The sequence below is a fragment of the Sorex fumeus genome, unplaced genomic scaffold (genome assembly GCF_029834395.1).
Source record: "Sorex fumeus unplaced genomic scaffold, SorFum_2.1 ptg000058l, whole genome shotgun sequence".
NCBI classification, from domain to species: Eukaryota; Metazoa; Chordata; class Mammalia; order Eulipotyphla; family Soricidae; genus Sorex; species Sorex fumeus.
The window spans coordinates 4,030,445-4,174,623 of record NW_026606115.1 but is presented as its reverse complement, the minus strand read 5'-3'; positions in this window follow the sequence as shown (position 1 = coordinate 4,174,623).

The window sequence follows — 144,179 nt, the reverse complement described above, 5'->3', positions numbered from 1 at the left end:
TAAAGTATTTTACACTGCAAAAGAAACAATAGCTAAAATAAAAAAAAACCCTAATGGGAGAGAAAAACTGCAGCATAAACAAACAGTTAATAAATATTCAAAATATAAAATAAGCTTATAAAACTTAACAATAGCAACAAACAGCCCCTTCTAAAATGGGGGTGGGGTCGTTGAATAGAAATCTCAAAGGCAGACAATAGGTATATTAAAAGGCTCATGTTCACTGATTTTAAAGGAAACATAAATTAAAACAATGAGATACCATCTCACACCAGTGAGAATAACAGATCAAAAAGTTCAGAAACAACAGTGTTGGTTGGGATATGGTGAAAAAGGAACCCTCACTTACTCTAAGTCTTATTGTCACTTGGTTCTGTCTTAGTGGAAAAAAATATGGACAATTATAAAAAAAATTTAAAGTAAAATTACCGTATGATCCAGGTATTATATTCCTGGACAACTATTCCAAGAATACAAAAATATTTATTCAAAAACATATAGACTCATCATCTATGTTTACAGCAGCACAATTTACAATAGCCAAGATGTGCCTCAAGAGAACAAATAACCAATGATGGATAAGTGGATAAATAACTTGTACTATACTACTCAGCTATTAAAAAAAAAGAGGAAGTCTTGCCTTTATGCTGCATGTCAGATTAAATGGAATAAGTCAAAGGGAAAAATACAAATATTGGGTGATATGTTTGCCAAATACCAGTAACAATGATGGGTCTCATTCTACTAAAGAGCCTTGAATATAGAACTTTCTTAAAAATCTCAGGGCTAGAATGAAGGAGACGTTACTGGGGCCTGCTTGAGGCAATCGACAAATAACAGGATGGTCATGATTCGTGATATTAAGAATTAAAGCAGGAAATGATAAGTTTCACTGTGGAAATAAAAAGCTGAATTTTGAAAAAACAATCCGAAGTTACAAAGAGGTATAGATAGGGTGTGATGGATGTGGATGGTTGGGAGGGTAGAATGCATGGAACAGAGAAGTACTTCATAGAGCATGCTGGGTTTTTCACTTTAATGATGGTGGATCAAGTTTGTAGGCCAGAATCATAAACATTGAATCATTGTAAACCATGTTGTAGCACTGTAGCACTGTCCTCCCTTTGTTCATCAATTTGCTCGAGTGGACACCAGTAACGTCTCCATTGTGAGACTTGTTACAGATTTTGGCATATCTAATATGCAACGGGGAACTTGCTAGGCTCTGCCGTGTGGGCTGGATACTCTCAGTAGCTTGCCAGGCTCTTTGAGAGGGACGGAGGAATTGAAACCAGGTTGGCCACGTGCAAGGCAAAAGCCCTACCAGCTGTGCTATAGCTTCAGCCCGTAAGTCAAGTTACCTAATTTTTTTAAAAAAGCACTAAAATCTAAAAAGTTTTCCATTACTTTATTTTTTTTTAAATTCTTATTAGTGAAACATGATGAGGTACAGTTGTAGACTTACAAATTTTTGTGATTGGGTTTCAGTTATACAATGATCAAGTACCCACCCCTCCACCAGTGCCCATTTTCCACCACCATGGGTCCCAGTATCCCTTCCACCCCCATCCCCCCATCCCAACCTGCCTCTGTGTCAGGGTATTCCCTTTGGTTCTCTCTCTCTCCTCATGGGTGTTGTGGTTTCCAAAATATGCTTTGAGAGGCAATCATATTTGGTATATAGTCTACTTTCAGCATGCTTCTCCCATCCTGGGAGGATCCACCCAACACCCTTTATTTGGTGCTCCCTTCTCTATCTGAGCTCCCTTTTCCCCTAGAATGTGTGGCTGGCCTCCAAGCCATGAAGCAAAATTCCTGGTATTAATCTCGGCCACTCTTGGGTGTTAGTCTCCTATTTTGTTACTTTATGTTCCCCAGATGAATGCAATCTTTCTATGTCTATCCCTCTCTTTCTGAGTCATTTCACTTAACATGATACTTTCCATGTAGTACCACTTGTATGTAAATTTCATGACTTCATCTTTTCTAACAGCTACATAGTACTCCATTGTGTAGATGTACCAAAGTTTCTTTAACCAGTCATCTGTTCTCGGGCACTCAGGTTCTTGGTTTCATTGATCTTTCGGATTGTTTCTTTGGTTTCCATGTCGTTGATTTCTGCTCTAAGTTTTATGATCTCTTTCCTTCTGCCTGATTTGGGCTCCTTCTGTTGATCCTTTTCTAAGACCTTGAGCAGTGAAGTCAAGTTGTTTATATGCATCCTTTCTTCTGTCCTGAGATATGTTTGCAGAGTTATAAATCTGTTAGCAGTTGTTTTAAGTATTTACCCGTTCCCTCATTAGGTGCATATACATTAAATAGTGTGATTTCTTCCTGTTATATGTATCCCTTGATGAAGAGAAAATGGCCTTCGCTGTCCCTTCTAATCTTTTTCAACCTGAAATTAATGTTGTCGGATACTAGTATGGCCACTCCAGCTTTTTTGAGGGAGCTGTTTGCTTGCAGGATTGTTTTTCATCCTTTCATTGTGTTTGCTCTGACTGTGTTTCATCCTTTCACTGTGTTTGCTCTGACTGTTGAGATGAACTTCTTGTAGGCAGCAGAATGTTGGGTTCTGTCTCTGAATCCATTTTGCCACTCTGTGTCTCTTAAATGGTGAATTTAGACCATTGACGTTGAGAGAGATTATTGTTATGGGGTTTTGTGTCGTCTTTCTGTAAGTGTCTGTTGTGCTTGTAGGGTTTGTCCTGTCTTATAGTAGCCCCTTTAGCCCTTGTTTTTGGTTTGGTTTTGATTCTATGAAGTTCCTGAGCTGCTGTTCATCTAGAAAATAGTGTACCATTCCTTTGATTTTGAGTGAGAGTTTAGCTGGATAGAGTATTCTTGGTGAAGCATTCATTTCAGTGAGTTTTTTCACTATATCCTGCCATTGCCTTCGGCCTTGGAGGATTAGTTTTCCAGTACTTTAAATTAATAAGTAAAGCTTAACTAGACAAACAAAGCTAAGGAACTTCAGCAGACCTAGACATTCCTCCCAAGAAATGTTAATGGTAAGTCTTTACACTGAATAATAAAAAACATAGTACACAAAAACACTATTAGCATAGCATAAACAATTAAAATTCTATAAATTTTATAGGAAGCATATTTTTCTAGAATAATGTTTAGCCTAGTATCTACTTCTTACTCTTGGAAAACCCGGCAGGCTACCGAGTGTATCCTGCCCTCATGGCAGAGTCTGGCAAACTCTCCATGGCGTATTGAATATGCCAAAACTCAGTAACAATGATGGGTCTCATTCCCCTGATCCTGAAAGAACCTCGAATGTGGCACTTTATAAAATCTCAGGGCTAGGATGAATGGAGACGTTACTGGTGCCTGCTTGAGGAAATCGATGGACAACAGGATGACCGTGATACAGTGAATGTTTAGCTATTAAGGCTAGGAAACAGGTTAAGGCAAAATAATCATTAAAAATTAACAATGACTACAAGTTACTGATAAAATAACATCATAAATCTTTTTTAAATTGAAGAATAAAGAGATGTATCCTTTATAGGAGAAGATCAGTTTTGTAGTGCATGCTTATTCTTTATGAAAAAGGGGAATACCCTGATAACTGGACCAAAATGGGTATGTGAGGGAAGTGCAAATCATTACCAAAAAAAATCTATCAAATTACAAATATAGAAAGCGAAAGAAAAATCAGAGAAACAACTAAGGAAATGGAAAAATAGAAAAAGGACAACAATAAACATTTCATACCAATATTCATACATTATAGTGGTTTAACTAGAAACATAAACAATGGCGTGTCTAGAAATATGCCAGAAATGAAAGGGAAGAGATGTATCTGTCTTTGACTCTACAAATGTGGAAATTGAAACACAATTAAGCAATCAGTACATCAAAGATGAAATCAATAAGTAAGTCAGAAATTATGTTGATAAAAAAGAGAAAATTTACAAAACAATATATCACTTTCTTTGGAACAAAGCAAAAGTAGTTCGAGAAGAAAATCACAAGAATTGATAGATGTATTAAGATTTGAAATGTTTAAGTTCACAGAATAAATTTTCAACTTAAGGAAATACCTGAAAACAACTAAAGGATGAATTAAGCCCTTTTGTAATCACTACTCACTCTAAAGACTACAGGGTACCCTTTGCAAATCCAGATTATTAATCCTGCTTCTGACAGACTGACTATAATTCAAAAGGTCCTAGGAAAACAGCCTTAGGTTCAATTAATTTGCTAGAGTTGATCAAAGAACTCAGGAAACCTATTTACTTACTGGATCATGAACTCATTACAAATCATATAACACAGGAACAAGAAGATGGAAAAAGAAATGTAGATTCAAATATGTGAAAGAATATTGGTATGAAATGTTTATTGTTGTCCTTTTTCTATATCTATTTACCCACTGCTACCCTACATCTATCATCTCAGAAGATGTCTAGTTCTTCTGACTGATGCAGCTGGGCCCCCAGCTGATTTATGTAAAACAGAGAGGAAGAGAGTTACCATCCTCAAGAAGGGGATCAGCCACTTTCTCCTAATCCACTTCTGCCACCCCCGGACTGGCTAGGTCTAGTACTGATAAATTCTGTGATGAAACACTGCAAAGTCCCACCAGCCTCACTAGGTACCTGTCAAGCCACACCTGATGTCCACTTGTTCTGTATGGCAAGGTAGGTAGTTAATCCCCAGGCTGGACTCAGGCTGAAGTGAGGAACTGCTCCTTACAGGAAAGTCATTCCTAGGCCATACTCAGGCATTCTGGGTCCTTTGTCTTTCTCACAGAAAAAAGGAAGGAGAGGGAGAGGAGGGAGGGAGAGAAAGAGTAACATGCTCAAGTGAAAAGGCAGGCTTCTCTAAAGGAAAAGACAAACCCAGGACACATTCCAGCATTAGAAATGAAGCTCTGAAAGTATACATCTCAAGACAGGAGATGTGGGTGACAAGTGATCGGGCACGACATGTGTTCTGCCACAACACATGGAAATAGACAGCACAACGACTAGGGCAGCATATGTGCTAGGTTACTTTGTTCAAATTGGCTTTTAGAGGGTTTCTCCAAAGCTGCCCAAAGTGGGGTTTTCTACCTACGTAAGAGTCTGATGCCAAGGGGTAGAGTTGGAAGTAGTTGGTGGTCTTCTTTGAAATTCTTTTCCTGACCTTTATTCCTGAGGACCTCCTCTTGGAGAGGGTTCCAGCCTTCTTTGAATCTGTGGTAAAGCCAGGTGAAAATTTTATCAGACCTTAGTTCCTTAGTGGGTCCTGACAGCATTAGTGCTAGTTGGTTTCATTACTTCCCAAGAATTCCATTGCCATGGATACCCTATCCTTTTATTGCATCACAGGAATTTCACTGCCACAGAGCCCTTCCCTATTTACCTGTTTGCCTCATCATTTTTGTAATCCTAGGTGGGACTGAAATTTCTATGCCATATTCAATTTGTTTTCCTTAGCAACCAACCCACTCTTACATTTGCAAAAGTTACCTTTATTATCATAGCAAGAATTGATTGATCCAAATGTGTAACTAACCCTGTAGGTTCATTAGCTTCCATTTCCCTTTTGGGGTCCAAAACACATAAATGGAGAGTAACATATTGTATAATACAACCATATTGTATAAAGTAAAGTAAAGGCCCTCCCGTTGATCGTCGATTTGCTCGAGCGGGCCCAGTAACGTCTCCATTGGAGACTTTGTTGTTACTGTGTCTGGCATATCGAATACTCTCGGTAGCTTGCCGGGCTCTCCGAGAGGGGCGTAGGAATTGAACTTGGGGCGGCCATGTTGGCCGCGTGTAAGGCGAACGCCCTACCCGCTGTGCTATCGCTCCAGCCCATTGTATAATGAAACCATATTTAATCTTATTAAATAACCCTACTATTTACAACCTGTCTGTTGTTCATAAGGAAAGAAAAGGGAAGAAAGGGAACTTTGCAGATTTTTATACCAATAAATCCCTTCCTGGCTGGATCCCTGACGAATACTGTGAATTATCTGCAAATTAAACACTGTAGCACTGTCCTCCCCTTGTTCATTGAGATGCTTGAGCGGGCCCAGTAATGTCTCCATTGTGAAACTTGTTACTGTGTTTGGCATATCAAATAAGTCACAGGTAGCTTGCCAGGCTTTGCCATGCAGGCGAAATAATCTTGGTAGCTTGCCAGCCTCTCAGAGAGGGGCAGAAGAATCAAACCCAGGTCAGCCGAGTTGGCTGCGTGCAAGGCAAAGCCCTCCCAGCTGTGCTATCACTCCAAAGACCTATATTTTTAGAGAAGGACACAATAGGGTAGATGTACTTATCTTGGGAATTTAGAGGATGTCAAAACATTTTATAACACCTCCTCATTCTAATCTCTTCACCCTAGAAATTTCAGAATGACTCTGAAGGGTTAGGTAAAACTTAAACAGTTATTTGAGTCTTGTACTTTGGAGGGTGTTACAATTTCTCTCTGAGAGAAGTTGCCTTGTTGCATTAATCTTGGCACAAATTATACCATTACAGAATTTCAGAAACTTTTTTATACTTATAAGGACCCCCAAGCTCATGGCCTCTAGTTTCCTAATTTTTATCATATTATAAAAAATTCCAATGATATTTGTCAATTATTTTTTTGTACATGAACCCAAAGTACCTGCACTGTATGCTTCTCAATTTAATAAGCTTGATGAAATTTGTCACTTAATCAAGATATATGAGTTTCCAGAAGAACTACTGTTAAGGTGAAAATGGTGGCTGAGTGGAAGTACATCAGGTACTTGAGCTAATGCAATTAATTTGTCATTCTCAATCTCAACTACATGTGAGGGGGTCAAATAGGTAATGGAGATGGTAAGGGACAGGGAAAAGAACAGCAGAGAAGGGAATCACGAGCAGGTAACTTCTTTGACTCTGTATTTGTACCCAAATTGCAGCCTGTGTTTGCCCGTCTCCCTGTGCCCAGACAGACGAAGGAAAAGCAGCAGTTCTTGCAGCACACCTGTGCAGAAGGAGAATCAAAGAAAACTGATGGGGAAAAGAGTAGAAGACACCTGCAAAGATAGACATCACAAAGCATATTCAACAGAGCAGCAGTCCAGAAAGAACAGGGTAGGAAGGGACACAGGACCTTTGGCCATTAAGCAATAGAACACGAGAGAAACCAGTGTGGGCCAGGATGATGTAAAAAGGATATTAAGAGACAAAACCAGCAAGGAACTGGCTTAAAGTAATAGCAGGACAAATAATAGCAGGAGACCCAAATCTTACTTCTCAAAGTTGTTAAACAAATAACGTTAAGGCCATAAACATAGTTTTGAATGCTAATTGTACATAAAGTAATCTAGGAACCAGCTATTAGCTAAGTGAATATCATGAAACCATGACTAGAATAGGTATAAGTATAACTTGTTAGGTCACCCAGCTTCCGCTGTGCATAGAGCCAGAGTTCTATAGCCTTTCTTTGAAGCACTTACTGGTGGTCATCCTTCTAACACAGTTGTTTTCATGTGAATGAAGGACCTCATTTTCATTCAACTGTTTCTGTGCTTTTGCAGATTTCAAAAAGAATTCAACTGTTTCTGTGCTTTTGCAGATTTCAAAAAGAATCTCCGCACACATGAAGGTACTGGCAGAGGGACAAAGCCACGCAGGTTCCGGGGCCGAGACCTCCAAGCCTACTCGAATTGGAGTCGAGCATCTTCCACCCAGATCCTCCAAATTCCAGTAGGCGGGGGTCACACCCACCACCTGGCCCCATGGCGCTGTGTAATCCCATCAGCGGCCAAGACTCAGAGACTATAAACTCCAGATCCCGGACGAGAACAGTGCAGTCTTCTGCCCCGCGCCTGGGTGTTCCTTCCCGGAGCCCCTTGGAGGGGAGCGGGTTGAGCTTTCCTCCCCGCCCCGACCAGGGCTCCGGCAGCCGAAGACCTCCAGGACCAGCCACCACCATACTGAGACCACTCTCCGCACACATGAAGGTACTGGCAGAGGGACAAAGCCACGCGGGTTCCGGGGCCGAGACCTCCAAGCCTACTCGAATTGGAGTCGAGCATCCTCCACCCAGATACTCCAAATTCCAGTAGGCGGGGGTCACACCCACCACCTGGCCCCCTGGCGCCGTGTAATCCCATCAGCGGCCAAGACTCAGAGACTATAAAATCCAGATCCCGGAACCGCGCGGCCACATTCGCGGCCGCGCGACATCTTATCAGAACTTTTTTTTATGACATCTTATTGTCTCATTCCTACTTTGGACAAACTTGCAGGCTATCGAATGTAGCCTGCCCACAGGGCAGAGTCTGGCAAACTCCCCGTGGCATACCAAATATGCCAAATACCAGTAACAATGATGGGTCTCATTCTCCCAAATAGCCTTGAATATAATCTCAGGGCTAGGATGAAAGAGACGTTACTGGGGCCTGCTCGAGGCAATCGACGAATAACAGGATGATGAAATGAAATGAAAAATGAAAAAGAATAAACAGAATACAAACTGCACCTGCCTTTAAGTTTGGGGGCAAGTTCCTTGTTTAATATTGCTCTTTGGTTGGTTTCACAAGTCCTATGGAAAACACTAACTTTATTTTTTTTAATTTTTATTAGTGAAACACCATGAGGTACAGTTGTAGACTTACAAATTTTTGTGCTTGGGTTTCAATTATACGACAAAAAAAATCCGACACGCAATTTAGTCGGTAAAGAAACAAACAGCACCCGGCCCAGACAAGGTCAGACCAGAACACCTGAAGAACCTGCCATCAGTACTCATCAATACACTGGCTCAGCTCTTCACTCTCTACCTGTCTGAATGCAAGGTTCCATCCCAATGGAAAACCAGCCGAACCGTACTACTATTCAAGAAGGGAGACATCCATGACATTGGCAACTATCGCCCGATCTGCCTATTGTCTGTCATCTACAAGTTGTTCACTCGAGTCATCCTAAATAGGATTGGCAGAACACTAGATGAAGGGCAACCATGCGAGCAAGCCGGGTTCCGCAAAGGATTCAGCACCATCGACCATATCCACACGATAACCAAACTCATTGCGGTTTCTCGGGAGTTCAAGATGCCGCTCTTCTAACATTCATTGATTTAAAGAAGGCCTTTGATTCTGTTGAGACAGAAGCGGTCATTGAAGCCCTAGCCAATCAGGGCATTCAAGCCCAATACATCAAGATCTCCGTGAGCTGTATTGCGGATTCACTACAAGGATCTCACCATTCTACAAAGAAGTGATCGTTGATGTCAAGAGAGGGGTTCGGCAGGGTGATACCATTTCACCGAAACTCTTCAGTGCCACCCTCGAAAACATCATGCGATGACTGCAATGGGAAGGAATGGAAGTGAAGCTAGGTGGTCGGCAATTACACCACCTCTGCTTTGCTGATGACATTGTTTTAATAACACCAAACATCAGCCAAGCGGCACAAATGCTGGCCGACTTTGACCGTGAGTGTGGAAAGGTAGGACTACAGCTGAATCTTACGAAGACAATGTTTATGAGAAACAGCCTCGTTTCTGATGTCCCATTTGCTCTCAACGGAACAACTATCTCCGAATGCAACAGCTATGTGTACCTAGGTCGAGAAGTCAACATGACAAATGACCTGGCGCCCGAGCTGTGCAGGAGGAAGAGAGCGGCTTGGAACGCTTTCAAGAACATCAAAGAAATATCTAAGAGGACAAAGAACCTCCGGCTCCGGGCACACCTCTTTGATTCCACTGTTCTTCCTGCATTAACATATGCCTCAGAGACCTGGGCCCTACGCAAACAGGATGAGAACACTATTCAGGTCTCCCAAAGAAGAATAGAAAGAGCTATGCTTGGAATATCACGTTTCACTCAAATGAGAGAAAAATTCCGGAGTTCCGACATCCATCGACGATCAAGAATCAGGGACGCTGTCTCATTTGCCAAGGTGTCAAAAATCAGATGGGCTGGTCACGTAATGAGATTTAAAGACGACCGGTGGACTAGTGCTGTTACTGACTGGATTCCACGGGATGTCAAAAGACCGCGTGGCCGCCCACCTACCAGATGGTCAGACTTCTTCGTCAAGATCATGAACGATCGGTTTGAGGCTCTTCCTGTTCCCAAATCGAACAGATGCCATTGGGCTACACTAGCACGCGACAGGGACAAATGGAGACGTTACTGGCACCCACTCGAGCAAATCGACGACTAATGGGAAATTAAGTGATTAAGTGATTAAGTGAATTATACAATGATCAAACACCCATCCCTCCACCAGTACCCATTTTCCACCACCACGGATCTCAGTATTTCTCCCACCCCCCCCCATCCCCTCATCCCACCCTGTCTCTGTGGCAGGGCATTCCCTTTTCTTCTCTCTCTCCTTTTGGGCGTTGTGGTTTGCAAAAGAGGCATTGAGTGGGAATCATGTTTGGTTTATAGTCTACTTTCAGCATGCTTCTCCCATCCTGGGAGGATCCACCCAAAACCCTTTATTTGGTGCTTCCTTCTCTGAGCTCCCTTTTCCCCTAGAATGTGTGGCTGGCCTCCAAGCCGTGGAGCAAAATTCCTGATACTAATCTTGGCCGCTCTTGAGTGTTAGTCTCCTATTTTGTTACTTTATGTTCCCCCGATGAATGCAATCTTTCTATGTCTATCCCTCTATTTCTGACTCATTTCGCTTAACATGATACTTTCCATGTAGTACCACTTGTATGTAAATTTCATGACTTCATCTTTTCTAACAGCTACTTAGTACTCTATTGTAAAACACTAACTTTAAAGTACTGAATTCTGGAGCGATAATACAGAAGTTATGACACTTTCCTTGGAAGAAGCTGACTCTGGTACAATTCCCAACATCCTATACAGTCCCCAGAGGATGCCAGGAGAAATTCCTGTGTGCAAATCCAGGAGTAACCCCTGAGCCAGGAGTAACAATTTGTCTAGTGTGGTCACAAATTTAAACTATATAAATAAGTATACAAATGTATTCTTGTCTGGAGCAAGAGTACATTGACAATAACTATTTTACCTACATATGGCTAACCTGGGTTTGATCCCTGGGACGGACACCTGAACAGAAGCAGTGAAGATAGCCAAGAGTAAGCCCTGAAAATCACCAGATACAGCCCCAGAACACAACAAACACACACATTCATATATATTCAAAGTAGTTATCCCATATGCTCTCTAATACCACTTCTCAGTACATTCCTAAAGGAAATGAGACCAGAATTTCATTGTGATATAAAAAACCTTTTATTTATTATAGTTAATATAAATATATATTTATATATATTTATGAAAGCCAAGACATGAAAACAAATGATATGCCATATATATGTGGATAAAATATACATGGTTTGAATTGACAACGAAATGGCATTAATTATGAGAAAGGACCATATAGCCTTCCAGTTTTGACAACAGAGTAAGAAGTTAAAGTCCTTTAAGAAACCACTTATCCAGGCATAGAGAGAGAAGAGGGTTTAGGCCACATGTCTTACACAAGACTGGTACCTCTGCAATCTCTGGCACTACATACGAGAGGACCCAAATGACCCCCAAACTGAAGAAACTACTTATTTCCATTACCTAAACAACTTATATTGTAAAAAGCAAAATAAAAAAGTTATTAGGAAAATTCAGGGGGAGGGGCATATGTCCAGTAATTTTACGGGTACAATTAGTATAATATAATGTGTCATAGAAATATAATGTACAGTTTCTGAATACAGTTATAACTGCCATAATTACCCAAAGTTATAAATTTTGGGTACTACACTGGCAAGCAGATTACAATATATGAGCATTGTATGAGCAATATATGAGCATATATCAAAGTGCTATACTGTACAGGTTAATTTATAGGATGTGAAATATCAACTTTCTTTCAATAAATTTCAAATAGTTTTGTTATAGACAATAAATAGTCAAGTCATATCTTTGGATCCAATCTAACAATCTTTCTTGTGAATGTTTTAGTTAGGTTTTGTTTGGAGGCCACATGTGTTGATACTCAGGAGTTAATTCTGACTCTGCATTCAGGAATTACTCCTGCTTGGGTGTCCATATGGAAGGGTGGAAATCAAATATGGGTAAGCTGTGTGCACGGAAAGTTATCTACCTGCTGTACAATCACAGAACCCTAGCCTTTCAATTTATTAGTAGATTTACATTGTTGAAATTAAAGAGATTAATGACAACTCTGAGTTGATGCATATCATTTATTTCAGTTTGTTTTGATGCTTTTGATTTTTTAAAAAAATTTTTGATAGTGAGACATCATGAGGTACAGTTGCACATTTACACATTTTTGTGCTTGGGTTTCAATTATACAATGATCAAATACCATCCCTCCACCAGTGCCCACTTCCCACCACCACGGATCCCAGTATCCCTCCCACCCCCCAACCCCCCATCCTACCCTGTCTCTGTGGCAGGGCACTCCTCTCTGTTCTCTCTCTCCTTTTGGGTGTTGTGGTTTGATGCTTTTGATTTTTTTAAATTTTATTTTCCTCTTGATCACTTGACATCCTTTCACTCAATGATTTGCTCGAGCAGGCACTAGTAACATCTTCATTCGTCCCTGTCTCTTGATAGTGTAGCCAAATGGGTTCTGCTAGTTCCAGGAACACAAAGAAACTCAAAGGGATCATTCAGGGTCTTGACAGAAGAAGTCTGACCATATCATAGGTGGGTGGCCATGCGATCTTTTGACATCCTGTGGGATTCAGTTGGTAATGGCTCTAGTCCAGCGGTCGTCTCCAAATCTCATTACCTGTCAAGCCCATCTGATTTTCGAAACCTTGGCAAACGAGATAGCATCCCTCCATCTGGAGGTTGGAACTTTGAATTCCTTTTCTCATTTGAGTGAAGCGTGGGAGACCCGAATAGCATTCTCATCCTGTTTTCCTAGGGTCCAGGTCTCCAAGGTATATGTTAATGCAGGAAGAAAAGTGGAATCGAAGAGATGTGCCTGGAGCCAGAGGTTCATAATCCTCTTAGCTATTTCTTCAATGCCCTTGACGGTGTTCCAAGCTGCTCTCTTCCTCCTGTGCAATTCAGGTGCCAGGTCATTCATCATGTTGAATTCTCGACCTAGATACACATAACTGTTGCATTCGGAGATGTTCGTTAGGTTGAGAGTGAATGGTATGTTAGGAAAGAGGCCATTTTTCATAAACATTGACTTCATGAGATTCAGCTATACTCCGACCTTTCCACACTCACGGTCAAAGTCGACCAGCATTTGTGCCATAGGCGAATGCTTGGTATCATTAGAACGATGTCATCAGTGAAGCAGAGGTGGTGTAGTTGCCAACCATCTATCTTCACTCCCAATCCTTCCCATTCCAGTCATCACATGAGGTTCTTGGGGGTGGCACTGAAGAGTTTCGGTGAAATGGTATCACCCTGCCAAACCCCTCTCTTGACATGGATGATCACATCCTTTAAGAATGGTGAGATCCTGGTAGTGAATCCGTAATACAGCTCACAGAGGATCCTGATGTATTGACATTGAACACCCTGTTTGGCTAGGGCCTCGATGACCGCTTCAGTCTCAACAGAATCAAAGGCCTTCTTTAAATCAATGAACATTAGAGAGAGCAGCATCTTAAACTCCTGAGAAACCTCAATGAGCGTGGTTATCGTGTGGATATGGTCGATCATGCTAAATCCTTTTCAGAACCCGGCTGGCTGGCATGGTTGTCCTTCATCTAGTGTTCTGCCAATCCTATTCAGGATGACTTGAGTGAGCAGCTTGTAGATGACAGACAATAGGCAGATGAGGCAATAGTTGCCAATGTCATGTATGTCTCCCTTCTTGTACAGTAATACAGTCCTGCTGGTTTTCCATTGGGACGGAACCTTGCATTCAGACAGGTAGCGTGTGAAGAGTCAAGCAAATGTATTGATGAGTACTAACAGCAGGTTCTTCAGATGTTTGGATCTGGCCTTGTCTGGGCCAGGTGCTGTTTGCTTCTTCAATAACGAAATGGCCTGTCGGATTTCAGAAAGGAGAACATTGGGAACAACATATCCATCCTGCGGAACTTGGTATGTGGGCAGGTGGACGTAGCTATTGAAGAGATCTGAGTAGAAATCATGTATAATCTTCTCCAATGCCTTTCTGGAAGATGAGATAGATCCATCAGGACGTCAGAAAGCAGTCCTCTTGGTCTTGTAGTTGGCGAAGGACAGGCAGACATTGTGAATGCTTTTCCTAGCTTCTGCCTCATCTGCCCGCACTGCTGCTCTTTTCTCTTTGAAGTCTTCCTTGATCACTTCTCTGCACTGCTTTGTGAGCTTGGACGTTCACTTGCAGTTGCTTGAAGCTTGCGCCAAGCCACATTGGCAAATGAGCTCGAGAGTTTTCAAGACAGGTGTCTTTTAGTGGCTATCTCTCTCTCGGCATTCTTCACACAATCATGGAGGTCCTGAACCAGTCGATCCTATTCCTCTTCAATGTTGTCCATGATGGCATCTTCCCATTTTGCCACAACAGTTTCAAAGAGCTCTCAGTTAATCGTCATTCTGGAAGTTCTCTTCTTGAACTTTGCAGTCCTAACACCCTGCTCCTTGAAGTAGAAATTCACACGAAGGAGATGGTGTTCAGATCCCATTTGGAATTTTGGGACAACAGCAATATGCGTTAGGCAAAACTGTTGATTGAATATGGTGTGGTATGAGAAAATGCTCTACATCATTAATAACCAGGGAGATGCAGATCAAAACAACAATGAGATATCATTTCACACCACAGAGACTGGCCCACATCCAAAAGAACAAAAGCAACCGTTTTTGGCACGCATGTGGCGAGAAAGTGACCCTCCATCACTGCTGGTGGGAATGCCGACTAGTTCAGCCCTTTTGGAAATCAGTATGGACGATTGTCAAAAAATTAGAAATTGAGGACTTTTCCCGCTGAACCCGACAGCCTCCACCGGGGGACACCTACCGCAGCTCGGTGGGACTGTCCATCACCTAATCGGCCCCTCTCCTTCAGGTGGGTAGGGGGAGCCCATGCTGGGATCGCTGCTCCTCCCCCCCAGTCCCACGCCTTTTCCCATCGAACCCAATAGCCTCCCATGGGGGACACCTGCTGCAGCTCTATGGGACTATCCATCGCCCCTCCTCCATTCCAAGATCCTGGGTGGGAGTGACCCTGGGACTGGTTGAGGGCGTGGCCACTAAAAAGGGGGCGTGTCCTCCCAGAAGTGGGTGTGGCCTTCTCCTGGGCATTTCCCAATCTGAGCACTCCGTACTTTCATCCCACACATTGTCGCCTAATACCGACCAAAAATTTCTGACCACCTCTACTACAATACAACAACATCCCACTCGCCTACTCAATTTCTAACAAAAGACCTGTATGAAATGAGCTGTACAAGCTCAATACTAAAAAGCACCTTCTCCAAAATTTCACTCGATGTCAGTTATAAAACAAAGAATAACGCCTGACTAAGAAGAATGTCGGATTCTAGAAAGGGAGAAGGGTGGCTACTATTGACCAACTTTATCCAAAATCCTTTCCCATGATAAGAGGGAACAGTACCTGTGATTTCAGGGTTCTACCTCTAGGCAACCAAAACATGAAGAAACAGCGCAAATCTCCACTACAAGGAGATACGAAGAAAAGAATCCTGAATCCTCAACCGAGGTTGTCCACAATTATGCTCTCTTCAATAAAGAATTCCTGGATTAAATGCAGAGGGTGTTCAAGGATCTACTCAAAGAATCAATGGAAGAGATATCCAGAAAATTAAAAGAAGAAATGAAAGAAACAATAGAACAGAGAGTCGAGAAAATACAGGAAGAAATGAGATCAGAAATAAAAAAGCTACAAAAAGAAGTGTCACAAATAACGGATTCAGTAGATGAAATTAAAAAGTCAGTAAGTGCCCTTAGCAATAGGATAAGTGCAGCTGAAGAGAGGATCAGTGAGCTTGAAGATGAGTAACAGAAATCCCAAAGGGAAAAACAAGCAATAGGAAAAGACCTCAAAATGACTCTAAGGAGAATCAGAGACCTAGGGGATGACGCCAAGAGGAACAACAATAGAATCATTGGAGTACCAGAAGGACAGGGAGACAACCCCAATGAAAAAACTACAGTTAAAGAAATCATTACTGAAAAGTTCCCAGAGTTAAGGAATGCAAACATCCAGATCCAAGGAACCAGAATGGTACCAGCTAAAAGAGACCCCAGAAAAAAACACTCCAAGGCATATCATAGTCAGAATGATGGATGCTGTGGACAGAGACACAATATTACAAGCAGCAAGGTCAAAGAAGGAAATTATATACAAAGGAGCACCCCTTAGATTCACAGCAGACCGATCAGAGGAAACCCTCCAAGCCCGAAGGCAATGGTGGGATATAGTCAAAAAACTCAATGAAATGAACGCCTCACCAAGAATAATTCTATCCAGCTAAACTCTCACTCAAATTCGATGGAACAATATACCACTTTGTAGATAAACAACAGCTCGGGAACTTCATAGACTAAAAACAAAATCTTAAAGAAGGTCTAAAGGGGCTCCTGTAAGATAAGAAGGAAAACACATACAAACACAAACAACTCCTACAGAAAGACGGCACAAAACCCCATGACAATAATCTCCTTTAATGTCAATGGTCTAAATGCACCTACCAAGAGACACAGAGTGGCAAAATGGATCCAGAAACTGAAACTAACATTCTGCTGTCTACAAGAAACTCATCTGAAGAATCAGAGCAAACACAGACTCAAAGCTAAGGATAAATAACAGTCCTGCAAGCAAACAGCTCCCTCAAAAAAGCTGGGGTGGCCATACTAGTATCCAACAACATTAATTTCAGGCTGAAAAAGATAAAAAGGGACAGCGAAGGCCATTTTCTCTTCATCAAGGGATACGTACAACAAGAAGAAATCACACTCTTAAATGTATACGCACCTAATGAAGAATAGCTAGATACTTAAAACAACTGCCAACAGATTTTAAGGACGACATTGCTAGCAACACAATAGTAGCTGGAGACTTCAACATCGCCCTATCACATCTGGATAGATCAACAAAAACAACACTCAGCAAGGAAACATTGCCTTTGAAAGAAGAAATAGAAGAGAAAGGACTTATATATCTGTAAAGGAAAGAATACACATTGTTCTTCAGTGCGCACGGAATATTTTCCAAAATAGACCAGATGCTAGGCCACAAAACAAACCTCAATTGAATCAGGAAGATAGAAATAGTATCAACAATCTTTTCAGACCATGATGCACTGAGAATAGAAGTGACACAGACAGATACGGAGAACCAAATCAAACACTTGGAAACTAAACATCTCACTGCTGAGCAACGAGTGGGTCAGGAAGGAAGTCAAGTACGAAATCAAAAGATACCTGGAAATAAATGAGAATGAAGACACAAGCTACCAGAATTTATGCAATGCAGCTAAAGCCATATTAAGGGGAAAATTTATAGCCCTGCAAGCACATCTAAGGACGGAAGAAAGGATGCACATAAGCAACTTGACTTCACAGCTCAAGAATTAGAAAAGGATCAACAGAAGGAGCCCAAATCGGGCAGAAGGAAAGAGATCATAAAACTTAGAGCAGAAATCAATGACATGGAAAACAAAGAAACAATCCAAAAGATCAATGAAACCAAGAGCTGGTTCGTCGAGAAAATAAACAAGATAGATAAACCACTAGCAACACTCACAAATAGACAGAGAGAGAGAGACAAACCTAATAAACCAAATCAGAAATAAGAATGGAGATATCACAATGGAAAACAAAGAAATTCAAAAGATCATCAGAGACTACTTTGAAAGTCTGTATATGTCACGAAACAAGAGAACCTAGAAGAAATGGATAAATTCCTGGATTCCTATAATCTCCCAAAGCTGAGTCAAGAAGATATAGAATACCTGAATAGACCTATTAACATCAAGGAAATTGAAACTGTAATAAAAAGTCTTCACAAAAACAAAAGCCCAGGTCCAGATGAATTCACTAGCGATTTTTTCCAAGCATTTAAAGAGGACCTACTGCCAGTCCTTCTCAAGCTTTTTCAGGTAATTGAAAAAACAGAAACTCTCCCAAACAGTTTCTATGAAGCCCATATCTCTCTAATAACAAAATGAAACAAAGACACCACAAAAAGAGAAAATTACAGGCCAATATCCCTGATGGACACAGATGCAAAGATTTTGAACAAAATACTAGCAAATAGAATTCAACAACTCATCAAAAAGATCATACACCATGACCAAGTGGGATTTATACGGGGGATGCAAGGATGGTTTAACATTCAGAAATCAATCAACATAATCCATCATATCAACAAAAGAAAAGATAAAAATCATATGATCATATCAATAGATGAAGAGAAAGCATTTGACAAGATCCAGCACTCGTTTATGATGAAAACCCTCGCAAATTGGGGATAGAAGGGACTTTCCTCAATATAGTTAAAGCCATCTACCACAAGCCTGCAACAAGCATCATCCTTAATGGGGAAAAATGGAGAACGTTCCCCCTAAGATCAGAGACAAGACAAGGATGCCCACTATCTCCACTACTGTTCAACATAGTACTGGAAATACTAGCAATAGCGATTAGGCAAGAAAAAGAGATCAAGGTCATCCAAGTAGGAATGGAAGAAATCAAGCTCTCATTATTCGCAGATGATATGATACTGTATTTAGAGAACCCTAAAACCTCTACCAAGAAAGTCCTAGAAACGATAGACTTATATAGTAAATTTGCAGGTTAATCACTTAATCACTTAACTTCCCGTTAGTCGTCGATTTGCTCGAGCGGGCGCCAGTAACGTCTCCATTTGTCCCTGTCGCGTGCTAGTGTAGCCCAATGGCATCTGTTCGCTCCGGGAACATGAAGGGCCTCAGACCGATCGTTCATGATCTTGACGAAGAAATCTGACCATCTGGTAGGTGGGTGGCCACGTGATCTTTTGACATCCCGTGGAATCCAGTCAGTAACAGCTCTGGTCCAACGGTCGTCTTTAAATCTCATTACGTGACCAGCCCATCTGATTTTCGACACCGTGGCAAATGAGACAGCGTCCCTGATCCTTGATCGTCGACGGATGTCAGAACTCTGGATTCTTTCTTTCTTTTCACTCAATGAAATTTGCAGGTTATAAAATCAATACCCAAAATTCCATGGCTTTCCTATATGCAAATAGTGAGAGAGAAGAAAATGACATGTAGGAAACAATCCCATTCACAATTGTATGCCAGAAAATCAACTACCCAGGAATTAATTTAATTTAGGAAGTAAAGGACCTGTACAAAGAAAACTACAAAACGCTGCTTCAGGAAATAAAAGAGGACGCAAGGAAATGGAAAAATGTCCCCTGTTCATCGATCGGGAGAATTAATATTGTCAAAATGGCAATATGTCCCAAAGCACTATACAAATTCAATGTGATGCCTATTAGGATAACCATGACATTTTTCAAAGAAATGGAGCAAACACTTCTGAAATTTATATGGAATAATAAGCCTCCACGTATAGCTAAAGCAGTACTTGGGAAAAGAAAATGGGAGGAATTAGTCTCCCGAACCTTAAACTCTACTATAATTGAAACAGCATGGTACTGGAACAAAGGCAGAGCTGAAAACCTATGGAACAGTGTTGAATATACTGACATCGCCCCTCAAACGTATGGTCATCTAATCTTTGATAAAGGGGCAAGAAATGCGAAATGGAGTAAGGAAACCCTTTTTAACAAATGGTGCTGGCAAAACTGGATGATTACATGCAAAAAGCTGGGCTTAGATCTCTGCCTAACACCATGTACAAAAGTAAGATCAAAATGGATCAAAGACCTCAATATCAGAATGGAAGCCATAAAGTACATTGAAGACAAAGTTGGCAAAACCCTCCATGATATTGAAGCTAATGGTATCTTCAAAGATGTCACGCCACTGGCCAAGCAAGTGAAAACAGAGATAGACAAATGGGACTACCTTAAACTAAGAAGCTTCTGCACCTCAAAAGAAACAGTGCCCAAAGCACAAAGACAGTCTTCAGAATGGGAAAGGATATTCTCCAAATATACATCCGACCAGGGGTTGATATCAGGATATAAAAGGTACTGGTTGAACTCCACAAGAAGAAAACATCCAACCCCATCAAAAACTGGGGCAACGAAATGAATAGAAACTTCCACAAAGAAGAAATCCGAATGGCTAAAAGGCACATTAGAAAATGCTTTATATCATTAATCATCAGGGAGATGCAGATCAAAACAACAATGAGATATCATTTCACAACACAGAGACCGGCCCCCATTCAAAAGAACAAAAGCAACCTGTGTTGGCGCGGATGTGGCGAGAAAGTGACCCTCCTTCACTGTTGGTGGGAATGCCGACTGGTTCAACCCTTTTGGAAAACAGTATGGACGATTCTCAAAAAATTAGAAATTGAGCTCCCATTTGACCCAGCAATACCACTCATGGGAATACACCCCAGAGAGGCAAAAAAGTATAGTCGAAGTGATATCTGCACTTGTTTGTTCATTGCAGCACTGTTTACAATAGCTAGAATATGGAAAAAACCTGAGTGCCTGAGAATAGATGACTGGTTAAAGAAATTTTGGTACATCTGCACAATGGAGTACTATGCAGCAGTTAGAAAAATGAAGTCATGAAATTTACTTACAAGTTGTACTACATGGAAAATATTATGCTAAGCAAAATGAGTCAGAAAGAGACGGACAGACATAGAAAGATTGCATTCATCTGGGTAACATTAAGTAACAAAATAAGAAGCTAACTCCCAAGAACAGACGTGATAAATACCAGGTTGTTCACTCCATGGCTTAGAAGCCAGCCGCAAACTCTAGGGGTAAATGCAGCTCAGATAGATAAGGGAGCACCAAATAAAGGGTGCTGAGAAGATCAGCCCAGGATGGGAGATGCATGCTGAAATTAGTTTATATTCCGAACATGATTGCCACCCAATGTCCCTTCTGCAGACCACAGCACCCAAAAGGAGAGATAGAACAAAAGGGAGTGCCCTGCCACAGAGGCAGTGTGGGATATGGGATGAGGGGGTGGGAGGGAGACTGGGGTTGGTGGGGGTGGAGAATGGGCACTGGTAGTGGGATGGGTACTTGATAATTGTATAACTGAAACCCAAGCACAACAACTTGTAAGTCTACAACTGTACCTCACGGTGTTTCGCTAATAAAACAAAAAATAAAGAAAAAAAATTATAAATTGAGCTCCCATTTGACCCAACAATACCACTCCTGGGAATATACCCTAAGGTAAAGGTAAAGGTAAAGGCCCTCCCGTTGATCGTCGATTTGTTCGAGCGGGCCCAGTAACATCTCCATTGGAGACTTTGTTGTTACTGTGTCTGGCATATCGAATACTCTCGGTAGCTTGCCGGGCTCTCCAAGAGGGGCGGAGGAATCGAACTCGGGTCGGCCATGTTGGCCGCTTGTAAGGCGAACGCCCTACCCACTGTGCTATCGCTCCAGCCCCTAGAGAGGCAAAAAAGTATAGTCGAAGTGACATCTGCACTTGTTTGTTCGTTGCAGCACTGTGTACAATAGCTAGAATCTTGAAAAAACCTGATTGCCTGAGAACAGATGACTGGCTTAAGAAACTTTGGTATATATACACAATGGATTACTATGTAGCTGTTAGAAAGGATAAAGTCATGAAATTTTCATACAAGTGTTACTACATGGAAAGTATCATGCTAAGTGAAATAAGTCAGAAAGAGAGGGACAGACATAGAAATATTGCATTCATCTGGGGAACATAAAGTAACAAAATAGGAGACTAACACCCACGAATAGCTGAGATAAATACCAGGAGGTTTGCTCCATGGCTTGGAGGCCAGCTGCACACTGTAGGGGTAAAGGCTGCTCAGATAGAGAAGGCAGCACCAAATAAAGGGTGTTGGGAAGATCCACCCAGGATGGGAGATTCATGCTGAAAGTAGACTATAGAACGAACATGATTGCCACTCAATTCGTCTTTTGCAAACCACAGCACCCAAAAGGAGAGAGAGAACAAAAGGGAGTGCCCTGCCACAGAGGCAGGGTGGGATCGGGGTATGGGAGGTGGGAGGGATACTGGGATTTGTGGCAGTGAAGTATGGGTACTGGTGGAGGGATAGGTAATCAATCATTGTATAACTGAAACCCAAGCACAAAAATTTGTAAGTTTACAACTGTACCTCATGGTGTTTCACTAATAAATTTTTTTAAAAAAAAGAATATTATGTGGCCAATTTCCTTGTGGAACCATCCACTGGGAGACTCCCATGTCCAACGTTTAGATTCAGCCTTCTGGAACTGTGAGTTATCATGGATGGTCTTGGTCGACATGACGAACTCAGACAGTCTCTCATCCTGTTCTTTCCATTCTAGGCCATGGGTCCCTATGTGGAGTTCTACGGCTGATCTTCTCGGCCCTTTCTTGGCATTAAAATCATGGACAATGATCTTGTAGAAGGTGTGGTCTTCTTTACAGACCTTCTCCAGCTCCATGTAGAACTTCTCAATTTCTCCTTCATCATAATTGGATATTGGTGCATAGATAACGAAGATAGAAACTGCCGGCAGTGAGACACATCTATTCAAGTGTAATCATCCAATTCGGGTTGTTAAGCATTCAAACGTATCAATTTTCATGGCCAAGTTCAAGTTGACAAGGACACCGACACCACCGACGCTCCACTTCTTCCACTACCTAGCCGCTGCCATGCTCCAGGCTGCTTTCCAGACACATCATAAGACACTTAATACCCAAATTCCAAGATTACCACACCATATTGGATAGGGTTCAAATATGGTTTGAATCATGAGAACACCTACAATGGCGATTATAGGCCACCCTTATAGTTTCTATCCCTTTCGGAGAGCCTGGCAAGTTACCAAGAATATACCACCTGTATGGCAGAGCCTGGCAAGCTATTCGTGGCATATTCGATATGCCAAAACCAGTAAGAATAATGGGTTTCATTCCACTGACCCTGAGAGAGCCACCAATACGACAGCATTAGGAAGGATGAGGAAGGAGAGGCTGATAAAAATCTCAAGGTTGAACTAGGCTGCCAAGACAAAGAAGGATAAAAATGACTATCTGTACTTTCAATGCACATACGCGGAATCGAATGCATCCATCGAGGATCTGATGGTACAATTGCGAAAGGTCAAATACGACATCATTGGTCTGACTGAGATGAGAAGGTATCAATCACATCATGCCGGTTTTGACACTAGAGAAGAACTGTTGCTCGGAACATATGACATTTTCCTCTTACACTTTATTAAAAAACTGTATTTATATATATTTTATATAAACAATTTGTTCATAATGATTTATTGCATACACTCAATATTCTAACTCCATTTCAATATTCCAATTAAAATATTGCAACATCAATCCCACCACCATTGCACCTTCAAACCACCATTACCCTCAATTTTCCCATCCCTTTAGACTGCCCTCATCGCAGGCCCTCAGTAATTCATTTTATTGTTTACTATAAATAGTTTGATAAAAGAATGATCAAAATGTTATTCCTTAGAAGAAAGTTAATGAATATTGTTGTGTCTCTTCATGGAGCCATTAAGCTTTTGTATAAGAGATAACTAAGGTGTTGTTACAGGTTATGCCTTTTCTGTTTGTAATTTGTTAATTGATATAGGTTTCCTGCTACATTACATCCCTTCAATCTGATATACTACTCCTGGTTTATCAGTGTTGTAGAGTTTGAGAAGTCACTTGTGCTCCAGAAGTGCAAAGTTTTTAAGAGTGACAGGTGATGGCTTTGGGGCATGTGTGACTACCTGGTCTATGAAAATTACAGGAAGATGGGGGGAGGTACCCAACCCTTGACACCCTAAAAGCCTGTATATTTCAGCCACAAAACAAGCATACCTGAGTTTTTCAACAGATTAATTTCTAGATGAGGTTTGTCCCATGCAGCGGAGTCTGCTCAGAATCATGGCAGTGATTGTGGAGTGTGGAGGTTTCTGGCTGCTGGGATTCTCTTTGGCTAGGTACTGAACTGACACACCCACTCTGGGCTGCCCTCAACAACTCAGAATTATGAGGTATCTGGGAGAATCTCTGCAACTTGTTGATCTCTCTCAAGATTTGACTCTGAGTCTCTGAATCATGGCAGTTAGTGCCTTTGATTTTTTACCTTAAATTTTAGCTTGCATATTATAACTTTTGTGTTTTAGTTTTTAAATTTGGAGTTTTATATGATTAAAATATCAGTTCTATACATATTAATAGGGCTGGAGCAATAGCAGAGCGGTAGGGCATTTTCCTTGGATGCAGCCGGCCCGCCTGAGCCGGGTTTGATTCCTGTGTCACTCTTGGAGAGCCTGGCAAGCTACTGAGAGTATCTCGCCCATATGGCAAAGCCTGGCAAGCTATCCATGACATATTCAATATGCCAAACACAGTAACAACAAGTCTCACGATGGAGATGTTACTGGGCTCGCTCAAGCAAAATCGATGAACAAAGGGAGAACAGTACAGTGAAGTACATATTAATTATGCTGTTTAAAATATTTTAGGGCTTGGGGCTGGAGCAATAGTACAGCGGGTAGGGTGTTTGCCTTGCACACGGCCGACCTGTGTTCGATTCCCAGCAACCCATATGGTCCCCTGAGCGCCGCCAGGAGTAATTCCTGAGTGCAGAGCCAGAAATAACCCCTGTGTATTGCCGGGTGTGACCCAAAAAGCAAATATATATATATATATATTTTAGGGCTTATAGTATATATATATATTTTAGGGCTTATAGTATATATATATATATATATTTTAGGGCTTATAGTAAAATACGCATAATTTACAATTATGTAAAGTCTACCATGCATAGTGTTAATGATACAATTGTGTTAATGATACAATTTTATCATTTATGAATTTTCCTCCCACTTTTTGTATTATTAATATAACTTATTTTAATTGACTGTAGCATTGTCCTCTCATTGTTCATCAATTTGCTCGAGCGGGCACCAGTAATGTCTCCATTGTGAGATTTGTTGTTACTGTTTTTGGCATACTGAAAATGCCACGGGGAGTTTGCCAGGCTCTGCCATAACGGAGGGATACTCTCGTTAGCTAGCTGGGCTCTCCAAGAGGGACAGAAGAATCAAACCCTGGTCAGCCGTGTGCAAGGAAACACCCTACCCACTGTGCTATCGCTCCAGAGATTAAATTAAACATAAGAAACATAAGTTACATTAACCTTAACTTATTCTATTTTTAGAATTGTATTATAAACATTTGATTTGCTAATCTCTTTTCTTTTTCTATAAATATATTCTAACTTTTTTCTTTTGCAAAGTATAAATCCTTGAAGCAAGTTTCCGTGATTATTTATCTGAGAAAGTCTTAAATTTTCTACATATTTTAAGGATAATTTCAGGATTGCAGAGTGTTTGGATGGTAATGAATTTTTCTAACACTTAAAATATTTTATTTCTCTCTTTTTTCTCACTCCTTTCGTGATTTCAGAATAGAAATTAAATATAATATTCATGTTTGTTCCTGTATAAATTTTAGAATTTTTTCTTCAAATCTATTATTTTTTAATAAAATGTAATAGGTTTATGATTCAACCCCATGTTCTCCTTTGAACAATTCTGTCTATCACTTATCTCTATAGTTCTTTCCTTACTTATTTGCACTCTGGAGAAGCCTGTGTAATCTCTTGAACATAAACTTTTCCATATCATTGTCACTGTCACTGTCCTCCTGTTGTTCATCGATTTGCTCGAGTGTGCCCAGTAATATCTCCATTTTGAGACTTGTTGTTACTGTGTTTGGCATACTGAATACGTCATGGGTAGCTTGCCAGGCTTTGCCATGCGGGTGAGATATTCTCGAAAGCCTGCCAGGCTCTCCAAGAGGGGTGGAGGAATCGAACCCGGCTCGGCCTGGGTGGCTGTGTGCAAGGCAAATGCCCTACCACTGTGCTATCGCTCCAGCCCTGTCAACCTCACATATTTATAAATAAGGTTCATTAAAAAAGTTTCTTTCTTTACCAATAATAAATACAACAATACACAATCTTTTCAGAGATAAAGCTAGTTAAAAATTTAAAAGATGTATGAAGAAGTTTATTTTATACTAAACAACACAAAATAGAAGTGGAAGTAGATAAGAAAAGAACTGTCACTGTAACTGCTGTCTCATTGTTTATCGATTTTCTCCAGCGGGCCCAGTAGCATCTCCATCATGAGACTTGTTGTTACTGTGTTTGGCATAGCGAATACGTCACGGGTAGCCTGCCAGGCTTTGCCATGTGGGCGAGGTACTCTCGGTAGCTTGCCGGACTCTCCGAGAGGAGCGGAGGAATCAAACTCGGGTTGGCTGCGTGGGCTGCGTGCAAGGCAAACGCCCTACTGCTGTGCTATAGCTTCAGCTCAAGAAAAGAACAATATTCTTAAAAGTTTTGCTTTTCATAATAGCTCCTTCATATAATCCTTACACAAGGTTCGTTCCTAATGCTATTTGACAGTTATCAGGATACTAGTTGATACAAATGGGATTTTGGGAGATGATGTTTTTGAATTTATTTTTATAGTTTAAGGAGCATATTTATAAGAGCATTAGTGTTTATGATCTTGATATATAGCATTATCACACCCAAGAGCCACCAGAGTGCTAAAGTAACACTGCCCAACACCATTAATGATCTATTTTTTACTCTAATATGCTCTTCCTTCCCACCATAATCCACTTTCCTGTTTGCAATCCAAAGCCAAGTTTTTGACATTGATACTACTTATTCCCTGGTTTAATTTCTCTATATACCACAGATGAGTAAAAATCATACTGATTTAAAATTTGTTTTCATTTCATTTTTTCTTACATAATAAAAATTGTTATGGATTTTACATATTCCAAATGGGAAATTAATCTAAAATAGATAAAAGGTTTAACTGTTAAATCATAAAATACATAGGAGAATGCAAAAAAAAAAACAATCATTTGCATGTCAAAGAAAAACCAGCATTTGCATTGTCAAAGAAAAAAGACATTTAAAAAAAAAAACCCTGGGGCCAGAGAGATAATACAGTGGGTAAGGCATTTGCAGTGGACAGAGTCTAAGTACTAGTGGCAATAATTATGTACATTCTTACTTTAAAACTTGCTCTGCTAGATTAAAAGAAAGCCAGTTCAATACAAAGGCACTGAGGAACAGAAAGGATAAAATTGAAAAGCTATACTTTGGCAAATTAACAAATTGCCTCAAATAATGCCTATAAGCAAATACTATACATTTCTTTATCCTGAATTTTATTCAAGAAAATATCAATTGGCGCGAGGGGACTTACTCTTTCGCCATAGGCCAAGACATCTGCTTTTTTTTTTTTTTAAGAATAAATGTCTTCTTGCAACAAGTTAAGCTCCAGAAAAGGAAGCCACATTAAACAGAGACAATAGGAAATGTTGCCTTAGCAACCAAAATTACTTACAAGATTTTATCAAAGTCATTGTACTCTATTTTGTGTTTTATCACTTTTTAAAAAAAAAGATAGAAAGACTTGAAGGAGACTGATAAATAATTGAGAGAATGGGCTAACACTTCCTAATATCCCAACATGAAATTCCTTTCAGCATCACCAAGTACATAATTCTGAATTGTAAATGCAAAGCAGCATAATAGCCTTCTTCCCCCCTGCCTTCCATTAAAAAGGTCTATAGTGTAAAGCCACAAAAGAGCTCTCATACAGTACAAAAGAGGTTTCTCTCATACACCAGAGTTGCACACTCTACTAAGCATGTAAAAAGCACTTCACAAATCATGCCTTTTGAAAAGGAGAAAGGCTATCTTAAAAACCAAGATAATCCCCTCAACTGTTATAGACAAATAGAATGGGAAAATATCAATGATTTTTTTTAAATGACTTTAGATTTTATTCAAATGATTCTACTATTGCTAAAATGTTTAGGGTTGAAAAACAAATTTAGAAAATCAGCAGAGAACAATCAAAAGCACAAAGGCCTGAAGGACTGTAGATTAGCCTTACTTCTGCCATTGACCAGCTGTATGATCTTAGCCAAGCTATAGTGCCACTTTTAAATTAACATCACATGGAAAATAAGAGTATTGGCCAAATTATTTCTAGGTCCTCCCAAAGCCATCCATAAAGCTTAAAAATAAGATAGCACAATGGAAAAAGATTCTACATTCTAATTTTATGCTATACTTTACAAATTTTTCAATTTTTTTAAAGTCTCATTTATAGTCCTTAGTTTACTGATATATCCATACCTGGATTTAAATTGTGACAAGTACTCAGAATACACAGTGGGTAAGGCATTTGCAGTGGACAGAGTCTAAGTACTAGTGGCAATAATTATGTACATTCTTACCTTGGAACTTGCTCTGCTAGATCAAAAGAAAGCCAGTTCAATACAAAGGCACTGAGGAACAAAAAGGACAAAACTGAAAAGCTATACTTTGGCAAATTAACAAATTGCCTCAAGTAATGCCTATAAGCAAATACCATACATTTCTTTATCCTGAATTTTATTCAAGAAAATATCAATTGGTGGGCAGGCAGTCCTTGAATTTGAAGAAAATTTGCCAATACACTGTTTGCCTGGCAAGCTACCCGTGACATATTTGATATGCCAAACACAGTAACAACAAGTCTCACAATTTGTTATGAGACATTACTGGTGCCTGCTCGAGCAAATTGATGAACAATGGGAGGACAGTGCTACAGTGCTACACTGTTTTCCCAATAACTTCCCCATCATCATCATTATGCCTCTATAATTTCAACATACATTTCCCACCAATAGGCAAATCATTTCTGAAAGGTTCATTTTTTTTATAGTAATCCAATAAAGACAGATTGTGAGCGGCTATAAACTTGCAGAAGTACCTGACTTACCAGGGACCACTAAGAATTTAACAATAAAAGCTTTTTGTACACATATGCAACGGAGAAATTAATCCACAGGAAGAAAAGCATTCTAAATTAAGAACAACTCTGGGAATTAACAGAGCAAGAAAAAACCCATAGTTCTATTCTAACATTTGAATAATTGAGTTAGCTATATAACTCAATACTTAAGACTTAATTTCATTTTTGTATAATAAACTTACATTCATTAACAAAAAGATGTTTAAATAACTATCTTTAAAGTGTAACCAAAGTCATGCTGATATGCTTGTTTTTAGAAGACTGTATTCAGACCGTGCAAGTATTAAGTCTAAGTGAAATAAACAGATTAAATGTCTTAAAATTGGGGATATGACACTTTATATCAAACAGTACTGAATAAAAATAAATAAGCCCATGTAACTACAATTGAAAGACTGAAATGCTATAGGAAAAATTTCCTGGAACTTTCCATATTCAGGGTTTAGATTACTACACTGTTTCAGTCAAAATTGAACACTACTTGAAAGCAAGAATTTATTGTTACATCTCGAGTGAACTGAATGACCAAAATCAGGCTTTTTAATAAGTCATAGTCAATTTTTATATTAAACAAATGAAAAAATAAAGTCCTAGCATGGTAAATGAAATTGGAAAAACCCAATAAATGAAATAAAGAAATACATTAGTAGGCAAGAACAGCATATGCTAAAAGGCCAAGGAGAATTAAAAACAAATTTCTATTGATTCCTCCAACACAAGATATTCCACCTCATTGTTCTTCAATACAACTCTAATTACTAGATGGTAGAATGATGATCTAGTTAAAAGTTTTAACTATGATTAAAGACTGAAAGAGTGTGGCAGAAGCATACCATAGATTTATTGCTTTGTTTTTATCTCTTATAAGCACTTTATCCATTCTAGATACAGAAAAAGGGATGGAAATCGTATTAAGAAAAAGTTTCAATTTCATAGGGCTAAAATTACAGTAACTATAAGTATTAATTAAAATCAGAAATTTAACTGAGATCAATCTTTTCCTAATTAATAACTCAAACTAGATAAAGTCCAAATATACAAGCCCACAGAATGTCTAATTCGGTGCTAAATTTGGTTTTCAACTAGACAATAGAAAGAAAAGAATGCTTAACACTTATTTCCCACCCAACAAAGTGTGCAGTCATAGATGGTAGATATAAGCAAGTATCACTGTATCACTATCATCCCGTTGTTCATCGATTTCCTCGAGCAGGCACCAGTAACGTTTCTATTCATCCTAGCCCTGAGATTTTAGCAAGTGCCACATTGGAGGCTCTTTCAGGGTTTGGAGAACGAGACCTATCATTGTTACTGGGTTTTGGCATATCAAATATGCCACGGGGAGCTTTCCAGACTCTGCTGTGCAGGCAGGATATTCTTAGTAGCCTGCCGGGTTCTCCGAGAGCGAGAACTAGACAATAATCTTGAACCAGACAAGCTTCCAGGAGCTTGGTTTTATAGTCTCAGAATCTTGGCTGTTGATGGGATTACATGGCTGCAGGGGCAGTTGGTAGGTGTAACTGTCTAGCTACTGGAAGATGCCCCCATCTGGGTGGAGGAGACCCAGTCCCTATTCAAGCAGGCTTGGAGATCTCAGGCCCAGGTCCCGCACATCTGGGTTCCTCTGCCGGTTCCTTCATCTGAGAGGCTCGTCCAAGCATGTGGAGAGTGGTTTTAAGCCAAGCTGTGGCTGGGTTCTGGAGATCTTCAGCTGCCAGGGCTCTGCTTCGGGCAGGGAGGGAAACTCAACCCACCCCCATCCAAGGGGCCCTGGTGAGGGCAGCCAGGAGCAGGGGCAGGGGCAGGGGCAGGAGACTCTACCTGAGGATGATCACTGTCATCCCCTTGTTTCCCAATTTGCTTGAGTGGGCTCCAGTAACGTCTTGATTTGTCCCAGCCCTGATATTTTCCAGCCTCTCAGAACTCATCTTTCCCAACAACTGGAGGCTCTTTCAGGGTCAGGGGAATGAGCTCTGTTATAGTGACTATTTTTGGCACATCAAACACACCATGGGGAGCTTTCCAGGCTCTGTCCATGTGGGCAGAACACTCTTGGTACCTGCTGGTCTCTCTAAGAGGGATAGAGGCTTTTGGGGCAGCATCTAATTGCTCTTGCAGGTGTTCCCATGGATCAAACCATATTTGAACCCCAATTTGATGGGGTTCAAATATGGTACAATAATCTTGGAAGATGGGTATTAAGTGTCTTATGTTGTGTCTGGAAAGCAACCTGGAGCGTGATGCCGGCTGGGTAGTGGAGGTAGTGGATGTCGGCCAATGAGGTATTTATCTTCTCTCTAAATATGTTGCCTACTGTCTGAACCCCATCAAACATGGTGAGGTAATAATTATGGAAAATGGGTAGAAAGTGTCTTATAATGTGTCGGTCAAAGAGAATTTCATAACCAAGTCTCTCTATAGAAGGTCATTGCCAACATCTAATTTCAGATTTTTAGCAAGAACATAGAATAAAGATGAATATTCTGAAGTACACACCTATGAGGAAACAAATGGCTATTGTTTTAAACTCGTCAATCAGAACAGCATTGAAAATGGGAAATAAGAGATCTGGACATAAGGTCAGACATCAAAGTAGTATTGGAATGGATATAAAGAATGACAAGGGACTGGAATGATAATACAGCGGGTAGGACGTTTGCCTTGTATGCAGCCAACCCAGGTTCGATTACCAGCATCCCATATGGCTCCCTGAGCACTGCCAGGAGTAATTCCTGAGTGCAGAGCCAGGAGTGACCCCAGTGCATTGCTGGGTGTGACCCAAAAAGAAAAAAAAGACAAAAAAATACATGACCAAAAATTCAGAGGTTAGAATGTAAAAGATTAGGTGTTTCCCAGCAGGAGAGCACTTGTATGTGTGTTCCATCCTCTGCACTACCAAGAAACAAAACAGAAGCTGCAGACTAATATGAGGATGGAGTACTAGGTCTGGGTCAGTAATGAAGTGGGGAAAAACATAAAGAAATCTTGGATCATTATATATAGTTGTGCATACTGTGTACTACGCAAACATGTGCCATTACTAGCATAATAGACATTAATAGTTTGTAAATGATACCACTCTCTTTGCTCTTTTAGCTGATGTCATAGTGTTCATAAGTTCAAAACATTGCTTGATGCTGACAAATTTTGGTTGTAGTACTCAAACTTGGTTGTAGGAGTTTTGTGACTGAAATTCCCAGGCTTTATTGGAGTTAGCATAGTTTCCTATACTCCTGGAAGCAGTCACCCCCACAGACCAACTCCAATTTTACCTTATAAGTTCTTTTAATGCCTTGGTTCAAAGACCTATAAAGAAATCTCGAAAGATGTCAAAAGCCACAGTTAATCTCAGACGTTCGCAAGGCTGAACAGATTTGGGTAAATTTGGGGAGTGGGGGAAGGGACAGAGGGGACATGTCAGCCGAGTGCCTGCCCAAGCAGAGCCATCAGCTGCTGCATACTTCCGCAATCCAAAATTGCTGCCATGTTCCCGACCTAACTCCACTATCTTAGTATGGACGTCACCAAAGTATAATCTGCCGAAAATTTGGGTATGTGGGTTTTATAACTGAAATCTCCAGATTTTCTCATGGTTGGCATGGGCTTCCCCCACCACCACCCGCAACCTCCCTGTACTTCCAGAAGTCGCTGTAGTAAGGTTCACAACCCAAAGTTGACACCCAGTAAAAAAGCTACTCCAGCCTAACTATCCTAATAAAAGTAATGAATGCACAGAACAAAAATCATGACCTCTTAATATCTGCATGGCAAACTATCATTGTCACTGTCACTGTCCTCCCGTTGTTCATCAATTTGCTCAAGCAGGCCCAGTAACGTCACTTTTGTGAGACTTGTTGTTACTGTGTTTGGCATATTGAATATGTCATGGGTAGCTTGCCAGGCTCTGTCGTGCAGGTGAGATACTCTCAGTAGCTTACAGGGCTAACCATAATGTACAAAAATAGAGGCAGGCTGGGGGTAGGTATGGTGTATTGGGGAATAGCAGGAGGGAAATGGAGGATGTTTGGTGGTGGGAAATGTGTACTGATGAAGAGATGGGTGTTGGATTATTGTATGACTGAATCCCAATCATGAACAGATCTGTAATGGTCTTTCCCACAGATATTCAATAAAAAAGTTTTTTAAATGGAATGTGGAGTTCATTCCTGCTTTATTCAGCTTAATCAGTGGCTGAATAAAAAGCAGTACTACTACATTAAAATAAATAAATAACCTGGGTTGACGGAATAGGTAAAAAAAAGAAAAAAATCCAAATATATGCAAATTTCCTCTAATTTTTGCAAAGTATAATTACAGGATAATTATTAATTACATTCATTTTTGGATGAGACAAAACTGAAGGTCATAGTTAAATGACTTACTTAAGGTCATACAAATTTAAAAATATTGATAATAGAGTATAAAATTGGTTCTTTGAATCTCTATTCTGTTAAGCAATGAAATGTGCAATTGGTATTTCCTATATCACTTATGTTCTAATTATCGAGATTCCCAAAGCAAAAAGCTATCCTCTGTACTGCCGCATTCTCTCCAGTTAGTCATCTAGGTTGCTATCACTCTCCTTCCTATGAAAACTTGTCATTGTGGAGGCAGTCTCTCTGTACATTCGTTCCACTGCCACGGAAATATTTTGAGAATGTCTGAACCAAGACCATACTACACTAGTAAGAAAAATTATAGGTGTCTTTTCAAAGCATAGCTATGATGACTAGGAATAATACTGACTTTGTATTCATTAGCCCGATACAGGAAGGATCATGCTGATATGAAAGTAACCCGCAGAACTGGAGGCAGAAACCTGAGAATACATTCTCCACTACACACCGCATATGTGCAACCACTAACATCAGGAGATAGTCTTCCCAAGGATAAGTTCTGTGTTCATTTGTTTGGGGTTTTTTTGGAATGGGGGTGAGGGTTATGGACGAGGGTGGTCACACCCAACTGCACTCAGGACTTACTACTGGCTCTGAAATGCTGGCAGGCTCAGGGGACCATATGCGGTGCTGGGGTTTGAAAAGAGGTAGGCCTATGCAAGGTATGCACTCTACCTGCTGTATAATCATGCAGGTCCAAAAGACCGAGTTCTAAGCAGACAGCTGATTCACAGGAAACAGTTAAACATACGCTAAAACACATACATTTTAGGCTACACATATCTTTCTAATGCAAATGACAGTATTGCAAAAGAGTACTGATGATAAACTTGCTATTCTAATATTCTCATTTCTTTCTTCCTCTTTTTAAAACCTACAATTTGTTCCCTTTGACATTTTCTCTATTATGTTGTAGCACAGAGAGTTTAATTGGAGTCATTAAACACAGTAAGCTTTTATCCTTTCCCTAAAATTGTGGGGAAAAAGTTCTCTAACAAATATGACTGAATATGTTATTTTTCTAATGATTTTATTAGACACCTTCAGGGATTAAAAAGCCACAAGCTTTCAGCGAACCCATATTTTGTTTCTTTTTTCTCTTTTGCAGGTGACTAATTTCATAGTTATTTTAGAAACCCAGAGCACCATTAATTGTTAACAAAGTGTTTTGACATTATATGTAATTGTGCATTGGCAATAATCAAATATTCATGTTGAATGCCAAAACAAAACAAAAAAAACTATTTGAGTTGATATTTTCCCTGAGTTATTGCTCAGTTTATTTCAAGTCACAAAAACTGCTAGCTACCAACTTCTGCATGTTCTGGATAAAACAGTGTATATGGTACTAAACTTTTAGTAATTGCCACATCAACCACATCATTTTTAATTGATGTGGTTGTTTTCTTTTTTTTTTCCTTAGGCAGTAAATCAAAGATAAAGGGTGTTTTTATGTTCCTTGGAAGAAAAGACTTATGGGGAAGAGGGAGCACATCTGGTGATGCTAGAAGCTACAACTAACTCTGCTCTCAGAAATTATTCCTAGTGGACTCAGAGGATTATATGGGATGCCAGAGATTAAACCATGGAAACATACAAGGGGAATGCCCTACCTACTGCACTATCACTGCAGCTGCCGAGTAGGGGACTTTTCATAATTTCTCTCTTTTCCTTTCTCTTTCTTATAAAGATGTCGCAATTGCAAGGACCAGGAGCTATAAATTTAATGTCTCTATCTGTTTCTGTCTGCCTCGGTCTCTGTCTCTCTTACTCACTTTCACTTGATCTAATATTCTACTCAACTGTGGGATTCGAACAACAGGTTGCATGCTTGACAAGAGTCATAAAGCTTTCGTTGGGGTGTTCAAGTATATTCTAGTAGTGATATTTACCAGGAGTAGTCGTCGTGCTGACATATGCTCCCCGTGGGGTCACTCACCTGGCCATGGTAGTCACAACACTTGTGGTTGTGGTAATTCCTAAGTATCACACCCTTTAGGTGTGGTGTTGACAGACAACTTGCTGGCATGCAGGTACAAATCACAAATCACAAATCACTGATCTCTGATAGCAGAGCTAACAGGAGCATACCAGGAATCTGGGGCACCTACGGGCTTCAAACTTGCAGTCTCATGCTTGCAAGGCAGCTACTTTAGCTACTAAGACATTGACTGGCCCCAGTAAGAGTTTTCTTCCCAAGTGATTCCATGTATGTATTAAAATAAAATGTATACAAGTAAGAGTAAAATGTATTTTACATTTCAAATAAATTCCTGACATAAGAGATTAAATATTCTAACTATCTTTTCCAACTAAAGCAAGAAAATAAAAATATCTGAACAACATAGATGGATAGATAAACTATTCTAGAATTTATCTGGAAGGAAGGAAGGAATGAGGGAGGGAGGGAGGGAGGGAGGGAGGGAGGGAGGGAGGATAAAAGGAACCTACTAACATTTGTATATGAGTCATGTATGTGTGATCTTTGTTCAGTGGGTATCTTTATTGCAGAGTTTTACCTGCGTAAGAGGGATGTCTAAACATAAAAGCAGAGTTAGATTGCTGCCAACCACCAACGTAGACTTTGTGTCTATTCATTTCATATCTTCTTAAGCACCACTGGCAAAGACCTAAACCTGAAGTGAACCCGCCGAAGTCTTAGGAGGTTAGAGCACTCCTATTTTGGCATACACTAGTGGTGACTCTGACTATATTTAAGCCACAATCATTTCTTTGTTCAGAGCTGAAGGAAGAGAGTATTTATACATAAGCTGTTCTTGGTGCTAAAAAACCTTATTTCCATACTAATGAATGACCCAATTTATAGTTTAACAGAAATGTCTTATCCTTGGCAAAAGGAATATATGTCACCCAACAAAGAGACTGATTCAGGAACATCTCACTCCCCACCACAAATTGGTAATGAAGTCAAATGAGGAACAGGCTCCTGGATTTGGGGGAGGGGGAGGAAAGTCTCTTGATATTTTCCATCTTTGCCCTCCATCATCAACACACACGGGCACACATGCCCAGATTCACCTCCCAATACCACAGAACAGAACTGATGTTAGGAGAACTTGCACCTACATGTGTAACATTAGCAGGCTACAAGCACCAGACACAAACACCTGCACACTCGGCACACAAACATATGATCTCACATTCAGGGACAACAATAAGTTAACTACTCAAACACAGAGAACAATTCCTCTGTGCTACTAAAATGACATGATCTTTTGTTTGTTTGTTTTTTCCTCACCGATAGAATTACTTCATTGAAGCTACAGATTTTCCTGTTTATTCCTGATATTTGTACATATAGCACTGTTGGAAACTCTCTTTAAGCTTGCCTCAAGGGCAACATTTATAAACTTAAGACTGGCTGTTCAGCATAAGGAAAATGGAAAACAAGGGGTTGAAGGACTATCGGTAGGGCATTTGCATTGCACTGGGCTGACCCAATTAGATCCCAGCGTCCCATATGTTACCCGAGCACTGCCAGGAGTAATTCCTGAGCATCACCATATGTGATACCATATCCCCTCCCTCCAAAAAAAAGTCAAAAAAGAAAAAAGAAGAAATGAAAAGGAAACCTGTTGTGGTCTAATCCCAGTTCCAGGGGAAAAATCACCATACAATGAGCTGGAATGATAATGCAGTGGGTTGACCACTTGCCTTGCATGCAGCCAACCCAGGTTCAACCCCTGGAACACCAGAGTGTGTCCCAGGCCCCGCCAGGAGTGATCTCAAATCACAGAGCCAAGAGTAATCCCTGAGCACTGCCAGTGTGGCACAACAAACCAAATAAGAAATTTTTAAAAATAATTTACCATGACACAGGGAGTTGGATCAAAAAGGCGAAGCACATGTTTTGCATACTCTTAGCTTCTTAGCCTCAGTTCAATTCCTGGCACGACATGGTTCCTCAAGTACCATTGGATGCTTCTTCCTTGAATTCTCCCCTGAATCTAGTCTGTAGAAGTTCACAGGGGGCACCTGGTATGGTTCAAACACTGAAAGGAATCGTGGTTCAAATACTGAAAGGAATTTAAAAATTAACGGACAGAGGTCAATGAACTATATGTTCTTAGGAACACTTTTGAATTCTGATTTTTGTCTAATACATCTTAGTACAACATAACTCTGTCTTTGTGGCAATCAATCTTGTGCTTATATTATTTGTCAGGACAAAAAGCTTACAACTTAATTTACTTTTCGACTATTGGGGGAAAGTAACTCTTGCTGGTCGGGTGCAACCATATTAGAGACACATCAAGTACTGTTTGGGAACAAAATGATCCTGGGAATCAAACTCAGTGCCTTGCATATGCAAGGTATAGCTGGTACCACTTGAGCACTGAACCTCAACAGATTATTTTGCTCGTGGTAATTTTGTTATTTTTTGTTATGTTTTGTTTTCTACCATATTTTTAAGGTGCCAGATTTATAATACTATTAATTATGCTTTTTATATGCCATTCATGTATGCATCTTGCCAATACCATCCTATTAGCAAAGTGCCCACTTCTCTCCACCTGGATCCCAAGGGTCCAGCCAATCCCTTTCCCATTTAAGTTCAGTTCTATAGATAAAATTTTCAGTTCCAGCAGCAATGTCCATTTTTTTTCCCTTACTGAGTTTCTTTACATTCCACATATGAAAGATATCTTTTTAAAAAATTTATTCTGGCAGTAATGATGCCTGCACATATATAGCTAAGTAAAGCTTAATGCCTAAAATTCCACAATATTGCCATTTCACAAAATTGCCAATCAATGAGAAGTTAATATTTTTAAATATTATAGAAGCTCCCCGTGGGGTATTCGATATGCCAAAAACAATAATAAATCTCACAATGGAGTCATTGCTGGTGCCACTCGAGCTAATTGATGAACAATAGAAGGACAGTGCTATAGTGCTAAGGTACAAATAATTATATGCTAAAAAATTTAAAACTATCATGAAAGAAAAATCTAACAAATATAAAATTTAGTAAGAATCAGGAGAGGGGAATAAAGAAAATCTTAATGGGAAATCTGAATAGACCTATAAAGGTCTTTTTAGCATAAAAGTTATTTTATGTCAAAAGGGAATATTAGGTTTATGTTAGAAAATAGTATGTTTTGCTAAGTGAAATGAATCAAAAAGAGAGAGACAGTCTTAGAAATATTTCACTCATCTGTGTAATATAAAGTAACAGTATGGGAGACTAGCATCTAAGAATAGTCGAGATAAGTACCAGGAGGTTTGCTCCATGGCTTGGAAGCTGGCCTCACATGCTGGAGGAAAAGATGGTTCAGACAGAGAAGGGAACACCAAGTAAAGTGTGGTTGGAAGACCCGCTTGGGATAGGAGATGTGTGCTGAAAGTAGACTATGGATTGAACACCATGGCCACTCAATATCTCTATTGCAAAACACAGCACCCAAAAGGAGAGAGAGAGAGAATGCCATGCCACAGAGGCAGGTTGGGGTGGGGTGGGGTGATGAGGTGGGGGCGTGGGAGGGATACTGGGATCATCGGTGGTGGCAAATGGGAACTGGTGGAAAGATGGGTACTCGAGCTTGTATGACTGAAACACAAGCACGAAAGTTTCTAAGTCTGTAACTACCTCACAGTGATTCACTAATAAAAAGGTTTTTTTTAAAGAGAAAAAAATAAAGAAAATAGTATGTTATAGATAATGTATAAATATCTGCATTAATAAGCAAAATTATAATAAAATTATTCATAGATATAAAAAGGAAAGCTGAAAAGACAGTAATTATATCCAAATTAAACATTAATTGATTGTTAATAAAAAATAAAATCCCTTAGGAAGCTAGAAACAAACAGACCATTCAATCTTACATAGGGCAACAATAAGCACCACAATGAAATACTCATTGGCAAGGCTCTGAGAAATTTCTCTTGTCTTGTAAAGTAGCTCCTTTAATGCTTCTTGCAAAAATTGTTCCAAGGCTATGAATTCCCTAAATTTTGCCTATCCACAGAGCTCTATTATTTCTTTGAATCTCCGTGCTAATCGCTCTATATAGAGTATATTTTGTCAGGTGTTCATATCATTGAGTTTTTTAAAAAATGTATAACCCACCATTCTCATCTGGTTCATTGAATCTCACTTGCTAGATCTGCTGTGAATCCGATGGACTTTCTTTTGCATTTAAGTGCCATTTTTGATCTTGCTGTTCTCAATATTCCATACCTGTATTTAATATGTTAATTAGGGACTATATTTCACTGGGACCCTTCAAGACTTTAAGATCTGTATTCTTATATTCCTCAACTCTGGAAAAATTCTTATCTATGATGTCTTTAGTGATTCTTCATCAATTTTCCCTTCCTGTTCTTCAGAAATGACAATGATTATTCTACTGCGCTTACCTTCTATTCTGGTCACATACCATACTGTTTCTGTGACTCTGGTTATTGTTTTCTCAGTACTGCTCTTGTACTTTGTGCTTTGCTGATTACCTGTGCTACTGTTTTCTTAAGCTCATCAAAACATCCAAAACATGAGGATGAATCTGAGAGACTAATTAGAGAATATGGTTATTGGTACTGATAGAGTCATCTGTTTTTAGGATTTTTCACTCACTGAACTTGGTGGGTTTATAATCATCTTCCCCATGGTGTTTGCAGTACTCCTGTGCTGGGGGGAAAACTTTCTTAACCATCCTGAGGGATTAGATTGCCTTTGACAGATTCCATTGAATATTGCTCTCTTCTTACCCTGCTGCTCTTCACCCAGCAGGAAGCCTAAGTGTGAAAAGTGTAGTAAGTGATGAGTAGAAGTGTGACAGTTCAAGGGATGTGAAGGTGAATAAGCCTACTGAGATGGTTAAAGGCAAGCCTGGGAGTTGATAGAACCCAGTTGGGAGGGGAATCCAATTCCGTAAAAGACTCAGGTATGTCAGCTGGGAGGTTAATCTTAATCAGAAGGGTAGAGGAACAAGAGATATGGAGATGAGACTGCTAAGATCCTATGGTTTAAAGAATATATATATATATATATATATATATATATATATATATATTGCTTTTTGGGTCACACCTGGCTATGCACAGGGGTTACTCCTGGCTCTGCACTCAGGACTGCTGAAGGCTGAAAAGGCATTGTGAAATAATTTGTTTTCTACAGCTGTTTATGAGAACCATATGACGTTGTGCAGCCGCGGTAGTGGCCACACAGTTTTGGATTTCTGATATTTTACTAATTAAGTCTGGAGGGATTTCTGCTAAGAGCCAGATAATTACGATATTTGTTTCTGTGCGTCTGGTGCTATGGCCGTGCTGGAAAGTCATCGTGCTGGAAAGCTGTAGGAGGTAACTCGTGACCTCGGTAGGGTGTGAAGGACGAGCCAGTACTGACCCCATCCCATGAGGCTGCAATTGCCTCGTCACTGCCATCTCATACCAGGCTTTCCAATAAGCTCTGAGGTGGTGGCCACCTTGTTGCTGGTGGGGAAAAAAGATGGAAGGGACAGACACGCTTTTCCTCCTGGGGAGGCATGACGCTGTAGTTTAACGCATAGTCCATTCACTTTTCTGCCGCAAGCTACCAGGTCCTTGTCCCTCTAAAGCCATGGCTGTGCCAGAGAGCCGCTCGCAGGGAGCAGCTTGTGACCTCGGTAGGGTGTGAAGGACGAGCCGGTACTGCCCCCCATCCCATGAGGCTGCAGTTGCCCTGTCACCACCGGCTCATACTGACTTTCCAATAAACTCTGAGGTGGCGGACACCTTGCTGCTGAGGGGGGTGTTTTGCATCTTTTAATCTTAAAGAAAATAGGTTAAAATTAGTAAAAATGCAAGAGATATGTGGCCTACTCACATAATTCTTTACCTCAACTTTTGTTTCTCCTACCTTTCTAACAATTTTCACTTTAGCCACTTGCCTTAACTGTGACTGACTTTCACTTAGAACTACATAATTTTCCTGGAACCCCTTGAGGAGTGGTCGCTGAGGACAGGGCCAAGAGTAAGACAGAGGACAGAGCCCTGATTCATACTCACATTGGCCCAAACATAAAACAAACAAACAAGAAAAAACAGAAAAACTGTACTCTGATCATTAAGTGTCCATGAAATTATATCAGAATACATATATAAATGGACAGGGTTCAAATGTCACGAAGAATAGGAGACAATCCTTGTAGGTGGAATAATTATAAACAATTATACACATATCCAGGCATTTGGTAATAATGGTGAGCTAACTAAATTTCCTTCAAAGCAGACATTGATTTTATATGCTTTACTCATGAGGCTTGTGATCTCAAATTTCTTTCTGATCTAGGAGAAGTCAAGAGATCCTGAGAAAGACATTGGTTTTTTCTGATGGTTTAAAATTTTAAAAAAATTTAAAAAGAAATTTACAGTTTTAAGTTAAACAATAAGCTTCCATTTTCTTTGGTTTTACTTTATAATTCAGGCAGGAGGGTCAACAAAAATTATATGTATGCCTGTTTTCTCAGTGAAAAAATGACTAAATCAAAGCAACTTTTATTCATTTTGTTCTGCTTTGATGAGGGAGGCTGCCATGACAGACCACTCCTAGTGAGCCCAGGGACCATATCAAGTGCTGGGAATCTACCATCGATCAGCCACATGCAAGAAAAATTCCCTATGGACCGCACTATTGCTCTGAACCCTAAGCAACATTTAGCCATTAGAGTCTCCCAAGCACTAATATCACCACTACTACATACTATAAAATATGTGGATGTGTGTTTATTGATTTTATATGTAAATAGTATATAGTGGTGGTGGTATTAATGCTATGGGAAATTCATCCCTACTTGCTGGAGTCAAAATCAAATTATCCCTCCCTCTGTTATTCAAATGCAGTGAGTAGTTTTACACTATACATCCATTATGTCTTTCATTTTTTGTCTGAAATTCTCACTTGATCTCACATTCACATCTTTACCTCATACTTTGTCAACTTCAATGTCTTTGTAGTTAAAATTTTTTTTCCAGTCCTACGCATGATTCACTATCTCAGCTCATTATTTAGTGTCAGTACAATAATTGTCCAAAATTTTAAATTAACCTGTTTGATTTTGGGCCCCCAGGGTATATTCCCAAGGATTTATGGAAGGTCAATGCAGCAGAAATGCTCTCTGCACTTCTATGTTCATTGTAGCACTATTCACAATAGATATAGAATTACTGCATTGATTTTTGCGATTATATGTATATACAATGAAACTAATATCCAAGGTCAGGGTAAATAGGGGCCATGGGGACTGACCAATGGATGGATGGAAGTTTGCTGTAAAACTGTGTGTGGGGTGGGGGGAGTGGGGTCAGTAAAGGGGAGTTAGGACAGAAAAGGGTCCAGGTTGACAATAATAGTTGGAAATTATTTTTTTGAACAGGAACTGGGTTTTGAAAGTAGGTAAAGGGATATACCTGAAAGCCTTTTATTATCTTTATTGAAAACCATAAGGCCCAAAAGAAAAGATGGGAAGCAGAGGGGGGGGGGGAGGAGAAATATATATATATATAAATATATATATATATATATAGAGAGAGAGAGAGAGAGAGGATGCAGAAGAAAATAGTCTGCTATGGAGGTTAGAGGGGGAAGAGGGGAAACTGAGACCATTGGTGGTATGAAATGTGCATGCTGAAGGGTTGGGTGTCAGAAAATTGTATGTCTGAAATGCAATTATGGAAAACTTTGTAACTATGTACATCACTGTGACTCAATAAAAAAAATTTCAAGGACTGCAGCGATAGTACAGCGGGTAGGGTGTTTGGCTTGCATGCGGCCGACCTGGGTTCAATCCCCAGCATTCCATAGAGTCTCCCAAGCACTGCCAGGAGTTATTCCTGAGTGCAGAGCCAGAAGTAAACCCTGAGGATCGCTGAGTGTGATCTAAACAGAAGAAAAATCAAAATTAACCTGTTTGATTTACTTTTTCTATCAACTTCAACAGAATATATCTTCAAATTATACGGGATATTTTAGTTGCTTGTCACCGTAACAAGTAAAGTACACAATACATAATATTTGACCAATAATGTAGACCAAAGTAATTTAGAGAACATATAGTTACATAATGTGCTATGGCCACAGTCACAAAATGGCAGCATAGACCTTATACAGGCATCTCCTGTCACCACACCAATATGTTCTAAAGGGTTCAGAAACAGTGCGCTTGTAGGCCCTACTGAGAGGAGAATTCTAGCCTTTTGTCAGGCTTTCAGAAGTCCACATATAAAAAGAGATGATAAAGACAAGAAAATGTCATTGAAAAATTTAAGCACTTGTAAAAGACATGTAAACAAATCCTCTATTCTATAGTCCCATAAATATTCAGATATGAGAGTATAAAAATGAAAACTCCTGATCCAGAGAAATCATTATCCATCATGGTGTTCCCTCATCAAAAATGTATACTAAATTTATCTATAAAATATATTTTAAACATTTATACATAGGCCATACCTTCCTCTCTTTCAAATATTCTGATTCCATGGGTTTAAGCTGGGAATTGCATGTACTTACATGTTAAGCTACTGATTTGAATCCACTGCTTCCCTGGAAAATCACCATTCTAACAGAATGAATTGTGACAACACTATTGTAGAATAGATGAAATGTTATATGGAAATACAGTAGTAAAAAAGAAAATGACATGGCTTGTTTATAGAAAAAAGATTCCCAAATATCAGACTTCAGAGGATCTTAGAGATCACTCAGTTATAATTTGCATAATGCAAGGGAATAGGAATCACCTAAGAATCTGTTATAATGCAGATTCTGAGTCAGTAGGTGTACTGTTTCAGAATTCTTCATTGCTGAAAAGCTCCTAGGAGATTTACAGGACTGCATTTCACAAAATCTTGCTAATTTGAATAGCAATATTTTCAACATTTTTAAAGGATCAAGGTACTAATGACTACCAAGGAGACTGCTGAAGCAGAGGTACACCAAAGGCACCCACACTTCAAGGGAACATCAAAAATCACATCGATCCACATACATACCGTGATTCCTGCATTTAGACCAGAGATAGCAGAAACTAAGCAAACACTTGTGACAGCTTACATTCTGTCAGGTTATCTGAGTTGCTCACTATTCTTTAGCTTCTTACACCTGAAAATAAGATAATCTTGCACCTGAAGAGTATAGACTTTCACAGGTGCAGAGAAATCTTTTACTCTTTCAATTTATTCAAAAATCGGTAGGAAAGACAGGTAAAAATTAAGATCTACTCCTTTGACATTTTATGACAGCCAAATTTCTTATACTTCAAAATTATTCCAATTTCAAGGAGTCCAACTTGAAGTCAAAATTCAGAAATGCTCATTTCTTAGTCATAGATTCTGACTGGAAAACAATCTAACTCTGATATGACATCTCAAAGACATCAAAGTGAAACAAAGTAACATGGTTAAATAAAGAAATATTCACACTTGAGGCTCTAAAGTACAAGAAGTCAGACAATTTCGTTTTTACTTTTCAGAAAAATAGATTACTTAAGTAGCAACTTCTACAATAAACTTCACATTTGTCAAACATTGATTCTAACAAAGGAAACATTCCATTTTTAACCAGGATTGCTGAATGTAAACTGCGCAACAATCCTAATATCCAACAATCCTAATAGAAAATGTTTTGAAACGAGGAAACTTCAGAGATGTTAAGTAAGGCATAAATTTAGGAAGATGCATGACTGAGTGTGGAATTCAGATGGTCTGAATCCCAAGTTTTAAATCATTTCCATTTTATTGAACTTTTTTCCATAAGAATGCATTTTGGTATCTTACAATAGTGATGCACCTGCATCACCTACATTTCGGCCTTTATCCCGAATTGATTTAACCTAATTTACTCTGAGATGGGTCTTATGGGAAATCAGCCTAAGATAATGGTGATCAAAGAATCTGTTTTAAGGGAACAGCACAATTGACATAACCTGGGAACTTGCTAGGAATAACATTTTTGAAAGACTCGACAGGAAGTGACATCAAATAATTTTTGTTTTAATAAATCTCCCAGGGACTCTGCTATATTTATGCTGGAGAATTACTGCTTTATAGACCGTCTTAAATCATTCAATACATAAATCCAAAGCAAACCATACTGTCAAAGCACAATAGATAGAATCCATTTTTTAAATTAAAATCCAGTAATGGAACAAATTAGAGGTGCATTTCCTAAAATTTAAGATCATTATTAGTAAGTCACTGCTTAATGAAGTTAATATTTTTTCCTAAAAAGTAATCTAATACTATCTACCTCTTGCCCCACAAATATATAAAAAACAGTAAAATATCAAGTTGATTTGTACTTAAAAGTGTACAAAAATTTAATGTTGTATGTAATATATTTGACCAAATAATCATTTCTAGTTTTCTTCTCACTCTCTGTGGTTTGGGATGTCAAAATTAAAAACATCACTTAGTACAAAAGGTCATTAGCCATATATATTATTATACTTTTAATTTTATTTTATTAAAGCACCATGATATATTTATTCATAATTGAGTCTGAGACATACAATATTCAAGCTACAATTCTACTATGAGTGTCAACTTCCATCCACCAAGGTTCAAAAGTTTCATACCCCCACCACAACATATCTGCCATCTTGACAGGCCTTATTTTACCTTAGGTTGTTAAAGTTTGGGTCTCATGATTTCAGTGCTGTTGACTCTGCATTTTGTATATTTAGCTCTATGACTTTGCTTTGCATGCAGCCGACCCAGTCGGCCCAGATTCTATTCCTCTACCCCTCTCAGAGAGCCCTGCAAGTGAGTATCTTGCCCGCATGGCAAAGCCAGGCAAGCTCCCCGTGAGGTATTTAATATGCCAAACACAGTAACAACAAGTCTCACAGTGGAGACATTACTGGGTCCTCTCGAGAAATCAATGAACAACAGGAGGACAGTGACAGTGACAGTGACTTGGGTATTTAGCGCTACCATTCTAACACTGGTAATGTTATCATTCCTTAACTACACCAATATACCTAAAAGCTCTTGATTCCAGCCTCTTCTTGCTTATCTGTCTCTTCTTCATCTCCCTTCCACTCTGTAACTTTCATTCTCCTCCCTAAAGTCTGTGACTAAGGGTGATCTAAGTTTCCCCTATATATAAATGCATGGCCCCATCCATTCATTATAAATAGCACATTAAGTAATATCATCTTGTTTATCATCTTCTACCTTCATGTAACATATTAACTTCAGTTCTATTCACATTGCTTGAATTGCATGAATTCATTCTTCTATACAACTGTGTAGTAGTCCATTATATATGAATATACATGCATACATAATTCATTCGTAATACATTTATCTGTCATAGGTCAGATGGCATATCATAGTGCTTACGTATCATAACTTATAACCAACAAAAGTTGATTCCAAAACTTAGGTATTGCACTGAATGGTGCAAAGAATAATGGTGTGCATAAATCCTTTTGAATGAATGTATTTCTTTTCTGGAGATAGATACACAAACATGTAATTGTTAGGTAATACAGGAGCTCAATTCTAAGTTTACTCAGAACCCTCTAAACTGCTTTCCATAGGGGTAAGATATAACCCTATTTTATTTTATTTTATTTTTTGCTTTTGGGTCACACCCGGCGATGCTCAGGGGTTACTCCTGGCTCATGCACTCAGGAATTGCTCCTGGCGGTGCTCAGGGGACCATATGGGGTGCTGGGAATTGAACCTGTGTCGGCCATATTGGGTGCGTGCAAGGCAAACGCCCTACCCACTGTGCTATTGCTCCAGCCCCTAACCCTATTTTAAAGTTTCCTTCCTTTCCTTAACCTTGCATCTCTCTTAAGATCATGAATTGGATCAACAGATTTTCTGTGTTCTAAACTCTACATCCTTGTTTATGCATTCTCTTTGGAACCATCCTTCTGTACTTTCAAACAAATAACTTCATGGGGTGAAAAAATATATATGGCCTGGCTTTTTATGAGAAATTTCAGTTTCCTATCAATTACTAACCATTGTTGTGGCCATGGAATATTGTTAATATAGAAGAACATCAATCTACTCTTAAACAATGGGTGACAGAGAATCTGTATTACAAAGTTGCCTTGTGATTCCATTTATTGAAAAAAAATAGTCTACAACTATACCTCATGGTATCTCACTAATAAAAATTAAAAAATTTAAAAAAGTATACCTTGTTACATTGTTCATTAACAAAACTGTAAAAAGAGCTCAAGCAAACATTACTCTCTCAGTTCCATGGTTTCCTAGATCAGGCGTGATCTACAGCATGCAAATATAATTTGCCACATGATGTAAATATCTTATTTGTGTAACACATAAGGAATTAAAAACATATGCCAACAATATTTAAAACTACATCTTTTAAAAAAAGTATTTATTTATTTATTTTTTTATTAGCGAAACACTATGTGGTACAGTTGTTGACCTTACAAGTTTTTGTACCTGAGTTTTGGTCATACAATGATCGAGTACTCATCCCTCCACCAGTGCCCATTCTCCACCACCAATGGTCCCAGTACTCTCCCACACCTCTCATACCCCCATCCCATCCTGCCTCTGTGGCAGGGCATTCCCTTTTGTTCTCTCTCATTTTGGATGCTAAGGTTTGCAAAGTAGGCATTGAGTGGCAAACATGTTCGGTCTATAGTCTACTTTCGTATGCATCTTCCATCCTGGGAGAATCCTCCCAACTCCCTTTGCTTGGTGTTCCCTTCTCCGTTTGAGCTGCCCTTTCACATAGCATGTGCGGTTGGCCTTCAAGCCATGGAGTCAACCACCTGTAACTTACCTCGACTATTCTAGGATGTTGATCTCCTATTTTGTTATTTTATATTCCCCAGATGAATGCAATCTTTCAATGTCTGTTCCTCTCTTTCTAACTCATATCACTTAGCATAATACTTCCCATGTAGTACCATTTGTATGTAAATTTCATGACTTCGTCTTTTCTATCAGCTGCATAGTACTCCATTGTATAGATATAAAACTACATCTTTAAAAAAAAGATCAGTCATGACTGGATTTGAATATAAAATTCAAAAGTCTTGAAGAGTTAAATATTCTGGTACAAAAACAAAACCTTTTTGAACCCGAGCATCCCATAAGGTCCCCAGAGACCAACTAGGAGTAACCCTTGAGCACTACTGGATGTGTCACCATAAACATAATGATTTTAAAAAGAATTTCACTATGACCATAATATACTTTTCTTTTGAATGAGAAAGAAGGGACCGAACGGTGCATTGCCTCAGTCAAAAATGGAGATGTACTAAGAATGAAGCATTATTTAATGTCCTTGACAAAGAAGTGTCAAAAACAAAAGAACAGGTTAAGATGGCAAGAGATATCCCTGCTACCTTTACCCTATTGGCAAGATAACACCCCTATGTCTATTTCTGACTCATTTCGCTTAACATGATACTTTCCATGTAGTACCACTTGTATGTAAATTTCATAACTTCATCTTTTCTAACAGCTACATAGTACTCCATTGTGTAAATGTACCAAAGTTTCTTTAACCAGTCATCTGTTCTTGGGCACTCAGGTTTTTTCCAGATTCTGGCTATTGTAAAGAGTGCTGCAATGAACAAACAATTGCAGATGTCACTTCGACTATACCTTTTTGCCTCTCTGGGATATATTCCCAGGAGTGCTATAACTGGGTCAAATGGCAGATCAAATTCTAATTTTTTGAGAGTCGTCCATACTGTTTTCCAAAAGGGTTGGACCAGCCGGCATTCCCACCAGCAGTGAAGGAGGGTCCCTTTCTCGCCACATCCGTGTCAGCACTGGTTGCTTTTGTTCTTGTGGATGTGGGCCAGTCTCTGTGGTGTGAAATGATATCTCATTGTGGTTTTGATCTGCATCTCTCTGATGATTAGTGATGTAGAGCATTTTCTCATGTGCCTTTTTGCCATTCGAATTTTTTCTTTGCAAAAGTTTCTGTTCATTTCCTCACCCCATTTTTTGATGGGGTTGGGTGATTTCTTCTTGTGGAGTTTAACCAGTAACTTGTATATGCTTGATATCAACCCCTTGTCGGATGTGTACTTGGTGAATATCCTTTCCCATTCTGTAGGCCGTCTTTGTATTTTGGTCACTGTTTCTTTTGAGGTGCAGAAGCTTCTTAGTTTAAGATAGTCCCATTTGTCTATCTCTGTTTTCACTTGCTCGGCCAGTGGCGTGACATCTTTGAAGATACCATTAGCTTCAATATCATGGAGAGTTTTGCCGACTTTGTCTTCAATAAACATTATGGATTCTGGTCTAATGTTGAGGTCATAAATCCATTTTGATCTTACTTTTGTGCATGGTGTTAGGCAGAGATCTGAGCCCACTTTTTTGCATGTAGCCATCCAATTTTGCCAGCACAGTTTATTGAAGAGGCTTTCCCTGCTCCATTTCACTTTTCTTGCCCCCTTATCAAAAATTAGATGATTATGTTTGGGAGGAAATGTCAGTATATTCAACTCTGTTCCATTGGTCTATAGCTCTGCTTTTGTTCCAGTACCATGCTGTTTTAATTATTACTGCCTTGTAGTAGAGTTTGAAGTTAAGGAGGTTGATTCCTCCCATTTTCTTTTTCCCAAGAATTGCTTTAGCTATTCGTGGGGGCTTATTGTTCCATATAAATTTCAGGAGTGTTTGCTCCATTTCTTTGAAGAATGTCATGGGTATCCTTATAGGGATTGCATTGAATTTGTACAGTGCTTTGGGAAGTATTGCCATTTTGATGATGTTGATTCTCCCCATCCATGAACAGGGGATATTTTTCCATTTCCTCATGTCCTCTTTTATTTCCTGAAGTAGCGTTTTGTAGTTTTTGTTGTACAGGTCCTTTACTTCCTTAGTTAAGCTGATTCCTAGATACTTGATTTTCTGGGGCACAATTGTGAATGGGATTGTTTTCTTGATGTCACTTTCTTCTCTTTCACTATTTGCGTATAGGAATGCCATGGATTTTTGGGTATTGATTTTATAGCCTGCCACTTTACTATACAAGCCTATTGTTTCTAGGAGTTTCTTGGTAGAAGTTTTAGGGTTCTCTAAGTATAGTATCATGTCATCTGCGAATAGTGAGAGCTTAATTTCTTCTTTCCCCATCTGGATGCCCTTAATATCTTTTTCTTGCCTAATCGCTATTGCAAGTACTTCCAGTACTATATTGAACAGTAGTGGAGAGAGTGGGCATCCTTGTCTCGTCCCTGACCTTAGGGGGAAGGGTCTCAGTTTTACCCCATTGAGGATGATGTTTGCTGTAGGTTTGTGTTAGATGGCTTTAACTATATTGAGGAAAGTCCCCTCTATCCCCATTTTGGCAAGGGTTTTCATCATGAATGGGTGCTGGATCTTGTCAAAAGCTTTCTCTGCGTCTATTGATATGATCATATGATTTTTATCTTTTCTTTTGTTGATATGATGGATTATGTTGATTGATTTCCAAATGTTGAACCATCCTTGCATCCCTGGGATGAATCCCACTTGGTCATGATGTATGATCTTTTTGATGAGTTGTTGTATTCTATTGGCTAGTATTTTGTTGAGAATCTTCGCATCCGTGTTCATCAGGGATATTGGCCTGTAGTTTTCTTTTCTTGTGGTGTCTTTTTTTCCTTTTGGTATTAGAGAGTTATGGGCTTCATAGAAGCTGTTTGGGAGAGTTTCTGTTTTTTCAATTTCCTGGAAAAGCTTGAGAAGAATTGGCAATAGGTCCTCTTTAAATGTTTGGAAAAATTTGCTGGTAAATCCGTCTGGGCCTGGGCTTTTGTTTTTGGGAAGACTTTTGATTACAATTTCAATTTCCTTGATGTGAATAGGTCTATTCAGGTACTCTATATCTTCATGATTCAGCTTTGGGAGATGGTAGGAATCCAGGAATTTATCCATTTCTTCCAGGTTCTCGTGTTTCGTGGCATAGAGACTTTCAAAGTAGTCTCTGATGATCTCTTGAATTTCTTTAGTTTCTGTTGTGATATCCCCATTCTTATTTCTGATTCTATTTATTAGGGTTCTCTCTCTCTGTTTCTTTGTGAGTGTTTCTAGTGGTTTTTCTATCTTATTTATTTTCTCGAAGAACCAGCTCTTGGTTTCATTGATCTTTTGGATTGTTTCTTTGTTTTTCACGTCGTTGATTTCTGCTCTAAGTTTTATGATCTCTTTCCTTCTGCCTGATTTAGGCTCTTTCTGTTGATCCTTTTCTAAGGTCTTGAGCTGTGAGGTCAAATTGTTTATGTGCATCGTTTCTATCGACTTAAGATATGCTTGCAGAGCTATAAATTTTCCCCTTAATACAGCTTTTGCTGCATCCCATAAGTTCTGGTAGTTTGTGTCTTCATTCTCATTTGTTTCCAGGTATCTTTTGATTTCATCCTTGACTTCGTTCCTGACCCACTCATTGTTCAGCATCGAGTTGTTTAATTTCCAGGTGTTTGATTTGGTTCTCCGTGTCTTTGTGTGATTCACTTCTATCCTCAGTGCATCATGGTCTGAAAAGATGGCTGATACTATTTCTATCTTCTTGATTCTGTTGAGGTATGTTTTGTGTCCTAGCACATGGTCTATTTTGGAAAATGTTCCGTGCACGCTGGAGAAGAATGTGTATTCTTTTTTTGGGGGGTGTAAAGCCCTGTATTAGTCCATAAGCCCTTTCTCTTCTATTACTTCTTTCAAAGCCAATAATTCCTTGCTGGATTTTGTTCTTGTTGATCTATCCAGAGGTGATAAGGCGATGTTGAAGTCTCCAAGTACTATTGTGTTGGTAGTGATGTCCTCCTTAAAATCTGTTAGAAGTTGTTTTTAAATATTTAGCTGTTCCCTCATTAGGTGTGTATACATTTAAGAGTGTGATTTCTTCCTGTTGTACGTATCCCTTGATGAAGAGAAAATAGCCTTCACTGTCCCTTCTAATCTTTTTCAAGGTGAAATTAATGTTGTCGGATACTAGTATGGCCACCCCAGCTTTTTTGAGGGTGTTGTGTGCTTGCAGGATTGTTTTCCATCCTTTGACTTTGAGTCTGTGTTTGCTCTGGCTGTTGAGGTGAGTTTCTTGTAGGCAGCAGAATGTTGGGTTCTGTCTCTGTATCCATTTTGCCACTCTGTGTCTCTTAACTGGTGAATTTAGCCCATTGACATTGAGAGAGAGAATGGTTATGGGGTTTTGTGTCATCTTTCTCTGCGGGTGTGTTGTGGTTGTAGGGTTTGTTTGTAGGGTTTGTCTTTTCTTATAGTACCACTTTAGGCCTTGCTTTAGGTTTGGTTTTGAGTCTATGAAGTTCCTGAGCTGCTGTTTATCTATAAAATAGTGTAACTTTCCTTGGATTTTGAGGGAGAGTTTAGCCGGGTAGAGTATTCTTGGGGAAGCATTCATTTCCGGGAGTTTTTTGACTATATCTCGCCACTGCCTTCGGGCTTGTAGGGTTTCCTCTGATAGGTCTGCTGTGAATCTAAGGGATGCTCCTTTGTATGTGATTTCCTTCTTTGCTCTTGCTGCTTGCAGTATTGTGTCTCTATCGGCAGTATTGATCATTCTAATTATGATATGTCTTGGAGTATTTTTGTTGGGGTCTCTTTTAGCTGGCACCCTTCGGGCTCCTTGAACCTGAATGGCTGCATTGTGCAGCTCTGATTTGTTTTCAGCAATGATTTGTTTGACGGTGTTTTTTTCGTTGGGATTGTTTCCCTGAGGTTCAGGTAGTCCCATGATTCTAATATTGATCCTCTTAGAATCATCTGCTAGGACTCTGATTCTCTGTAGAGCCATTTTGAGGTCCTTTGCCACTGTTTGTTGTTGCGTGTTGGCTTGTTGCAGCTGATCTTCCAAGTCACTGATTCTCTCTTCAGCTGTGGTCATTCTATTTTTAAGAGAAGAAACTGAGTTTCTCATTTCATCTATGGAATCTTTTAATCGTGACATTTCTGCCCTCATTTCTTCTCGTAATTTGTCGATTTTTTCTGTAGTGTTACTGGCTGTCTGTCTGACTGTTTCATTGAGTTGATTGAACATCTTCATGACTTCGTATCTGAATTCTATGTCAGAGAGGTCCCTTAGGTGAGCTGTATTGACAGAATGGTCTAGATTGTTTTCGTTGTTCTCCCCTTGTGTTGGAGATTTTCTTTGTTTCTTCATATTGCTGAGTAGGTTGGGAACTAGATTCCTTGGGGACTAGGTTCCTTAGTATGGGAAAACAACCTGCGGCCGGAAATTAAGCCACGCCCACTTTTGAGGCCACACCCACCTTTGAGGAGGCCACGCCTCTACAGAACCCTGGGTTTGGGATGAGATGGGCACCGTGTTCAGGAGTGAAGAGGGCAGGGCAGACGCTCAAAACTGCTTCTCTTCAGGCATCTCGGGGGACGCCTGGGGTCCTGCAGGGAAAGATGGAGGTCCCAGGGTCGCGAGTCGGCAGCTGTGCTGACCTGGATTTAAGATGAGATGGGCGCTGCCATCAGGAGTCTGTTATGTTGTTTTATATTCCACAAATGAGTGCAGTCTTTCTATGTCTGTCCCTCTCTTTCTGACTCATTTCACTTAGCATGATACTCTCCATGTCTACCCAATTATAAGCAAAGTTCATGACTTCATCTCTCCTGACACTGTACAGTATTCCATTGCATAGCTGTAGCAAAGTTTCTTTAACCAGTCATCTGTTCTAGGGCACTTCAGTTATTTCCAGATTTTGGTTATTGTGAACAGTACTACAATGAACACATAGGTACAGATGTCATTTCTACTGTGCTTTTCTGCGTCCTCAGGATATATTCCCAAAAGTGGTATTGTGGGGTCATATGGAAGCTCAATTTCTAGTTTTTGAAGGACTGTCCATATTGTTTTCCAGAAAGGATGGACTAGTGGGCATTCCCACCAACAGTGAAAGAGTGTCCCTTTTTCCCCCCACATCCACACCAGCACTGGTTGCTTTTGTTCTTTTGAATGTGTGCCAGTCTCTGTGGTGTGAGATGATATTTCATTGTTGTTTTCATTTGCATCTCCCTGATGGGTAGCAATGTAGAGTATTTTTTTGTATACCTTTCGGCCATTTGTATTTCTTTTTTGAGGAAACTTTTGTTCATTTCTTCTCCCATTTTTTTGATAGGGTTGAAGGTTTTTTTCTTGTACAATTCAACTAGTGTCTTGTAAATCCTGGATCTTAACCCCCTATCAGATGAGTATAGGGTAAATATTCTTTCCCATTCTGTGGGCTCTTTCTGTATTTGGTTATTGTTTCTTTTGAAGTGCAGAAGCTTCTTAGTTTGTTGTAGTTTCATTTGTTTATGTTCGCTTCCACTTGCATGGTCAGTGCTGTTTCATCCTTAAAGATGTTTTTAGCTTCAATGTCGTGCAGAGTTCTGCCTACATTTTCCTCTACATAACTTATGGATTCATGTCTGATATTGAGGTCTTGAATCCACTTTGATCTGACTTTAGTGCTTGGCATTAGACAGAGTCCAGAGTTCATTTTTTTGTAGGTAGCTATCCAGTTTTCCCAGCACCACTTGTTGAAGAGGCTTTCCTTGTTCCACTTCACATTTCTTGCTCCTTTGTCAAAGATTAAGTGGTCATATGTTTGGGGATCTTTGACAGAATATTCAACTGTTCCATTGGTCTGCAGGTCTGTTTCTAGCCCAGTACCATGCTGTCTTAATTACTACTGCTTTGTAGTACAGTTTGAAGTTGGGGAGGGTGATGCCACCCATCTTCTTTTTCCCAAGGATTGGTTTAGCTATTCGTGGGGGTTTATTTTTCCTTATGAATTTCAGGAGTGTTTTGTCTATTTCTTTGAAAAATGTCATGGGTATCCTGGTAGGGACCACATTGAATTTGTATAGTGTTTTGGGCAGTATTGCCATTTTGATTATGTTAATCCTCCCTATCCATGAGCAGGGGATGTGTCTCCATTTCCTAGTGTCTTCTTTTATTTCTAGAAGTAGTATTTTGTAATTTTCCTTTTATAGGTACTTCACCTCTTTGGTTAAGCTGATTCCGAGGTACTTGATTTTCTGAGGTACTATTGTGAACAAGATTTTCTTTAATGTCTGTTTCTACTCCTTTGTTATTTGTATATAAGAAAGCCATGGACTTTTGGGTATTGATTTTGTAGCCTGTCACTTTACAAAACTGACCTACTGTTTCTAGGAGCTTTTCTGTAGAGTCTTCAGGGTTTACTTCTTACGCCTCTGGGACACCACTAACTATTATGTTACTACTCTTGGCTTCATCATGATTTTCTCTTGCCATCTGTTCCCAGATTGGAAGTCTCTTTTCCACTTTCTGCTCTTTTATGAGGTCTCTGGACTTCATCCTCGAGCTCACTGATTCTGTCCTCAGAAGCTGTTACTCTGCTGCTGAGGACTTTCACTGAGTTTTTCAATTCGCCTACCAGGTTTTTCAGGTCTGACATTTCCGTTTGTAGTTTTGTTTGCATTTTCCTCATTTCTACATTCAAATCCTCTTGTCTTTTATTGGCATTGCTTTCCGTCGTTTCTTTTAGCTCCCTAAGCATACTCAGTAGCTCCCTTCTAAATTCCTTGACAGAAAGTTTGTCTAGCACTTCAGTAATGTTGGGGCCTTCTGGGTTAGCCTCTTCAATAAGTAAGCTTTGTGGGCTTCTGTGTTGCTTTACCTTTGTGACCTGTATGGTTTAGACCTTCATGCTCACTGTTACTATTCTACTTATGATGCAGAATTAACTGAGATGGGCTTAATAAATTATTTGCTAATGTGTTTCTGGTGATTAAGCTAACCTAGTGAAAGTTCCATCTATGAGGGTAACTTATGGTTCCTATGGGATATGTAGGGGGAGAATAACTCCAGAAGAGGCCCTGCCACCAGACGGGTACCTGGATGAGTGAGCAGAGGGTGCCCGGAATGGTTCAGCTTTGGGTGCACGAGGTGTGCCTCAATTCCCGTTTCCCGCAGACCAAGGATGAAAACCAGCCATTCTCGGGGGTCTGGTTAGACACGCAGCCCTGGGAAGGGGCCCTGCTGTCAGGTGGGTACCTGGATGAGTGAACAGAGGATGCCCGGAACGGTTCAGCTTTGGATGTGCGCAGTGGTCCTCAATTCCCATCCACTGCAGACCAAGGATGCATACAGGATATTGTCGGGGGGTCTAGTTAGACGCACTGTCACGGGAAAGGACCCTGCTGCCAGAGGGGTACCTGGTAGAGTGAGCCACACCACAAGATTTTAAGGCTTCTTATGACCAAGGTCACACTCCTCTGGACATACTATAATTTGGTCATCATTCTTAAACTAAGGCTAACAGAAACTCAGCAGTTTTAAACAGAAATGAATAAAGAACCTTTGTCAGTGTTTTGAGTCTCTGACTTATAAAGGCTCTAATGAAAGCAATAGATCACTTGATCACTTGACATCCTCTTACTCATCAATATGCTTGAGCGGGCACCAGTAACGTCTCCATTTGTCCACATCACATGCTAGGGTAGCCCAATGGTGTCTGTTCATTCTAGTAACACGAAGAGCCTAAACCAATCATTCAGGGTCTTGACGAAGAAGTCTAACCATCTCATAGGTAAGAGGCCACGCAATCTTTTGACATCCCGTGGAATCCAGATGGTAATGGCTCTAGTCCAGCGGTCATTACCTGTCCAGCCCATCTGATTTTTAACGCCTTGGCAAGCAAGACAGCGTCCTTGATTCATGATCATCAAAGGAGGTCAGAACTCCGGATTCTTTCTCTCACTTGAGTGAAGTGTGATACTCCAAGCATAGCTTTTTGATTCCTCTTTGGGAGACCCGAATAGCATTCTTATCCTGTTTTCACGGGGCCCAGATCTCTGAGGCACATGTTAATGCAGGAAGAACAGTGGAATTGAAAAGATGTGCCTGGAGCTGGAGGTTCTTCATCCTCTTAGCTATTTTTTCAATGCTCTTGAAGGCATTCCAAGGCTCTCTCTTCCTCCAGCACAACTCAGGTGCCACGTCATTCGTTATGTTGACTTTTCGACCTAGGTACACATAACTGTTGCATTCTGAGATGTTCGTCCCATTGAGAGTGAATGGTCCGACAGGAGTGAGATCGTTTCTCATAAACATTGTCTTAGTGAGATTCAGCAGTAATCTGACCTTTCCACACTCACAGTTGAAGTTGGCTAGCATTGCTGCTGCTTGGCTAATGTTTGGTGCCTTTAGAACGATATCATCAGCGAAGCAGAGGTGATGTAGTTCCCGACCATCTATCTTCACTCTCATTCCTTCCCACTCCAGTCGTCGCATGACATTCAAGGGTGGCATTGAAGAGTTTCGGTGAAATGGTATCACCCTGCAGAAACCCTCTCTTAACATGGATGATCACTTACTTGTAGAATGGTGAGATCCTGGTAGTGAATCTGTAATAAAGCTCATGGAGGATCCTGATGCATTGAGTTTGAATGCCCTCTTTGGCTAGGGCTTTGATGACTGCTTTAGTCTTAACAGAATCAAAGGCCTTCTTTAAATCGATGAACGTTAGACAGAGCAGGATCTTAAACTCCTGAGAGACCTCAATGAGCTTGGTTATCGTGTGAACAAGGTTGATCATGTTGAATCCATTTCGGAACCTGGCTGGCTGGCATGGTTGTCCTTCATCTAGTGTTCTGCCAATCCTATTAGGATGACTCAAGTGAACAACAGCTTGTAGATGACAGACAACAGGCAGATCGGGCAATAGTTGCCAACGTCGTGGATGTCTCCCTTCTTGTACAGCAGTACAGTCCTGCTGGTTTTCCATTGGGATGGAACCTTGCATTCAGAAAGGCAGTGTGTGAAGAGCAGAGCCAGTGTATGGATGAGTACTGATGGCAGGTTCTTCTGATGTTTGGATCTGACATTGTCTGGGCCAGATGCTTTTCGCTTCTTTATCGACGAAACGGCATGTCAGATTTCGGAAGGGAGAACATTGGGAATGACATATCCATCCTGAGCAATTTGTTACGTGGGCAGGTGGACATGGCTATGGAAGAGATCTGAGCAGAAGTCATGGATAATCTTCTCCATTGCCCTTGGTAATTTCCATTGCCAATGTGTAAGTTCTGATAAGGTTACTGGATTGTTTGCAGGTATTTTTCTAAGAGCCTTATAGAAATTCAACAATAAAATTATCTAATTCATGTAAGTAAAAATTTTGTTAAGAGACAGATTAACATACATTTGTGACTATCCTCCATATGACAATTTGTTCTAATGTGGTAACTATTCCAAGGTAGCATGTCAGATAACACATGATAAACATTGGGACAAAAATCCATTCTAAGCATGAAGAGCTGTCAAGCAGAAAGAATAGTTATGCAACCCCACATACATCCTCCCAGGTGTTTGCTGATGTTCTTATTTCCACCAAATAGAGCACATTAACCCTCTGCTGAACAGCAAAATTAAATTGCACATAATCACAGACTGTATAGCACTCTGTATGTCATTTTGTTCACAAGTACAATAAGATTTTTGCAATGGCTAATCATTAGACACAGAAAAACTATGACTCACTCACTCATGGTACATTATTCTTGCTCTACAAGGAACTTTTTCAAAAAACTACATCAGGAATTGGGAAAAAACTTCAGTGCTGTATGAAATGTTGGGTCTTGAAAGTGTTGCTGTATTTCACTGTGATGTTGTTAAAAAGGGTAAAAATGACCTAATTATTGTTGCAAAAGAGTTGACATAGATAAACTTTAGATTTTAGATAAAGTTAGATTTTAGAATTATCTCTAAAGATTATCAGATTATTCCTGATCTATCATTTCTGCCTGCCTAGACATGCTCCAATGTGATAAGAACGTAGTTTCTAACCCCATGGAAGTTAAGTGTATAGTGGGGCTTGAAGATTTACTTGGCTTTGACCAATAGAATTCAAGAAATAGAGACAGCATTTCAGTTTTAAACTTAATTTTATTGATTCTAATTTTGAAGATAAACTTCTTGTTTTTCATGATTCTATGTATCCTCTTACCTACCTAATGGCCCAGAGAAAATTCTCCTGGATTAACTGGTTAGCTCAAGGCAAGCTGAGAAAACTCCTCCCCCATCTGACTCTAAGATTTGCCAAAATAAGCCCCACTGTGATCTCCTGAACCAAAACAAAACCGAGATATTTGAGCAAAATTACTGTGTGAGAAACACTAATGGGATTCTTTAGTAGATTTGTGCAAAGCAATAGAGAAAGGTAAAATACCCACTTAAAAAAAGCATAATGGGGCTGGAGCAATAGCACAGCAGGTAGGGTGTTTGCCTTGCACGCAGCCAACATGGCCAACCCAGGTTCGATTCCCAGCATCCCACATGGTCCTCCGAGCACTGCCAGAAGTAATTCCTGAGTGCATGAGCCAGGAGTAACCCCTGAGCATCGCCGGGTGTGACCCCCCAAAAAAGCAAAAAAAGCATAACAATGGAAATGTTTTGATCTTTAATATTTTAAAATATATTAATAAAAAAATATTACATCGGGAGCTGAAAAGCTAATACAGAGGGTAGGCAAATTGCTTTGCCCTTGGAGGACCTGGGTTCAGTTTGTGGCATTTTATATGGTCCTCAAAGTATTGCTAAGAGTAATACCCGTGAGCAAAGCTAAGGATAACCCTAGAGCAAAGTTAGTTGTGGACACCAAAGCAAAAGCAAAATCCAACCAAACAAAGAAGAAAAAAACTGTCTTACTTCGTATCCTTTTGTCCTATGAGACATTCGTAAATTTAAAATAAAAGTTAAATGACAACTTTTGTTCCTGCACTACTACATGCAGTAAGTTATATAGTAAACATGCAATCCTCATGGATGCTTCTGTCTATGAGCATTAAAAGTTTTGTAACACCCTTCATTCTTCACATTACTGAAAGTTTTGTGGACACAATTGACACTTGGAATCCTCTATTTTCATTTATTTATAATTTACCTGCAGAGATCCATGAGCTTTAAGAGCAATTCATAATTATATTAATAGTAATTCTGCATTTTTCTAATTAGCTCAATAAAATGGCAGGCTTCATGTCTGCACACTTAGGAAATAACTTAAGTTTATATTTTCACTGTACCACTGTCATCCTGTTGTTCATAGATTTCCTCGAGCAGACACCAGTAACGTCTCCTTCGTCCTAGCCCTGAGACTTTAGAAAGTGCCACATTCGAGGCTCTTTCAGGGTCAGGAGAATGAGACCCATCATTGTTACTGTTTTTTGGCCATATTGAATATGCCAGGGAAAATTTGCCAGACTCTGCTGTGTGGGCAGTATACTTTTGGTAGCCTGCCAGGTTCTCCAGAGTAAGAACTAGATAATAAGATGTTGCTTCTGGGAGCTGGGTTTTATAGTCTCTGGGTCTTGGCTGTTGATGGGATTACATGGCAGGGGCAGTTGATGGGTGTAACACCTACATACTGGAAGATGGGGGATCTGGATGGAGGAGGCCTAGTCCCAATCCGAGCAGGCTTGGATATCTACGCACTGGGTACACACTTGGGTTCTTCTGCTGGTTCCTTCATGCGTGAGGCTTATCTGAATCTGTGGAGAGTGGTCTTAAGCATGGCTGTGGCTGGAACTGGAGGTCTTCAGCTGCTGGGGCTCTGCTCGGGGTGGGGAGGGAAATTCAACCCACGCTCCTCCAAGGGGCCCTGGTGAGGACAGCCAGGTGTGGAGGCAAGAGACTGCGCTGTTCTCTTCCAGGAGCTGGGTTTTATAGTCTCTGGGTCTTGGCCGTTGATGGGATTACACGGCACCGTGGGCAGTTGGTGGGTGTAATCCCCCATCTTCCAGTATGTAGGCGTTACAGTTTGTATTTTAATATCAGAAATTTACTTTGGATAGAGGTTGTATTCCCGACTTCCCTGTCATCTCAATGGGCGTGGAAAATAATTTAGCCTTTCCTAAGCAACTCAAGGCCACCATTATAAAGCACAATTATTGTACTATGCTGAAATAAAGCCCTCTGTCTCCATCTCTCTTTTGCCTCACAGTCAATATGTCAACGTCTATTCTTACACTGTCACCCATCCTGCTGCTAAGAGTCCTCATCACTTACCTTTAATTCTGTGCCTAATCCACTCAAGCAAATTTATTAAATAGGGTGTAAAACAAAAAATCTCAGTCTGAAACTATGACCCTCTGACATTAAATACATAGGCTTTATGCATAGTTTTAGTTATAGCAGGGTATCGATTTACAATTATTCCTTGCTAACATCGGGATCCAGGGCTAAATATTCTAGACAATAATAGGTAGAACAGTATGACAGCACAGCAACATTAAAGTAACTTACATTATAATTTGCTGCAGAGTTTTTTTTCACAGCTGTTTCTTATAGATAGAGGGATAGAAAGAAAGATAGATAGATAGATACTTACATACATACATACATGCATACATAGACAGATAGATATATAAATTTAGTAATCCCAGTATAGTTCAAAATACTAGATGAAGAAGATATCTGACCTAAATAAATACCAAGTTTCCTGGACAAGTAAGAGCACTTTCTATTCTCTCCAAGATTATAAAAATCAACAGTTGGAAACCCATAAATCTCATGTACTATGCAGTTCCTGAGGGAGAGAGGGAATCACCAGGAATAAAATAACTACAAGTATTCAGATAGACCAGCTCAAAGCAAAATAAAATGAGTAAGCTAACACTCAGAATAGAAAAGGTATATGAAAACTCTGTCTACATTGATATCTGGGATTTCAAGTTCAGTTTAACAAATTGTATTTAAGTAAGGAACTAATGCCAAAATATCCTATATTTTATCTTTCAAATGAAATGTTTTGGTCAATTTTCACTTCCCAGAATCAAATTACCATTTAGTCAGAAAGCTAAATTAGTGAGAAAAAATTTAAATTCTGTTTACTTAGATCTCTTAGAACCCAACAGTTGCAGAGGTATGGGTGACTTCACTTCTGCATGTACAATAGACAAAGTTATGTCTGATGTTCCCAACAAATTTTCCTGTCACATCTAACAGAGTGTCTAGGATATATCAAACAATATTTTATGAATTTATGAATTTATAAATTCAATAGATTTGTAAATTACTAGCCTTCTGCCTGCCACTTATATTTATTAGATGATCAGAAAAATAGTCCTAGATTTTAAAAATCTCACACTTATCATTTATGGAACCATAGCACAGCGGTAGGGCGTTCGCCTTACAAGCGGCCAACATGGCCGACCCGAGTTCGATTCCTCTGCCCCTCTTGGAGAGCCCGGCAAGCTACCGAGAGTATTCGATATGCCAGACACAGTAACAACAAAGTCTCCAATGGAGACGTTACTGGGCCCGCTTGAGCAAATCGACGATCAACGGGAGGGCCTTTACCTTTACCTTTACCTTGTATTACATATAACTTCCATTACTAATTGCCCTCCCCAGAGGAAATGTCCAACGATAACATGGAAAGAATCAGCCAGACACGGAAAAAAGAAAGCAACTGAAAAAATTAACAATTATCCTTAAGTAGAATTTATTATTCCTGATTCAGAGGCGTCAATTCCAGTCCATGTAAATGATTTCTATGCTCTTGGTGTTAATAATTATGTTTATTAAATATAATTTTTGTGTTATTATGTATTAATAAACTAATATAATTATTTCAAAATGTTGATTAGTAAAAAGGTCCTCCCATTGATCATCGATTTGCTCGAGCGGGCCCAGTAACGTCTCCATTGGAGACTTTGTTGTTACTGTGTCTGGCACATCGAATACTCTTGGTAGCTTGCCATGCTCTCCAAGAGGGGCAGAGGAATCAAACTCGGGTCGGCCATGTTGGCTGCGTGCAAGGCAGACGCCCTATCCGCTGTGCTATATTGGAGGCTCTTTCAATGTCAGGTGAATGAGACCCGTTATTGTTACTTTTTTACGTTTTTGGAATATCTTCGGAATTTGGAAAACTTTTGTTACGTTTTTGGAATATCGAATACGCCACGGGGAGTTTGCCAGGCTCTGTCACGCAAGTGCACTACTCTCGGTAGCTTGAGGGGCTCTTTGAGAGGGACGGAGAACGTGTTTAAGAGAATACAAGCAAGAATGTTAAAATCAAATACATGTATGCCTCTTTAGGCACATCAGTGGCCTAGACTATAAGAGGTCGCGAGGCCGCATACTTCTGGGAGCTTTGTTTACAAATTTATAAAAACAAATAAATGATCTTATGATATATGCTATATAATAATAATATATAATACAAATTTAAACAAAATAAAATCAACATATGGTGCTGGAAAAACTGGAAATTCACAAATAAAATAAAAATGACATTGGAGCTATATCTCATACCATGAAAAAAAGTTACTTCAAAATGGAATAAATAACTGGAAACAGACCAGGAGACATAAAATAAAGAATAGCATGTATAGTATGAGGATATAGACCTCAGTCACAGAAATATCCTCAATGATTTGAAACTATTAAAAATGAAAACAAACCCCAAAACAAACCAAAGTGACTATATAAAACTAAACAGGTATTGCTTGAAAAACATCAAGCTAAAATGAGAAGGCAACCTACTGAATAGAAGAAACATGTATACCACAAATTTCTGAACAAAATTCCAATCTTAATCTCATTATATTAAGTTATACATAAGAGTATTTCGCCAGAACAGCAAAGTTTGGCAAGCTGCCCATGACACATTCGATATGTCAAACACAGTAACAAGTCTCACTATAGAGACGTTACTGGGTCCGCTTGAGCAAATCGATGAATAACGGGAGGACAGTGAGAGTGACAGTGATATTTTAGAGTTATATAAAGTCCTCACAGAGCTCACAAACAGCAAATAACAATAAGCCCAATGAAAAGGGAAAGGAGATAAAAAAAAAAAAACACACACTTTCCCAGCGTGCACATAGAGCAGAGAACCCTGATTCACTATTTGTGATATGTCATTTGTTTCAGTTTTATGGAAAACAGTAGAGACAATTCATCAAAAGACACACAGTTCACATATGGCACACCTACCCCCTCCAAACAAAAATATTAACTCAAAAAGATATGAGGAAGCCGATGCTAAGTACATAACAGTGCTAAGTCCAATAGTCAGGGTATGGAAATAATCCAAATTCCAGTGTCAGATGACTAGATAAAATAGCTCTGGCAGACAAGGACAATATCTTTCTACAATAAAAAAAATGATACTGTTTAGTTCGCTGGAACTTCGATGGAACTTGAGAACACTATCTTGACTGAAATCAGAGGGAGAAGCAAACAGTGGAAGAGCTCATTCATCTGTGATATACAGACAAGGGAAGACGGTATATAGCATAACAAAACCTAGGCTCTGGATTACAAAATTGAGAATACCTGGCAATGGGGGGAGGTGGAAAGAAGAGGTTTCTATAAGTGATAGAAGTGATAGTCAGTGATAGAAGATCATGGGCACTTTGATGGTAATCAAGGTACAAGCAACTTAATGTGAAAACCATAAACTTTAACACTTTTAATCATATTACATAACCTGCAATAAAATTTTTTTAAAACTTAAAAAAATACAGATCTGGGGGTGGGGCATTGACCTCTTGGTTCAATCCCTGGCAACCCAACTGGTTCCCTGAAAAATATTCAGGAGTGATCCCAGACAGGAGAGCAAGGAGTAAACCCTAGTAACAGCCTGGTAAGACCCAAAAGCAAAAAACAAAGCAAACCAAAAAAAAATCCAGGACTGTATATTCTGTAATCTAGATAAGTGATTGAAAGGGAAATGATGCTTAGCCAATATGCTGGACTTATCTGTGAATATAACTAAACTGATCGCCCACCAAATGAAAATCAGCACCTGTTTCACCTGATACAGTAAATTTTTGCAAACTATGGAAAAACAAAAGTACTCAGCCAGTTGAGAAAAAAAATTGTAGCTGCATTTCACCCATAACTTTTAGTGATGTATTTGAAATAAAATAGGTGGATTAAGTAGCTAGAACAATAATTTCAACCTGGAATCAAGTTTTGAGATATCTAAGTGAAGTAGTTAAAGAATTCTAAGAACCTCAGTTCTTATCATACTTAGTGGTTGAATTAATTATAGCTTGACTGCAAAGACATACCTAATCATGCAGTGCCAATGCTGGCCAACTCTTAGACTTTTGGTGGAAAGTTTGTCTTGCTGACCAGGCGAGCGGAAAACACTAATTAAGTCAAATAGATAGGACAGCATGTAGAACATTTGCCTTGCATGCACCCTATCTCAGATCAATCACGCTGGCCACATATGGTACGTACAAGTAACATCAGGAATGATCCTAGAGCACAAAGGAAGAATCTCTGATCGCTGCTGGAAATGACCACAAACAAAAAATTAAAAACCACTAATTAGTCTTCAGTAAGAAGAAGAGGCCAGGAGAATAAGTTAAAGGCTTATATGCAGAAGCCATGGAGTGAACCCTGAACCACAAGTCCCAGAGGAGAAACTTGGCCACATAAAAAGAGTACTTAGCCCCCAAGCACCATCAGGTTTATGTTGAAAAAAAGAACAAAACAGAATTTAGTCTATCCAATACATGCGATCTTTTCTTCTCCAATACCTATGAGTGAGATTAATCAACACACTTAGACTTCTGAATTCCTTCACTCATTCATTGTTTTTCTACAATATGCTCCTCTCTGGGAAGTTCTATTTTTAGCTTCCTTTTCCAAATTGTATCAATCCTACAAAGAATATGTAAGTATTTGTTAAAATAATTCCCTTTATTGTTTTCTTCCCAAATGATGATTATTTCTTCCTTTAAACTCCAGTAGCCTCCTCCTAGGTAAGTGAAAAAAAAATCCAGTAACCCTCTTTGGAAAAGGCTGTCACTCTTTGTGTGTGTGAATATGTGTGGAATCTGTGCGTAGAGAGAGTGTGTGTGTGTGTGTGTTTTTGTGTGTGTGTGTTTTGGGTCACATCCGGTGATGCTCAAGGGTTCTTCCTAACTCAGCATTCAGGAATTATTCCTGACAGTGCTCGGCGGACCATATGGGATGCCAGGGATTGAACCCGAGTTGGGCGTGCGAAAGGCAAATGCCCTACGCACTGAACTATGGCTCAAGACCCATAAGATAGTGTAATGGTCTGTTCGATTCTATCTCTGAAGAATGTGATAATGGATGGAGCGATAATATAACAGGTAGCATATTTACCTTGCATGCAACAAACCTATGTTCTGTCCCCTGGCAACCAAGCAGTCAGGAGATTTCTGAGTGCAGAGTCAGGAGTAATCCCTGAGCACTTGAACATTTCAGGGTATGGCTCCAAAAACAAAAAAGAAAAGAAGTGATAAAACTTTGAAATTACATCCTTTGAAAAAAGTGTAAAAATTTATTTAAAAATGTATAAAAGACCCAAGCCTTGAAAATGATTGATAACTTGTAGGATGACATTGGTTTATCTTTCCTGCCTTACCACAATGAACTCAGGGTTATTACAGTGCACCTGAGACGCTTCCATTCCATTATGTTTATATGTAAATTCTTCCCTATGCTCTTCTCCCCAACAACTTAATCAGCTTTTCCCCCTAATCAGACACTGTTAACTTGTAAGGTCAGATTCCTCAGAAATCTATGATGTAATATGTATGAGTCAAATATTGTATTTGTGCTCTCCTTATGTCATATGAATAGTTTATTTTATTTTATTTATTAGTGAAACACCATGAGCTACAGTTGTAGACTTACAATTTTTTGTGCTTGGGTTTCAGTTATACAAAGATCGAGTAACCATCCCTCAACCAATGGTGATTCTCAACCACAACTAATCCCAGTATCCCTCCCAAACCCCTAAGCCCCTCATCCCACCCTGCCTCTGTGGCAGGGCACTCTCTTTTGTTCTCTCTCTCCTTTTGGGTACTGTGGCTTACAACAGAGGAATTGAGTGGCAATCATGTTCAGTCTATAGTCTAATTTTAGCATGTTTCTCCCATCCTGGGAGGATCCTCCCAACACCCTTTATTTGGTGCTCCCTTCTCTATCTGAGCTGCCTTTTCCCCTAGCATGTGTGGCTGGCCTCCAAGCCATAGAGCAAAATTCCTGGTACTAATCTCGCCATTCTTGGGTGTTAGTCTCCTATTTTGTTACTTTATGTTACCCAGATGAATGCAATCTTTCTATGTCTATCCCGTTCTTTCTGACTCATTTCACTTAGCATGATACTTTCCATGTAGTACCATTTGTATGTAAATTTCATGACTTCATCCTTTCTGACAGCTACATAGTACTCCATTGTGTAGATGTACCAAAATTTCTTTAACCAGTCATCTTTTCTCGGGTACTCAGGTTTTTTCCAGATTCTAGATATTGTAAATAGTGCTGCAATGAAAAGACTAATGTAGATATCGCGTCAACTATCACTTTTTTGCCTCTCTGGGGTATATTCTGAGTGGTATTGTTGTGTCAAATGTGAGCTCTATTTCTAGTTTTTTGAGAATCATCCATACTGTTTTCCAAAAGGGCTGAACCAGTCGGCATTCCCACCAGCAGTGAAGGAGGGTCCCTTTCTCGCCACATAAGCGCCAACAATGGTTGCTTTTGTTCTTCTGCATGTGGACCAGTCTCTGTGGTGTGAAATGATATTTCATTGTTATTTTGATCTGTATTTCCCTGGTGATTAATGATGTAGAGCATTTTCTCATGTGTCTTTTAGCCATTCAAATTTCTTCTTTGAGAAAGTTTCTGTTCATTTCATTGCCCCATTTTCTGATGCGATTGGATGTTTTCTTCTTTTGGAGTTCAACCAGTACTTTGTATATCCTAGATATCAACCCCTTGTCGGATGTGTACTCGGTGAATACCCTTTCCCATTCTGTAGACTGTCTTTGTATGTTGGTCACTGTTTCTTTTGAGGTGCAGAAGCTTCTTAGTTTAAGATAGTCCCATTTGTCTATCTCTGTTTTCACTTGCTTAGCCAGTCATGTGACATCTTTGAAGACACCATTAGCTTCAATGTCATTGAGGGTTTTGCCGACTTTGTCTTCAATGTACTTTATGGATTCCGGTCTGATGTTGAGGTCTTTAATCCATTTTGATCTTACTTTTTTACATGGAGTTAGGCAGAGATCTGAGCCCATTTTTTTTTGCATGTAACCATCCAGTTTTGCCAGCACCATTTCTTAAAAGGCTTTCCTTACTCCACTTCACATGATGATTAATGATGTAGAGCATTTTCTCATGTGTCTTTTAGCCATTCGAATTTCATCTTTGATGAAGTTTCTGTTCATTTCGTCACTTCATTTTTTGATGGGGTTGGATGTTTTCTTCTTGTGGAGTTCAACAAGAACTTTGTATATCCTTGATATCAGTCCCTTGTCGGATGTGTATTTGGCGAATATCCTTTCCCATTCTGTGGGCTGTCTTTGTATTTTGGTCATTGTTTCTTTTGAGGTGCAGAAGCTTCTTAGTTTAATATAGTCCCATTTGTCTATCTCTGTTTTCACTTGCTTAGCCAGTGGCGTGGCATCTTTGAAGACACCATTAACTTCAATATCATGGAGGGTTTTGCCGACTTTGTCTTCAATGTACCTTATGGATTCTGGTCTGATTTTGAGGTCTTTAATCCATTTTGATCTTACTTTTGTACATGGCGTTAGGCAGAGATCTGAGCCCATTTTTTTGCATGTAGATTTCCAGTTTTGCCAGCACCATTTGTTAAAAAGGCTTTCCTTACTCCACTTCACATTTCTTGCTCCTTTATCAAAGATTAGGTGATCATATGTTTGGGGGGAGATGTCAGTATATTCAACTCTGTTCCATTGGACTGCTGTTCTGCTTTTGTTCCAGTACCATGTTGTTTTAATTATTACTGCTTTGTAGTAGAGTTTGAAATTAGGGAGGTTGATTCCTCCCATTTTCTTTTTCCAAAGAATTGCTATAGCTATTCGTGAGGGCTTATTGTTCCATATAAATTTCAGGAGTGTTTGCTCCATTTCTTTGAAGAATGTCATGGGTATCCTAATAGGGACTGCGTTGAATTTGTGCTTTGGGAAGTATTGCCATTTTGACAATGTTAATTCTCCAGATCCATGAACAGGGTATATTTTTCCATTTCCTTGTGTCCTCTTTTATTTCCTGAAGCAGCGTTTTGTAATTTTCTTTGTATGGGTCCTTTGCTTCTTTAGTTAAGCTATTTCCTAGGGAGTTGAATTTCTGGGGCACAGTTGTGAACAGGATTGTTTTTTTCATGTCGTTTTCTTCTCTCTCACTATTTGCATATAGGAAAGCAATGATATGGGCTTCATAGAAACTGTTTGGGAGGATTTCTGTTTTTTCCGTGTTCTCTGTTTCTGTGTGTGATTCATTTCTATTATCAGTGCATCGTGGTCTGAAAAGATTGTTGGTAGTATTTCTATCTATCTGATTCTAATGAGGTATGTTTTGTGGTCTAGCACGTGGTCTATTTTGAAAAATGCTCCATGGACACTGGAGAAGAATGTGTATTCTTTCTTTTTGACTTTTGAGTATTGATTTTATAGCCTGCAACTTTACTATACAGATCTAATGTTTCTAGGAGTTTCTTGGTAGAGGTTTTAGGGTTCTCTAAGTATAGTATCATATCATCTGCGAATAGTGAGAGTTTGATTTCTTCCTTTCCTGCTTGGATGCCCTTAATAACTTTTTCTTGTCTAATCGCTATTGCAAGTATTTATAGTACTATATTGAACAGTAGTGGAGAGAGTAGGCATCCGTGTCCCGTCCCTGATCTTAAGAGTAAGGCTCTTAGTTTTTCCCCCATTGAGGATGATGCTGACTGTAGACTTGTGATAGATGGCTTTAACTATATTGAGTAAAGTCCCCTCTGTCCCCAATTTGGCGAGGGATTTCATCATAAGCGGGTGCTGGATTTTCACAAATGCATTTTCTGCATCTATTGATATGATCATATGATTTTTATCTTTTCTTTTGTTGATATGATGGATTATGTTGATTCCATATACATTTTACCCAAAGAGGAATTGAAAGAACTAAGCTTGAAATATCACGTTTCACTCAAATGAGAGAAAGAATCCGGAGTTCCGACATCCGTCGACGATCAAGAATCGGGGACGCTGTCTCTTTTGCCAAGGTGTCAAAAATCAGATGGGCTGGTCATGTAATGAGATTTAAAGACGACCACTGAACTAGAGCTGTTACCGACTGGATTCCACGGGATGTCAAAAGACCGCGTGGCCGCCCACCTACCAAATGGTCAGACTTCTTCATCAAGATCATGAAGGATCGGTTTGAGGCTCTTCATGTTCCTAGAGCGAACAGACACCATTGGGCTACACTAGCACGTGACAGGGACAAATGGAGACCTTACTGGTGCCTGCTCAAGCAAATCGATGTTTAACAGGAAGTCAAGTGATTAAATGTGAATTCATAAATTTCAGGAGTATTTGCTCCATTTCTTTGATTATTTTTTTTTGGTTTTGTTTTGTTTTATTTTATTTTTTTCCCTTTATTTTATTTTATTTTTTTTAAAGTTGTAGATTTACAATTTTTTGTGCTTTGGTTTCAATTATACAATGATCAGATACCCATCCCTCCACCAGTGCCCATTTTCCACCACCATGGATAATATCCCTCCCACCCCCATCCCCCCATCCCCCCTGTCTCTGTGGCAGGGCAATCCCCTGTGTTCTCTCTCTCCTTTTGGGTGTTGTGGTCTGCAAAAGAGGCATTGAGTGGCAAACATGTTCAGTCCATAGTCTACTTTCGACATGCATCTCCCCTCCTGGGAGGATCCTCCAAACATCCTTTATTTGGTGCTCCCTTCTCTATCTGAACAGCCCTTTCCTCTAGGATACCCGGCTGGCCTCTAAGTTATGGAGTAATCCTCCTGGTGCTGATCTCAGCTATTCTTGGGTATTAATCTCATACTTTGTTACTTTATATCCCCCAGATGAATGCAATCTTTCTATGTCTATCCCTCTCTTTCTGACTCATTTCGCTTAGCATGATACTTTCCATATTGTACCATTTGTATGTAAATTTCATGACTTCATCTTTTCTAAGAGCTACATAGTACTCCATTGTGTAGATGTACCAAAGTTTCTTTAACCAGTCATCTGTTCTTGGGCATTCAGGTTTCTTCCAGTTTCTGGCTATTGTAAAGAGTGCTGCAATGAACAAACAAGTGCAGATGTCACTTCGACTATACATTTTTGCCTCTCTGGGATATATTCCCAGGAGTGGTATTGCTGGGTCAAATGGGAGCTCAATTTCTAATTTTTTGAGAATCGTCCATACTGTTTTCCAGAAGGGCTGAACCAGTGGACATTCCCACCAACAGTGAAGGAGTGTCCCTTTCTCGCCACATCCACGCCAGCATCGGTTGCTTTTGTTCTTTTGAATGTGGGCCAGAACTCTGCCTAACACCATGTACAAAAGTAAGATCAAAATGGATTAAAGACCTCAACATCAGACCAGAAACCATAAGGTACATTGAAGATAAAGTTGGCAAAACCCTCCATGACATTGAAGCTAATGGTATCTTCAAAGATGCCACGCCACTGGCCGAGCAAGTGAAAACAGAGATAGATAAATGGGACTATCTCAAACTAAGAAGCTTCTGCACCTCCAAAGAAACAGTGACCAAAATACAAAGACAGTCAACAGAATGGGAAAAGATATTCACCGAATACACATCTGACAAGGGGTTGATATCCAGGATATACAAAATACTGGTTAAACTCCACAAGAAGAAAACATCCAACCCCATCCAAAAATGGGGCAATGAAATGAACAGAAACTTTCTCAAAGAAGAAATCCAAATGGCAAAAAAGCACATGAGAAAATGCTCTACATCTTTAATCATCAGGGAGATGCAGATCAAAACCACAATGAGATACCATCTCACATTTCTTTGATTTCTTTGATTATTGTCATAGGTATGCTAATAGGGATCACATTGAATTTGTGCAGTGCTTTGGGATGTATTACCATTTTGACAATATTAATTCTCCTGGTACAAGAATAAGGGATATTTTTCCATTTCCTCGTGTCCTCTTTTATTTCATGAAGCAGCGTTTTGTAGTTTTCTTTCTACGGGTACTTTACTTCTTTAGTTAAGCTAATTCCAAGGTAGTAGATTTTCTGGAGCACAATTTTGAACGGGATTATTTTCTTCATGTGATTTTCTTCTCTCTCACTCATTGTGCATTGGAAAGCCATGGACATTTGGGTGCTGATTTTATAGCCTGCAAGTTTACTATACAAGTCAATTGTTTCTAGGAGTTTCTTGGTACAGGTTTTAGGAATCTCTAAGCATAGTATAATATCATTTGCAAATAGTGAGCGCTTGATTTCTTTCTTTCCTACCTGGATGCCCTTTCTTCCATCATGAGACATGCTTGCGGAGCTGTAAATTTTCCCCTTAATACGGCTTTAGCTGCATCCCATAAGTTCTGGTAGCTCAAGTTTTAGTTCTCACTTATTTCCAGGTATCTTTTGATTTTGTCCTTGACTTCCTTCATGACCCACTCGATCAGCATTGAGTTGTTTAATTTCCAGGTGTTTGATATGGTTCTCCATGTCTGTGTGTGATTAACTTCTATTCTCAGTGCATCATGGTCTGAAAAGATTCTGACACTATTTCTATCTTCCTGATTCTATTGAGGTTTGTTTTGTGGCCTAGCATATGGTCTATTTTGGAAAATGCTCCGTGCGCACTGAAGAAGAATGTGTACTCTTTCTTTTGCGGGTGTAAAGCCCTTTACAGGTCTATAAGCCTTTCTCTTCTATTCCTTCTTTCAAAGGCAATGTTTCCTTGCTGAGTGTTGTTTTTGTTGATCTATCCAGAGGTAATAGGGTGATGTTGAAGTCTCCAGCTACTATTGTGTTGCTAGCAATGTCCTCCTTAAAATCTGTTAGCAGTTGTTTTAAGTATTTAGCTGTTTCCTCATTAGGTGTGTATACATTTAAGAGTGATTTGTTCCTGTTGTACGTATTACCTTATGAAGAGAAAATGGCTTTCACTTTCCCTTCTAATCTTTTTCAACCTGAAATTAATGTTGCCGGATACTAGTATAGCCACCCCAGCTTTTTGGAGGGAGCTGTTTGCTTGCAGGATTGTTTTCCATCCTTAGAGTCTGAGTTTGCTCTGACTGTTCAGATGAGTTTCACGTAGACAGCATAATGTTGGTTTCAGTTTCTGGATCCATTTTGCCACTTTGTGTCTCTTGATTGGTTCATTTAGACCATTGACATTAAGAGAGATTATTGTCATGGGATTTTGTGCCATGTTTCTGTAGAGGTTGGTTGTGTTTCAAAGTGTTTTCCTTCTTATCCTAAAGGAGCTCCTTTAACCCTTTTTTTAGATTTGGTTTTGAGTCTATGAAGTTCCTGAGCTGTTGTTTATCAAGAAAATGGTGTATAGTTCCATCGAGTTTGAGTGAGAGTTTAGCTGGATAAAGTATTCTCGGTGAGACATTCATTACATTGAGTTTTTTTCACTATATCAACACCTCTCCCTACACTAGTACTCATTTTTCACCACCAAGAACCCCAATATACCCCTCTCTCACCCCTCCCAATGCCTGTGAGGCAAATAATTTCCACTTAACTCTTCTCTACATTGATTACATTCATTGTTTCAACAAAAGATGCACCATTATTGTTTAGAATTTCCGCCACAAGAATCAGAATTGCTGAAAAGGCATTGTGAAATAATTTGTTTTCTATAGCTGGTTAGGAGAATCATATAATGATTTTGGATTTCTGCAAAGAGCCAGATAATTACCTGGCTTTCCAATAAGCGCTGAGTCGGTGGCCACCTTGTATGTGGTCCAGATGCATATCTACCAAAAGCCTCTGGGTTTCAAGATTTGTTTCCAAGTCCCTGGGATCATGACCATTAATTAGCTTGTTCAGGAGCCAGAGAGGTCATTTGTAGGCAGCGGCTCGGGGTCTCGCTGGGATGGGGAGGAAAGGGATGGTTCCATCCCCATCTGGTGAGGCCCCAAGTGTCCTGTCACTGCTGGCCCAAACTTGACTGTCCAGTGGCCTCTGGAGGATGGCAGTCACTGGGCCACCAAGGGGAACAGGCCAAGGCACGAAATCTATTCCCACCTGGAGTGGCCCAGCACCAGAAACCTACTGCAGGAACAGGATGCATTTCTGTCAAAAGCCCTTGGGTTCTGAGATTCGTTTCTGGGTCTCTGAGATCATGGCCATTAAGCAGCTCTATCAGGAACCAGAGAGGCCATACCTCCAATTATATAGCTGAGCCGGAGTTGGTTTGTGGGTGTGTCTCCCACACACCTATATTTTGGCTGGTTATTTCTTGGTAAACATTGCCCCAAGTTTTGGGGGTCTGGCCAAAGGCACAGCAGCAATTTTGGGGTATCTGGAAGTCTGAAGGCGCCATCAGGCTGCTTATGCACTCTCCTCACAGGTACAGATTGACCAGCTGGCGGCACCATACCCCCATGATTAGTTTACTTTAAAGCAATGTCCTTCTGTATACATACAAGAAAACAGTTAATATTATCCTTTTGTAACTTAGGATTTAATTGACTTTGAATATTATTCACTCCCGGGCATCTGCTTTCGACTTAAGCCTCAGTTGCCCTTAGTTCCTAACACCCCCAAAGCAGGGTCCCAACAAGGGACTGAATGGACCCAGGGCAAGCTGTGAGCTACCCTGGTATCAAAATGGGCCAGGCCAACGTGCCATGATTCTTATCTATAAGTTAAGAGCTTGATCATCGACAGTTGCTGTCATTATCCAAAAGTAACGACGAGAGTAGGACCCTGTTAGGGATAAGAAAGGATATATGAACAGGGGGGAATGCCCTGCCACAGTGGCAGTGGGGATGGGGGGATGGTAGGATGGGGGGGGAGGGATATTATCCTGGTGGTGGAAAATGGGCACTGGTGGAGGGATGGGTATTTGATCAGGGTATGACCGAGATCCAAGCACAAAAATTTGTAAATCTACAACTGTACCTCATGTCGTTTCACTAATAAAAAAGAAAAAAAAAAAAGAAAGGATATATGGCCTGAGTACTGTAGTCTGAGATCGAGATGGCCCTAGGAGAGCAATTCTATAAGCTTAAATGTATCTCTTACTGTGTCCATACAAACTGATTAATATTATGAATGTTTATAAGGTTGTTGGACAAGGAGAGAAGAAACACACCCATGGGATTCTGCTCTAGGATGGGTCGTCCTGGTGAGAGAGTATCTGTCCTAGCAGAAGTACCCTCTAAGGGAAAGAACTTTACCCCTATTGATTGTAACCACACCTGTGTGTGAGCCCCAACCCCTCATGGTTTTTGGATTTAACTAGACCGTAAAAGTAGGCTGGGGAATCTAAATTCCAGAAGGAGAAGGAGAAAAGGGTATCCAGATCCAGATTCCAGAGCCAGAAGGAGAATGAAGGAGGATCGAGGAGGAAAATGAAGTACCATGGGGGAGGAAGAAGCAGGAGGAGAATCAGAGGAGAAAGGAGATGGTAATGGAATAAACTGAAACTGACACCAACCAGCCTGGCCCTCATTTCCTTCCTTAGCCTGCCCATCACCATCGACCTCCTCTGGAGTGGGAGAACCAGCCTGAGACTACTGAATGCGGGCAGCGCAATGGACAGAGCCATTGCTGCTGTCTTTTTGAGTTATACAACTACTTATAAAAGTAAAAGCAAAGGACCAGAGGAAAATTTTAAATATTCTATGTTTTGAATTTGAAGAATTCACATGTCAAAATGACCAGCCTATCTACGTTATTATATAAATTCAATGTATTCTCCATTAAAATTTTGGTAAAATTCTTAAGGCCTTAGTTTGGTCAATTATAAAATTAGTATGGAATTATAAAACACACAAATATCCCAAGCAGAGTTGAGAAATAAGAAATTGGAATATATTTTTCTATCTAATTTGAAACAATACTATAAATTTATAGTATTCAAATCAGAATATTACTAGAATGAAGATAGATAGTCTGATCAATGGGTTAGAATTGAGAAGCCAATAATAAAGTCTTAAATGTGTAGACAGCTAAATTTACAACAAAGGAGCAGGTTACATGATGTAAAGATAGCTCAGCACCAGGAGCATTACTCCATAACTTAGAGGCCAACCGGGTATCCTAGAGGAAAGGGCAGTTCAGATAGAGAAGGGAGCACCAAATAAAGGGTGTTTGGAGGATCCTCCCAGGAGGGGAGATGCATGTCGAAAGTAGACTATGGACTGAACATGTTTGCCACTCAATGCCTCTTTTGCAGACCACAACACCCAAAAGGAGAGAGAGAACACAGGGGATTGCCCTGCCACAGAGGCAGGGGGAGATGGGGGGATGGGGGTGGGGGGGATATTATCCATGGTGGTGGAAAATGGGCACTGGTGGAGGGATGGGTATCTGATCATTGTATAATTGAAACCCAAGCACAAAAAATTGTAAATCTACAACTGTACCTCATGGTGTTTCACTAATAAAAAAAAAAAAGATAGCTCGTTCAACAAACAATACTGGGAAAACTACATAGTCATAAACCGAAAAGCAAAAAAGAAAATTAAAGAACTGAATTTGTATCTCATATATTACAGAGTCAATTAAAATCAGGTCAAAGACCTTAAAATTACACTAAAATCCATAAAGTACATGAAGGAAAATGTAGGCAGAAAACTCCAAATTAAAAAATAACATAAAAAATGGGTTGAGAAAATGAGCTTACACTTCTCAGAAGAAGACAGAAAGCTCCTTAGTAGGCATGGGGGAAAGTACTCATTGTTAGTTATTGTTAGGGAAATACAAGTCAAGGCAAAAGTGAAATATTATCTCACATTAGTGGGTAAGGTATAAATCAACAAGAGTAGTAACAACCTGTATTGGCATGGATGAGGCAGAAAAGGAACTCGGATATACAGCTGAGGAAAAAGTCATCTGGTTCGGCAAGCCTCTAAGGAAAACAGAACTTAGAACTTTCAGAAGATCCAATAATTCCATTTCTTATTATCGCACCTGCTAGACAAAACAAAAATCATTTAAAAAGACAGTAGTACAATGAGTAGGATGACCAGGTACAATCCTCATACCTCTTATGGTCCCCTGAGAACTTCCAAGAGACCTGGAGTTTTCAGTCACAGTTCCTGCATACCAGGAATTTTTGAGGTTTCATTTTCGAATGCGTGCAGGGCTCTGGACAAAATGTGAAGATGAACAAGAATATGAAGATCAGCTGTGAGCACGGTGGTTATTGGGTTCTGGAGATCTGTGGCCATCGGAATTCATTTGGGGCAGGCAGAGGGGCAACGCCTGCTCCCTTCCAAGATGCCCTGGTGAAATCAGCCTGCAACAAGCACTGGAGACATCTCTGCATGTTGCTCTCTTCCAATATTCATTTGTGAGTCTGATGGTGTCTATGAACTTTTTATCTGTAGTGAATTACTTATTATTAACGATTTCATATTTTACTATAAAGTAATGTTCTTTACTTAAACACAGAAAGACAATTAATGCTATGCTCCTAATATTTGGGAGTTAATTGACTCTGAAATATATCTACTCCTGTACATCCGTCATAATTACTTGATTCAGGATTCAGTCGCCATAGTTTATAACACTCTAAAAAATAGATCCTACTGAGGGACCTCTGGATGAACCCAGGGTAAGCAGCAAAGCTACTGCATCATTGAAGTGGAACAGTTGAGAATGCATAAAGCATGGTCTTGGGATCTGAGATGGAGGAACACAGTCAATGGTAGTCCATCAATAGCAGGAAGATTGAGAATTCTTGGGGCCTATTGATTATACGGAACAGGAAGTTAGAGAGCAGGATTCATAAACAAGTTTCTAGAATAAAGTGGAAGGTCAAAGTAAATGGATGAGCAACAGAACATCTTATTTTAATTTTTGTTTGTTTGGGGGCCGTATCCAGTGATGCTCAGGACTTACTTCTGACTGTGTTCTCAGGAATCACTCTTGGTGGTGCTCAGGGGACCATATGGGATGCTGGGATCGAAACTCAGTTGTCTGTGTGCAAGGCAAGTGCCCTCTCCCTATCGATTCTACCCCAGAATATCTTTTTTTCACAAGACTGAAAGAGTGCGGAGGGTATCTCCTGCCCCTTTCATCTAGGAGAGAATTTCACTTTATTTCCAACAATAGATGCATGTCCAGCTCCCCCAGCACTCAAAGAAAGCACTATTATGTCTCTTGTTTTTATTTGGGGCCACACCCTGCAGGGATTAAACCTGGCTCTACACTCAGGAGTCAGTTCTGGCAGGCTTGAGGGATCATATGGGATGCCAGGGACTCAACTCAGGTCAAAGACATGCAAGGCAAACACCCTACATGCTGTGCCATCATCATTCTGGCCCTTGCACTGTTCTGTCCTAAGAAGCTCAGTAGAGAAGGTTATGTATTATAGAGAGGTCATAGTGATTGAGGTTATTAGGCTATCATTGGTGAAAATGACAGTGGATTGGGCTAAGGTGAATGCTCAGATAGCTGAAGAACAGGCTTTGCATGCCAGCACCATGGGTTCAAACTCTTGCACTGAATAGTTTTCCCCTTCCCACAAAAGAAAAATAAAAAGATGAGATTAAACAAATTAGTACCTCCATTTGTCATCTCACCTTATATTTTATGTTATATGGAATGTTAAGATAAGTGAATAGAAAAATATAATTTTCAGAAAATTGTGAAGGGACAGATTTATCATGAAAGCATAACTCACTTTGGAAGATAGTGTTACTTTGCTACTGGTTAATTCCTCAGTGGATCCTTGATTTACTGTATGTAAAACTAGTATGGAAATCTCTAGATATTTATGAAGTTATAGTTGTTTACTTAATAGTGTTAAGGTTGTTCTGGTCCCCCTGTTCTATCTCCTTTCTTCATGGCTTATTCTTTGCTTTCCATGTATGTCATTCTTAGTCCACACTGGGAGAGACCAATTCATAAGCATGGGATAGTTTTCTATTTCCTAAAGTCTTTTAAGTCTTTTTGGTGAATCTTATCATGAGATACAGTTACAAAGCTGTTCAAGGTCATATAAGGTCAAGGGTTTCAATCATATAATGTTACAACACCTATCCCTCCACCAGTGCATATTTCCCACCACCAATGTTGCCAGTTTCCCTCTTGACTGTCTCTTCTTTCTCTTCCTCTCTCCTCTCCCTCCCTCCCTCAACCCCTCTATCTCTCTCTCTTCCCTCCCTCCCTCCCACCCCTCCCTCCCTCCCACCCCTCTCTCCCTCCCATCCTTCTCTCTCCCTCTCCCTCTCTCCCTCCTCCCTTTTGGGCATTATGGCTTGCAATAATATTGAGAGGTTATGTTTGTTCCTTTACCTAATTTTAGCACCCTTATTCAAAGTGATCATTTCCAATTTGTCAAAGTGGTCTCTTTTCTATCCCAGCACTTGAGGCAGCTTCCAACCATGGACCCATCCTCCTGGTCCTTGTTTCTACTGTTGTTGGGTATTTGTCTCATATTATGTTTTTTTTTTTAATATCCCACAAATGGGGCTGGAGTGATAGCACAGTGGTAGGGCATTTGCCTTGTGTGCGGCCGGCCCTGCTCAGTCGGGTTCAATTCCTCTGCTCCTTTCAGAGAGCCTGGCAAGCTACCGAGAGTATCTCACCCGCATGGCAGAGCCTGGCAAGCAACCCATGATGTATTCAATATGCCAAACATAGTAACAACAAGTCTCACAATGGAGATGTTACTGGGCCCACTCGAGCAAATCGATGAATAACGGGAGGACAGTGCTATAGTGCTACAATGGTCTTGGTGCAAGCCTTTATGACTTAAGAAACAGAAGTCAAGAATAGCTAGACAGTGGCCTTGTCCCAGATTTATGACAAAATCCTACCTTTCCTACACTTGCTTCCCCTTGGAGATGAGAAAACTTAGTTTTGGAATCTATATATCTCATTGTGTTTAACCAAGTAAATGCGAGTATTAATGAGAAGTGAACTTAATTGGTTAATATATACTAGCAGGAAGGGGTAAAAAGCAATATAGATGCACCTGGGAGAGTGTCTGTTTAAGATAATGCCCCCAAGAGAATTGCCTCCTTCAAAATACTTTACCTCTGTAAATGATCAATCACAGTTACCTGCAATCCTGTTTCTCGAACCCTGTGTGAGTGTCTATACAGGATATACAAATCTGGAATAAAGCAGGCCATTCAGACCATCTAACTCTGAGTCCGCCATCTTTTGACTCTGCTGATTGGAAGGGTTTGGAGGCGGACCTTTGTCACCAAGCATGTCACACACTTTAACTCACATATACACAATTGTATGCAATCACAAGGGAAGAATGACACATGTAATTCACTACATCTTGGATGAAACTGGAGCATGTAATGTTAACTGATGTAAGTCTGAAGAGCAGATGTTTGATATACTCACTCATCTGTAGTATAAATGTCAGAGAAACATACAGTATCAAAAGTGAGCAAATCCTTGGGTCTACGACAGAGATATAAAATCCTTGGAACAGAAATGGACAAGGGGGAATAAGAATTGATGGTCAAGCGACAACACAGGGCAATGATTGTGGCCATGGACATAGAGATACTGTAAAGGCTAGGTATTTATATTCCATAAACTACTAAAGCTGAGGTCTTCCGCTGCCGGGGCCCTGGCCAGGGCGGGGAAGAAAGCTCAACCCGCTCCCCTCCAAAGGGCCCCGGCGAGGAATAGCCAGGTGCGGGGGCAGGAGACTACGCTCTTCTCCTCCGGGAGCTGGTTTTTATAGTCTCAGAGTCTTGGCCGCTGATGGGGTTACGCAGCGCCAGGGGGCCAGTTGGTGGGTGTGACCCCCGCCTACTGGAATTTGGAAGATCTGGGTGGAGGATGCCCGACTCCAATCCGAGTAGGTTTGGAGATACCCAATATGCCAAATACCAGTAACAATGATGGGTCTCATTCTCCTAAAGAGCCTTGAATATAATCTCAGGGCTAGGATGAAGGAGACGTTACTGGGGCCTGCTCGAGGCAATTGACGAATAACAGGATGATCTGTGATCTGTGACTAAAGCTGACACAACTGTAAGCGTGTAACCAAACTACAGTAGTCAAATTTTAAAATGGGTCTGTTAAAGGGCTGTGCTATTGGTAAAAAAGGGAGGGAACCTGGAGAAAATGATGGAGGGATGATGAAAATGGAGGTCAGAAAGGAGGTGGAACATTGCATACATACAAATGATATTGTTCTAAGCTATGTATATCAAGATTCCAAAATTTCTAATAATAAATTTTAAAAAATTGGGACTGGAGTAATAGAGCAGCCAGTAGTGTATTTGCCTTGCACACAGCCAACCTGAGTATGATTCCATTCTGAACACATTACCCTGTGTGCAGAGCCAGTAGTAACTCCTAAGCACTGATAGATGTAGCTCCAAAACAAAACGATATGAAAAATTGAATTAGGGCCACACCAATAGTACAGCGGGTAGGGCATTTGCCTTGCACATGGTTGACCTGGGTTCAATCCCCACCATCCCAAATGGTCCCCCAAGCCCTGCAGGAATAATTCTTTTTTTTTTCTTTTTGGGTCACACCGGGCGATGCTCAGGGGTTACTCCTGGCTCATGCACTCAGGAATTGCTCCTGACGGTTTTCAGGGGACCATATGGGGTGCTGGGAATCAAACCTGTGCTGGCCATGTTGGCTGCGTGCAAGGCAAAAGCCCTACCCAATGTGCTATTGCTCCAGCCCCAGAAATAATTCTTGAGTGAAGAGCCAGGAGTGTATCCCCTGTGCATCACGTGTGCATCACCTGTGCATCGTCTGTGCATCACCTCTGCATCGCCGGGAACCAAAAAGTAAAAATTAATTAATCAATTAATAAAAGGACTTTCTAAATAACCGGAGGCATTACTGAAATAAAACAAGCATAATACATCAATCTCAATTACCTTCATAAAAATGAAGGAAAAATTCAAAATAAAATGGTTGATTTCTACTCCTAAAGTGTTAAAAGTAGATATGATTGAAAAAGGAATTACAAATTTGACATCAAGAAGTTCAAATGTGACTCAGGGAAAAAGTACTTGTTTTACATGTGTTCTGCACATTGGTTCCATCACCAGCACTGCCAAAAATCTAATAAAATATGAATGGCATGGAGTTCGTGATTTCATTACTATTACTGATGATTATACTAGTAGTTGTGGTGATGGTGATACTAATGCAGACATTAGAGACCTTTTGTCTGAGTGATTGGTTTGGGACCACATTCACCAGCACTTGTTAAGTATTTCTGGCCCTGTGCCAGTCTAGAATATAAACTACTCTACTGTCTCATGCTTTGGGCAGGGCATGAGAGGAAGTTGGGACACACACAGTTGTGCTCAGAGTTTGCTTCTGTCTCTGTGCTCAGGAATCATTCCTAACAGTTTTCATGGGATTATACAAGTTGCTAAAATCAACACAGGTTGATTTAACCATTGTCATTTCTCCAGACCCAAGATTTCTTTTAAAAAAAAGCCAATAGGAATGGGCCTTCACTTTAATAGTGACAGCTTTTGATGGAGAGAAGAGCAAAGGAAGGATTACTAGGACAAAAATTTAGGAATACTTGACTTTCCCTTCCATATATAATATTCAAATTTTTAAACATTTATCTTTTCTTTTTACAAATTTAATTCCTGGCTTCATTTGTAAGCCATTCCAAGCTGTCTTTTACACAACTGACAGGATGTTATTAATGCTATTCGCAAACTATCATTCACCCGCAGGAAATTATTTGTATAGGAATCACATGTCTCTGGACTTTCTCAGACTGTACCCTCTTTGTCCATGTTATTTTTCAGTGTTTTGGTAAAATCACCTACAACGGGAAAATATCTGGACACTTAATGGATGCCAGAGAATGTAGGACATAATTGGATTAGCATTTAGAAAAGTAGGTAGGGATTATGTTTTTACTGTCTCTCTCTCCCTTTAGACAGTTGTGTGAGTCAGGATTTAGTTACAAGAAACAGGGTATTGTAAAATTTTCAAAGAGAAATCAATGTCATGCATAGGATTTGGCAGCCTATGTGCTAAGCTACCAAGAATGATTCTGTAACAACACACAAGATTGGCAACCTCAGATAAGCTTTTCCTACTTTCAGTAAAGTGAGGCATCAGGAGGATAACACTAGAATCACAGAGATACAGAATACATGAAGAAATCAGAATAAGAAAACAGAAGCAGGTAAATTAGAAGTATAAAATGGTTAGGCCAGAGTACAGCAGGTGCTTGCCATGGATGTGGCTGACTGAGGTTCGATGCCTGAAATCAAAGCCAGGGGTAACCCTGGCATCACCATGTGTAGACTAAAAATTAATAATAATAAAATAAAATAAATAGGAAATGGAATTAACAAGTGAATTACAGATTTTGAAAATGGCTGAGAAGCATTGTAAGTTAATTAATGGCATTAGTAATTAAGGAAATAAAAACTAAATGGCACAGAGAAATCAATAGTAGCCAACAGACTAGTACAATATTTAAGTTTGATACAGACAAATCACGATCACAATCATCCTGTTGTTCATCGATTGCCTCGAGCAGGCACTAGTAAGGTCTCCTTCTTCCTAGCCCTGAGATTTTAAAAGAGCCATATTCAATGCTCTTTCAGGGTTAGGAGAATGAGACCCATCATTGTTACTGGTATTTGTTATACTGAGTATAACACGGGAAGCTTGCCAGACTCTGCCATGCGGGCAGGACACGCTCGGTAGCTTGCTGGGGTCTCCAAAGGAAAAATGAGATAATAAGATGTAGCATGGCCACGAATGGGGCCACGTGCTTCAGGGAGCTGGGTTTTATAGTCTCTTCATCTTGGCCATCGATGGGACCGACCTGGTTCTAGTGGAAGCTGGTGGGTGTGACACCTACCTACTGGAAGATGGAGGATCTGGGTGGAGAAGGCCCAGTCCCAACCCGAGCACTATTGGAGATCTCAGCCCCGGGACCTGCATGCCTGGGTTCCTCTGAGAGTTTCTTCATGCATGAGGCTTGTCCAGACGTGTGGAGAGTGATCTTAGCATGGCTGTGGCTGGTTCTGGCGGTCTTCAGCTACTGCGACTCTGCTGGGGTTGGGGGAGGACATAATCCGCCTCCCTTCAAGGGGCCCCAGTGAGGAAAGCCAGGTGCAGGGGCAGGAGACTCTGCACTGTTCTCTTCCGGGAGCTGGGTTTTATAGTGTCTGCGTCTTGGCCGTTGATGGGACAAACCTGGCGCTGGTGGCAGCTGGTGGGTGTGACACCTACCTACTGGAAGATGGGGGATCAGGGTGGAGAAGGCCCAGTCCCCATCCGAGCAGGCTTGGAGATCTCAGCTCTGGGACCTGCATGCCTGGGTTCCTCTGAGAGTTTCTTCATGCATGAGGCTTGTCCGGATGTGTGCAGAGTGGTCTCAGCATGGCTGTGGCTGGTTCTGGAGGTCTTCAGCTGCTGGGGCTCAGCTCGGGGTGGGGGGAGGGAAACTCAACCCACCTCCCTCCAAGGGGCCCCAATGAGGACAGCCAGGCACGGGGGCAGGAGACTCTGACAGACAAATGTCAGCAATAAATAAGGATTATCATTTATCACTTTTATTATTGGAAGAGCATTATGCTACACAACTGCATTGCATAGTGATTTCACTATTATCTCTAGAGTTGAAGATAAACACCTTGTTCCTAAGAATTTGGCACCTAAGTAAACTCAAGGTCAGGGGACAAAATTCAAAGGACTAGATAGTAGATAATTTAGGTTTATGGATACAAACAATGTCCACTCCAGCTACTCAACTCAGTTACTGTGGCATGAAAGCAGCCATAGAAAGTAAACCAAAAAATGGAGGTCATGGTATTTCAGTAAAATTTTATTTACAGAAATAGAGAAAAAGCGAGAGTCAATTCAAGGTGACTTCTTTCCTGATATCGACAAAGAGAATCTATCACATATACACATAAATCAGAAGAAAGAGAAAAAGCAAAAGAATCTCCTCTGCAGTAATACCAATAGCAATAACAATTAAGAGGTAAACTGAATGTCCACAAGATGAAGAATATGCAAATTTGGGCCATACATCACATTCTTATTAAGGAGCATCATTTTGTATTGATTCTAATTAAATTCTGCTAATAAAATTTAAAAATAATAGACAAACTGTGATAGTCATGAAATGAAAAACAACATAGCAGGTGAAATAATTAGAGCTAAATTATATATATTAATATATCAAAACTAAAAATAAAATTGGTTGAAAAATCAAAGTGTGTAACATCTCATATAGTGCAGTAGCACTGTAGCACTGTTTATTTGCTAGAGCGGGCACCAGTAGTGTCTTCATTGTGAGACTTGTTATCACTGTTTTTGGAATATCAAATATACCACGAGGAGCTTTCCAGGCTCTGCCCTGCAGGCAGGATACTCACAGTAGCTTGTGGGTCTCTCCTAGAGGGTCAGAGGAATCAAACCGAAGTAGGCCGCATGCAAGGCAAACAGTTGTGATTCAGGCATATCAGGATAAATCCCTGCAGCTATATCAACTTTCCTCTACCAGTACGACCAGAATCCCTTCCCATATTAACTTTGACTTCTTAATAAGAAACATGCACTCATTATTAATAAATCACACTCATTTAAATGTTTAGAAACATTTCAAAACAAGGTGAATGGGGAAAAATATACATAATTCACAATTCAAATTTCCTAGAGATACCTTCAGGAGACATCATCTCATGACAGTGAGAAAGGCACATATCAAAAAAACTAGAAACAATTGGCTTGGCAGATGTCATTTTCAGAATGACCATCCCAAGGTGACCAGGGGTTCCCTGTTGTGTTCAGCCAAAGATCTTACCTGTTTGGCCAATTAACGAAGGTACAGAGGGCACAGGCTGGTGGGTAATCAGTGGCTATTTAAGTCATTAACTTTAGAGAAATCCTGAGGGGAGGGCTAGCAAATACACATAGGTGTGCTTAAACATTAACATAAAAAACGACCACATGTAAAGCTTTTATTCATCATGGAATGACTGAATCTCAAACATGAAAGCTTTATAACTCTATTTCACGGTTATACAATTTAAACAAAAAGTAAGAGTTCATGCCCAATTCAATCAGCTTAATCAATGACTGAACAAATAGCAGTACTCCTAGATTATTTTAAAATTTTTTATTTAATTAAAAATAAATTAAAGAAAAAATAGTAAAGACCGGATCAGTCTCAAAGCACTAGAGATTGCTAGTTATCACTTAACAAACTGCTCAGCAATACGTCCTAATCTTCCATACGCTATGACTGATTATTTCTCTTTGTTGATACCAGTCTCATGTGCTAAGACACCACATGCATGAGGCAACACATGGCTTGGATAACAGTAGATTAAGAATAACCAAGTTTTTGTCGACCAAGAAGTAATCCTTTATAAGACACTTAACCTTGCTAAAACCTTGATCTTGAACTTTCAATCTCCATAAAGCTGAGAAATCACTGTTGTGTGAGTCAAAGAGTTTGAGGCATTACTAGACTTACATAAGATAATGGATTATATGAGGAAGTTATAGCAAACCAAACAAATTAGGACTTTGAACACATAAAACTTGTGCTTAACAAAATGTTAATGTGTTAAACTATTTGTACTACACAATGCAAAGAAATATAAAACCTTTCTTAAATATATATGCATATATATTATAAATATAGATATATGTCATTGGCAGCTAGGAGATGTCAACTTTACTATATGTGATAATATGTGAATATCTATTGTCTGAGATTCAAGGTACCCAAGTGATTTATGGCAGTATGGGGGTGTATGAGCAACACAACATGTCCCCAGAGTATGCCGCAATTTAAAATCTATGTGGGCCCCACCGCTAGTATTGGTACCTAGCAAGGATAATAACCAGAATGAATGTACAGTCACAACAACTAAAAGAGACAACTCCAGATAAGCAACTTTGCTGCGTGTGCAAACTCATAATCACATCACAAGGAAAGGAGATGGAAAGAAAATATCACAAACAGAAAAGGGGAAAAAAGGTGCATATTATGAAGTACATACGAGGTTGTACTAGCACCAATGATGTCATCTTACAAATAGAATTTCAAATATAATTTAAAGGTAACTAAGCAATAAGTATTGTCCAATTCACAAGCCTCAAAAATGCATTATAACTGCATTCTGGAATTCGTCTTGCAAGCAAAGACACTGTGGATATTTCCAACTTTCTGTTTAGTTGCCAACTATAACTACCACTGGCAATTTTGTTGATATGAGAGCTGAAAACTTTTGGTAGACTATAAGATTTTTTTTTCTTTCTTCCATCCCTGCCCTTCCCAACAACCTCATTCCTCTCCCTTCCTGTGTCTCATTCTCTCCTTATTTATCTTCTTTGCTCCCTGCTTCATCTTATTATTAACTGCACAGTGGTTCTTCTTAATTTTGAGCCCAGGGACACTCCTAGTGGTATTCAATAGGCTCAAAGATTGAAAACAGGAGGAGTGGCTGACAGAAGTTAAACTACTTTTAAGCATATTTGTTGACCTCAAGTCCATACTCTCCATCATCAGCAATAATAATCACACCCACTACCCACAACTTAGATAACTATGGCCACATAGCAATGGAGCTGATAACAATTGTTATACAAATACTTACAGTAATAATACAAGCAGTAGACTATGACAGAGACAACTTTTACCATTAGTTATTAAATCTGTATTCACACAAAGGAAACAATACCAATATAAATGTTTTGATGTCCTCATAGACAGAGTAAGTGCTGAGGATAGCAAGAAAAACATTTTACACCTGCACCACATATATGCTAGATGCAATTTCTTTGCTACAGCTGAATGCAAGTAATGGGATTTTTCATTAGGTCGACCATATGCTTTTATTAAAGTACCTCATTGAAAGGGAAAGTAATGCACTTCAAAATATTTAGAATACTTTTCTAGCTCTGTGCTCACATTACTTTATAGGCTGTGTTGTCCTTGGAATCTTAATAGTGCCAATTAGGCTTACAAACAAGTATGAGTTTAATGGCAGAGTACTAGAAAACTACTGGCATTGTTTATCATTGCAAAGATGAATTGCTTTAGAAATCTGCTTTCCCAGCCAATCTAGATAAAAGCAAAGGTGATGTGAAGTTTCTTCATTTGGGAAGGTTGATACTTTCAAGCAAAATAACCTCCACTGAAAGCTCAGCCATTCCAATGTTTTGCCTTGAGGGCTTCAGTTCTATTATCTTGGTGGTAGGTACTCTAGGTGTGATATCCCAGTGCACAGGCCCAAGGCAATGCTGCCAGTCATTGTTAGAGGTGATGCTTAATGTGAACACTGTGCTTAACACAATATCTATGATCATCCATATTCATTATTTCTTTTGAATCTAAGACAAGAAATATTCAGCATAAGGCATACTCCTTATTTCAAAGAAGTTCTCAAAGTACCACATCACAGGAATACTAAAGTCACAGGAGCTAATGTGTTCTCTTGAAAAGACTATGTGGGTGATGAAAATGTTATCTTTGGGTCAGGAAAAAAAGTGAAGAAAATAAACAGAAAAGACCTTGATCTCCATAGAAATACATGTTTATTTTAGGGCATCTGAACAACGTACATGCAGGAATTAGAAAACAAAGGCAAAACCCCCTCTTGTTCCTCCAAATTCTCTCTGGGTAACCAAATTTCAAACAAGTTGGAATCTGAAAAAACAATTTTTTCCCAGCTCTTGATTTCTGAACTTCCTTCCCCCATACAGATGTGTGTGTGGCAGTGTATATAAGGGAGATGGTAACCCACAGTCCAAACATGCCACGCTCAGCTGATACACTATCTTCTGTGTAAGCACAAAAGGGGTGGCAGCGGTTTATCTTTCCCGTCGCCCATGTTCGGTACTCTCAGGCCGTTTCCCCCACTCCAGGTAGGTCGATGGTGATGGGCAGGCAAAGGAAGAAAATGAGGGACAGACTGGTTGGTCTTAGTTGTACATTAAGCTTATAGAATTGCTCTCCTAGGATCATCTCCATCTCAGACTACAGTGCTCAGGCCAGATAGTCTTTCCTATCCCTAGCAGGGTCCTAGTCTCATCATTACTTTTGGATCATGACAGCATTTGTCTATGATCAAGCTCTTAACTTATAGTTAAGAATCGTGGCACTTTGGCTTGGCCATTTTGATGCCAGGGTAGCTCACAGCTTGCCCTGGGTCCATTCAGTCCCTCGTTGGGACCCTGCTTTGGGGGTGGTAGGAACTAAGGGCAACTGAGGCTTAAGTCGAAAGCAGATGCCCGGGAGTGAATAATATTCAAAGTCAAATCCCAAGTTACAAAAGCATAATATTGACTGTTTTCCTATGTCTATACAAAAATGACACTGCTTTAAAGTAAACTATTCAAAAGACATAAGGAGAGGAGAAAGGCAATATTAACTTACAATACAAGTTCAGTATTCTAGAAGGATCTGACCTTACAAACTAACAGATTCTGATTAGGGGAAACGGTGATTAACTGGTTGGGGAAGAGAGCACAAAGAAGTGGTTACAGACAAACAAAATAATGGGAGTGACTCAGGAGCACTGCGATAGGTGTAACCTGATAAACCTTAGCTCCTTGTGGCAAGGGAGAATGGAAAAATCAATTGTTATCCTACAATCTTCCCAGAAGTAGCAATAGATTCCATACAATCAGTCCTATGTCACTCACCCCATACTCCTAGAGATGCAAGCAAAAAGTTAGAGTTTTCACCAGCACTTCCAGTGATTCCCCACCTTAGATAACATGTCCTTTTTAGCAGACTGACAATGAAAATGAGGTTCCCATGACACCCTACTTCCTTAGGTTTGATAAATATGCAATAGTCCACAGGACTCAGAAACAGAAAACTCATATTACTTACTGGGATACCTGTTTATTATGAAAAGACTATGTCTCAAGAGATTTTGTATTTTTCTATTTTTTTGTCTAGATGGACTTCTTTATTTTCTTCTTTTAATGTTTTCTGGGTTTGGGGGCCACATCTGGCAATATTCAATTGTTACTCCTGGCTCTGTACTCAGGCATTACTCCTGGTCATGCTCAGAGAACCATATGTAATGCTGGGGATTGAACACAATTAGAAGCATGCAAGGCAAGTGTTCTCTCTAGATACTGTAATGTCTTCAGCCACCTAGATGTTTGTATTCTTATTCTTAGAAATATTCATTGGAATGGTTCTTTAAATACATGCTCTCTTGCAAAACACAGTACCCAAAAGAAGAGAGAGAGAACAAGGGGGAATACCCTGCCACAGAGGCAGGATGGGACGGGGGGTGTGGAGGGGGGGGATGCTGGGACCCGTGGTGATGGATGACGGGCACTGGTGGAGGGATGGGCATTTGATCATTGTATAACTGAAACCCAAGCACAAAATTTGTAAGCCTATAACTGTACCTCATGGTGTTTCACTAATAAAAAAAAATACATGGCCACTGGTGGTCACATCACCCTCCATTGTCTATTCTTCCCCTGAAAAGTGCCAACCCTTCAACTGTAAAAAACTATGCACGCAGAAGGTTGTGTGTTCATGGGCTCTCTGGATGGCTCTATCTCACCGCCAGCGTTCGGTGCCCTAGAGCCGCTGTGTGTGGCCTGGATTGGGATGGCTATTGGCCAAGGACAGAAGAAGGAAGAGATGAGGGCCATGCCAGTTGATCTTTGTAGCAGTTTATTACAAGGAAGTTTATCCCATAGAATAAATTTATGTTATGGAGGGCCTAGGTTCTCTCAAGCACAAGTTCTCCTTGCTAGTCTCCCTGTGGTCCATCTTCCAGCCCTGCTCTCTCATTCTCCAGCTCTCTTCTAGTCTGGGCCAACACTCCACCCAGTCAGGTAGCCAGATCAATATAAGAAAGCCCTTCCTGACTACCCAAGGGCAATATACCTCTTAAGGTGTTTTTCTAATTTCCTCAGTCCATAAACTATCAACTATTCCTGAGGTTATACAGGAAGGACAGAACAGCATTATCCTGCATTCAACAATAGGATTGCTTTCCCTGGAAACCAAACCCCGGTATGTCTAGGTGCTTCCAAAATCCACTGCATTCTTATCACAAAAGTTGTTACATTTCAGAAATCGTGGTAAATCTAATAGCTATAGAAAATGTGATAGAAAAAAAGACAAGATAAAGATAAAGAACACATACATTTCTCATAAAACATCTGAGAACAGTGTGCATAGAAAAATAAAATTTTATTGCATATTAAGCTATTGATGTATTATATCTTATGTAACAATTATATATGAATTGTAGATTTGAATGGCTAGTGTCTTAATGCCCTCCCAAAAGATTTTACCAATTTACTCTGTATTAAAGTGACTGTGGGTTGATTGAAACACACAGGATGTGAGAACAGGCTGGACGGGGAGGAAAACAGTGTCAAAGATATCTTCAAACTCTTGGGTATGAGTGATTTAAAAAATTGGTGTCACCTTTAACAGAAACACAAAAGTTTGAAGTGAGCATGTTGTAAGAGATAAAACAAAGAGAGAGAGTGAGAAAGAGAAAGAGAGAGGGAGGGAGGGAGAGAGAGAGAGAATAAAGATAAAATAACAAAAGGCCAAAGACTGAATCTATAAGCACCCTATGGGAAGAAAGCAAAAGCAAAAGCCATCAAAGGGAACAGAATGCACAAGCTGAAATGTAGGAGGACAAACCTACAAGGGAAGAGTTCTGAGGTGAGGCTAATCCTTTTGTGACATGGCACAGAGGTAAAGAATAAAAGGGAGCTATAGATCCAGTGATCAGAAAATCGCTAGCATCCTTTGAGAATACAGTCTTTAGACCAGAAAGTGGATAAGACACTATGTGATACGAAAAAGGAAGAAAAATGAAAAGTGTTCAGCCATTCCATAAAAGTGATAATGAAAGTTGAATAATGCAACCTCCCTCTCATATGCAGCATATCATTAAGAATTCCTATATTTGGTTTTTGCTGCTATTTAAGGCTACAATCAGATCTCTGATGACACACAGTCCAGATATACTCAGATCTTAAACTTTCATTACCCTAGTAGGCCGGAGAGATAGTGTGGTGTGCGTAGGGCACTTGCCTTGCATGAGATTGGCTCGGTTTTATCATCAGTACTCGATATGGTCCCCTGAACCTGCCAAGAGTGATCCCTAAGAGCAGAGTCTAGAGTAAGCCCCAACCATAGCCGGGAGTACCCTCACCAGCCCCAAAATAAAAATAGAAAATCAGGAATAAGGGGAGATGGGAGCTAAGAAGTCTGATGGAAAATAAATGCCTTGTCTCCTTGAAATGCCTCATTCAAAAGACCAGTCCAATTAAATAAACGCTGTTAACACACACAATACACTTATATATAGCAATTGAATATCATCATATGTAGGTATATATGTATACACACAGATATACAGATATAACTGTAGATATGCATAGACATGAACAGATCTCTTTCATAATTTCAGGTGAAAATTAGGTTACAAAATGGCATATTTGCATAATATCTTGCACATAATGTGGCATTCATGATGATATCTAATATTAAACTGAAAAATGTTCACCAGATTTTAACAGTGATCATATCTAGGTGGTGGGATTATAGGTGATTTTTATTTTCTTCCTTGTAATTTAACAGTATTTGAATTGCAAAAGAAAACATAATTTCTTCTAGTTAATAAAGGCATTTTAAGAGGCATTTTGGCCCCAGGCTTGGGGAAAGGGCAATCCCCACTGGACAGGAAAAGCACAGATTGTGGAGAAGAGATGAGGACAAGGCCTGACAAGTACATTTTTCCAGAAAGATTGTCAGGACAAATAAGCCACAGCTAGAAGCAAGATAGGACAGAACATTTTGACAAGGACAATTTTTTAGGTAGGCATCTAGGATGGGATGAAGGATAAAGTGAATCACAGCAATGGGATGGAAAAAGACAAGATGAGATGAGGTGGAGGTCAGACATAAATTGCAGTTTTCTCTGGCACACAGTTCCTTGTTTGCTAAAATGAAAAACAATCACTTATTTGTTCTTCCATCAAAACTTCATGGTCATCATCAGAGCCCATGAATAACGAGCACATTTTTGAATGTTAAATGCTAATTCTACTGGAATTATTTTTATATGTCAATAACTAAAAGTTATCTGAAAAATTCATCTGAAAAGACAAATCTGAAAAATTCAAAATCAGAAGTAGCCCCTGACCATTGATTGTGGAGTGCATGTATCCAAAGGTTGTGTGCATTTTGGAAGCTTACATTATAAGATGATCATTATCTCAAAAAACTACATTCTCAAATTCTAGAAGTACCCCTTTACAGGATTGGAATGCTACCTAGGAAGAGAAGATTTGACTAAGACAAAACCAATGACACCTTACTCAACTATTCCATCTAATTTCATTCAAGTATTCCCTACTGAAATTGGCCATGCATCCTTGTCAACACCCCAGTTCCACATTTCAGATTGAAAAGTATATCTCAATCGGTTGAAAAGTAGGCAGAATATCCTGACCCCATGCCAGGCTGTCTTCACAGGGTCACCTCGGAAGGGGGCGAGTTGAGTTACCCTCCCTGGCCAAAGCAGAACCCTACCATGCTCAAGACCACTCTCCACACACTCAGACAAGCCTCACACAAGAGGGGGAGGAATCGCACTCAAGAGAAGACCTGAATAAAAACCCAGGTATGCAAGAACCTGTAACTGAGATATCCAAGTCCACGCCAATCAGTACTGAGCCTCCTTCCCTCAGGTCTTCAGTTTTCCAGTACCTTGACAGTCATACCCACAAACTGCCCCCGGCACCATGTAATCTCATCAACGGCCAAAACTCAGAGATTATAAATAAAATTTCCCGGAAGGGAACGACACAGAATTTCCTGGACCTGTTACAGTCTATCTCACTTACTTACCAAAGTAGAACACATTTGTTTGGTTTTAATGTACTTATTTGTATTCTCTTATATTCGGGCTTAACTGACTCCAGAATGAAATACAACAACTTTCACAAACTTCCCTCTTATTGTCATGGGAAGGTGCTCAGTGGTGGGATTGGTGTTTGAATATTATCTGTAATGAACTATTGTAACTAATTTTATGAAAATAAAACATATATAATTATTTTTTAAAAATATGTTGAAAAATATCAATCAAGTTGAAAAGTATAGAAAGATTGTGTTAGACACTGCAGTCTACATTTGCAAAAAATAGAATGAGAAAGAAATCACTCACTATGTACTCTATTAGAGAAAAGCAAGGTAAAAATAATTTCACTATGGTATTAATATGGTTTAACTTAAATATACAGATGTATTTAAAAAGTTCCTTTCAGAGAATCATTTTTAACCTTCTGTCATCATTAATTCAGAAGGTGACATTCCTGAAGACACAATCTGCCAACAGTTATCACCTGATACCTACAGCAGATTTTCAGGTATGTCAAAAACTGTTAATAATGGGAATCTTTGATTAATCCACTTTAGTTTTCTCCATGGTCTACATGGCAAGCCCAAGTGAATTTTCATTATGAGGAAAGAATCATTATATAATTGCCAGAAATGCAAAATTAATAAGAATAAAACAAGTCTATAGTAGACTACTGTAAAGCAGTAACAGGTGTTTAGTCAATGTAATTTCCAAACTTCAGGACACATCTTCCTTTTGCTTTTGATAAAGAGCCATAGGCCTGGAAATGCTAAGAAAAACATTATCCACTAGACTGAATTCAGGTCACATAATTTCCCTTGAAGTATATGTATCTGTGGTGAATAAATATACACAAACACCTCATAGCAAAGTGATGACTTCTCGTTTTAAATAGTCTGCCTTAGAAATGATTAGTTATTCAACCAAAAGGATGGGGGACCAAGTAAGGAACAAATAAGAATCCTTCTTGTACGTAAATAATGCCAAAAAACAGCAAAGTTGAACACACATTTCTATCAAATATGCTTATATTGGATTTTTATCCTTATGCTTCCTTTCTTCCACTCAGATTTCTTGGAGCTATAACTTACAAAAACTGCCAACCAAATACATACTTTTACTCCAAGCAGTGGTCAGTCTTCACATTGATCTCTGCAGTTGCTAGAATTCAGACTTAAAAGTCTCTCCTGATAGATCACTCTCCTTCATCCCAAATATTTCATCCAAGTTGGGTTATCATTACCTTTTAAGTGTTTGCAACATTCTCATCACTTTCATTTAGTTTCATTACCAACATCTTAATTGAGGCCATTAATTTCTCTGAACCACATGTGTATAACCAACTGCATTCATAACATCTCTATCATATTTTAAAAATTTCAATATATCTCAAAAATAATTATATCAACAATCTCTGCCTCCTTTCTATACTTGATCTGACTTTGTTATTGCCAAACAAAAAATTTTGCAAGATAGTAAACTAGACATAAACCTGAGGCTCTCTTTTCAGCTCATACATAGCTAAAATTAAATTAACCTCCTAAATGCACTTAAAGACTTCCAATTCTCCAGCTATAACACCATCTTTTAAATATGTATGTGAAAAACTTTATTAAAACGTTCTAAATGGTTTATTAGTAGTCAATTCCCAACCTCAAATATATTTATGTGCAAGAAAGAAATATTTTACACCATGCATTCCCCTACCTAGTCCTTAATTCACCAATGGCTTTCCATGAATATTGAGATACAAATGAGTTAGTATCTGCAAAAACATATAGGCAATGAATGTTCCAATGGTTGCTTATCTCTTCAGGTATGTCTTGCAGTTGTTTTTAAGCATTGGGCTGAATTCAGTGATTAACAAAATAGGAAAGAGTAGATAATTAGATCAGAAAACAAAATTCTACTTTCTTCCACCCATACAAGACTCACATAAACGTTCACAGAAAGTATAATCTCATAGACTTTAAATGAGGGAAAAAAAATAAATTGAAAAAAAGGAACTAAGAGAAAGAAATGTTCATTATATAATGACTGACATGCCTATATATCAAGAGGACTAAGTACGTATTTGCATACCTACATTAATTGCAGCTATTAGTGCAACAGACAGGATATGAGAGCAAATTAAATATCCAAATACATATGATTTGACATGGAAGTAGTGGTTAAGTGGAATACAATGCAGCTACTAAGAAACAAAGTAATGAAGTTTGCAGCAACTTTAATGGTTTTGGTGAGTATCATGTTGGGCAAAATAAGCCAGAGACAGAAGAACAAAAATAGGATGATCTTACCTATATTTGGCATATACAAAAACAAATCCAGAGCATGGAAAATATCAATCAATAATAAACCTCACAGAAGAAACTAGAGACCTGATATGGTCTGCTTGGGAGGGAAAAGGGTGAGGGTAATGAATAGGCATCTTGGAAATGCAATAAGAACATAAGTGGAGAGTCTTGAGCACTTGGATTGTACTAAGGGTGGTAACTGTGTGCAGTAAAACCATACCTATCACTTAACAAATAATGGGTGTAGGAAAGGAGTGCTACAGGACAGGAGAGTCATTGAGATTTCAATTATGGGGCTGAGGGGTCTGTAACATTGTAAATTAATATCAGAAATTTGAACACTATTGTAGCCCTGTCAAATAAATATTTTAAGGGGGGAAAAAACGCTCTCTGAGCTTGAGCAAGAGCACAGTGGGTAGTGCCTTGCACGGGGCAGACCCGAGTTTGAGTCCCAGCATCCCATATGGTATCCTGAGCACAGCCAGGAGTAATTCCTGAGTGCTAGAGCCAGGAGTAACCCCTGTCTAACTTGATACACAAAGGTTAATTAAAAATGAAAACCCTCAATTTTAGATTGAAACCCATAATATGCATCAAAGAAAATATGATCTCTATTATTAACAATATATTAAATTGTAAAGCCTAAAATAAAAAGAATTTCAAAAAATATTTAAGAATAAACATGGTAGCTTCCTGCCTACAAATCAAAATTCATAAAGCACTGTAGCACTGTCCTCCTACTGATCATCAATTTTCTTGAGTGGGCAACAGTAATGTCTCCATTGTGAGACTTGCTGTTACTGCTTTTGGCATACTGAATACGTCACGGGGAGCTTGCCAGGCTTTGCTGTGCTGGCAGAATACTCTCTGTAGCTTGCCGAGCTCTCAGAGAGGGGCGGAGTAATGGAGCCTGGGTCGGTAGCGTTCAAGGCAAAACCCCTACCAATGTGCTATTGCTCCAGCACTGAATATCAATTATTTCTTAATTGGTCAGACTTTTATCAAAAATTTCAGTCCTAATGTATTTGATGCAGTCACTCTTGAGATCAGACATGTTTCAAGCAGGATAGAGTTGGGTCTTCCATTTTGATATATAAGCACCAAATAACACTAGTGCTTATATATCAAATAACACTGGTGAGGTGATCAATTAAGACAGCATTAATATATATGATGATAGTCTATTATGTCTATAATGTTGCCTTAAGGCAACATTATGAAATGATTCAGTGCATATCAACCAAAAGATCAGTTCACATACTATAGTCTAAGGCTATCAGGAGTTTCAAGTACTTTTTAATGCCATGATAAAATTGTATACCTTTATATACCAGAATATGTAGCACTGTAGCACTGTCTTCCCATTCTACATAGATTATCTCGAGCAGGCCCAGTAACATCTCCATTGTGAGACTTGTTATTGCTGTGTTTGGCATATTGAATACATTATGGGTAGCTTGCTAGGCTTTGCTGTGCGGGAGAGATACTCTCGGTAGCTTGCTGGGCTCTCTGAGAGGGGCAGAGGAATCAAACCAGGCTTGGCTGGGCTGGCCCCGCACAAGGCAAATGCCCTACCTCTGTGCTCGCTCCAGAATGTGAAGGAGAAAAAACACAGCATAATGTCGAATACAATACTTGAAATCAAACAGACACTAAACAAGATTGAATTCAATATCTACATCATATTCAACAATGTCATTTTAAAACAATATTTAATATTTTGGAAGCTCTGAAATACAGTAAACTGATGATAACACCTGACTCACAAAAGTAATTGTAAGAATTAACACATAGATCCATAAAAGGTTTGCAGCAAAGAATTTTTCCAACCGTTATGAAATATAACATATCAACATGAAATGACTGCCTCATGGTATTAGCAAACACCTCCGAGTTACATAATTACTGTTTCCGTTTTCTGGTAAGAATATGGAAGATCCAGTTTTATGTATATAATACAAGATATCTATAATCATATTGTGCATTAGATCCATGGAACCTATTCAATTTACCAATGGAAATTGCTGCCATTTGATCAACATCCCATAATCCGCTTAGTATGCAGCCGCTGGAAAATTTCTTTCTGTATTTACTGTTTCTGTAAGTATATCTGTTTTTAGATTCGATATATGGATAGCAGATATTATTTCTCTTTCTGATATTGAATTTATCATATGCCTCAAAGTACAATCTCGTTCCCACAAATGGCTGACACATGGATTGCTATCATAGTGAAGCTATTTTGAATAATGATAAAATGAGGAACATCTAGGACCCATCATAGCCGCACCTATGCCCTCTAACCTGGACCCTTCCCTCTCCAGGCATTTAGATTTAAGGAGCCCGAAGGGTGCCAGATAAGAGATCCTAATAAAAAGACTCCAAGACATATCATACTCAGAATGATGGATGTCACTGATAGAGACACTAGATTGCAAGCAGCAAGGTCAAAGAAGGAAATCACATACAAAGGAGCACCCCTTAGATTCACAGCAGACCTATCAGAGGAAACCCTCCAAGCCTGAAGACAATGTTGGGATATAGTAAAAAATCTCAATGAAATGAATGCTTCACCAAGAATACTTTATCCAGCTACACTCTCACTCAAACTTGAAGAAATGATACACACTTTAATGGATAAACAACAGCTCAGGAACTTCATAGACTCAAAACCAAACCTAAAATAAGGACTAAAGGGGCTACTGTAAGACAAGAAAAATCTTACAAGCACAACAAACCCTTACAAAAAGATGGCACAAAACCCCATGACAATAATCTCTCCCAATGTCAATGGTCTAAACGCACCAATTAAGTGACATAGAGTGGCAAAATGGATTCAGAAACTGAACCCAACTTTCTGCTGCCTACAAGAAACATATCTGAACAGTCAAAGCAAACACAGACTCAGAGTCAAAGGATGGAAAACAATCCTGCAAGCAAACAACTCCCTCAAAAAAGCTAGGGTGGCCCTACTAGTACCTGACAGCATAGATTTCAGGTTGAAAGAGATCAGAAGGGACAGCAAAGGATATTAAGCTGCCATTTGACCCAGCAATACTACACCTGGGAATATATCCCGGAGAGGCAAAAAATATGGTAGAAATGACATCTGCACTTATATGTTTATAGCAGCAATGTTTACAACAGCCAAAATCTGGAAAAATCGCAAGTGTCCAAGAATAGATGACTGGTTAAAGAAACCCTGGTACATCTATACAATGAAATACTCTGCAGCTGTTAGAAAAGATGAAGTCATGGAAATCGTATAATAAGTGTATCAACATGGAAAGTATCATATTAAGTGATGTATCGTATTAATGAGTCAGAAAGAGACAGACATAGAATGATTTCACTCATCTGTGGAATATAAAGTATCAGAATGGGAGACCAACACCCAAGAATAGTAGAGACAAGGAACAAGAGGTTTACTCCAAGACTTGGAAGCCAGCCTCAAATGCTGGGGGAAAGGCAGCTCAGATAGAGCAGGGAACACCAAGTAAAGGGTGTTTGGAGCACCCCCTCAGGTTGGAAGATGCATGCCAAATGTAGACTATAGATCAAACACAGTGGCAATTCAATACCTCTATTGCAAACTACAAAACCCTAAAGGAAAAGGAGTACAAAAGGTAATGCCCTGCCACAGAGGCTGGGTGGGGAGGAGGGAATGAGGTGGGGGTGGTGGCAGGGATATTGGGATCATTGGTGGTGGAACATGGGCACTGGTGGAAGGATGGGTACTCGATCATTGTATAACTGAAATGCAAGCACAAAAGTTTGTAAGTATGTAGCTGTACCTCATGGTGTTTCAGTAATAATGAAATAAAAATTAAGGAAAAAAAGATAAAAAAAGATTCCAAAGTGAAATTGGCACTAATGCTGATGAGGTAAGAATGATGGTTTTCCTGCTTCGGGGCTTGGGGGAGAGGGCAGTTGAGATAGAGAAGGGAGGTACCATTATGACAATGATGGTTGAAAGGAATTGCTCTGGATGGGAGATGTGTGATGAAAGTATGAAAGTGGGTTAAGGACAGCACAGTATATTTATATCAAACTATAATGTCCAAAAGGAGAGAGAGAGAGAGAGAGAGAGAGAGAGAGAGAGAGAAAGAAGCATGGAGGAAGCCTGGGGGGTGGTGGTAGTGGGAGAGATACTGGAGATATTGGTGGTGAGAAATGTACTCTGGTGGAGGGATGGGTGTTGGAACAATTTATGACTGAAACCCGGTCTGAAAGCTTTGTAACTGTATCTCACAGTGATTCAATAAAAAATACAAAGATCATAAAAATAAATTATGCTTTTATCTCAAAAAATGATAAAATGAAAACAAAAGTATCTGGTCAAGGATCTGATTGAGTTTTCTTTAGCTATATCACCATAGTTGAGATTACAGGATAAAATGGTAGCATTATTTTAAATTTTTTGATTTACCATCATATTATTTGTTCACAGTGACTGTCATGTTGTCCACAAGAAATGTGCCAGAATGTACAAAGGAGCCCAGTTCTGCATCAGCACCAGTTTTTGTCACTTCTTTTTAAATTATAACTATCTTACAAGGTGTGAAGCTTTAATTTGCATTTCTTTGATGACTAGGGATATTAAACATGTTTTCATGTATCTGATAACCATCTGTATACCCATCAAGAGAAAATTTTAATTCGAGTTACTTTTTTTCTCTTTTCTCTTTTTTTTGGTTTATTTTTATTTTAGAGCAGTGCCAGGGACCAAATCAAATGCCTCACAAATATATATATATAATGCAAGCTGATCTACATGCTCAGATTACAATACCTATTTTGGAAAAGACTGCTGTTTCCTGGTGAGATATCTAAATACACTTTAGCAATTAAAGTTGGGAAGTGCAAAGATTTCTGCCATTGTGCTTTTTTCCTGATCTTTACATAAAATCTATTTTACTTACTGAAGCCTAGAAAATAATAGAAGTCACAAATAGCAGTCACAAATATCCCAAGAAAAAGGAATCAATCAGGATGAAAAACAGGGGTTGAAGGAATAGCTCAGTGGTCTGAGTACAAGTGAAAGTATGTCTAGGCTTTAAGGTCTTATACTGCATGATCCCCTAGCACAGACCCTGAATAACTGGGTCAATGGGTGTGTCCCACAAGTGAAAAGAATATGAGGGAAAGAAAAACAAGGGAAGGAAGAAAACAAAGGAAGGAAGAAGAAATGGGAAAGAAAGAAAGAAAGAAAGAAAGAAAGAAAGAAAGAAAGAAAGAAAGAAAGAAAGAAGAGGAGGAAGGAAGGAAGGAAGGAAGGAAGGAAGGAAGGAAGGAAGGAAGGAAGGAAGGAAGGAAGGAAGGAAGGGAAGGAGGGAGGGAGGGAGGGAGGGAAGGGAAGGAAGAGGGAGGGAATGAGGGAGGGAGGAAGGAAAGAGGGAGGAAGGGAGGAAGGAAGGAAGGAGGGAGAAAGGGAGGGAGGAAGGAAGGAAGGAAGGAAGGAAGGAAGGAAGGAAGGAAGGAAGGAAGGAAGGAAGGAAGATTCCTAATCTCACATAAGGTAAAATGGAGAATTTCGAGTACTCAAGAGGGTCAAGCAAATAAGTGGAATTTCCATTTTCTAATAAGCACTGAAAGTAAATAAAACTTAGACTAGAGTAATACAGTTTATTATTCACTTAATAGCAGGAGCCTGGTAAGCCTGATTTTCTTGTAACCAAGGCTGACAGAAAGAGGAAGCACTTAGAGGCAATATATAGGAACAGATGTTATTGCAGAAGAGATCAAGCACCAGTGAAACCAAGCTGAAAAAACACTCCCCACTGCTACTTCAGAGGGAAATATTTCTCTTACATTGCAAAACCAAGCAACTTAACTGCCTAAATGACTCCAAAAAACGGGGTATAATCAAGTGTTCAGTATCAGAATAGTTAAGATTTTGTGCCCAACACACTCTACTATGCGATTCAGGAAAACTTGGGGCCCATAGCTGACTGACTCTCACAATAATCAGAACGGCTTACAACAATCAAAACAGCTTAATGCTACAAGTTTAAGGTCCTGCTCTACCATACATTTTCCTAAAGAAAATTATTTTACCTATGCACTGATGCATACCTCAACCTTAGGATATAAAATCTTGCCTCACTTTCCTAGTGTAAATTATAAAAAAAACCATTAACCCTACTATCGATAATGTAGTTCTGCCTGCATACTTTTAGTGAAAAAAAATAAGAATTGGAACTGGGAAAGTGGTGTTTGAAAGAAGATAGGCTAAGAACACGCAGCCACTCATTTTCCCACTGAAATATTAAATACCAGCTAAAGATGAGTGAATCAATAAAAATGTATTTTCACGTGCAAGGAGTTTTCGAGACTTATTCATACTTTTGACACGTCTTTCATGACATTATGATTTGTCCATTGGGATAAATGGCAACCTAGTACTCGCGAAATAGCCTCTTACTAGAAGAGGCAAAGTAGATACAATTTGCAAAAATGTAATCAATCTGGTGTTTGCCTGCAGCATTGTTCTAGGTTCTTTATTTGTAGCTCAGATAAGTGAAAGGTGTATAACTGGACCAGACTATATAAAGCTACATGAAATAGTATGCACATAACTGTTGATAATAGGAGAAATTACGATGAATAAAGACGACCGTTGGACTAGAGCTGTTACTGATTGGATTCCACGGGATGTCAAGAGACCGCGTGGCCGCCCACCTACCAGATGGTCAGACTTCTTCGTCAAGATCATGAACAATCGGTTTGAGGCCCTTCATGTTCCCGGAGCGAACAGATGCCATTGGGCTACACTAGCACGCGACAGGGACAAATGGAGACGTTACTGGCGCTCGCTCGAGCAAATCGACGACTAACGGGAAGTTAAGTGATTAAGTGACGATGAATAAAAATCTACACAAGTGATTATGACCACAGTAATATAATACAACAGCTAAAGCTTCAAGGAGAGGGAGAAACTAATAAATTTTTTGTGTATAGACTAGAAAAGAGAAAAATTAAATAATCTTAAATAGTTATAGAGAATTATTTTTTATTTTAGAAAAGTATGCACATAAGAAGATATAGGCTTAATGGGTAAGGCATTTACCTTGCACACAGCCGACCCAGGTTCAATACCCAGCATCCCATATGGTCCCCCAAGCACTGCCAGGAGTAATTCCTGAGTGCATGAGCAAGGAGTTACCCCTGTGCATTGCCGGGTGTGACCCAAAAAAAGCAAAAAAAAAAAAAAGACATAGGCTTAAAACATAACAAAGAAAACCACAAGGTTGAATTATGACCTGATAATTAATGAAGATAGTCCTCACACAGAGCCTAATTGTAAACACTGGTAGAAGAAATGACTATTTTTACAATTGTCCAGATCTCAGTAAAAGACCTAAAAGTATTATATTAAAGGATATTCAAAGGAACAAAAAATATCCATAAACTGTGTCTCATGAAATGTCTCCATTGTGAGTCTTGTTGTTACTGTTTTTGGCATATCAAATACACCACGGGGGCTTGCCAGGCTCTGCCACGAAGGCAGGATACTCTGGGTAGCTTGCCGGGCTCTCAGAGAGGGACAGAGGAATCGAACTCAGGTTGCCTGCGTGCAATGCAAAAATGCCCTACCCGCTTTGCTATCGCTCCAGCCCAAATAACCTAAAATGACTAAAAAAATAAAGAATTAAAAAAATTAAAATGTGATTATAATGAACTTTTAAAAATATGAAGTCTACAGACAACATCCACAGGCTCAGACAAGCCTCATCATGAGTGAATATGCTTAATAATCCAGGTATGCGGGGCTTGTGGCTGAAAATTTCAGGGTCACACAGCGTTGGGAATGGGCGACCTTGCCCATCTCCTTGTGCTTCTGGTAGCCTGGGAGTCACACCCAGGATGTGATCTAATGCCTTAAGCTCCTTAACGGTTATGATCATGAAACTCACAAATCTCATGAAAGAGAGCAAGACAGAGCAACATGTTACAGAGACTCCAAATTCACTATCCATATAAATTTAAGAAAAACTAATTAAGCTCATCTTTGTAACCATATTTAAAATTTTAGAATTCCAAGAGCACAAGACCACATCTGGGGCTGCATGACTTCTCATACTCTACACCACTGATGTACCAAGAGTAGCACACAACATTAGATGGGGTGTAAGGTAGAAGGTAACCAATCTAAAGGAAAATAAAAAATATATATTTAGTATATTAAATATTATATTAATATAGATATTAAATATTATCGCTCCAGCCCTGGAGCGATAGCACAGTGGGTAGGGCGTTCGCCTTACAAGTGGCCAACATGGCCGACCCGAGTTCGATTCCTCTGCCCCTCTCAGAGAGCCCGGCAAGCTACTGAGAGTATTCGGTATGCCAGACACAGTAACAACAAAGTCTCCAATGGAGACGTTACTGGGCCCGCTCGAGCAAATCGACGATCAACGGGAGGGCCTTTACCTTTACCTTTACCTTATTAAATATTATATAATATAAATAGACATAAGTATGTAAGAACATAAATATATTACAAATGTACATATGCACACAAGGCTCAACCTTTAACAATGTATTAATAATCTCTTATATAAAGGCTTAATGGCTCAAGAGTGAAATACAATAATGTTCACACACTTTCCTGTAAGGAAAAAGTTTTGGATAATTTTTAGAGGATTATTCATAGCAAGCAATACAAAATAAATTGTTTAAATCCTGTTTCGAGGAAGGGTTTGGTTGTAAGGAGGGAAGCATTTTAAATATGGTGCTGGGAAGGTGTAATGGTGGTTGGATTAGTGTTGGTATATTAAATGTAATAAAATACTATAAGCAATTTTATAAAAATAAAATAAAAAGTAAAAAAAATATTTTAAAAATGCTTTTTGACTTTTCAAAAAATAAATGAATACAACAAAAAGATGAAGGCATTGTAATCTTCTCAAACAAGAGGGCAGGACTGCTTTATAAGGATGACTATTTGAGAGATCTTGTAATAGAAAAAGGAGTTAAAAATATTGAAAATATGAAAAATTACACTGAAATTGATTCTAAACATGTAAGTGAAGATGAAGAGATTTAATATCAGGTTTTGGAGGGAGAAAGGAAACAAAAGTAATCACACTGGTAATTAATTTGGAAAAACTTTGAGAAAAATCATTACAATTGCAGGAGGAAATACATGTAGAAAAATTGAAGTCTTTAAGCATACCACATACTTTTTATAATTATGAATCAGGCATGATCAAAATTGTTAGATCTTAATTTTTGTCATATAAAATTATTCTCCTTCACCAGTATCAAAATGGCAGAAATTCTCCACCTCTGCTCGCCCCATACCTACCATCTATCTCCACTACAACCCACACTTATCACCTCATATCATACCAAATTTGAAGGAAAACTTATATTAATGACTACAAATACTGACAATCTCTCATCAAAAATGACCTATTGTTGACTGGCTCTCTTTCCTATATTTTTGTAACTAATATTCTAAATAGTTTCCATCTGCAAATTCATTTTGATTCCAAGGGTTAAAACATTGCCTTCCTAAGCAAGGGAAAAAACTTAAGTTGTATGATGTTTTCCAGTTTCACAACGATGGATATTGACTCTAGGCCCAGTAATTTCTGGTGATCTACTAGTGACCACACTTATCTAACCTTGATCCCCATCCAGGACTAGGAACTCTCTAAAATCAAAGATGATTCTTCTGATCCTGGGAACATGCATTGCTATTCTAGTAAAAGCTCTATGATTGGGATCCCAACAGTTAATATCAGATTTGCTGGGTGAATAAATAAATAAATAAATAAATAAATAAATGTATGTTATCACCATTTCTTGCTTGGATCCTTGCTCTTGAGCTGTCACAACTTTCTCATGCTCCTTCCTGTCTGTCCTACTGTGACCTTCAAATTTTGTGAGTTATGACTATCTGAAAGTATTTCCTCTTTCAGACTCGACCCTTTCATGTTTTTCCCCCAAATGTTACTGAGAAATTTTTGGGCGACCCTAAGTTTGACCTCCTATGATCTAGCTGATCTACATACCATCCAAGACTAAGTTCTCACACTACTTGAATAATCTAAGCAATTGTGAAGAATTTAAAAGGGAAAGTCCCGTTCCCAGATGTGATCATCTGTATATATCCTTGCTACACAACTCAAAGCTACTGGTCTTCCATGTGCAAAAGTGCCTCAGAGTTTAGAAGTCGAAGTAGAAAATGACAAAATATTGAGATATTTTGCAAGGTAATTATCTCAATCATGTGACTGACATTCCAACTTGAGTCACCTACAATTACAAAAATAGTTAGATCTATATCCCTTGGGGATAGGTTACTGCTTATTTTGCATTAGTCCTGTCATATCCACAGAACACTGAGTGACCCAGGAGGAACCACACTAATCCAGTTCTCTAGCAATAGACACAATTTTTATTCCAAATGTATCATCTCAAAGTAACCTCTATCCTGGTTTCAACAAGCACTTAGTCACCATCTGAGTGGACCTGGAGATAAGGTCATTAGACTCAATACTAGGATAGGGGCTGGAGCGATAGCACAGCGGTAGGGCGTTCACCTTACAAGCGGCCAACATGGCCAACCCGAGTTCGATTCCTCCGCCCCTCTTGGAGAGCCCGGCAAGCTACCGAGAGTATTTGATATGCCAAACACAGTAACAACAAAGTCTCCAATGGAGACGTTACTGGGCCCGCTCGAGCAAATCGACGATCAACGGGAGGGCCTTACTTCCTAGGATAGGTAATAAAATGACCAGGTATCTAGACAGCAGTCGGAAAAGAGTCCTGCTGTCCTAGGTAGGCAGTGGGAGAAACTCCCACTTCTCGTACAAGGAAATCCTAACACAACCCAAAACTTGATTTTATCCAGACTTTTTTTTAGCCTTAGTTATTTCTACCCTAGAGATGGATCTGATGTCAAAGGGATCTGGCAGGAAATACAGCCATCTACCCCTCTTGAAATAATACTACCCATACAGAAATCTATACCGAATGAAATAATACTTGAGTCCTTCCTATGTTGCTCAGGTTGCAGTGTTGTGTACTGTTGTTGTGGACAAAAAAAAAAAAAGAAAGCAAAGTGTCAATCTTCCTGGTCCCAATCGCTAAATACTAAACTAGGAGTAACCCTTAAGAATCACCAGCAAAGGCCCAAATCACCAGCAAACAAAGAAAAAATAATAATACATATACACACTATTTGGTATTATAAGAAAAGATAAACTCTTTTAATTACAAACAAAAAAACACTAGAATCCCTCATTATTATGTGGTATGTAAAGAAATGAAGCAACATGGAGCCAGAGCAATAATACAATGGATAGGGTGTTTGCCTTGGACACAGATGACCTGGGATGTATTCTTGGTGTCATACATAATCCCCCTAGAACTTCTAGGAGTAATTCCTGAGTGCAGAGCGAGGAGTAATGCCTGAGCAACACCGGGTATGACAGAGAAAAAAAAGAATAGAAGATATGAAATGAAAACAAATCTTTAAATTCTGATAACAGAAGTAAATATGTAGGGAGCAAGGTTGGTAGGAATGAGGTGGGAAATAACAAGTATGATATAGTAAATTTCTTGGGCAATGATGGGTGATTTACGCGAGGTAGACAGAAACTGCTACTTTCTTCCCACCCATCTCTGCCATCTCAGGACTGGCTGGGAAGACTGGAAATGATGCAATCTGTGATGTGCCACTGAATGGCACAGAACGGAGCACTCACCAGCCCCATTAGGTAACCATCAAGTCATGCCTGATACCCACTTGACCTTATCCACAACGGAGTTAATTCCCACCATGCAATTTCTCAGGGAGTCCTGACTCAAGTTGGACTGCCCGGTTGATCTTTGTATAAGACAACTGGGCCTTACCCAGTGCTTTCGGGTCCTAGTCCTTCTCACAGAAAAGAATTTCAGGAGTAGAAAAAGAGTGAAGTAAAAACAGATTGTATTTGGAGGATTTGATGAAGGAGAGGAGGAGGAGAGAGAGAGCGAGAACCAAAAAAAGAGAGAGACAGAGACAGAGGGAGGGAGAGGGGGAGGGATAGAGATATAGAGAGACAAAGAGACAGAGAGTGACAGACAGAGAGAGAACATGGGCTTCTTTAAATGTAGAGATAACCTCAGTACACATCTCAACAGGGGATATTTAGGTGATACCACCACTGTTGAGCCACATGGAGACAAGCAGTACATGGACTCAGAAGCATATGCACAAATTATCTTTGCTTAAGTTGTTTTTCATAGGGTTTCACACAAGCTGTCCCAAATGGGGTATCTAGATAGGTAAGAGTCCTTTGAAGGGCTGATCCTGAAACCTTGGGCTATTTGTTCTATTACTTCCTAGGAATTCCATTGCCACGGGGACCCTTCCCTGTCTATCTGCCTAGATCATTCACATTGTACCATGAAATACATAAACATTTATTATATTCTAAGTAAATGTTAGCAAAGTAAAATGAAAATAATCTGTAACAGAATGAATAGAATAGGAAAAAATGGTTGGTCTAAACAGTGATAACTTCTTTTCAATTGTTTTAGAAATGTTTTAGGAAAATTAGTACTATAGATTTTAAGTAACAAAGTAGGAGAATTTTGATATCTGCAAACTTAAACAGTATCCCAGTTTACAGTTATCAATACAATATTCCAGATCAGTGTATATCCTAACAAGTGATACTTACAGGCAGGAAGATAGGGAAGTGTTAGAAATCTAAATGATCCCTAAGGCATGGAGGCTCACTCTTATACCCAGAAATTTATTGAGATACAGAATTCCAGGCCAAGCAGGAAGCTTCCCAAGTGGAGAATACTGGATTCCCTGGGAGAAGAGTGTCCAGCTCTGCAACAAAGGACAGGTCGAAAATATCAAAAGACGATCAACTGCTCAAAACCACCCCTTGGCAACCACCTTAGCAAGGGACTGAAATTGGGAGACATTTGGGGCCAAGTGTAGATAAAACCAACTTGAACAAAGGAAGTGCACTACACGTGTGTCCTCTGCCTCAGTGTTACTGATGAATCCAAATGTTGGTACCAAGGACATGGTGCCTGAGCGTATACCACGCACATTTCCAATCTTCAAACTGATACATTCTGGCTTTCCTGTTTTATCATTGGGATGTATACTGGCTCCTGGCTACCTAGAAAAGCCCATTTTCTTTCTTGAATACATATCCTAATATCTTTTCTCACCTCAGTCCTTACTTATCCTTCACTGTCTCCTCCTGAAATACTTGTCTGAGTGAAAGGTGATGGAACATAAAGGCCTGAGTAAGTCTAGGGCTGGCTTTCCTGCAAAAAGCAATTCTTGCCCCAGCCTGAAGTCCAGAAGGACCCATGAAATTAAGTAGTATGGTCAACTCCCACACAACATAACACAAGGTGAAATCTGGAAAAGCTTGATGGCTGCTTAGTGCGGCTTGCAGGACATGGATTATAAACAGACTCCATTATAGACATAGGATCTATATGGCAAATCTATTATTTTGTGAATACCATAAACTAGTGACTTTAATCACTGTTTTCCTACTTTTCTAGTTACATTACTAAACCTTGAAAAAATAAAACCTTCAAAATGTTGCACAGTGAAGAAAACAGAGAAGGCCCACTTCAGTCTTCATAATCAAGGATTCAAGTATCAGTCTTTGCTATGCTCCTCGCTAAACTATCTCTGAGCTTCACTTTAGGAGCTTCACTCTTTAATACCCCCTGAACAATGCACAGGGGTCTATCTGGCCAAGTATCCTAGCCAGTGATCCTATCCAGATTCCTCACTATGAACCAAGCAACAATATAAAAATTACAGGCTCCAAACCAAAAAGATCCTGAGCGTAATGAGCCAAGGGAATCAAAGGATAGGGGAATTGCTAACTAAAATGAATCTATACAGACTGGGGAAGGTATATATACTACAAAAATAAATGTCAAAAGAAGATGAAATGGATAATGACAAATGACAGAAACACTATACCACTAAGGAAAACTAACTTTACTTACACACTCCTATGAAATGAATATTTACAACATGCATAAGAAGGAATTCAAAATAATCATCTTAAAGAAATTCAATGAGAGGCTGAGCTGTGGCTCAGGAATAGAGGACTTGTCTTGCAAATGTAAGAACCTGGGTTTAATGAAAGGTGACACAGGGAGGGAGGGAGGGAGGGAGGAAGGGGGAGAGAGAGAGAGAGAGAGAGAGAGAGAGAGAGAGGAGAGAAGAAATAACTAAGCTCAGTGAAGTGAAAGAACAGAGATAATTAGCAAATTCTTGCAAACAATGCATGAATAATAGGAAAAGTTTACAAAATAGAAACCATAAAAAGGAGACACACAACTGTCAGCTGAAGAAAACAATGACTAAAATGAACTGAAATATTCAATAGACGTTTCAGATGCCAACATAATCATTTAAAGGAATTAGCGAACTTGTATAGGATTCATTTAAAATCACCCAAAGAAACAAAAAGGGAAAATGAAAAAGAGTCAATTATTGTAATCATGTGAATGAAGATTTCCATCATGGGAATCACAGAAGAAATAAACAAGTCTAAAAAACAGGAAGAAAGAGTGCTGAGAACATGAAATGGAGTAAAGACAGCATCTTCAACATATGGTGCTGGCAAAACTGGGTAAGCACATGCAAAAAACTTAAAACTGGTTCCACCTCATACCTTACACAAAATTCAATTCACAGTGGATCAAAGACACTGAGATCAAACTAGAATCTATAAAATACATCGAGGAAAAAATAGGCAAAATGTTCCAAGATACAGACCTCAAAGGTATTTTTAGTGATACAAAGCCACTGAAAAAGGCAAAGAAATAAAAAATAAACAAGCGGGGCTACATCAAGAGATTCTTCATGGGGAAAAAGAAGCATAGGCGAAAACTAAGATAGACAACTGAATGGGAGAAAATATTTTTGGTCAACATATTGTATGATGGGTTGAGATACAGGATGTTAAAACATACTCACAAAGATCAGCAAAGAAAACAACAGTACAAAAACATCACAAGATGGGGGGAGGAAATGAATAGGGGATTTTCAGGGGAAAACCAACAGATAACTAATAGGTATATGAAGAAATGCAACATAAAATTTTCTTAAGGAAATAAAAATTAATATGACAATGAGATAACATCTCACATCAGTAAGAATGACACATATCAAAAACAATAGGAATAATTTATGCTGGCAGAGATGTGGAGAAAAAGGAACTCTCATCCACTGCTGGTGGGAATGTTGTCTGGTTCTATCCCTATAAGAAACAGTATGGTGAGCTCTCAGTAAACTTAAAATTGAGAGATCCTTTGATCCAGCAAATTCACTTCCGTATATCTATTTTCAGGACAGAAAAATGTTCATTCAAAATGACATATGCACATCACCATTCATTTTAATACTCAGTTCAATACCTAAGATTTCAAATCAACCTAGATGTTCAATAACAGATCAGTGTATCATGAAGATGTAGTATATGTGCATAATGGAATACTAAACAAGTATAAGTAATGATAAAATCATGTAATTTGCTGCAACATGGATGGAACTGGAATATATCATGTGAAATCAACTAAGAAGAAGGATAAATATATGATAATATTACTTATATGTGGTATTTAGAGTAATTGGATGAGTAAATGGAGTGGTTTAAGGGGAGATTACCTAGATTACCCTTGACTCCAGAGTACAGGGAGGAGAACGAAAGAAAGAGAGAGAAGTGGGAGGGAAGAAGTGGTAGATAAAAAGCAATGGGAGGAGTTAAGTGGCTCCAGATATCATTGTGGTGTCAAGGAATCATAGAGCTAAATGTCCAAAGCATAGAGAGAATAAGATAATACCTTTACTGCAAACCACAACACCCAAAAGGAGAGAGAAAGCAAAAAGGAATTCCCTGCCACAGAGGCAGGGTATGGTAAAGGGGACAGGATGGGGGTGGTGGGAGAGAGGTTGGGACCACTGGTGGTAGAAAATGGGCACTGGTGGAGGAATGGGTACTCCACCACTGTATGACTGAAACACAAGCATGAAAGTTTGTAACCGTACCTCATGGTGATTTACCTAATAAAATTTTTTTTTAAAAAAAGAGATTATCAACTACTCCCAGATCTTCCCCTTGGCAGCCACCCTACTGAGGGAATCTGACATAGGCACCTGGTAAGAAATGCAGTAATAATCAACTTGGAACAAAAGAAGGACATAAAAGTGTTGCAGGTGCACAAGTGCACCAATACTTCCCATGGTCATGTTTTTCCTGGACTGCCCATGCACATGCCACCCACATCTCCCCTCCTGAGATGTATACTCTGTAAACTCAAGAAGCCTGTGTTCTCTCTTGAGCAGAAATCTTACATTACCTCTCACCTTACCTCCCTTTATTTTCTAGTACACTTGTTATTCTTCCCTGATCTTATCCTCCTGATATTCCTTTCTACACAGGAAAGGCAATGTATCCAAAAGGCCCAGGTAAGGTCTAGGACTGACTTTGCTTTTCTGAAAAAGCAATTCCTTGCTACATTCTAAGTCCAGAGCTCCCAGAGCAATGTGTTGCCAGAGATGATCTTTTACTCCACGCATAACAAGTGGGGTCCAGGTGCAGCTTGATGGCTGCCTCATGGGGCGGGTGATATATAAGATATGCACTGTGCCAGGACTCATCACAATCTCTGTCCAGTCTTCAGATCTCCCGGATGTTCCTAGAGTGGCAGAGGTTGAAAGAGGAAAAATAGTAGATATGTAGATATCCTTCTACGGACTGCCATATCTCTCTTCACATAAGTCACCCAGGAACTCCCAACCAGCATGATATATAAATTAATCCCTATTAAGACATCAGTGGCCCATTTCCCCCACCCCAACGAGAACCCAAGTTGCTGCCCACAAATGGCTCCTCCAGCAACTTACTGAGCCCCTTAATGGCCACCATCCCAGAGCACACTAACAAATCTCAGAACCCTAGCGGCTTTTCAAAGAAATGTGTCTGGATTTTACATTAAGCTACCTGTGCCAGGCCATCCTGGGTGGGAAAAGGTGTCATTCCTTCCACCTATTCCCCCTGGCGGCATGGTGGCCGCATCTTCCAGAGCCTATTGGACAGTCAGGAATGGGCCAACAGTGAAGAAACACTCATGTCCTCATGGGATGGGGGGTGGAACCGGCCCTGCCCCTGCCCCGACAAGACCCCGAGTTACTGCCCATGAACAGTTCCTCCAGCTACTTATTGATCTCCTAAATGACAATGATCCCAGAGGCACACAAACGAATCTTGAAACCCAGCGGCTTTTGGCAGAAATCACTCCAGAATTACTTATTAAAATATCAGAATTCCAAAATCACAGGGTTGCTATAATGGCCACATGACATCAGTATGCTCGTCATAATCAGCAATAGAAAACAAAATCAGGTCTGATTGTTGGGGGAAAATTCCAAATAATAATGGTGGGTCTTTTGTCAAAATATTGAATGTGATCAAAGTAGAGAGAGTGTAAAGTAGAAATCATCTGCAACACAGGCAGAGGGTGGGGTGTGATGGGAGATATACTGGGGTTCTTGGTGGTAGAAAATGTGCACTGTGAAGGGATGGGTGTTTGTTCATCGCATGACTGAGATTTAAACCTGAAAGCTTTAAAACTGTTCTCATGGTGATTAAATGGAAAAAAAGTATTAAGAGAAAACAAAGGGGAAAAAGGCATCAGTGGCTTTCATTATAGAAACTTCAAACTCCATGAGTGAAACGGGGATAAAACAAACATGTGAAGGGGGAAATACACTTCCAACTAAAAAAAATATATCTCACAAAACTCAAGGAGAAATAAAAAAGAGAGGGTCTTACATGCTTTGCAAATCAAACTCATGGGTTTGATCTCTGGTACGTGTGGTCCCCACAATGCCAATTCCAAGAATCACTTCGTGTGAATCCTTCCATGTAAGATTTTGAAAATAAATTTTAAAATAAAGAAAATAAATGAAGGCAAGATAAAAGAAAAAAAGACCAGATGTGATGAAAGAGAGTAAAATAAGGGAGAACATCAGCACCACACCAGTCTTTTATCAAATGCTAAAGAAGTTAAACCAAAAGGAAATTAGGTAAGATGAATTATATAAAAGGGTAAAACTCAGTGTAAGGCACCAGAGAGAAAGTTCAATGCAGTAGGTTCAATCTGTAGCACACCATGGTTACCAGAGGACCTCAAGTAGTAAATAATTAGAAACTAGCTGGGAACAGTCCCGAAGCAAATGAGTATGGCCAAAAAAATAAATTAATTAAATAAATAAAAACAGAAGAAAAGTAAAAGTCTATTAAACTACTAATGGAATGTTTTTTACAAAACTAACTTAATCCTAAAACTTATTGGAATCTCAAAAGATGCCAAATGCAATCTACAGAAAGAAGAAAGGACAAGTAATCATATCTACTTAGTTTCAATACTATTCCAATGTGATACTAATAAAAACTGTAGGGTGGAGTTCTTCAGACAGCCATACAGGAAATAAACAGAATAAAGAGTCACTCCATCACTTGCCAAAGCAACTTAATTTCAGCAGAATGAGGACAAACACAAATCTCATGCATATATGTAAATACCTCCCACAAATCCACTACCCTAGCACAACCACTGAGTCACCTGGCATCCAGATTACACCAAATACTAAGATAAAATATCTTGGAAATACTATATTCATAATTTTGGGAGATTGGTTTTGATTCTAGGGTTTATAACACCTTTAACAGTTTCCCACTTGCCCTAAATATTTATTTCATCAAGATTCTTTCCATAACACCCAAGCCCCCATCATTCACCCACAAAACACTACAGCATCGGGGGTGGAGCTATAGCTCAGTGGGAAGAGCATTTGCCTTGCACGCAGCCGACCCAGGTTCGATTCCCAGCATCCCATGTGGTCCCCTGGGCACTGCCAGCGGTAATTCCTGAGTGTGGAGCCAGGAGTAACCCCTGTGCATTGCCGGGTGTGACCCAAAAAGCAAAAAAAAAAAAAGAACACTACAGCATCAACTTTACTTTATGTTTAATATAAATGGAAGACATACAGAAAAGCACCACAGGTATGAAGTTAAGTCGGGAATAATAATCACTAAAATGAATAAAATACTACTTATTTAGATTGACCAAAATGAGTACTTTGAAGTCTTGAAATAACACTCCTGACTATTGGCAGTCTATCAACAACTTTAAAAATCTTTCACTCTCATTTTTGCTCCCTCAATTTCCTATAATATAAAGATATACTCATTTTATCAAAAATATTTTTATAAACAGATGATGTCATTTTCAGAGAAGCATTAACATTTGAATGGAAACGTTTTTACTTAATTGTTAAAATAATTTAATATGTTTCAGTGTTTTTGGCCTCCTAGAAGCAAAAGAAACAGAAGGCTAATGGCAAATAATTCTATCACAAGAGGTTTGCTAATGAATTGATGCTATTTCTATCATCCCTTCGGCTTTTATTTCTTGGCCCAACATCTGAAAAAGAGCAAAAACTTATGGCTTCAGAAAGGAAATTATGCAGCTTAACTTTTTAAAAGCAAGTTATATGTACTTTTCTCCCATGCCCTGTAGATTTTTCCAAATAAAGGGTCTCATTACTTAGAGCCATATGTTTTCTGAGTCATGTCAATGTCAATGACTCTTGTTTCTTTCATCTCCATATATATCCCACAAAAGACATTGAGCACCAAAATAATTCCTGGGAAGGACTACCCCTAGGCAGAGCAGTGAAGTGAGGAAAGTTTGTCTTCTCATCATTTTTTCTCCTTCCTTGAGTAACAGTATTTCATCACGATCACAATCATCCTATTGTTCGTCAATTGCCTCGAGCAGGCACCAGTAACGTCTCCTTCATCCTAGCCCTGAGATTTTAAAAAGTACCATATTCAAGGCTCTTTCAGGGTTAGAAGAATGAGACCCATCATTGTTACTGGTATTTGGCATATTGGGTACGAGACAGGGAGTTTGCCAAACTCTGCTGTGTGGGCAGATTACATTCGGTAGCCTGCCAGGTTGTCCAAAGTAAGAATGAGATAATAAGATGTCACGAGGCCGCATTAGTGGCTGTACGCTTCTGGGAGCTGGGTTTTATAGTCTCTGCATCTTGGCCGTTGATGGGATTACACGGCGCTGTGGGTCAGTTGGTGGGTGTGACCCCTGCCTACTGGAAGATGGAGAATCTGGGTGGAGGATGCTCAGCCCTGATCCAAGCAGGCTTGGAGATCTCAGCCCCGGGACCCGCATACCTTTGTTCCTCTACCGATACCTTCATGCATGTGGAGAGTGGTCTCAGCATCGTTGTGGCTGATTCCCAGCTCCCAGAAGAGAACAGTGCAGAGTCTCCTGCCTTGCACCTGGCAGTCCTCGCTAGGTCCCCTTGGAGGGGGGCGGGTTGAATTTCCCTCCCCACCCCGAGCAGAGTTCTGGCAGCCAAAGACCTCCAGAAACAGCCACAACCATGCTGAGACCACTCTCCACACACATGAAGGTACCGGCAGAGGAACAAAGGCATGCGGGTCCTGGGGCTGAGATCTCCAAGCCTGCTCGGATCAGGGCTGAGCATCCTCCATCCAGATCCTCCATCTTCCAGAAGGCAGGGGTCACACCCACCAACTGACCCCCAGCGCCGTGTAATCCCATCAACAGCCAAGACTCAGACACTATAAAACCCAGCTCCCAGAAGAGAAAAGTGCAGAGTCTCCTGCCCCTGCGTCTGGCTGTCCTCGCCAGGGCCCCTTGGAGGAGGACGGGTTGAGTTTCCCTCCCCGCCCTGAGCAGAGTTCCGGCAGCAGAAGACCTCCAGAACCAGTATTTCATCACTGGAAATAAATGTTAAACAAACCTTAAAACCCAAAAGCACAACTTGCTATTGATGAATTTCAGTTTTCCAAACATGCTAGAAAATTCCTCTGTTCTGCCATCTAAGAAGGTGTTGGCTCCATATTGATCTTCATTGCAAAACAACCCTGAGGTAAAAGACACACACAGTTCGCAAGAGTACTAAAGATCTAAATTTTGTAGATAATACAACATTGGAACACCTGCCTTGACATACAAACTACACAAATAAATCGTCTCTGTGTACATACACTTGACTGATAAATAACATCTCATTTATGACCAAAAGTATTCATTTTCTTATTTACTTATTTGAGCGTGGGAGTGTGAAGTTGGGCCACACATCCTATGTGCTCAGGAGATCAATGGCACATCTCAGGGGACCATTTCTGTGCAATAGATCAAATGTGAGAAGCAAAAGGCCTTAACCTCAAACCACCATACTATCTTTCTGAATACATACCACTAAATGAAAATGGGGTTCACAGTGATAGGAATTTTAATGAAGTGAGTTACAAAATAATGTTCAAAGCAAAGTAAAACATAAAAATAGTAACAATGGGCTGGAGCAAAAGCACAGCGGGTAGAGCTTTTGCCTTGCATGCAGCTGACCCGGGCTCGATTCCTGTGTTCCTCTCTGAGAGGCCAGCAAGCTACCGAGAGTATCTAGCCTGCACAACAGGGCCTGACAAGCTCCCCAAGTCATATTCAATATTCCAAAAACAGTAACAATAAGTCTCAAAATGGAGACGATATTGGTGTCTGCTCCAGCAAATTGATGAACGATGGGAGGACAGTGCTACAGTGCTATAATGGAATGAGCCTAAAGCAATAATCCAAAGTGTGGGATTCCATCTCCAAGGAGGTGCTGAAAGATCCAGTGAGTCCAGAGTGGGCCGTTGTTCAAGTGAAGGATACTTTTCCTTTGCTTCCTGGAATAAGGTAGCTTGGGGCTGGAAGGAGGGCTGAGTAATTTTGTTTCCGAAAAAGGAAACAGGTAGGGAAAACAAGTTTAAGAACTTCAGGCTGAAGATTAAGGGCTCAAATTCAGGAACTATTGGGTTCTCCTGCCAACTCTGCCAGTACATAAACTGAGTTGGTAAATTATCCAGATTCCCTTAAGACCTCTTTCCTCACCTTTAAAATAAAGGTAGTATTAAGCACACCAGAGGACTATGGTTACAGTCAAGCAAATGGATACAAAGCCTGTCACTGCACTAATGAGAATCTAGGTCAAATCACTTAACTTCTCTATGGCAGTTCTTAATCTATAAACTGAAACAATTATTCTGCCTATCACACGACTATCATAAATTACAACTGAAGAGATCAATGTAAAAGAGCTTTGCAAAGCCCAAAATAGACAGCCTAAAGACCATTATCAATAATGTAAACTTATGATCTAAAAATGCCAAGTATCTAAAAAAAAGTCAGTGCTTGATTAATTCCATGCCTTTGTTGCTGATTTTCTAAATCAGATGTAACCTGTCTACAAATCTAATCATAAAATGTATCTCAGTTTCTAGCTAGTTCCATTCATTTTTTCCTGGCTCCTTAGAATTAGGACTAGATTACACATTATATGGGTTCAGCTATAGCTCAGCTTCATATGAGCATACGTACCTATACCTCCTGATTTGAGCAATTTGCCCAATTTAATTTGACAAAACTCATGGACTCTGATTCCAATTTTAGCTGACTATCCCTTTTATTTCCATATTTTAATATTCATAAGGCTCTTCTGGTTGTTGTCTTTTTTTCCTATTGGATGGGAACTGGCCTACCTATTCTAAGTCCAATGTAAGAGGACTATAGGACTATAGTCTTTTTATAGGCAATCTTCTAAAATAAATTTGTATTTATCAAGAGTTTTAAAACCTTCAGGCTGGAGCAATAATACAGTGGGTAGGGCGTTTGCCTTGCAAGCGTCGGACCTGGGTTCAATTCCCAGCGTCCCATATGGTCCCAAGAGCACAGCTAGGAATAATTCCTGAGTGCAGGAGCTAAGAGTAAGCCGTGTGCAATGCCAGGTGTGACCTCAAAAATCAAAAAAAAAAAAGAAAGAGTTATAAAACCTTGAAAGATAAACAACATTCTTCTGGCAAATGATATATGTCACACATCCCTAAGGTAAACACCCTAAGATTTTAGATGAACTCAGTGTCGATGAGGTAAGGCTCAACTGTGATTTCAGTCAAGGACATATATTTTGAGATCTTTCTGGGGACAACATACATTTTTGGGTTATTTCCTGGGCTATGTGTAAATGGGGGAAGACAAATTATGTACCATTGAATGAAAGACAGAAAAACAAAACTATTTTGAGAAAATTAAACAAGGAACCCATAAAGTCTTTAATATATTCATTTCATGCAGAAGAAAGTTTGAGATGCACATAATTAGAAGGTTCTAGCACATAATGGACAATCAATTATGTATTTGATTAAAAAATAATTACATTCTAAATCTGTAAGGTCTATCAAGTTAAGATTTTTAAAAGAACATTTTTTTGATCCTGTTATATAAATCACACTACCCTTCTAAATTGTTTCAATAACAATACCTTGGAAAATTAATGACATATCACAAGAGATATTAGGATGCACTGCCAATCGTAAAGATTAATTTGGAAAAAGGAATAAAATTTTTAAAGAAGAGTAATATTTTCTGAAAGACTGATGGATAACTTTCTTTATTTGCGGGGGAGTAGTCGCCTTACCTGGTAGTGCTCAAAGTCTACTACTAATTCAGAACTAAGGGGTTACTCCCAACAATGCTCAAAAGACCAAGTCGTTCAAGACATCAAACCGTAAGACCTCCTGCATCCAAAACATGCTTTACAACTTTTGAAGTCATCAACAGAGGCTCTGACAATAAAATGCAACCAGTTCAAACCACAAAATACAACCCTAATTTATTAAGGATCTGTACCAATGAGAAACTAATTTTCTCCACAATGACATTTTGTGACAAAATATTTGTGAAAGCATACCTATATGTGAACAATTCGGAAAGCCAACCAGAGATAATTATATAAAGCACAGGTGTCAATATTTGTAAAAGTCTGGTGAATAATTAACCACCAATATATCATTTTATTTGCTCACTGTCAAATGAAAACCAAAGACCCACTTGTGTCCTATGTCACAGAGAAGATCTGTAACATCTAGACAGAAGCAGGAACAATGAACAAAAGTCAGACTCCTCACTAGAGGCCAAAAATAGCCTGTGATTACCTTTTCAGATTTATATCAAGATCATAAATGTTATTTCTACATAAGAACCTAGACTTATTCATCTTTTCTTTTTGTTCTACCTATTTTATTGAAAACTATAAAGATGTGATTAACAGGAACACTGAACAAAGTACTTTTTCTAGAAAGGACCTAACAGAAATTAAAACTATTAATAGAGCTATTTCAATTTTCGTAACTTATTTATTTTTTGATTTTTTGTTTCTTGTTTTGTAGCCACACAAGGCAGTGCTCAGGGCTTGCTGCTGGTTCTGTACCCCTGGCAGAGCTTGGAGGGCCAAATGCCATGCCAGAAATGAAACATGGGCCACATGCAAACAATCGCCCTACATGCTGTACCATAGCTTGGAGTGCAGTTCTGAAAATAATTTTTTTCCTTTCATAAATCTTGTTCAGAAATAAATTCTGTGCATTTCACTCATAAATCTTGGTTTATAATAACACCACTGGTGAGACAATTTTAAAACAAAGAAAATATGTTTTTTGTCAAAAATTTTAACAAAAGTCAGGACAATACATAAAAATATTCAAAAAACAGGAGCCAGAGCAATAGTCCAGCAGGTGACCAGGTTTGATCCCAGGCATCTTATATGGTCCCCCAAAGACAGCCAATAGTATCTCCTGAGTGTTGAAACAGGAATAACAACTGAGGATCACTGGTTGTGACCAAAAAACAAAAAACAAAACAAACAAACAAACAAAGGAAACAAATAAACAAAAACAAAAACAAACCCAAAAAACCAACAACAACCCACTAGAAAGAAAAAAAAGAAAATTAGAAAGAAGGAACAGGAAAATTTTCATCTTTTTAAATTAGTATTTATTAAAATACCATGATTTACAACATTGCTAGTAAAAAAGTTGTTTCAGGTATATAGTATTCCAACACCACTAGTGTTTCCCAATGTCCACAAATTACCTCTCAAAAAGAATGAACAGTAAAAGCCAATTTGTGATTCTTAGTTGAACATGCCTTTACACATATCAAAAGGATACAGAAATACACGACAACACACTTGATCACTTGACATCCCATTATTCATCGATTTGCTCAAGTGGGCACCAGTAACGTCTCCATTCATCCCTGTAGCGTGCTAGCGTAGCCCAGTGGCATCTGCTCGTTCTAGGAACACGAAAGGCCTCAAACTGACCATTCAGGGTCTTGAAGAAGTATGACCATCTCGTAGGTGGGCGGCCATGCAATTTTTTGACGTCTTATGGAATCTAGTCAGTAATGGCTCTAGTCCAGTAGTCGTCCTCAAATCTCATTACGTGCCCAGTCCATCTGATTTTGATGCTTTGGCAAATGAAACAACGTCCCAGATTCTTGAGCGTTGACAGAGGTCGGAACACGGATTCTTTCTCTCATTTGAGTGAAGCATGATACTTCAAGAACAGCTCTTTCGATTCCTCTTTGGGAGAACTGAATAGTGTTTTCATCCTGTTTTCGTAGGGCCCAGGTCTCTGAGGTGTATGTTAATGCAGGAAGAACAGTGGAATCGAAGAGATGTGCTCAGAGCTGGAGGTTCTTAATCCTCTTAGTTATTTCTTCGTCGCTCTTGAAGGCATTCCAAGCCACTCTTCCTCCTGCGCAACTCAGGTAGCAGGTCATTCGTCATGTTGATTTCTCGACCTAGGTATACATAACTGTTGCATTCGGAGATGGTCATTACGTTGAGAGAGACTGAAATGTCAGGAACAAGACTGTTTCTCATGAACACTGTCATTGTGAGATTCAGCAGTAATTCAAACTTTCCATACTCATGGTTGTTCAGCATTTGTGCCACGTGGCTGAAGTATGGTGTTATTAGAATGATGTCATCAGCAAAGCAGAGGTGGTGTATTTGTCAACCATCTATCTTCACTCCCATTCCTTCCCATTGCAGTCGTTGCATGATGTTCTTGAGGGTGGCACTGAAGACTTTTGGTGAAATAGTATCTTCCTGCCGAACCCCTCTCTTGACATCGATGATTACTTCTTTGTAGAATGGTGAGATCTTGGTAGTGAATCTGCAGTACAGCTCATGGAGGATCCTGATGTATTGGGTTTGACCTCCCTGATTGGCTAGGGCTTCGATGACCACTTCCATCTCAACAGAATCAAAGGCCTTCTTTAAATCAATGAATGCTAGACAGAGCAGCATCTTAAACTCCCGAGAAACCTCAATGAGCTTGGTTATTGTGTGGACATGGTCAATGGTGCTGAATCCTTTTTGGAACACAGCTTGCTCACAAGGTTGTCCTTCATCTAGTGTTCTGGCAATCCTATTTAGGATGACTCAAGTGAATAGCTTGTAGATGACAGAAAACAGGCAGATTGGGAGATAGTTGCCAATATTGTGGATGTCTCCTTTCTTGTATGGTAGTACAGTCCTACTAGTTTTCCATTGGGATGGAACTGTGCATTCAGACAGGTAGCGTGTGAAGAGCTAAACCAGTGTATTGATGAGTACTGATGGTAGGTTCCTAAGGTGTTGAGGTCTGACCTTTTCTGGGCCAGGTACTCTTTGTTTCTTTACCAACGATATGGCGTGATGGATTTTGGAAGGGAGAACATTGGGAATGACATATCCATCCTGTGGAATTTGGTATGTGGGCAGGTGGGCGTAGCTATTAAAGAGATCTGAGTAGAAGTCATGAATAATCTTCTCCATTGCCCTTCTGGAAGATGTGATAGATCCATTAGGACATCAGAGGGCAGTCATCTTGGTCTTGCAGTTGGTGAAGGACAGGCGGGCTTTACGAATGCTTTTCCTGGCTTCTTCTGCATCTACCATCACTGCTTCTCTTCTCTCTTTGAGGTTTTCTTTAATCGCTTCTCTGCACTTCTTTGCAAGCTCGGACCTTCAATTGCGGTTGCCTGAGGCATGCGCCAAGCCACCTTGGCGAATAAGCTCAAGAATTTTTCAGACAGGCATTTTTTTGTGGTTATCTGTCTCTCTTGACGTTCCTCGCACAATCATTGAGGTTCTGAACCAGTTGACCATATTCCTCGTCAATGTTGTCAGTGACAGCATCTTCCCATGTTGCTGCAACAGAGCCAAAGAGCTCCCAGTTGGTGGTCGTTCTGGGATTTCTCTTCTTAAACTTTGCATCCCTTTCTCCCCACTGTGAAGTAGAATTTTGCACGAAGGAGACAGTGTTCCGATCCCATTTGGAATTTTGGCATAACAGCAACATCAGTCACGCAAAACTGTCAATTGAATATGATGTGGTCAATTCCATTGTGGAACAATCCATAGGGAGATTCCCATGTCCAACATTTAGATTCAGCCTTCTGGAACTCTAATTTACCATGGATGGTCTTGGTTGACATGATGAACTCAGACAGTCTCTCACCCTGTTCATTCCATTCTAGGCCATGGGTCCCAATGTGGAGTTCTTTGGCTGATCTTCTTGGTCCTATCTTGGCATTAACATCACCAATAATGATCTTGTAGAAGGTGTGGTCTTCTTTATAGAACTCCTCCAGCTCCATGTAGAACTTCTCAATTTTCCTTCTTCATAATTGGATGTTGGTGCATAGACAAAGAAGATAGAAACTGCCAGCAGTAAGCCACATCTATTCAAGTGTAATCATCCGATTTGGGTTGTTAGGCATTCGAATGAATCAATGCTCATGGCTAAGTTCATGTTGACAAGGACACTGACACCATTGATGCCTCTTTTGTTGTATGTTCCAAGAAACAGCTCTTCTCCACTGTTGAAAGTGGTGTGATGTGATTGAAGCCTTTTCGTCTCGGTTAGACCAATAATGTCGTACTTGATCTTTTGCACTTGTACTGTCAGGTCCTCGATGGATGCATCAGATGCCAGCATACATGCATTGAAAGTGCAGACAGTCATTTTTGTCTTGCTTCGTTTGGGCAGCCTAGTTCGTCCTTGAGATTTTACCGGCCTCTCCTTCCACATCATTCTCAAGACTGCTGTATTAAGGGTCAGGGGAATGAGACACATTGTATTTACTGGATTTGGCATATCAAATACACCATGGTTAGCTTGCCAGGCTCTGCTGTGTCGATGGGATATTCTAGTTAGCCTGAAAACACAAATAAACTTTACAGGTCTTCCTATTCAGGCATATGTGCTGGTATGATACTCTCAGTAGCCTGCCAGGTTCTCTGAAAGTGAGAACTAGAGAATAAGAAGTCGCAGGGCTGCAAATGCTGATGCGTGCTTCTGGGAACTTGGTGTTATAGTCTCTGGATCCTGGCCATTGATGGGGTTACACGGCATTTGGTGGGTGTAATTATCTAGGTACTGAAGCCCAGTCCCAACATCCCAAGGAAATGGAAATGAATCACTGGTTCATAGACGGGAAGGATTAACATTAAGTTCACCACTCTCCTCAAACAATATCCAGACTCAATGGAATTCCTGTAAAAATTCTCAATGATTTTTTCCTTCCTTTCTTCTTTCCTTCCCTCCTTCCTTCCTGCCTGCCTGCCTACCCTTCCTAATTGAATTACAAGTTACAAACACATTTAAGTCTGAGTTTCAGTAGTATATTGCTCTAATACCAACCCCTTCACCAGATGCACTACCCTCCTTCTAATCCCCACAATGCCTCTGAAAAAGGAAAATTTCCCCTCCCTCACTTTTCTATTGTTCTCTTTCCTAACTTTCAAAGTTTCATCCTGAAGACCAGTTCTCCTGCTGCTCATTTCTGTTCTTAATGGACATTTGTTATTCACGTAAAAGGTTTCTTTATAACCCACATATGAGAGAGATCATTGTGAATCTGTTCCTCTCCCTCTGGCCTATTTCACTCTACATGATATGGTCCAGAACCATTCGTGTCACAGCCAATTGCTTGATGTTATTTTTCCTTACAGCAGCATAGTGGCTCATCATTTATATGTACCATAGCTTTTTTATCCAGTCATCTGTCCCTATGCATTTCTGTTCTTTCCATATTGTGGCTACTGTGCAGCAATGAACACAGTAGTGCTGATGTCTTTTATGATTTGTGCTCTTGGGTCCATGGAATGCCAGGAATGGAACTGCTCTGTCATGTGGAAGCTCAAATCCTACTTTGGGGGGAATATCCATATGATCTTTCAAAAAGGCTGGATCTGTCATTTCCAACAACAATGAATGAGGATCCCTTTTTAACCATATCCTCACCAACACTGGTTGCTCTTTTTTTTTCTTTTTAAGTGACACCCCTCAATGCACTGGGGTTACTCCTGGCTCTACTCTCATGAATAACTCCTGGCAGTGCTCAGGGACCATATGGGATGCTGGGAATCGAACCCGGGTCAATTATGTGCAAGGCAAACACGCTACCCTCTGTAGTATAGCTCCAGACCAACACTGGTTGCTCTTTTTTGATGAATGCCAGGCTCTGTGGTGTAAGATACTATCTCATGGTTATTTTGATTAGCACTTCTAAACAAATACAACATTTTTTCAGATGCTTTTTGGCCATACGGATTTTGTCTTTGTATTTCTTCCTTTTGCATTTTTTCATTATCCCATGGCATTTTTGAAGAACACACAATATGCAATGTTAAAAATTCAGGAATTTATCCATTTCTTCTAGGTTCTCTTGTTTCGTGGCATACAGATTCTCAATGTAGTCTCTGATGATCTTTTGAATTTCATTGGTTTGTGTTGTGATGTCTCCTTTCTCATTTCTGATTTAGTTGATTAGGGTTCTCTCTCTCTCTCTCTTTCTCTCTCCCTCTTTCTTTGTGAGTCTTGCTAGTGGTTTATCAATCTTGTTTATTTTCTCAAAGAACCAGCTCTTGGTTTCATTGACCTTTCAGTTTGTTTTTTGGATTTCTATGTCATTAATTTCTGCTGTAAGTTTTGTTATTTCTTTCCGTCAGCCAAATTTGGGTTCATTTTGTGGTCTTTTTCTAATATCTTGAGCTGTCTCGTCAGTTTATCTATGTAGGCCCTTTCTTCCTTCCTGAGGAATACTTGCAAAGCTATAAATTTTCCTCTTAAAGCAACTTAAGCTGCATCCCATAGGTTCTGGTAGTTTATGTCTTCATTCTCATTTGTTTCAAGGTATCTTTTGATTTTTTCCTTGACTTCCGTCCTGACCCACTAATTGTTCAATATTGAGTTAATTTCCAGGTGTTTAATTTTTTTCTTCATGTCTTTTTGTGATTCACTTCTATCTTCAGTGCATCATGGTCTGAAAAGATTGTTGATACTATTTCTATCTTCCTGATTCTATTGAGGTATGTTTTTTGGACTAGCATGTTGTCTATTTTGGAAAATGTTCCATGTGTACTGGGAAAAAAACTATATTCTTTCTTTTGGGGGTGTAAAGCCCTGTATAGGTGTATTAGCCATCTTTCTTCTATTTCTTCCTTCAGAGCCAATGTTATTGCTCTATCCAGAGGTGATAAGATGATGCTGAAGTCTCCAACTCCTATTGTGTTCCTAGCAATGTCACGGTCCTCCCGTTGTTCATCGATTCGCTCCAGCGGGCCCAGTAACGTCTCCTTCAAGAGACTTGTTGTTACTGTGTTTGGCATATTGAATACGTCACGGGTAGCTTGCCAGGCTCTGCCGTGTGGGCGAGATACCTGGGTAGCTTACAGGGCTCTCCGAGAGGGGCGGAAGAATCAAACTCGGGTCTGCCATATTGGCTGCGTGTAAGGCAAACACCCTACTGCTGTGCTAATGCTCCAGCCCCGTTCCTAGCAATATCCTTCTTAAAATCTGTTAGCAGTAGTTTTATATATTTAGCTGGTCCCTCATTCGGTGCATATAAATTTGTGGCCTCCACTGTAGGAGGCATGGCTTCCTCAAAAGTTAGCATGCTGTTATATTTCCCACTCCCAGTACTCTGGACTCACATCCCAGACCTTATCACCTAATACTATGGAAAGAGTCCGGGCCGCCTCACCCACAACACAACAATAATCCACTGGCCTACTCCACTTCCAACAAAAGACCAGTATGTAAGAAGCTGTACAAGCCCAATATAAAAGAGCACCTCCCCCAACACTTCACTAGATGCCTGTCACAGGATAATGCATGAGAGCAAGGACATATTTGAGAAGGAGAGAAGGGTGAACACCATCCACCGACCTTATTCAGAGTCCTTTCCCACAATAATAGGAAACAGAGCTAGTGAATTCCAAGGTTTTACCTATATACAACCACAAGAGCAATAAGAAAGAGTGCAAATCTCCACTACAAGGAGAGGACAAGAAAAGAGTCTGAATTCTCAACAGGAGTTACCTACAAATATGTTCTCTCTGATAAAGAATTCCGAGATGAAATGCTGAGGATGCTCAAGGAACTACTCAAAGAATCAATGTAGCAGAGATCCAGAAAATTAAAGGAAGAAATGAAAGAAACAGTGAAATGGATAGTTGAGAAAATACAGGAAGAAATGAGAGCAGAAATAAAAAAGCTACAAAAAGAAGTGTCACAAATAAAGTATTCGGTAGATGAAATTAATAACTTAATGGGTGCCCTCAGCAGTAGAATGACTACAATTGAAGATAGGATCAGTGAGCTTGAAGATGAGAAACAGAAATCATATAGGGAACAGCAAACAATGGGAAAAGACCTCAAAATGGCTCTAAGGTGAATCAGAGACCTAGGGGATGACTCCAAGAGGAAAAACATTGGAATCATCAGAGTACCTGAAGGACAGGAAGGCAACCCCAATGAAAAATCCACAGTGAAAGAAATCATTGCTGAAAAGTTCCCAGAGTTAAAGAATGCAGACATTCAGATCAAAGAAGCCAGAAGGGTGCCCGCTAAAAGAGAGCCTAATAAAAACACTCCAAGGCATATCATAGTCAGAAAGATGGATACCGTGGATAAAGACACAATACTGAAAGCATCAAGGTCAAAGAAGGAAATCACATACAAAGGAGCACCCCTTAGATTTACAACAGACTTATCAGAGAAAACTCGGGTCGGCCATGTTGGCTGCGTGCAAGGCAGACGCCCTACCCGCTGTGCTATCGCTCGGAGAGCCCGGCAAGCTACCGAGAGTATTCGATATGCCAGACACAGTAAAAACAAAGTCTCCATTGGAGACGTTACTGGGCCTGCTCGAGCAAATCGACGATCAACGGGAGGGCCTTTACTTTACTTTTACTTTACTTATCAGAGGAAACCCTCCAAGCCTGAAGACAATGGTGGGATATAGTGAAAAACTCAATGAAATGAACACCTCAGCAAGAATACTTTATCCAACTAAACTCACTCAAACTCAATGGAACGATACAGCGTTTTTTAGATAAATAACAGCTTAGGAACTTCATAGACTCAAAACAAAACCTAAAAGAAAGATTAAAGAGGCTCTTGTAGGATAAGGAAAACACTTATAAGCACAAACAACTCATAAAGAAAACTGGCACAAAACCCTATGACAATAATCTCTCACAATATCAATGGTCTAAATGCAAAGTCAAGAGACACAGAGTGCCAAAATGGATCCAGAAACTGAAACCAAAATTCTGCTCTCTACAAGAAACTCATCTGAACAGTCAGAACAAACACAGACTCAAAGCCAAAGGATGAAAAACAATCCTGCAAGCAAATAGCTCCCTCAAAAAATCTGGGGTGGCCATACTAGTATCCCACAACATAAATTTCAGGTTGAAAAAGACTAGAAAGGACAGCAAAGGCCAGTTACTATTTATCAAAGGATACAACATCAGGAAGAAATCACACTCAAAAATCCATACTTTAATAAATTTAAAAAAATTGCATACTCTTCAGGAGAAAGGGGTAAGTCTACAATTTTCACACTGGGATATTAATGAGACTTCAATTAGTTGACCAGCAAATTATCAATTCATCAGTGAAGCATAAGGCCAGATTGTTTTCTCAACCAACTATGGAAATTTCATTTTTTCTAATAGTATGTATTACGTCAGTATAAGTAAATTTCTCCAGAGTAAAATTGAGCTATATATCATAAAGACAGCTCTCAAATACTTCCTGAAAATAGCTTAATAACATTATGATTAAACCGGCATGTAATTGAATGAATAACACATAGATCTGGAAATTGTGAAAATACAAATCTCAATTTCACCTAAAATAATGCTTTCACCTAATTACTTAGTCTTGAGAGATTCTGAGCAATAGTCCAACCAAGACCCAAATACAGATTAGAAAAGTACTAAGATACATTCTAACTACCATATGCATTTCTTCCCTTCTAACAAGCAACACCCATTATAAGTATTATAATTAAGACCCGAAGGGTAAAAAATAGCAAAAAAAAAAAAAAAAGAAAGTAAACCTCCCTAAAGGTAGTCATGAAATTTGCCTCTAAGTGAATGGTCATGTAGAAAATCATGCTGAGTGAAGTTAGTCAGAGATCTGCATCTCCCAGATCATTACTGATGAAGAGTATTTTTTCATGTGCCTTGTCACCATTCAAATTTCTTTCCTGAGAAAGTTTCTGTTTATTTAATCGACCCAATTTGTGATGGGATTGAAGTTTTCTCATAGAGTTCAACCAATGCCTTGTATGTGCTTGAAATTAACTCGTTTACAGAAAGTTATTGGGTGAATATCCTTTTGCAGTTCATAGGCTGTCTTTGTATCCTTGTAACTGTTTCTTTTGAGGTGCAGAAGTTTCTTAGTTTAAGATCTAAGATTGTTCCATAAGTTTGTCTCTGCTTCCACTTGTTTTGTCAGTAGGGTTTCATTTTTAAAGATACCTTTAGCTTCAATGTCGTGGAGGGTTTTGCTGAACTTTTCTTCCATGTACCTTATAGATTCTGGTCTGATGCTGTGGTCTTTAATCCATTTTGATGTAACATATTTGCATGGTGTTAGGTAAAAGACTGAGGCCATTTTTTTTTTGCATTTACCTGTTTAGTTTTGTCAGCATCATTTGTTGAAGAGGCTTTCCATGCTTCACTTATATTTCAGACTCCCAAAGATTAAATGAATACATTTTTGACAGTGTATTTAAGGATGTGCAACCCTATTCCATTAGTCTGTGGATCTATGAGATATCATTTAAAACCACAGAGACTTCAGACATCCAAAAGAATAAAAGCAACTAGCAACTCATGATGACATGGATGTGGGGAGAAAGGGACTCTCCTTCATAATTGGTGGGAACGCCGATTGGCCGGGCATTTTTTGGAAAACAAAATGGAGGTTTCTCAAAAAGCTAGCAATTGAGCTCCCATTTGACCTAACAATGCCACTTTGGGAAATATCCCCTCAGGAAACCAAAAACACAAAGGAGGAAAACCATCTGCACTTCGATGTTCATTGCAGCACAGTTCACCATAGTCTGAATATGGAAACAACCTGAGTACCCAAAAACAGATGAATACATAAAGAAATTATGGCACATCTATACAATGGAATACTATGCAGCTGTCAGGAAGAATGAAGTCATGAAAATTGCCTATAAATGGATGGACATGGAGAGTATCATGGTGAGTCAAATGTGTCCGCAGGAAAGGGACAGATATAGAATGACTGAATTAATTTGTGGTATATAAATATATACATGTAACTATATATATGGATATATATATGGTTAAATGTACATATACATCATATATATAATAATAGCTGGGAATAATCACGCTGGAAAATAATCACGCTGGACAAGATCAAGGGTTACAAGTGGATAATGGTTAAGGAATATTCTGGATAACCTTTCAGTATCAATATTGCAAACCACAGTACCCAAAGAGAGAGAAAGACAAAGAGAAAGAGAAAGAGGAGAAGGAGAAAGAGGAGGAGGAGGAAGGAGGAGAAGTTGAAGACAAAGAAGACGAAGACGACAATAGAGAAGGAGGAGGAGGAGGAGGAGAAGGAGGAGTAGAGGAGGAGGACGAGGAGGTGGAGGAGGAGGAGGAGGAGGAGGAGGAGGAGGAGAAGAAGGAGAAGAAGAAGAAGAAGAAGAAGAAGAAGAAGAAGAAGAAGAAGAAGAAGAAGAAGAAGAAGAGGAGGAGGAGGAGGAGGAGGAGGAGGAGGAGGAAGAGGAGGAAGAGGAGGGGGAGGAGGAGTATCGAGCAGGTAGCAGGTTGCGTGAGGAGGGGGTGGGAGGGAACCTGGGGACACTGCTGCTGGGAAATGTACACTGGTGGAGGAATGAATGTTAGAATACTGTATGACTGAAATCCAATTATGAATAGCTTTGTAAACAAATGAATAAAATAAAATTGAGAAAAAAAGAAATGAGTCAGAGAAGAGAGACAGAGGTAGAATAATTGCACTAATTTGTGGAATATAAAAAAATAGTATAAGATATGAACATGAAAATCAGGATCAGGAGGACTGATCAATGGTTAGAAGCTTCCACAAGTGGGCAGTGGGGCTGGCGCCAAAGGAGAGTTAGGATAGAAAAGGGCAAAATATGACAGTAATAGGTAGAAATGATCACTCTAGTCAAGAACATAATGTTGAAACGGATTTAAATGATAATATTTCAGTATTTATATTACAAACGTTAATGCCCAAAAGGTAAGAAAAAGATAGAGAGACAGAAAGAAGAAAAGTGCCTGCCACAGATGCAGGTGAGGATTGGGGTGGGGTATTGTGGGGAGGCCAATGGAAGATAATTGAGGACAATGGTCATGGGAAATATACACTGGTGAAAGGATTGGTGCTGAAATATTGTAACTGTATATCTCTCGGCTATTCAATTTAAAAAATGTTTTTTAAATGAAAAATAAAAACTGGAGTAAAAAAATTCGCTGAAGGTAATCCTTTCCATAATAAAAAAATCAAAATATATTATTTATAGAAAATACAAAGAATTTCAAATGTATTTGCAATGTAAAAGCAAGATGTCTAATCTAGAAAAAATATTGCTCAATTAAAAATGTGACAATAAAATATAACAAAAAATAGCAAAAAAAAAAAACCAAAAACAAAAAAGTGACAATACAGAATGACTGCATTCATTTCTGAGATATAACAAAACCCATGAAACTAATAAATTAGTAGGAAACTAATATACAAGGCCACGGAAAATGGGAAAGGAGGAATGGTCAAGACTTAGAAACTACAAGAGTCTGAGGGGGCTGGAGTGTAGTAAAGATAGAGGAGGGTGGAGCCGGAATGATAGCCCAGCAGGGAGGGCATTTGCCTTGCATTTAGCCAAGGGGGGTTGGACCCCTGGCATCTCATATGATCTCCTGATTACCATCCTGAGTGTAGAGCCAGACGTGACCACTAAGCATCTCTCATTGTGTTAAAAAAAATAGGAGATTACATGATGACAACATCAGATGGAAATGATCACTTTGGACAAGAACTGAGTGCTTAATGTAGGTAAAGGGATATACATGATAACCTCTCAGCAGCTATATTGCAAACCATATGCCTAACATGAAAGCGTTAAATGAGCGAATACATGACCACCTCCAGCTCAGCTATGTAAGTGGAGGCAAGGCCTCTCTGGTTCCTGATCAAACTGCTTAAGGGCCATGATCCCAAAGACTCAGAAACAAATCTCAAAACCCAGCGGCGTCTGGCAGAAAAGCGTCTGGTCCCCGCATTAGGTTACTGGCACTGAGCCATCCCAGAGGGGAAAGGGTGCTATCCCTCTGCCTGCTCCCAACTGGCGACTCGGTGGCCATCATCCTTCAGAGGTCATTGGACAGTCAGGTTTGGACCCACAGTGACGAGATGTGCAGGGCCTCATGGAATGGGGTGGAGCCGGCCCTTTCCTCTCTGCCCCAATGAGACCCAGTGTCACCGCCCACGAACAGCCTCCCTGGCTCTGATCAAGCTGCTTAATGGCCATGATCTCAGAGACTCAGAAACAAATCTTGGAACCCAGAGGCTTTTGGCAGAAATGCGTCGAATCCCCACAGAAGGTTACTGGCTACAGGCCACCCCAGGTGGAAATAGGTTTCGTGGCTTGACCTGTTCCCCTGGTAGTTAAGTGGCCGCCATCCTCCAGAGGCCGTTGGACAGTCACTAACTGTCATGATCCAAAAGACTCAGGAACTAATCTCGGAACCCAGGAGGTTTGGGCAGAAATTCCTGCAGATTTAATTGTTAAAATTTCAGAATTCCAAAATTGCGTGGCCACTACTGCAGACACACGACATAACATGTTATTCATAACAGCAATAGAAAACAAATTGTCTATGGTTGCACTTTAAACAGACCTGAGTGTTGGGGTAAAATCACAAATAATAATGGTGGGTCTGGTGCCGAAATATTGAATGTAATCAAAGTATAGAGAGAGTAATGTGGAAATCATCTGCCCCACGGGTACGGGGAGGGTGTGGGATGGGGGTATATTGGGGTTTTTGGTGGTGGAAAATGGGCACTGGTGAAGGGACGGATGTTTCACCATTGTATGATGGAGACTTAAACCCGAAAGCTTTGTAACTGGTCTCATGGTGATTCAATAAATAAATTTATAAAAAAGAAATCTTGTTTTTTTTAATTTTTATTAGTGAAACACCATGAGGTACAGTTGTAGACTTATGAATTTTTGTGCTTGGGTTTCAGTTATACAATGATCAAGTATCCATCCCTCCGCCAGTGCCCATTTTCCACCACCACGGGTCCTAGTATCCCTCTCACACCCCATCCACCCATCCCACCCTGCCTCTGTGGCAGGGCATTCTCTTTTGTTCTCTCTCCTTATGGGTGTTGTGGTTTGCAAAAGAGGCATTGAGTGGCAATCATGTTTGGTCTATAGTCTACTTTTAGCATTCTTCTCCCATCCTCGGAGGATCCTCCCAACACCCTTTATTTGGTGCTCCCTTCTCTATCTGAGCTCCCTTTTCCCCCAACATGTGTGGTGGCCTCCAAGCCATGGAGCAAAATTCCTGGTACTATCTCGGACACACTTGGGTGTTAGAGACTCATGACTACAGACTCACAAATTATACATGTCTAGTTGGGTTATCAAGCATTGGTCTCTTTAATTAAAAATTAAAATGCCAGAGTGAAAGGAAACCATAATCTGGGCATCAGACAGATGTAGATTTGAATCCTGGCACTGATTTTTGTAGAAGAATAGCTGGTGCATAAGTAGAGTAGATAACCAATCAAAAAACCTGTATCACTGTATTACTGACATTCCATTGATCTTCAATTTACTCAAGCGGGTGCCAGTGACGTCTCTATTCCTCACAGCCCTGAGATTTTAGTAGCCTCTTCTTACTCACCTTTTTCCAATAATTGGAGGGTCAGGGGAATGAGACCTATTGTCGTTATTGTATGTGTCATATAGAATATGCCAAGGAGAGCTTGCCAGACTCTGTCCATGCGGGTGGGATACTCTTGGTATTTTGGCGGGTTCTCCGAGAGGCGCAAATGGGTAGGAAGTGAGTGGTCCAGAAAGTGGCCTGCAGCGTGGCAGTGGTTGGGCAGTGGAGGTCCGCTGCCGGGGCTGGGTTGGGGAGGGGGTCTCACACGCCCCACAGCCTAAAAGGTGAAAATGGCAGCAGTGAGGAAGCATTTCAATCTAGTGTCTGGGTTTTGTGATTGGAGTTGAGATCCAGAGAAATACTAACCTAATCCAAGGCTTCTGCACTTAGAAATGCCAAAGAGAAATCAATCCAGAATACCTTAGGTGAGGGGAGTCCAGCATGGGAATACAACCATGGATTCCAAAAGGTCAGAGGCAAGATTGATTCAGAATGAAGTCTAGAACCAGAAGCAAATGTCTGAGAAGTGGATGTATTTAGAAACTTAAGGAAATTTCAGCACAATTAATGTTCATCACACTCCTCAACTGTAAACCAGGAAAAATAATGAACGGAAGATAACCTAAAAGCATGCATGCTAAATGTATAAAAATTTAGAAACTAATAAAACTGTAATCATTCTCTTTTAAATTAATAGATAGGCCCTATTTCTAGAAATGCAATTCTATAAATTTCCATCGAATGTTCCCACAGTTAATGAAATACAAAAATGCAGTAAAGCCTTTCGTTTCTAACAGTGATCAAGGATATGAGTAGAAAACTACACTGTTGGATCTCCACACTTTCATACTTTTACCTTCCTCTTTCTTCTTGGATCACTGTATCACTGTCATCCTGTTGTTCATAGATTTCCTCAAGCAGGCACCAGTAAAGTCTCCTTCTTCCTAGCCCTGAGATTTTAGAAAGTGCCACATTCAAGGCTCTTTCAGGGTCAGGAGAATGAGATCCATCATTGTTACTGGTTGTTGGCATATTGAATATGCCACAGGGAGTTTGCCAGACTCTGCTGTGTGGGCAGGATACTTTTTGCAGCCTGCCAGGTTCTCCAGAATAAGAACTAGATAATATGATGTCGCTTCTGGAGCTGGGTTTTATAGTCTCTGGATCTTGGCTCTTGATGAGATTACACGGCACTGGGAGCAGTTGGTGGGTGTAACAGCTACATACTGGAAGATGGGGGATCTGGGTGGAGGAGGCCCAGGTCCAATCTGTACAGGCTTGGAAATCTATGCCCGAGTCCTGCACATCTGGGTTCCTCTGCCATTTCCTTCATGTGTGAGGCTCGTCCAAACATGTGGAGAGTGGTCTTAAGCATGGCTGTGGCTGGAACCAGAGGTCTTCAGCTGCCGGGGCTCTGCTCAGGGTGGGCAGGGAAACTCAACCCACTCTACTTCAAGGAACCCCGGTGAGGACAGCCAGGCACAGATGCCATCAGCTTCTCTATTGTTTTTAAGGAAAAAAAATCTTATCTCCTTGGAGTCACAGTATTTACTAGGTAGGGTGCTTACCTTGCAGGCATCAACCCCAAGTTCAATTCCCAGTACGCCATATGGTTGCGCACAGCTGCTGCTGTCCTGACGCCTTATCCCCATGAACGGTTCCATCCCCCCACCCACCCGACCCGCTGCTTGTGGGATGGAGGTGCAGAGGTGCATATTCTTGGGCTCTGTGTCCAGGACTTCAAAGCAGGCCTTGCCTCTCTGTATACAGGCTCCTGGCTGTGAGGTGAGATCACAGAAGCCAGGCCAGTGCTCAGATTTTGCCAGAGCCACTGGAATGGGTCTTGTGTGGGTAAACAGGCATCCAGGAGCAGCCAGTTTCAGGCATCCCAGATTCTCTACATGTGCACCAGCACCCCATCACCTTTCGTTGTTTTTTCCGGGCTTATAGTATCAAGTGGAAGTTTTATCCCAGGCACGTAGTGAAGAGGGACTGGTGCTCCTCAGCATAATTCACAAGCAAGGTCAGAGGTCCCCTGAGTACTTCCAGAAGTGATCCCTGAGTAGAGACCCAAGGATAAAACCTGAAAACTGCCACATGTGGCCCAAAAACAAAATAAGCAAACCTTATCACCTTCAACCAGGCATTCCCAATGGTAGTAAAACTAAATCATAAAGATAGACAATTATTGGGACAAATTCAAAGAAATATTGACATACGGGTTGGTTAAAAAAAGAAAAATATACAAATAATGGTGTTAATCTGCTAAGAATTTTCCATGTGGAACAATATAATTAGGTATGGAAGACAGAAGATATGAATGTTGTTAGACCTTGACCACAGAGTACTGCAGTTCTATAATTTCTAACAAATGTTTGTGAACATAGCTGGATATGATTCTCAAGGCTCCCAAGAATACTGAATTGACCTAAACATCACACCAGCAGGTCTCAGCATTACAGAGACTGAGTCCCCAGAGTACTGTTTGTGAGCCTCCTCCTTCCCCAAAATAAGATTACCACTGAAATGATTAGATCTATACATCAACCCGAAAATCAGATGGGCTGGTCACGTAATGAGTTTTAAAGACGACCGCTGGACTAGAGCTGTTACTGACTGGATTCCACGGGATGTCAAAAGACCGCGTGGCCGCCCACCTACCAGATGGTCAGACTTCTTCGTCAAGATCATGAACGATCGGTTTGAGGCCCTTCATGTTCCCGGAGCGAACAGATGCCATTGGGCTACACTAGCACGCGACAGGGACAAATGGAGACGTTACTGGCGCCCGCTTGAGCAAATCGCCCACTAACGGGAAGTTAAGTGATTAAATGATTAAGTGATACATCAACCCGACCTTCATTTAAAAAACTTCCAAGTACATATACTTGTGCTAAATCTCCTTTCATTTACAACTTTTAATTATAATTTAATTTTAATGTTAATAATTTTAGTTATAGACTCACACATAGAAATTTGCTAATCCAATATTCTTTTATATTTTCCCATTTTCTATTAATTTTCCTTTAAAGGTAAAGGTAAAGGCCCTCCCGTTGTTCGTCAATTTGCTCGAGCAGGCCCAGTAACGTCTCCATTGGAGATTTTCAAAGTTACTCATTATACATTTGTTTCAAACAGTTTGTGTTCCAACACCACCATTGTGACCTTTCCTACAGGAATTATCTCTTTTAAAGATAAGAAGATAAAGTCAGACTTGCATGGCCCTATTATTCTCCACATTGAGAGTAATGCTCTTTCCACTACCTCTTTTCTACATTTTACTCTGAAATATAATCAATTACTCTTGGGTTGCAACAGTTTTGTAAACTTTGCGAACTGAGCAATAATGCTTTTAATGCTTTATCTATTTAATTTCACAATGATTAACATTGAAATATGTTACAGGCTAGCTGTAGGAGTTAACCAGAGCATTCACTAATTTCTTGTAAGAGATCACTGAATTGCTATTGCTCATGTTAAGCTGTATTCAAGTTATTCAAAAGAGAAGAAGCAAATGAAACATTAATTCAGTAAGAAACTGTATACACAGAGTGATTTTATTATTTGTTTATTTATTTGCTCTTTGGGTCACACCCAGCAATGCACAGGGGTTACTCCTGACTCTGGACTCAGGAATTACTCCTGGCGTGCTCAGGGGACCATATGGGATGGTGGGAATTGAACTCAGGTGAGGGCAAGGCAAATGCCCTACCGGCTGTGCTATTGTTCCAGCACTCACATAGTGATTTTAAAAAGCAACTTTTTATACGAGGTTTTTTTTTCCCAGCATTGAATGAATATGATATGTCACAAGACATATCTTTGGACATAGATAAGCCTATTGGGAGACAAGTGTGCATTTGTGCTTGCTTAGATGATTTTAATGACCGACTTGAAAGAAAGAGCATACTTTGTTTTTTAATTAAACATATGAGGATACTATTTTCACCTTGCCACAGAGTCTTCTAAATGCCCAAGTTATTAATTAACATTAAGAGAGTCAATTCCAAGTTTGGCAATAATAGGGGGGAAATATCCAAATGGCATCCAAAATTGCTATGATTTTAAATTGAAATGACGGTCTGGAGTGATAATACAGTGGATAGGGCACTTGTCTTGCACATCACCCAGCAAATCACCCAGTTTAATCTCCAGAATCCCACATGGCCCTGTGAGCACTACCAGGAGTAATTCCTGAATGTAGATCCAGATGTAACCCCTGAGCATTCTCAGATGTTTCTCAATAACCAAATGCGCTTTTAAAAAATTTAAAAGTAGTAAAAAACAAACAAATGTTATTACCTCTGTAATTTACTGAATTAATGTCCCAACTATCCCCAATACTGGGAGTACATTTCAAAGATCTACATAGAGGCTAAAGAGATAGTATAGGAGGCAAAGCTGTTGTGTTGCATACAGCTAACTGTGGTTCTATTGCAGGAACAGTATATGGTCTCCTGAATCTTTCGAAGAGTAATCACTGAACGCAGCAGAAGCAGGAGTAAGTTATGAACGCCTCCAGCTGTGGTTCCCAAACCCACAGTCGCGGTCACAGTCCTCCCATTGTTCATCGAATTGCTCGAGCGGGCCCAGTAACGTCTCCATCGTGAGACTTATTGTTACAGTGTTTGGTATATTGAATACGTCTCGGGTAGCTTGCCAAGCTTTTGCCATGGGGGCAAGATACTCTCGGGAGCTTCCGAGAGGGGAGGAGAAGTCGAACCTAGCTCAGCCGGGCAGGTTGCGCGCAAGGCAAACACCCCTACCGCCATGCTATCGCTACAATGAACAAAAATTAAACTGTTTACATTAATATTATATAATATAAATTTTATTCAAATTATACCATTTAAATATAGAATATACTGATGGAAAGTTCAATTCATTATTTTATTTTCTGTGTGTGATACAAGGCAGTTTTTATTGAATCTTAATAACAAAGATGAGAAGGGAGACGGGGCTGGAATGATAGCACTGTGGGTAGGGCGTTTGCCTTGCACACGGCCGACCCGGGTTTGATTTCCAGCATCCCATATGGTCCCCCGAGCACCTCCAGGAGTAATTCCTGAGTGAAGAGTCAGGAATTACCCCTGTGCATCGCCGGGTGTGACCCAAAAAGAAAAAAAAAAGATGAGAAGGGAGAGAGAGGAAGCAGACTTCTTCAGAGTGAGAATAAGCAAGCATAGCATCTCTATGCAAGCAAGATATGTGCACAACAGAGAATACAGCCATGAAAACCAAACCTTAATTAGATATTTTAGAATTGACATGTTGAAGCTAGATTGATAAATACAAATATGCATTGCATACTGCGTGGAAACATTAGGAAAAATAACAATCATACACCAGGTTTCAGAACAAATATCAATATCTGAAAATAGGAAATAAAGGGCTTTTACTTGTCTACAAAGGTAACTCAGAAGTGTTTTTTAATCAATTATACTTTTGAAAAAGTAATTCAATAATCTAGAAATGGATTCTCTGCAAGACAAACTTAAATCCTCTCTATGATTTTCAACCAATATCTCAAACATTCCTTTCATTTCTAATTCCATGCTTTTAGCATGGTGGATAGAAATTCAAGAGCGTTTCCATCACCTAGCTAATCAGTGCTCCCTCAACTGTCCAAATGCCAATTCTGTGCCTTCTTTCCACTGGCCTGGATTATAATCTGTGTTTTATTATTCTCCCATGATATAAACTGATAATAAATTCTATTTCTCTCCTGGAGGCTTTTTCATTTCGTGAAGACAGTGGATGGCAGAAAAGCCATCAGAGAGCCAAATACATCTTTGTAAATAGTGGAAACAATATAATTTATAGGAACATTGCTGCAAAAATTCTTCTATTATCATTATCAGAAGTGGTAGATTTCTCAGTGGACCAAGGTTCATACAGTTCAATTTGAACACCACTGCATGTGAAATTTACCCCTATCACTAAAATAAAGTCTAGTTCGGCCTCTGTGTTGGAGGAACTGAATATCACTATGAACTGCCTTTTAGTCCAAAACTTCAGGGTTTTCGTGGTTTCATTTTACATTTAGAATTAATATATCATGTAGTTTTCTTTCAGCATTTCAAATGGACGAAGTATAAATTAACAGAAATGTATATGTTAGGAGGTAATGCAGGTCTAGCCGGCTGCTGGGAGCAGGCAGAGGATATGTGTTCCAGGGTCCATTGAGCCTGGAGTCTGAGGTCACTGAGTTTTGCTTTTCTTGCTCTGTGAGGCTTCACTGGTGCGTGAGTCTCAGCCTGAGTGTCCAAAAAGCATCCTGGAGTATATCAGCGGCTGGGTATTGAAGGTAGTGGAGGTAATGGAGGTTTGCTGGGCTGTTGGGAGCAGGCAGAGGATCTCTATTCCTGGGTCCAATAGTCCTAGATTCCAAGGTCACAGAGTTCCGCTTCCCTCATGCCTGAGTCTCAGCCTCAGAGTCCGAAAAATGTCCTGGAACGTATCTGCGGCTGGGTAGTGGAGATAGTGGAGGTTAATGGAGGTCTGTCAGGCTGCTGGGAGAACCACTACCTCCACTACCCGGCCACCGACACACTCCAGGATGATTTCTGGAAACATCATAAAACAATACAAGATTGCTGCACCATATTTGATTGCGTTGAAATATGGCTTGAACCATGGTAACACCTGCAAGGACAATTAGAGGCAGCCCTAAAAGCGTCTATCCCTCTCAGAGAGCCTGGCAAGCTACCGAGAGTGTTCCACCCACATGGCAGAACCTAGCAAGCTATCCGTGGTGTATTTGATATGCCAAAAACAGTAAATACAGTAAATAAATCTAATTCCCTGACTCTGAAAGAGTCACCAATATGGCAGTGTTAGGAAGAATGAGGAAGGAGAGGCTGATAAAATCTCAGGGCCAACCTAGGCTGCCACAATGAAGAAAGACAAAAATGACTGTCTGTACTTTCAATACATATAAGCTGGCATTAGATGCATCCATCAAGGACCTGATGGTGCAAGCATGAAAGATCAAGTACGACATCATTGATCTGACCGAGAAAAGAAGGCATCAATCATATCACGCCATTTTCGACACTGGGAAAGAACTGTTCCTCAAAACATGCAAAAAAGAGGCATGATAGTGTCGGTGTTCTTATCAACATGAACTTGGCCATAAACATCGATTCATTAGAATGCCTAACAACCGAATAGGAAGAACACACTTGAAAAGATGTGGCTCAATGCCGGCAGTTTCTATCTTTGTTATCTATGTTCCAACATCCAATTATGATGAAGGAAAATTGAGAAGTTCTACATGGAGCTGGAGAAGTTCTATAATGACGACCACACCTTCTACAAGATCATTGTTGGTGATTTTAATGCCAAGATAGGACCAAGAAGATCAGCCGAAGAACTCCACATTGTGACCCATGGCCTAGAATAGAACGAACAGGGAGAGAGACTGTCTGAGTTCATCATGTCAACCTAGACCATCCATGGTAACTCACAGTTCCAGAAGGCCAAATCTAAATGTTGGACATGGGAGTCTCTCGGTGGACAGTTCCACAAAGAAATTGACCATATCATATTCAATCGACGGTTTTCCATGACCGATGTTGCTGTTGACCCAAAATTCCAAAGGGAATCGGACCGCCGTCTCCTTTGTGCAAAATTCTACTTCACAGAGCAAGGAGAAAGGGCTGCAAAGTTTAAGAATAGAACTCCCAGAATGACCACGAACTGGGAGCTCTTTGGCACTATTGCAGCAACATGGGAAGATGCCGTCATTGACAACATTGATGAGGAATACGATCAACTGGTTCAGCACCTCAATGATTGTGCAAAGAATGCCAAAAGAGAGATAGACACAAAAGGACACTTGTCTTTGAAAACTCTCGAGCTCATTCATCAACGTGGCTTGGAGCAAGCCTCAGGCAACCACAAGTGAATGTCCAAGCTCCCAAACCAGTGTAGAGAAGAGATAAAGGAAGACCTCAAAGACAGAAGAGCAGCAGTGCTGGCAGATGCGGCAGAAGCCGGGAAAAGCATTCACAACTCCCGCCTGTCCTTCACCAACTACAAGACCAAGGTGACTGCCCTCTGACATCCTGATGGATCTACCACATCTTCCAGAAAGGCAATGGAGAAGATTATTCATGAATTCTACTCGGATCTCTTCGATAACCAAGTCCACCTGTCTACATACCAAATTCCGCAGGATGGATATGTTGTTCCCAAAGTTCTCCCTTCTGAAATCCAAAATGCCATTTAGTTGGTAAAGAAGGGAACAGCACCCGGTCCAGACAAGGTCAGACCTAAACACCTGAAGAACCTGCCACCAGTACTCATCAATACACTAGCTCGGCTCTTAATATGCTACCTGTCTGAATGCAATGTTCCATCCCAATGTAAAACCAGTAGGACTATACTACTGTATAGAAAGGGAGGCATTCATGACATTGGCCCGATCTGCCTGTTGTCTTTCATCTTCAAGTTGTTCACTCGAGTCATCCTGAATAGGATTGGCAGAACACTAGATGAAGGACAACCATGCGAGCAAACTAGTTTCTGAAAAAGATTTAGTACAATCGACCATATCCACATGATAACCAGCTCATTGAGTTTGCTCGGGAGTTCAAGATGAAGCGCTGTCTAATTTCCATTGATTTAAAGAAGGCCTTTGATTCTGTTGAGACTGATGCAGTCATCGAAGCCTTCGCCAAAGAGGGTGTTCAAACTCAGTACATCAGGATCCTCTGTGAGCTGTATTGCGGATTCACTACCAGGATCTCACCATTTCACTGGGAGGTGATCATTGACATCAAGAGAGGGGTTTGGCAGGGTGATACCATTTCACCTAAACTCTTCAGTCCCACCCTCGAGAACATCATGCAACAACTGGAACGGGAAGGAATGGGAGTGAAGATAGGTGGTCGGCAACTACACCACCCCTGCTTCCCTGATGTCATCGTTCTTATAAAACCAAACATCAGCCAAGAGGCACAAATGCTGGCCGACTTTGACCGTGAATGTGAAAAGGTCGGACTACAGTTAAATCTCACAATGACAATGCTTATGAGAAATGGTCTCATTCCTGACGTTCCGTTCACTCTCAACAGGACAAACATCTCCGAATGCAACAGTTATGTGTACCTAGGTCAAGAAGTCAACATGACGAATGACCTGGCACCTGAGTTGCGCAGGAGGAAGAGAGCAGCTTGGAACATCTTCAAGAACGTCAAATAAATAGCCAAGAGGACAAAGAACTTCTGGCTCTGGGCACATCTCTTTGATTCTACTGTTCTTCCTGCATTAACATACGCCTCAGAGACCTGGGCCCTAACAGGATGCGAACGCTGTTCAGGTTTCCCAAAGAGGAATTGAAAGAGCTATTCTTGGAGTATCATGCTTCACTCAAATGAGAGAAAGAATCCAAAAGTTCCGACCTCCATTGACGGTCAAGAATCAGGGATGCTGTCTCATTTTCCAAGGCTTCAAAAATCAGATGGGCTGGACACATAATGAGGTTTGGAGACGACCACTGGACTAGAGCCATTACCAACTGGATTCCATGGGACATCAAAAGATCGTGTGGCCGCCCACCTATGGGATGGTCAGATTTCTTCGTCAAGACCCTGAAGGATCAGTTTGAGGCTCT